Raw genomic sequence first — 144,179 nt, 5'->3', positions numbered from 1 at the left:
TAATTTTTTTAATATTTTTAATTAGGGACCTTTGTATTTCATTCTATTGAAACTGATCTATTTCTACGAGCTTTGCTACTGAAATTCATGTGTCTTTGAGCAATAAAGCATGGTTCTAATTATTGATCGATGGCTAATAAATCTAGGAAGTTTGCTTTTTATTAAATTTTCGATTACCTATTCAAAGACCCAGTAAATCAGACCAGGGCAGGTCAATTTAAATTATTAGAAAATTCAGGCAGCTTTTGAAAAGGTTTCGTGAAACTTTGCAGGTCAACACAGATTATTCAGATTTCATCACGATAATTTTCCTAAACAACGGCAATGAATTTAATAATTAATGCTTCAATTAATTCCTGTCCCAAACAAGCTCATAGCCTTTTTGTAATTCCATTTTCTTGGTTTATTTTTATTACTGTTCTCAAAATTTTATCGTTTTTATTAAAACGATGCACTATCAGTGGCTTGAATGTGAAAAAAAAGGAACATGGAGTTGTAAGAAGAACTTTCTAAAATGCATAATTATAAATGGGATTGTAAGTAATGTGGACATGGGAGTTCCATTACTGATTCAATCATGAATTTTGAAACAAACATGAGTTTTCATTTATCAAATTGCATTAGCAATGTGTCGTTATTTTGTTCCAAAGCCCAATAATATCACAATGAAGCGTTTCGCAGATTTTATGTATAATCACGTAATACGAGAATTATGCAGAAGGGAGTTTTTAAGACTTGAAATTTTTGACCTAATTTCAAAACAATTTTGAATATTTTACTTTAGCTCGCATTATTATTTAATGTTGGGAGAAGGTAAGATTTCTCCGAAAACACCATTAACAAAATTAATTCATTAACGATAATGTCATTTAATGTCTGTCGGATTAATTACGACGTGGAAGGGAAAATCAAAAACAAACTTGATCACATTTCCTAAATTCAGCTGATATTTCCCAGTCAGGTTTTAAACAAAATTATATACACCCACCTGCACCTATTTATATAGGAATATTGAAATATAATTACCAGCCACTGATTGAACATGGGACTAATGTGTCACTAATCCCGAATTCCTTTGATATTTTAGTAGGGAAGGGTGTGTTTTGAAACACCGTTTCAATTCATTCGATTCAGTGGAGGGAGAAAATTTCCCTTCCTACAAGGGAAACTTTTCTCTTTCCACTTAACGACTCACTCTATTTAAAGGGCATTCCTCAATGTCTTTCTTCACAAACACGTTCAGACCAGTATGACACCACTAATTTACTGTATTCTGGCCTTTTTCTCGTTACATGTAAAACAGTTTCAGACCCAAAGGTTTGATCGGGACCAATCGTATGTAGATTTAACGAATTTGAACAAATACGAAAAATTAAATTGCACTACCAAATTCACTACAGAAATCATTCAGCTAATTATTGACTATGCATCATGGCGTAGTATCAATTTGCTGTATATTGTCGATAGTTCGATAAACTCAGGTAATAATGCTTGTTTTAGTTAATGAACGAAATGATATCTAAACAGTGGTGATTTTTGTTTATGGTTTCGACAACCTTGTTGTAACTAGCGTATACTTCATTTGATGTTATGAGAGGACAATTTGCTATAAAACTCCTTGAGAACGCCTTTTTTGTTTTACTTTATAGCATGCAACATGAAAATCATTCGACTATATTTAAACAACTGCTTCAACAATAACGGACTCAGCGTGGCTTTCCAGAAGAGCTTTCATAAAGATTCAAACCGCAAAGTTCAAGGCAAAACTGTTTTAATTGTTTCCTTTATAACGAAAGACATGAACTTGGAAAGCTATTCGGACAGGGTTAATAATGGCAACCTCCCACTTAAAACCTTCTCAACCAGCTACTTTTAGTTGAACCTCTCTGATGATGACCTCCACTTCAAATGGCTCAACATTTACGCTGATTTAGACCTTTCCAATGAAACTGATAAATTGGTTTTAGAGAGGATGAGACAGAGCGAAATGACCATGGGCATAGACTTGACAGTGGCCGTGTCTACCTCAAAAAACACAAGTAGGGATGCTGTAAGCTGAGTTTGGATATTTTAATTAATACAGGTTTCGTTGTTATATAATGTTCTGCTATAGAAAGTGCGACTTCTGGAGGAGTGCAAAAGGTTTCAGGCTTTGTCAATGAATGTGGCTAACAAGGAAGTTAAAAGAATTCTGCCCTTTAATAGATCGTTCAAGAGGAATAAAATTTTCAACATAACGTTTCGTGATCTGTGTAACGAACCTAGACCTGATGATATCAAAAGCTCTTTTTGCATGCTACAAGCTTACAAAATAAGAAAAAATAGCAACACTACTATGGTGATTATACCTCTGGGTAAGGGTCAAGCTCATTTAATTTCATGGATGAAGCAAAACAGACTTGAAGGTTACTGGAATTATGAAGTTGGAACTGATAAACTGAAAAGGTTTCAAATTGACGAAACTAGAATAGACTTCTTGCAATCTCCTCTGATATTCGGCAAACAAGAATCTAGCGAGCAATCTAAAGCTATTAATGAGGAAAGCTTGATTGAAGATGTGAATGATATGGAGAATCTCAATAAGATTGCTGAGTATATCACTGCCTACCTTAACGCCACGTAATTCTTTTCATAATTTCAAATAAAATTTGAATGTTTTTAATAAGCAAATTTTAGACAGAGGGATATGATTTTTCCTAACTTAGGACTGAAGGCTGCAAATGGGAACTGGAGTGGCCTTCTCGGAGCAGTAATAGACCAAGAAGTAGACATAGGGTTGGATAGTGTGATTAAAACCCCTGATTTATATAACGAGGTGATTTTCACCCATGATATTATGGTTTCTGAGTAAGTCCCTGATTTTTTTAAATTCTTTTACTTGATACAATTAGATTCCAGGCGAAACATTTATTTGAAGCCGGAACAATCCAATAGCGCTCGGGACATCTTCACGACTCCTTTTTCACCAAACCTGCTTTTCCATGTTTTGGCCACTGCCCTGATATTTGCAGCTGTTATGGCTCTTTACATAGCAACGAGAATGGAGAAATTCACTAGATGTCCTGGGATGCAATCGCACGTTATCGCTATATATGATGCTGTATTTTGGATAATTGGAGTAATCAGCATGCAAGGTATCTCGAGTCTTTCATACTACAAACTTTACCTGCCCTACATTCTCAATCTTAGGCACTCAAATACAACCAAATTCCGGCTCTGGAAACATGATAATTTTGTTTTCGTTGTTTTTTTCCCTGATCATCTACAATTCGTATTCCGCATTCATTACCTCGATGCTATCAGTGAAACTAAACAGAATTAGAACTATATCTGATTTGTTGAAGAGCGACTATGATATTGGGTACATTAAAAACAGTCCAGATGAAATATTCTTAAGAGTAAGTAAGAAAATCTCAAAGATGAGTCAGAATGATGAATGAGCTTTCAGACTGTGATAGAGCCCGAATTGAATCACATATACCTTCGAGGTTATTTACACAACGACATCAAGAATATTACCGAAGGGTTACTGAAAGCTACGAAAGGAAACTACGGCCTCTTCGTCACTGGCCATATGGCTAGAAAGGAGTTTCTGAAGATCAGCGGCTACAGGTGCAAGTATGAGATAATGGAAATTCCAGCCCCTCAAGCCAAGAATAAAGTCGCCTTTCCAATGTCTCAGATTTCTCCTTACAGAAAAGTTATAAATTTATGGTAACTACGACAAATTAATAATCATTACAATGTTCGATTCATTCCCATTGCTTCAGTCTAATTAGAATGAAAGAAGGAGGAGTTCACCAGTACATCAATTCAAGGATAGCTCCAAAGCTGCCTCGGTGCAATCAGCAATCTAGCTATCAAAGCGCTAGGATCAATGACATAGTTACTGCTGTTGCATTGTTTCAGGTTGGATTTGTGTTTTGCATCGTGTTGTTTTTAATGGAATATTTGTGTAAGAAAAGAAAGAAAATTAGCAGCATGTTCAGAAGCACCTATCGGTCCATATCGCAAAATTTTGCAATTGAAAATTGAATATTAGGCAGCACGTATAAATTTCTATAAACTTAGCTAATTTGGAAAAAGTTTTGGCTCAATAAAAAGCCCGAAAATTTCAAATTCAGAAACCTTTTCATGTCAAATATTCGCTTTATTTTGCTATTGCGAAAATACTCTAGGAAAACTGTTGCTACGAGAAGCATTGCCTATGGGTTTTTAGCTATTTTATCGTACCAAAGGAAGTTAAGATTTTTACTCACATTTTGTCGTATTAATTTTAACCACATTTCACTACGAAGTCTGTGCACTACTGCCATTAGCATCACACGCCATCGGATATTTGACTAGACGCTAATACAGCTAGGATTACTTTTTATTTAATTGCTTTGGTTAATATTTGCAATTTGGATAATTACCTGACGATGGTTTTTTTAATTATACTTATAGATTTAATATGCTTTTGGTTTTATTTTTAATTTGGTTGTCGGAAATTTTAATGCGCTTTCAAGTGGAGTGATAATAAATCCCTGGCGAAACTGGGTCACCCAAAACATATCTTCCAAAATTCTAAAGAGAAATTTTCATTTTGACTTTATTCGGGGTCTTAATTAACCTCTTCTCTTGTTAGAAGGAGTTGTCTAAATTATAATACACAGAAGATTTTTTTTCAAAAGAACCACCTCTTTGTAGTTCTGAGAAAATAGGCTTAGAGGGTTTAAATTCCTCAAATTTCTAAGCGAAGATTTTATTATTTTGATTTTATTCAGGCTCTAAATTTTACTCTGGGAAACCTTTGTGGGCGAAAATTTCTGAACTTTTACCAGAGAGGAGATTGTTTTCTAAGGAACTGCTTGCTTGTACTTTCGCGAAATTAGATTTATAAAGATTACGTCTATAATATTTCATAGAGAAAGGCTCATTTGTAACATTAGTTGGGTCTTAAATCTATTTTTTTTTCATAAAACGCCATGTTGGGATGAACTTTTTGAATTATGTGGGAAACGAGACTATTTTCCCATAAATCATGACGAAAATATTCGATTTGGAAATTGAAAAATAAAAACTCTAATTAATCTAAAGGTCTTCGCTCTGTGAATGTAAATTCTAGATCAAAATAGCATGCAAATTTAATAATGTTCTTGATTCATTAGGAAATGCTTTTTTTCTCTAAATTTATAGCAATAAATTCGTGAAATTTTTTTTAAGGTAAAAATTTTTATTTTGACCGGATTTGCGACTGCTGAGTTTCTGATTTCCAGCGGATCTTTCTCATCATTTTCAGAGCTTTTGAAGAGATTTTAAAGCATTTTTAAAATTTCCTTGATCTATATAGTAATAAGTTTGACTGTAACAAACTTCTCTTAATAGTTATAAATTTTGAAGTTAACTCGGATATGAGGCTTCTACACCTCTGTTTTTGAGTGGGTTGTTCTAATAAATTTTCAGTTTTGGACAAATAGGGTCTTTTTTCGCTTCCGTTGCGGTAGCAGCTGCTTTGTGAACATTTAGTCTTAACCCTGATTTCTCTCTGATCGTCGCCTACTAACCACATACAACTTAAGATCCTATCATAGGCGAAATTCTAGTTTATACAGGACATGAAAGAGAGAAAACTTGCTTGAAAGAGAATTTGTGGCAAGGATTAACCTGCGAAACTCTTCATAGCAAAGCTGTGTTTGGAACTCCATACAAAGATGATGGTAAATGTACACCAAGAGAAAAATTAGAGAATTCACGTCGCAAATCTAAATTATTGACTTAAATTATACTGTAAGATGCTCTTCTCACAATGGGGCGAATTTGAGATTTTTCATGTTTTCAAAGAAAAGCTCTTTGATTTACGATTACTAACCCGGAACCGCCTGAGCGTTTCTCATTTATATGATGGCAAGTTTTAGACGAAAATCCCAATAAAAGTGAAGAAACTAACATCCGGAATCCGGATTACGATGACTACTTTATTTCCGTGGGAAATTTTGGGCAAGTTTCAAGATTTTCAAGGAAACCTTCTTGACGCACAATCGCTAACCTGAACTAACCCAAAAAGCCCTTTCTTCCAGTGGTGTATTTTAGGTGTTCCAGGAATTCAAAGAAAATCTTAATTCCCAATTACTAACCTGAATTGCCTTCTTCAATGCTAATTCATTAGAAAATGTTTGGACTTTTCGAAATTTAAAATAAGAAAACATTTTTTTTGTAAAACACTCCACAAATATTATAAAACACGAAGTATTCTTTAACAAACATTTCAATTTAACCACTCCTAGCTTGTTTGCTCACACAAACAAGGCTCTTAAGGCTTTAGGCGCCTCTAAAATTACTTATACTTACGACCTCAAATTTAATTTCACAGAGTTACTTTAGAGCGCAACATTTTCATCAAAGTTAGCAAAGAGGAGACAAAAGTTTTCTGGGGTCCGTTAAGTTTTGGGAATGACAGTCCAATTAAATGAACTTTACTTTATGTAATTCTCTTTAAGAACAAACAACCAGAAACATTTAATCATCGAAAAGAAAGAGAGCAATTTGCTCTTAATTAGGTACTGCTAGTTCGATTATTAATAGTAGGTCCAGTGGGAATGTGTTATTAGTTATGGTATTCAATAGGCGTTTGAGCAATATATTGCATATTTGCAAAACCATTATCGCTAGATTAACGTAATTTGAAGTTAATTCGTGTCAATCTTTAATATTAAAATAAAAGGTCGTCCTTAGATTGGTAGAAATCTAAATTCATCCTTGGGGTGAAAAAAGTCGACTATTCTAGTTGAAAGTTCGGAAAGTAAACAGAACAAAAGAGGAGGAAGCTAAGCAGAGAATAAAATTATTCGGATTTGATTCAGATAGCGCTCTGGAAACGTTGATAATCGCATCACGTCGTTGTTCTGGACTGAAGAGTCTAAGGGCTTTTTTACTTGAATATTTATTCTTTATTTGGTGGAGTTTTCATGGTTCTAAGGCCAATAAAGTTCACTTAGTTTGCACTTAAGTCGTTGATTAAGAGGCTTTTGAATAGAACGACCTGTAGGCCCATAAAAAAAGTTCGATTTACCGCAAGTTCTCCATTTCTTTTTTTTTATCTACATTAGTTCTATATTAATCCAAATAGTTTCAAAAAGTTCAGCAACACAAACAAATGACATTCCTATCAGCCTAATTTTACATTCCATCCGTGTTCCTTCATATCTCGTATTATTTATTTACTAACTTCTCCAACATCGTTCAAATTCAGAAAAGGGCCAGCAGGGTCCTTCTATAATATTTACTTAGAAAATAAGGCAAATATTTAAAATGAGTCTGAAGTTTTTTCGGAAATAAAAACATTAGTCGCAACTGTTTGCTTTTACATAGCAATTTGATACGCCAAATGGCATGGTTTACATGAAATTCAAATGCAATGAATTTGAATTGAGTTAACGGCCCCATTTGGCAAAGGTTTTATAACAGTTGTGCCACGGTTGGGCAACAATTGCACAACTGTTAGAAATTTGGAGCAGAATATACGTCAGCTACCATTTAAATTTATGTATTTCGAGTGTAGAGCGTCATTCAGTAGAAATTCCGGCAGTTGCACAACTGCTGACTCTACTGAACGGGACTAGTGCAGTCAATTGTGTTATTTTGAAAAAGAAACAATGGATGTAGATTTGAGATAAAATTTCGTCTCTTGGAAATTATTAAACTGAAAATACATCATACAAGGACTAGGAAATGTGGAACGTTGGTTCTTGTTTAAGTACTCCCCTGTTTACATGGTTGGAATGACGCCAAAACAAGAAAATTTTATTGATCTTTCGATCGAAGGCTACAAGTTGGATCTTTTTTGATCAGGCAACTTATCTAATTCTACTTTTGGTTGGCTTTCCAATGTAATTTTCAAGATGGGTTTCTTTTCGTCTTCAAAGATTTTTGCTTCTTACTGCCTTGATTTAAACCTTGGACTTAGTTGTTACTAAATTTCCAAGATTTGTTTCTCTTATTTGAGGCAAAATTCCTGATTTTACTATTGATGAATTTTGTACTGTATGGTATCTTTCTCAATCTGTAGGTAAAATCTCTAGAGGTTAAATCGACTCATTTATGATTCTTTAAGTTTCCCCTTGAACAGGCTAAATCTCTAATTCTACTGCCGGTTAATTTTCCGTTTAATTTTAAAAAAGTGTTTCTCTTTGATCCAGCGAAATCTTTGTCTAACAATTAACAAGATTCTCTCTGACTGTTTTGGGAAAACCCTTGGAGCTATTCGATTCACGAACTTAGTTTGTGCTAAATCTTCAAGGCCTGTATCTTGTTTGAGGAAAACCTCTTGAAATTGATTAATTTTTTACCGAATCTTCAATAGTTTCAATATAGGGAAAAAATATACGGACCTTTATCACGGAATCATCGAGATTTATCCCTATATGTTAATTTATTTACTGAATGTTTTTGTTTAGATTTTACCGTTGTTGGTTCGTCTAATGTTGCGTCTTCAAGCTTTATCTTCAAGTTTTTCTTCTCTTAACTTTGACCATCAAGGCTAGTTTCGCCTTCTTCGACTAAAAGCTCCGCGTCTTCAATTGAATCATTTCCTTTTAAATCTTCAAAAAACTTTATTTTTTCTTCTTGAGGAAGGGCGGGGCACTATTGCACTATCGTTCACTTTTCCATTGAACTGTACTGTCAGATCCCTGCTCCCACCATTCCACATCCACACACACCCACCTGCTTCACATCCATACGTTTCCTACGCTAATTTTTGAACTTTGTCTCGTCATCCTACGGTAAACTCTTTGGTTCAAATTTGAGGCATTTCCTATTGAATCTTTAAGATATGTCTGTTCTGTTGTGTTGAACTCCAAGGTTTGCCTCTCCTTCATCAGACGCACTTCCTGCATTTTCGATTCATCCATTGACTAATTGATCTTCAAGGCTCTGCTTTTCAGAGAACATCCGTGGATCTTCTAAACACGAATTTCCTACTGAGCCGCTGAATCATTCCGCTCCCTCAGACAAAATTCCTGGATTCACTATTGAGATACTTCTTCAAATTTGTCCTTATGGAAAAATGTGTTCGAGGTTTTCCCTCAGCGGCTCTTTCGGGGATTCTTTATTGTGCAATAAGAAAAGATACCAGGTATGTTGTATACACCCTGGAGCTTTCATTATATCGCGTGCTTATAAATCATTAACTAATTATACAGACTCCAGTTCGCTTCACCTAAAAATGAAATAAAAGTTATTGCTTCACAGTTGGGACAAAGTGTTAGTTCAGCGCGCAGGTGTACGTAAATGCTTTATGAGCCATAACGGATAGTTTATATGACACTATTCCAGATTTTGGGTAACTTCTACATGCATACACACATGTAGGTCGTGTTATAAAATGCAACATAAACCGTAAGAATAACTGCCCTATTTCTATTTTCTCTATAATAATTTTTCGTCCGAGGAGATGACAAAAGGGGGCCACAGCTCAGCCGAATCAAAAAGGAAACAAAAAACAAGCAATAGTCGTCCCCCAGATAAGGTTTTTATAAAAATTAGCCATAAAAGAAGTAATATGGACTTCCGGAAGAAACTCGCTCCCATTATTTGCGATAAAATCTAGACAATTTAGAAAGTTTTAGAATAAGAGTAAGAAATAAGAAGCTTTTAGAGTCGGAATCTGGGAAGAGACCCCATATGTCTGTTTAAGCCGTTGTTTTCCTAAAGAGGCTCTGAATAAACTGCGTGAATCGCAATGAAGCGGCCATTAAATGAATAATTTCTCTAATTTTTTCCTTAACGCCCACCCATTTCGTTGGATTGAAATTCTGCAATAATAATGAGCAAAAATACTTGGTTTTGTATCGAACCCGAGAGAGAAACAATCGCCCTAATTCCTGTTTCCCAGCCTTTTGTTCTGAAACGTGTTCAAGTAAATAGCTAGAGCTGAGTTATTGGCCGAGCATTTATTAACCGCCCAACATCAAAAGACAAAGGCCATAACTTTGTATTGTAACCGGTCGGAAAATAAACAATTCACATCAAAGAGTTTGAATCAATTCCGAATCATAAATCTTGTAGTAAATCTGTTGTTGACAGGCCAATTAGATGAGCTTTGTATTAATCCTCAATTTATATAAATGAACTCCGGCCTTTTAAATGAATGAGCCCTTCGATAGGTCCTCGAAGCAGAGGTTTGTGTTCCTGTTTTTTTTAGCTTGCAACGAGTAAAGTCCTATTTTTGTTTTCCTGAACGACGAAATCAGCAGCAGCGATCCTCGGGCTGTTCTAAATTACATTTTAGGTTTAATATTTGTGTATGTGCATATGTGTCTTCGGGTCGTTCTCAGAAGGTAAACATGTGGAGGAATTCGTTCAGTTTCTATACAGGGTGTCCATTTCTGGAGTTCAATCGTGGGGATCTCGGTAACCGCAACAGATACGAGGCGATTTTGGCGATAAGGCGAATTTGGAGTTCGAGGATGTTTGGTCGGTTTCCGAAAATAGCCGAAATTTAAAGGAAAAAGTGCTTCCTCAGTTTCTTTGGCTAGAGAGATCAAAATCATTGACGCTTCATCATTGCACCTTTTTCTCTCCTACGACGTGGCAATGCCAGATTTGAAGTCCTCCGACGTTTCGATTTTCGATAATCATCATCGCCTTCGTTTTTTCTTAGATCTTGGATCTTCACAGTTTTTAAAATTATTTTCGTCTCGTTCGTTCGTTTCGCATTAAGACGTGTTCATGGACCAAATGGAACTGAAAGGGAAACTTTACAGGCGGCGAGTGGTTGTGTATTTGCACCTGTTATGATTACGGAGATAAAACGGACATGCTGTATAGACAACTTTAAGAAATAGGATTTTTTATTAAAATTTTCAATGTCAGACAATTTTCAAAGTGACTCCTACAGTCGCATTTCTCTAATACATCTGCCAAGTTTTCCTTCGGTGCTCTAGCAATCACTTTCGCATCTTACGTTTTCAAGTACAACTTGTTTGTTCCTATTTTCAATTGGACTGGACGTGTTCGTCCTTGAACAAAACAAATAACTAGTCGAGTCTATTTTTCCCTTTTTGTGCCTCGAAAATCCCACCTTTATTGCTCTATACAGAACCAATCCATTATTTTGGCCCTTGGCCTCGCAACGTATTATATGAAGATAGAGCAATTGCCCTGAAACATAATGCAGCTTATACTTAACAAGAGAGATCTGAAGTGGAGTTAATGATTATTAACAGTTGTAACCCTTTTAATTGTCTCTTTAGTTCGAAAGGGTGGTGGATTTGAGTAATCCACGTAAGTAGGCATTCGTTTTAAATCCTAAAATGTAAAATGTGCCCAAATTTTACTTAAGACAGAAGTAGGAGTAGTAAGCGGGGGAGCGAAGCTCTACGATTATGTGCTTGGGGGCCCTTTCGCTCGATGCGGGCCTCTCCTTTTTCGCCGAGTCACCCGTTTTCTTCATGAAGCAGAGCGTCTTCATTCAAGAGTCGGAAGCTCTTCCAGAAACAGGAAGACGGCTGCGAAACGTTGAATCTTCAAGGTGTATGTGTGTTTTTTCTTGTGGCGATATAGTCCATGAATCGACTTTTGCGTGCTTTCGTTCAACTATCGCGCAACCTGTACTGAGGAATAAAAATCTGAAGTAGGATTAATGAGCTTCCTTAGCAATCTGGTTAGAAAAGGTGCGACATGTAATTTATTAAAAATTATCCAATATTCTCCAATTTTACGTAGCAGTATACCATTACTACTCTAAAGATCGTTTTGAGCTACATACAATTGCTGTAAGTACATCTAGTTTAAAGCTCCGACATAATGGCGCTTGCCCTACGATCCTCGTATTGTTACTCTTAACGTTTTTATTACTAAACATCCTTTTCGGTCTTTAAATTTATCAAAAAAACACAATTTCAGTGCATGTTAGCTGCTCGCAACATGCAAGCTTGAAATAAAGCTAAAAATGAAACAAAATATTAGTTGCAGCTCGCAGGTGCATATAAACGGTTTACGAGCAATAACTGCACTACTTTATTCCGCAGGAGTGTAGCATGTTCATGCGCATAATATCTAAACTCTGGGAACTGAATATACATATATGTTTTAATGTGGTCATATTATAATGAAATTTGTGGTAATAACAATTATGGTTCAAATTTAAGTTGGTAATTTTAACATTTTCGTTACTACAGATTGGAATTTGCTTGAAGCCCGCAGGAGAGTTTTTCCTGCTAAGGCATTATTCTATGGGTTTTGGTGTAAATCGCAGCGAGTATTGTAGTCGGTGCTGCGATCAAAAAGCATATGAGGCTCTAAGATAATAATGTAGCTCCCAAGCCCGCAACAATAGTTCGTTAATTGGCAAGAACGTAGCAATAATCTGACGTTAGTAGTAACTTGATGGAAACAAAAGTCGGCGGAAAACTTGAATTTTCCTCGTGCCAAGGCTTGTCGATATTGGCCCGTATTAATGCCGAAGAGTGCAACAATGATCGTTAGTCAACTTACGTTAAAGTACGCTGCAGATTACTGCTTTGCACTGTTTGGTGTCAATTAGACGACAAGGATTTAACAATAGTCTGGACGATCGGTGCTATTACCGAAGACTCGAATAATTGTCTGGATGTTCAGTGTTATTTCTCAATATTGTGATAATTATCTTTTATGCGAAATAGACTGCAAAAATCAGTTTAGCCGAGCGACTACGTTCCTGACTTTAGTCTTGGAACAAAGTTAACTTAAGGAATTCTTTGGTGGGATTTCAACCTAATGAATATAAATGTGCAATCTTTGCGTAAATTAATAGGCACCCTATGGCATTATTATTTTATTTCACGTTTTGTCAAGGGCCGCATAGCTCGCTTTTGCACCTTTCCATGCTAAACTGGCGCTTTTATTTTGCGCGGGCCCCCATATTTAACCTGGCATGCTTTTCGAGCAAATTATGCACAGATAAAATTACGGTCTGAATGTAAAACGAATTACCGCTTGACGTAGCCATATAAAGATGAAAAACGATTATCATAAGCAAATTTTACCCTTGTAATTGCTTTTTCGCATCGCTCGTTTGGGTTGTGACATATAACGCCTATTACAAAGGAATTATGCCGGGGGATGAAATTTGTCTGGTAAAAAGAAAAGCCTTTTGCAGCTTTGTCAGTTTAGCTGATTGCTACATTGATTCCTAGTGGGTATTACCGACTTAGAAAATAGAATTTTGAACGCAAATCCAAGAGATGGATTACAAGCTACTGAACTTTTGGCAACTAAAGACATACGTTATTAAATTTCGGCACAATGTTTCCTCTTTGTGATGGTTTGCTTGAGAATGTGCTGTGGTTGTCTTTGAGTGGCCATCAAGCACCCTTATTAAACTCGCGGCTTAACTCGCGCTGTATTAATATACTGCGTGACATAGAAAAGAGAACACCCCGTAAAAATGGTTTAATTTAAATAATTTTTGGTATGCATGTTTGTTTATATGTATAGCAGAAACGATCAAAATTTCACTCATATTTATCTACGTATTTACGAGTTATTCGGAATTTTAGGTTTTTTTTAAATATAAAAATTGCAATAAAATATCAACAATACAACTGGAAAATAACATTTATTGGAGTGTAGTGTGCTTAGAAACTGCGTAGAGATATGCCTAGAACCAGAATAGAGCGAAATTTTCATCAATTGAGCGAGTTTGATAGGGGTCGAATAGTGGGTCTACGAGAGGCTGGTCTGTCATTTAGGGAAATCGCCACTAGATTGAACCGTAGTGTAAACACTATAGTGAGATGCTGTCAGGGATGGTTCGAAGAAGGGCAAACAGGCAGAAGAACAGGTACTGGACGACCTCGAAGAACTACAGAACGCCAAGATCGCCGACTCCGAATTATGGCCCTAAGAGATAGGTTCGTCTCGTCGAGGACGCTGGCGGATCAGTGGTTCGCTGAGTATGGAAGGCCCATTGGGATACGAACCATTTATCGCCGCATAAGAAGTTTTGGATTGATTTCCTACCGTCCCTATCTCGTGTTACCCCTCACATTAAATCATCGTCAAAATCGACTACAGTGGTGCCAAGAGCGGATACATTGGACTCTGGAATGGGATAATATCGTGTTTAGTGACGAATCCAGATTCTGTTTCGGTATGCATGATGGTCGGGCAAGAATACGAAGGAGACGGGGTGAAAGATGGGATCCTCAGTTTGCAATACAGAGGCATGTCCATCAGACTGTTGGGGTAATGGTTTGGGGTGCCATTGCATATGGTAGCAGGTCACCTTTAGTTTTCGTCAGAGGCAGTATGACAGCCCAGCGATACATCCAAGAAGTAATGGAACCTCATCTTGTGCCTTATCTGGAAACTCTTGTTGATCCAGTTTTCCAACAAGACAATGCACGACCACATGTGGCTAGAGTGACTATGGACTTCTTCCAACAAAATGCAGTCAATTTGCTACCTTGGCCACCTCGATCTCCAGACCTCTCGCCGATCGAACATGTATGGGATATTATAGGTAGAAGGTTGCATAATTTACCCCATCCCCCGCAAACCCTAGCGATGCTGTGTCATGCTGTCCAGTTAGCCTGGAATGAGATCTCCCAAGAGGACATCAATCACCTCATTAGATCCATGCCTAGACATGTACAGGAATGTATAAGACACCGCGGAGGACCGACAAATTATTAAATTTTTTTTAGTTTTTAACAATTAAATTTGTTCAACTTTTTAATGAAGTATTTGTTTTGGCGTAAACAACATGCATACCAAAAATTATTTAAATCAAATCATTTTTACGGGGTGTTCTCTTTTCTATGTCACGCAGTGTATTTCAATTAGCTACCAGCACTATGTTGTAGCTATGCAATCTGCACAAAGCCACAGTGGCAAATAAAAATAGGGATTTAAAATGATTATGAAACCCGAATATGACCGTCAAATACAAACAACGCATAGGGGAAAAGTCCAGGTTTGTTGACATAGCTCCTTAAGAAGGAAATGGGATTTTCCACCTAAGCCTCTCGCTGCTGGATTTGTTTGTGCTTTATCATTTTCCTTTTAAAATCCCTCTGGCGATAAAGATTCTGGAGTGGTCAAGTCCGGGGAGATTAACTAAATCTCCGAGGAGGTTTCGAGTTTCATGCCCAAACAAAATTGCTTTGAGGCATAGTTAAAGCAAGAATGTTCCATAAGTAAATAAATGGTAACATTTCCACTTGAGTTATGTACAGAATCTTGCTCTGATGATGCATATCGACAGCAGATTTGTCAGATTTCTATATGTGAACCTTTGATGGAAAAAGATTTATAAGGTCGATGTTCTAAAAGCTTACATGATCCAAGTCAAAAGCCTCGATTTTTATATACGTGAACAATAAATCTCAACGGTTTTATTTTCCCTTTATCGCTGTTCAAACTACAACACCTTGGGTCATAAAGTTGGTACACCGGTTGAATCCCAAGGGATGAAATAAATCTTCGCCTAGTATTTACTATCTCCACTCCCCTTAGGAGATATCTATGGAGCGTTTTTTTAGACAAATCTCAGGATTTTGGAAAGAGTTGAGAATGTCGTAACAAATTATGAATTTATACATATCTAAACCTCACTAAGCCAAAAATATTTGTGTCCTCCATTTCAAGTCCGCTCGGATTCCAAAACTAAAGCTGCTCTGTTTTGGTTGCCAGGCCCATGAACAATAAAACTAAACTTTCTCTATAAAAATGCCATTTTTATCGCCGCTCTACTGAACTTCCGCTAAACCTTATCGGATGGAGCATTAGGGCATATAAATTTTTATTCTCAAAACTTGGATGATTTAGATAATACACTTGTGACATAAACCATATCACTTACCTATACCTCGGGAGATAGCGGCTAAAAATGGATTATGGGGGGTTCAGACAAATGGCGATATTTTGTTTCGTATTTTAGTTCGGAGGGAAAAAACCTTAAAAAGCATGCAGTAATGGAAAACGAAGTATCTTTTCTATTATTGCACTTCTCCGTAATAAATCGTCTCACCTTCGAAATGTAAATCAAATATTACTCGGGACTTTAAAGCTCAATATTTTTTGCAGGGCCCGGCGAACTTTCAGTTAAACAACTCCTGAAGGAGTAAATAGTCCGCGGCTATTTATTTTATCTCCTGGGATTCGACCATTAAGGCGAATTTATAGCCGAAGGTGCAGGACTTGGAAAAGTGATAAACCAGAAAGGGAATTTTAGTGGGCCCCAGATTAGGATAATTGCAGTTACTCTCTTATTGGGCAATTTATCCCGGAATAGTGCCAATTTTTCAAAACCTTAATAAATATCGCTATAAAGCGCTATTATGGCAAACATATGCGTAGCAGTGATAAATTTATAATCCCGGTGCCAGCTTTGGCGCATTAATAAGCTACTATATTAAAACAATGTGAAATATGCCTGGAAATGTGTTTATTTGAAGAGCTTTAGATGTGACGTTATTTAATTGTTGGGATTAGTCTATCGCTATATTGCAAATAAATTGCTGTGAAATGCCAAACATGATAAGAATTACAATTTGGCCTATCCCTCAATTTCGCAAAACTCGTCACTAAAATATGGCCATTAATTTTGACCTGCAGCGTCACCCGAAAGAGGAAGCCAGAATAAAAGCGATGATAATCAATAATAAATAATTGGAAATTAAAGAACTGGGAGAAAGATGAAGAACACGAGAGAGAGAGAAATGAAGACAAAAAAGAATATAGATACATTTTTTAGCAGATCTCAAACCCCCGCAAGAATTATTTTGTTTAGTTTTACATAAGCTGGAAGAGAATTTTTCGAGATATTACTGCAATTTTGTTGGCGTATTTCGTCCAGGAGAAGACTCGACTGTCTCCAAATCAGCAAGCCGATAGAGGATCTAAAGATGTCTTGAAAAATAGCTAGAGTCACTATAAAGATGTCTGTCTTTAACGGCACCCGCGAGTGCATCAAAGTACTTCCACTGAAATGCGTATTTAGTTTTAAGAATATGCTAGCGGATAAAAAAATTTAACTCGTGAATAGGAATCATCAAAGCAAAAAATCATTAAAAGTAAAACAATCTGATAGAAATTAATTAATCAAATAATTTCCATTTTCCAAAGCAACCAAGGGAACACTGCTATTCATGCTAATAAAATGCCAATAAGTCGATCCTTGAAAACATTTTTAATGAGGAATCTTTATCCTAGAACAAAGGCCAAACTCCTCGATTTACTGAAGTCTCGAAGAAAAACTTCTCAATTTCTGATTGATTATCTTCTGTACCTTGGATATCCCACAAACTAGGGTCGAAGCTGCGTCGCTGTGTAACCAATACCTCCCTTACTCTTTTAGGATCAAGTTAGAGGAAGTGTAGTTGGTACTACGTAAATAATTTTAAAATATTTTAAAGTATTTTAAAACTAAGCAAAAAAACACGCTTCTATGAAATCCTTGTAAAGAACGGTTGGTCCTGCATGAAATTTCCTATAGGAAAATCTCAACTACGTCAGTGCTATGCTTCTTAAGCTCCTTGAGCTCCTTTCCAGCTCCTTTCTTCTCCTTCTTTTCTCCTCTCCCGAAAGCATGAGAATTTGAGACGAGATAACGGAAACGACTAGTAGAGTAACTTCCTTCCTTGCAGTGGAAACATGGACTTTCTCATATTTTACATATTTTCGTGTTTCTTGTTCTTGTTTTGTTTTAGTTGAATACGGGACTTCAAAAAATGCTTGTTTATGTCTTTCAAGTAATTCACTATTATAAATTTCTGAAAGAACGAAAGGAAGAGATAGAACAACTCAATGAAAAATTAAATCCATAACTACAATGTGTCATATTGAGAAATTTTTATGTGTTTTGATCTTGTTCTCATCGAAGAACATGACTGTGGAATGTTGGAAAAGTCGTTCTGCTCTTCTTGATCATGCTTTGTGCAACCTTTCTGGTGATTTCCTAAGGACTCTATGACAATATTTTCCAACTCTCACTAAATACACAATTAATAAAACTGAATTCTACATTTTTAAAACTCAATAATAACATATTTTGGCTTATAATAATATATATAAATTTATATATAATTAATAAGCAAATAAATATATATCTTAACTTATCCTGCTCTATTCTCGAGACAAGAAAACAGCTTTAGGAACATCTAAATTGCTCTCCATTCACTCTTCAATAACCATGATCTCTTTTTATTACATCAGAAATCTTCTCTGCAATCATTATCACAGCTGCATTTGGATGTCCAGAAATATGATCCGGAAATATTCCTGCATCAATCACTCTTAAATTCTCAATTCCATGGACTTTTAAATTGGCATCTACTACAGAAGTTTTTGGATCTTCGCCCATTCTGGTGGTGCTCACTGGATGAAATAGCTGCAACGAATCATCAAATTACAGTTCCTACCAAATTTCATTATATGTCAACTCACAGTCGTTGACAAAGTCTTGATGGCACATATCCACCAATCTTTGGATAACTGTTCATACTGGCTATCGCAGTTGGGATAAGGAATCACGAATAACTGTGCTTGCAGATTTTTGAAGGTTGGAGTGTCGTTGAACCTCAGAGCAACCTCGACCCCCTTATACATATTGTCCATATCAATACCTTCTGGATCCGAGAAGTAATTGGGATCGATTACAGGGAAATCTAAGGGATTTTTCGATTGCAAGGTGATACTTCCCCTGGATCGGGGATGCAACAGTTCTATGTTTACAGATATGTCGCTGTGCCTCTGCAGCTGATTGAAGCTCTCAATGTATTCATCGGTATAGCTAATAAATTATTTTAATAGACTTCCTTTATATATTTTGAATGGAAACTTTTACCCGAGAATCAAAGCGATATCTGAAGTGATCATGGGGGGTCCGAAGAAGAAAAATTCAATTTCAGGCTGACTGTCATTGGCTCCGATAAAATTCCAGAAGCTAATGGTTTGCTGGCCTAGACTGGGGGTCAGAGGTCTTTTGTTCTCAGTCCACAATTTGACGTTTTCCTCGATAGATGTGTTGTAAAATGTCCGATTGGTTCTTAAAGATATTGTCTGTAAAGCAAATTTCTTTACGAATATCGATTATTACCTATAAAAAACTCCAGGGAAAAATTGATGGTCCTGCATAAACTGGCCAACAGGTAAATCTGCTATGACATCAATGTCATGTCTGGCCAACTCTTCTTTTGGACCAATTCCAGACAACATGAGCACTTGAGGGGAATTCACCGCGCCAGCAGATAAGAGAACTTCCCTTGTAGCCCTGACAAGGCACTCTTGGCCATTCTTCACGTACTTAACCCCTACAGCTGCTTCTTCTTCGATGAGTATTTGAGTTACATAAGAATCAGGGCTAACCACAAGATTGCTACGGTTCCTTGCTGGGTTTATGAAGGCATGGTTGGAACTTGACCGTATATTCCTGTCCAAAAAAAATTGCAATCTGCTAACTCCATCTTGGTCCATACCGTTATAGTCCTTCTCGGTCTTTCCTAGGTCGATGTGGCAGTCCACCAAAGCTTGAGTCTAAATCCAAAAAAAACGGTTAAAGATTTGTTAACTGAGCAGAACTTCATACAAAATGTTCAAAACTAGACTAAAGCAAAGATTGGATGTGCTACTTTATTTGACTTAAGAAGCAACCTTTATGAGATGATTCAGTCTGTTTCTCTATGCCTCAGATGTGTTAGGGAATTTACCAAAAGAGGGGTATCATTAGGGATTCCTGTTGCTTGAGGTCCATCGAATCCGTGGTACTCTCGGTCTATATTAGAAGTAAAGGTGGCACGTTCGGGTTTTTTGAAGTATGGTAAGATATCGTCATATGACCATCCAGCATTTCCTCCAGCCATTTCATCCCAATCATTGAAATCATCATGATGGCCTCGAACGTACATTCCAAAGTTAATGGAGCTGCTTCCTCCTAACATTTTTCCCCTTGGGTAAGGGCATCTTTGGTCTCTAGATCCTAAAATTAACGATCAGATTTGTATGTTTTGAGTAAAAGTTACTTACCTAGACACATATTTTGTTGTACAGTGGTGTTGTAGCCCCAATTATATTGAGTTCTATGCAAATAAATGTGCATGCCTAACATATCGGAGAGTTCAGGGGTCTCAGGACCTGCCTCCAATGCCAAAACTCTGAAGTCTTCTATTTCTGTCAGTCTGTTTGCTAATACTCCTCCAGCACTTCCTGTACCAACGATGATGAAGTCAAATTCTCCTTCGGCTAAGATTTTTCATGATTAGTGCGACGTTGTATAGGGTAAGATAATTTGAATCGTACGACAAGGATCCTCTGTAGTGCCATTCTCTCTTTGGAAGAACCTCTCATTATTCACTGGATAAACGTAGCTCCTAGCATCTTCCATGAGCTGTTCTACTTTTCGTGCTAAAGTGTGATAGTCTTCTTGGCCATATCCACTCACTGCTAAAGCGAGTAGGTACAGTACGACTTTTACCAACATCCTCCTTATTTCACTTGCGCTAGAAAATGATGGGGTTATGCTGTCCTCAAACGAATTTATATGAAAAAAATAAAAGCCTCACTTAGAATTTATGGTTAAATTATCTAAAAAGGTTTCCTTTAAGTAATTCAAAGAAAACAGTAAACATAATTTATCAGGTCGTTATGTTAGTGTTTTTTTTTTAAAAAAACGTCATTCCTTTTTAATACGATTTTCGGGAAAAGTGTTTCAATTGTATTTGCTTTTAACAGCTAATTAATACACTTCTTAATAATGCCAAATTAGTGCCCTCGCGATGATTGAGAGCTTAAGAAATCTGGTGGATAATGTAGAAACCTAAGGGAAAACACTACGCTATTTTTGTCTATGAAAGGTTTCTTCAGGTTAGTTGGTAAAAAGTAAGTTATAAGTTTGTAAGTGATTTACAGGTTTAATAATGCTTAAGTATCATCATCAAATTTTTCTACAAGGTAAAAAGTAGTGCCATAAATTAAACCTCGTATTTTAGGTTCCAAAATATGACGAAAATTTCACATAAACATGTATCGAAAGACGCTTCGTTTTCGACATACAGGGTGGGAAGGGTTAGTTCCTGAGGATGGTTTTTATTAATATTTTCGGAACGTTGCAAGATAATTTAATGAAATTTTGTACTTTATTATAACTTTTTGTGCTTTTTTGAGACTCTATGAAAGAATTGCCACATTTTTCCAAGGGTGAGTAAAAACCTTTTAAACTTCGTATATCGAAAAAGAAGCGACTTTCGATATAGTATGTTTATATGAAGTTTTCGTCATATTTTGAGTTCTAGAATATGTAGTTGAATTTATGGTACTATGTTCAGATACACCTTTTGTACATTGAGAACATATTCTACCACTTAGAAACTACTGGTAACTATGAAAAATCCTCTGTAACTACAAAATCTACTTTCACAGCACATAAACGACTTTACTGAACATTAAGTGACTTTTGGCGTTATTCCGGGAGAAAAGAATGTTGTTTGAAAATTCTTGCTGAGATCTTCCTTCAAATTTTGCTTTCAATTAATAAAAAACGTTTCATTAATTGTATCTAATTATTCGTAATTTTCAATAATCCATTTTATATTATTACTTCGAGGAAATTCGTTAACACTGCCATATTAAAAGATACTTTAACACGCGTGTAATAATTATAGCATTTCACCTGCCTTATTGCACGTGTCCTAATTTATTTATTTGATGGATGTTTTATCTAAAGATAAGTACTTTTAAGTACCTAATTAGTAATTTTTAAATATAGCTAGAATATTAGCAATAAATATGAATGCTGCACGACAATATACTAAAAATATCATTTATTATCCATTACTCCCTGTTTAATATGTTGAAGATTATACAAAAAACACATCTAAACGGTAGAAGATCAGCAAGCTTATTTATGGACATTAATAAGTCATTTGGCAGCGTCGCACAGTGGTCTACTATGAAAATTCAAACGCCAAAATACTTACTTCACATGATCAAAAACCTGTTGGAAAACACATAACTAGAAATATGAGTTGCCGACACTTTTTCCCTTTTTCCTGTGAACAAGGGCTCTCTCGGAGATCGCTACTTTCACCTTTGTTTTATAAAATATGCTGCCATGATATACAGGGTTATTCACGCTATACGGCGCGGAATATTGTGGCTAAAATACGAGGCTTTCAAAAAGTTTCACTTTTGGGCTATATGGGGATCTATTATGGCTACTTTTTGAAATTATTTTCATACTATACAGGGTGACCCAAAAGCCCTAAAAGTATCAAAGTTGTGTTTTTTTTAATGGAACCTTCTGTATATTATTGCATGTTTGGATTCTCTGATCAAAATAAGTGCTTGTTTTAATAAGGTTTACTATACCTAAAACTTAAGGATTTTTAAATAATTTGAATTTTATCAAAATTTGACCTAATTTTCATGTTTTAAACACTTAAGAAGTATTTAAGTTATGCAAGTATGTAATTTACAATGTAGTGTAACAATAGATCATATTTTATATCCCAATCATGATAAACTTGCCATTTCATAAAGAATGTGCAAAAATTAAAATTAATCAAATAAGAACTTTAAGTGGCTATAATTTGATTAATTTAAATACAACGCTATATTTTTTAACTTACCAGGATATGTAATTTTTAATTACCTATCGAATGGTATTAGGGTGTTCATAGCTAAGTCTTCGCGTTTTTATAGAATACGCTAAATAATTGTTCTTACATACTTGCATAACTTAAATACTTCTTAAGTGTTTAAAACATGAAAATTAGGTCAAATTTTGATAAAATTCAAATTATTTAAAAATCCTTAAGTTTTAGGTATAGTAAACCTTATTAAAACAAACACTTATTTTGATCAGAGAATCCAAACACGCAATAATATACAGAGGGTTCCATTAAAAAAAAACACAACTTTGATACTTTTAGGGCTTTTGGGACACATAATAGATCCCCATATAGCCCAAAAGTGAAACTTTTTGAAAGCCTCGTACTTTAGCCACAATATTCCGCGCCGTATAGCGTGAATAACCCTGTATACAACTATGGCTTACAGGGTAAAAGGGAATAGATATAACACCATACACATTGCAATATGCTAAGGGTACTGCACATATTGCACATGACAAAAGTACAGAAAAAGCGGTAGAAAGCCTTCAGACACTAACAGACAACGAATTGACATGTTGTCACTCTCAAATCACTAAATTAAAGTCCTAACATTAATAGCAGACTGTCACACAACTGAACCAAAAATGCCATTAAAATGCTTAGAGGTAACAAGCGATAAAAAACTGAAATTCATGAAAAATTCGAATTATGAGAATACAAATTATGAATACGAATAATACGGTTGAGTGTTAGTGATGATCGCGACATTTGTTTCAAAAGCAGTCCATATAGCAACAATGCCCCTGTAAGATCAAAGAACTGGCCGATCGATATACAATGATTTGTTTGCTGGAAGTTATCGCTGAGCTTAGAAAAACCGACTCCAAATGATGAATAGTTCTCCATCAAAGTTCGCACACAGCTCGCAAGACAATGGAATTTTTAACGTAATAAAATGTCGAACTGTCAGACTATCCTCCGCACAGTCTCGATTTAAGTCCCAACGATTTCTTTATGTTTCCGAAAATCAAGACTACGTGGTCAAAGGTTCGAAGCACCAGAAGAAGCGCCTTCAAAAACGTTATATAAACTATACCAACAAACAAGTGAAATAACTGTTTGCAAAAATAGTTCCAGTGCCTGCAGAAGTGCATTGATCTTCGTGGAGAATACTTTGAAAAACAATAAAATCTTTAAAAGCTATCTACTCTTTTATTCCAGCTCTACATGTAAAATTTAAATGCCAGCCCTCGTAAACGGACAAAATAAGGTATAAAGGCAAAGGAATCAGTACAAAAACTGAAATAAAAATGTACAAGTACAGCGACAGAGCATCGTTAGCTTACGGATACATACTGAGGGTAAATGCAAGGGAAAAAACTAAATAGTACATACAAACAATAGAACAGATTGGACGAAGACTGATTAAAAAGATATTTTCATTTACATTTACAATTACTATGTGAATGCACATTCGTGACAAGAATAAGAAAGAATGCAAAAAATATTCCAAATCCTTTTTGTCTTACAAGGCAAAAAGACACCTCCGCTTATTTTTCCCTTCAACCGCGTTATCGCAACATTTCCAAATATAACATTTTTTTCATTTCTTTTCTTTGCATCATATCAATAAACTTTTTAACTTAACTGTTATGAATGCACATTTTATGAATTTTATGGACGCTCTGGAATGGCAATTGAAATAAATGCATCAAATTTATGCATTATGAATTATTTTTGTGACTTTTAACTCACCAATATGTTCATTGGAAGAACTTCATTCGCTTAGAATTTACAAACGCGCTTTAGATAGAGGGACACGAGTAGTACATACATATATTGTGATTACTGAAACTGGCTAAGTATTTATTATAAAATTTAGTTTTTCCCCACAAATTGTGATCAATTTAATCATTAGGGAATTACATGTTGGAGTTTCTAGATATTACCGAGAAAAAACCAGGTATTTGAAACTTTTCTTAAAAGCAGCTGATATAAAATGCTAAATCCTAGTAGTTCACAAACTCAATAATCCACAATAAAAGAAAATTCTGATCGTTAATAGTCCTATATGAATTACAAATGACGGTAGAGAATTTTGCAAATAATGCAACGGCGGTCGCGGAATTTTAATGAAGAGTTTTAAGATGAAATTCTAGATATATTACCATAGAATATGCTACCATTGTTAATCTATGACGCATCACTCGGGGATTTTTAGGCGACTTAGCCCCTTTCAGGAAACTGTAGATTTTTTAACGTCGTTTTGGTTTGCGAAGTTTGATGCAAATTTCACTTTAAGTTAGTTTTCAAATATGACATAGCTTAGCCCCTTTAATGGAGGTTGCACAAATCTCGGAGTAAAGCCCTATCCGCAGCTGTACGTGGTGACCCCTGGATGCTCCTGATCTCAATAGACTAAGTCAGGGGCATCTGATAAGGAATTCAAATAGAAATGTATATAGGTACGAGGGTAGGTCCAGAAGTATCCGACCTGACATATAACGTAAAAAATTCTTATCAAAGCGGTTCAAACACTAAAATTTACATCTGACTTAAATGATGCGAGCTGTCAGTGTTAAACAAATAATAAATCAATATGAACGATTTCACGGTCAACTATTTTAAAATTTCGATATCGGATTTAAAAAAAAACACTGTAAATCCGCTATTTTGAGAAATAACTTAACACTTATTGCTTAAGTATTATACTATAAGCTTGGAAAAATACCTTTTTAAGTAAGTCATAATCTCTTAAATTAAATAAAGTAAGTTTATGCTGCATCTCAAAAATAACAGCTATCAGAAAAAATCTGGTTAACTCATATCTTTTTCAAAGCAAAACTAGCTACAATGTTCGTATTTACATAATTTCTCTAGAACGGATAATTACATGACTAGATCGATTAAAAGAAATTTACAAAATATGGTTTTTGCTAAATATCTAGCAAGCCATGGACCTTTTCAAGAAACCAAAGGTAGCCTTAAATTGGTCCGCTAAAGCTGCACTTCTTTCCCCGTTTAACTGACTTCTGCTCAGGAAGCCTTTGCTAGTTTCCGAGATCCCTTCACAAATCATAGAAAAAAACTCGTTCTGTATAGAAAAGCATCAATAACTATAAAACAGCACTAACAACAGCAGCGGCCAAATTAACACCCAATCCATGGAGGAACAGCAGAGCTCAATTGAAATCAGGAACACTACAATGGACCAAGGACCAAATGGAAAGCAATATGGACTCAGTACAATGGGTGGGAAAAAATGTTTATTAGCGATGTAAGGGATCACTATAAAAATTTGTGATAATGACTGTTTTTAGTTCTATTCACTCCGTCTTCTTAAGAAGTGCGTTTGGTTGATCTGAATCATCACATTACAAGAGAAAAGCTCATTATGAGACACATTGTGTGCAGCTGCGAAAAAACTGATATTGGATTATGCGATGACGTTGACAATAAGAACATAATTATTTTCAAAATCCGGAACTTATCCCCTTTTCCTCTTTGTTTAATCCAATTTCTTATTATTATTGGCTGGAGAGCGAAAAACTCATTTTCCTTGGTTTCCAAGCTAAGAATATAGACATGTACATTTAAGGTGCGCTTGTGACACTCCATTTCAATTGAGTTTATTTTTTGCAGTTCAAAGGTGGATTTTATAGTTTTATTTTTCACATCTGATATGCTGAACTAATTTGAATTCATAAGTTACGTTTGATCATATTTTCGAATGTGGAAGGTGTTATGGTTTGTGCTATGATATGAACATTTTTTATTGTTATAAAATGCTGCATGTCAACGTGAAAATAATAAAAACACTATTTATTATCCGTTATTCACTATTTGTTTTGACGAACGACACATCTGAACGGTAAAAGATCAGCAAGTGCATTTATGGACATTAACAAGGCATTTGACAGTGTCTGGTACAGTGATCTACTTTACAAATCATACAAAGTTCAAACGCCCAAATATTTATTTCATATCATCAGAAACCTATCGGAAAAGAGACGAGTAGAAGTACGAATTAACGATACTCTTTATTTCCTTTTTTCTGCTCAATAAGGCTCTCAGGAATCGTCACTTTTATCATTCCTTTATAATGTGTACTACCATGATATATATACAACAATGACAGAAAGGGCAAAAACATATAGATAAAATATCATACATATTGCAATGCGCTAACGATACTGCACTTATTGTAAATGACGAAATAACTGAGAAAGCGATAGAATTCTCAGTCAATAGAAACTCACTAAACACATTCGAAATATGACGACACAAATTACTATAATTCATCTAAATATTGAAGAAATTAGTCATCACGGTATGCCACACAAAAAATGGGTCAGAGTTGAACATGTATTGCGACTACAGTGGTTCAAAATGTTGCTGAATGATCAAAACCACATTAACTATATACACATTAGTATATATTTACATGTACTGAAGGTGTTTCTGAATATAGTGCATTAAATTCTACTACATATTCTATATATATATGTACTATCGGTTGCTATTATCATTCCCGGCTTGGATAATGAGGGGATCTATTATTGCATCAGTAAAATTATGCATGATCCACATTTGTTCCTCTTCTTTTAACACACGTTTTATTACATTTTACCACGATAAAAGTGCAACTTCTCTTAAAAAACATTGAAATTTACGAGTAATAAGATATTTTAACATTTTTAATATATTGAACCACTGGACAGTTTATCCGGCGTCTAGACATTTTTCGATGCTTTTTTTATGTGGCCTATAGCGATGACTAATTTCTTCAATATTTAGATGGACTATAAAGGGACAAAACATTTTCGATCGCTGACGTATAAAGATAAAGGGATCAGTACAAAAACCAAAAGATGATGAAACAAGAATAACTGGAAGACGGCAATATATTTAGGCAAGATGGAAAGATCAATCGTCAGAACTGGATCATTCAGAACCTGCCTTACAAGACAAAACAAGACAATCCCGTTTCCTTTTCCTTTCAATCCCTCTAGAAGAACATTTCCCAATGTACTTTTTTCCCTTTTCTTTTCTTTACATTTTATCCATGATTATTTATGTACAGATACGTTTTTACCACATCATTTTGACATCATTCCTGGCATCTAAATTGAACACGGTAAAATAGTCCAACTGAAATTCAATGTTAAATCTTTTCATTTCGGTGTTATTTTCTGGTTTAGCAAAGCTCGACTTGTTGTTTTTGTTTACTGAACTTTTTCACTGTCTGATGTATCATGTCTGTCTGTGTGCACAAAGCCGACGATTGGTTATAAAAATCTCCTTCTCCAAAACATTATAAACATCATTTGACGTCGGTTGGTTTGAGAGCGACGTCGAAACATGGCTCCCGTTGCAAAAAACTATCTATTATTCCACCCCGATTCAGAACAGAGAAAGTACGTTTTTGCGATGTGTTGCGACACACAGACGAGGATTAGACTTATCATATTTCTAAAAGGGGGGGTTTGATGGTGGGTTTCAGTTTTAGACTCGGTTTATCATTTCTTTCGATTTTCCCCGGGAGAAAAGCGTGAAATATGAGGTTCTTGAACACTTTTTTACGTATAAGAAAAGTGAATGATTTATCGTATTCAGAGATTATGGGCGATGTTCAAAATAACGTCGCGTTATTATGGAATGTCACCATTCTTACTTCACCATCCCTTTATGTTCCAATATAATAGAAGAAGAACCTCCAAGATGAAAGATTCAACTTGAGTAAACATTTTGTCATTCATTTTTGCAAGTATTACCATCATTAATTTCTTTAATGATTCAACATTTATGATTAAATACACAGTAAATAAATTTAGAATTTCGATAATCGTGTTACGCACTTACCACTCTTATTTAAGTTGCACCAGCAACACTCTCTGTTAAAGCGCCCGATGTAAAAGTAACTTACGCAATCTCTCAAGAAGAACTAGGGGCAAGAAATAAGGTGCACCTGTATTATTATTATTAAGAAATCATAAAATCTTAGAGGTGGTCAATTAAAGCACGCATGATCTCCTCTATAGAGGTCATCTCAGGATAATAAGAATTAAATGCACCACATTTTCATATTTAATTTTAATAATAATCCCAGGAATCGGTAGTTCTCTTAGGCTTAGCATACGATTAATACCCAAAGTTAATGAAACTAATGTATAATGGTAATTAATCCATTGTAATATTGATAAAGCAGATTTACTTGTTAAATTAGAATTTTCAAGGAGTTTTTTTTAGATGTGAATACATTAATTAGTTAAGCAAAATTAAATTGTTTGTTAAGAAATGTAATTAAAGAAAAATTGCTAAAGAAAGGATTAAACATACAAGTCAATTAATGTCTTACAAAATCTGCTACTTCGTAGTGCGAAGAACGGATTTATCAATTTTTTTAAAATGTCACATCACATATATCAATTTCAAATGCCGTAGAAAAAATGTATGATATTTATATTCAATCGATACAAAAAATGTTTGGTTTGGGTTCTAGTGAGCTAGAATTAGAGCCCACGACAAGTGGTACAGAAAGTGATCCCTTATTACTGATGTAATTAGCAAGTTTTGTGTAAGCTTAGTGTCCCCATTTTCGGGTAAAAACTCAAAATGCAAAAATTCTAATCCAACATAAAATGCAATTAATTAGTTGGCTAAAATTTAACTTGAATACCTTTGGAGTTATAAATTTCAATTTTCAAATTTTAATTTATGTTATAAAAGAACTACATGGCGCAAAAAATATCCTACGAGTCCTCCTTGTGAGCGTTCATCTACCTTAGGACAATAGATCAAAGTCCAAGCGACTTTATCTTGAAAATATCTGTGAAAAGCAAGAAATTAACTGTATTATCATTTTTTTTCCTTTTATTAAAGTCACCTTGATTTTCACTTTTCGGTTCTTAGAGGATATCCGAATTCGTCTTCCGGAAAGTTACACTTTACCCAGAACCTAATTTTTATAGCAAAAATATACGTTTATAGGTTCAGATGAACTAATTGTGGAACATTTGAAATACCTCTTGAGAATGATGTCTGTTAGACGTGAGATCTGCTCTGACTGCCAGAGCGAACTTTCTATAAGGTTAAATTTTAACCAGGACTTAAATTTTGTATTGTAGTTCTGATCTAGGGGGTCAAGATCTAAACCATGAAGTTTGGATTAATTAAGGGCCGAATTATTGAAGGGTTTAGTTTAGCTAGATTATACAATCTTGTTAATTTGGAGATTGAGTCCCGGAATTGGTTCCTCGCCCACAGCACGTCAATAATTTGCCACTAAAGATAAAATCGATAATACTGAAAACTTTGTCAGAAAAATAATTTCCATAGAAATTGAGAATCTAACCAATGCCCCATCCTTCTTCCTTCGCTTCCAAAGAAATTTAAGTCATCCTGATAAAGTTACCTGAACATTCATTTCCCGGCATTTAAGATCATAGATCAGGGTACTGACAAACATTATCTGAAAGGTAATGCACCCTTCGTTTACCTCTAGTTAGTTATCTTCTTAGTGAAGCTACCTGAATATTATTTCTGCGGTCCTTAGTGCCGAAATGGGTTCAGTAACAAAGAGAATAATTTCCATAACGAAGCCATGTTTCAGATAATGTTCAAATTAAAACGAAATTTCGTAATAATAGAGTACTTTATAGAGTGTAAACCTATGACATGATCTTAATCTTGGACCTGAATTCAACGCTCATGAACGTTCCAAGGTAGCCAAGGACTTTTTGCGATTCTGTACAAAGGGATATCCAGATGGTTAACTTAGATACAACTAAACTAATAATTGATTCATAAGAAACAAATTACATCACCAACGAAGGAAACTCAAAAGGCTGCTCTTAAAGATTGCAAATTTCTTTAATGCCGATAAATCAAGGCCGAGCTAACTTAGCCAAGTGGATAATTTCTTAAGAAACTAGAAAAAAGACAGAAATTTATTGGTTTCCATGGTTTCGATCGATTGGCTTTTAGATCCAATATATCAAAGTCCTGGCAACTTAATCAAGAAGACGTATGAAAATGGAGAAATTGATCACATGCTTTTCTTCGGTATCGTTACCAGTTAAAGTTACCAGGCGTTTGATAAATCGATCCTTAGTGGGACAAAGCTTTAAGGCAACTATGCAGTTAACTTTAATTCAGATGATTAACCTTAACTTTAAAATGAATCCCAGAGCTGACAAGAGTAAAAATACACTTGCAAGTCATATAAGCTCGATTTTTTTTAGGTGAACTGAGTCCAACAGAAGCCATTGGATTTTTAGTCGACTAAAATTTAATCAAAGTTGAATCTTAAGAGTAAGGTCGTAAATGATATTTTTAATTTCAACAATTCAAGACTATCCAGAGAGTTAAAGAATATATTCCGAAGTTTTACATTACACTTTGATCCTAGGTTCCTGTAAGGAACAGATAGAGCCATATCAATTAAGGAAATTCGGGAGACTGTGGAGCAAAATCAATGAAAACACCAAAGCTATTCTAGCCACCACCACTTTCAATACAAAAGGATCAATTTAACTGTGACTTATATCCTGAAGGAATAAAATTTGGGGCTATATTCTTCAGGAAAACGATTAACCTTGTCGGATAAATTATCTCTATCTAGAGCCTTAATTTAAGATTCGATTACTCTTGCAGTTATGCTTAAGTTGGAGTAATTGTCAACAAAGGAAAGCGCAGATGCTCTAATGATGATAACAATATCTTCTGGTGGTAATTATCAGGCACCACTGAGGGTTAAATTTAACCTTTAAATTAAAATTAACAAGTGGTTATTTGAGAATAATCTTTTATTCGTTTTTCCACAACATGAATGATTATTCGTTAAAATTGTCTTTTTATTTCGCTCTAAATCTATTTAGATTTACACACGTATAGTGTTCAAGCCCGTTTACATCCACATACAAGAATACAAGCGGAGACATTTTAAGTAGAAGGTGAATCTTATTTGCACCAAAAAGACAGGTTGCGTTTTCAATTTGCTCGTGGTTGAACGGGAAAATTACATTATTTATCTTCGTTGGTGACAAATTGGAAAGCCCCGAGAAAGCTTTATTTGTCGGTGCGAAACGAAAACTATTAGCGCCTCGCAAAAAAGATGGACCAATGGAGAAATAAGGAAGTTTCTGTCGAATGGAAATGTTGGACTACTTCCTGTAGATGCTGAAATTATGGTGTCAATTACTTCTAATTCCAAAACGAAAAAAAAACAATAATTGGGATATAACTTATTTCGAAGAAAGAAGTACAAGAAGTAACGTGCTTAAAATACCCGGAATCTGGTAAAAGCCCTTATTTTGGGTTCATTATAGTTAAGCGGCCCATTCGCTCTCCTTAATGGCAGTTTTACATTAGGGAGTTACTTTTGCTGTTAGCTGGGGCAAGTGCAACTAGAAGGAAAGACGTTTAACGTGAAACTAGATTGTGGGAAAGTGGGTTAAGGCCGGGTATTCGAAGCAAGAACGACAAAAGTTGATGTAAAAAGATGGTCTTGTGAATGAGAAGTTAATAATTAATTGTTACATATACAGTGAGGCTCTAAATTGTGCCCCCCCCCCCCCTCCCTTCCTGTTAAGTTTTTACCAATTTTTTAAAATTCAAAAGCAGCATTAAATATGACAAAAAATATCTTATGACGTTTATTTGCTTTTTCAAATCTTTCTTACGTTGCTGGTAGTGCAAAATGGTCGATTTTTTAAAATTAAAGCATGGGTCGAGGGACTTCTAAAATTAAAGGTCTTTCAAAACTACATTCATTGGTGTATTGCAATTTAAAATCTATCGATTAGTTTTTAAGAAAAACAGCTATTTTGATAAAAATTCAATACGACCTCAGTTAAATAGTACGCAAACAAAGAAAAAACTTGTTTGTTGATAGGAACTTGGTTTATTTTCTGTTTGTGAGCACAAAGTCGAAAACAAACCAAGTTCCTATCAACGAATAAGTTTTTTCATTGTTTGCGTACTATTTAACTGAGGTCGTATTGAATTTTTATCAAAATAGCTGTTTTTCTTAAAAACTAATCGATAGATTTTAAATCGCAATGCACCATTGAATGTAGCTTTGAAAGATCTTTAATTTTAGAAGTCCCTCGACCCATGCTTTAATTTAAAAAAATCGACCATTTTGAGCTAGCTTTTTTTAGAATTTTAGAGCAGGGGTCTTTAAACTTTTTAAAGATAGGGCCGCATGTGAACATATATCTAAAACTAGGGGCGAACCGGCCGGATATTAAGTTTTATACGAAAGTAATATTAATAAAACATTCAAAGGCATTCTTTATTATTTTCAGGCCGATTATCATGAGCGAGCAGAAAGTACAAAACTTTTTTAGTATTAAAAAATAATTTGTTGCTTTCTGAATCTAGGATTAAGTTTTTTTTTTTTTTTCATAAAATATATGTAATATTAAGTAACTTTTGAAATAATATATCTAATTTGCTACGAGAATGTTCTAATTTCATGTTAAAGGCAATTCATCTTATGTGCAAATACTTTTTTGTCAACTGTATTCCTCTGTATGCAAGACATAAGATGGCTCTTGTATTTCCGTTCTCCCACAGAGCCACAGAAAAATTTCTTTAAGTTCACAACAGATATCCAATCCAAACTCGACGAGTAATTGTACTAGAAGATAAACTTACGTCGACAAAAGTTTATATCGAACTAAAATATACTTCTTCTGGTATTGTTAATACGCGTCTTTTAACAAATATGCCCTTTGTAAGCGATCTTTTTTCTTCAGCAATGATTGTAATGATACGATAACTGGCTTTAACCACGGCTTCATTTTGGTTTGTATTTTTTAAAAACGTTTTATTGGCTTGACAAAATATAATATTTCTGAAGCCTTACACAGTTTTTTTTACGCAATTCATCTTGGAACTTCTCATATTTTTCACTGTGTTTACTAATGTAACGTCTTTTCAAATTGTATTTTTTGGAAATTGCCATAGTTTCGTTGCAAATGAGATACAAACCCCTGTCTTTACATTGAATGAAAAAAACTCTTCTTTGTCCATTGGTCATTAAAAACTCGACATTCTTTATTCGTCTTTCTTTTCTTTGATAATATTTTTAAATAGATAAAAATAAGGTACAAATAAATTTTAGGTATGTAAAACACGCTGGCGCAAATACATTCCTGTGTATATCGTCAACGAAGCGAGGTAATATCATCTTTACATCATGATGATGCTATTGACGGGGCAACTAGTGAACTTTTAAAGCCTGAAATGATAAGCTGCTACAATCACCTAAAGGCGGAATTGACAATTTAGATAAGCTACGTATGACGTAGCAAGGAACATCAGGAGATGGTCTATAGTAGTTTTGTATGCTTTACTAAATATAACTGGTGTAAATTCGCAAATAATTTACGCTGCAAATAACAAAGAATATTCTTTAATAAAAAAATTATATGCGAAAAATCTTGCAATAGAGCTAACAAAGCAGCGGTTAGAGCGCCGTTTTGCGAATGTGCCACAAGCAGGGAGGATACGGAGATGTGATTATGCAGGTATCTCTGCTGATGTAAATCTACCGCAAAAATTTATTCCAAGATCTTGAAAGAGGTGTATTTCTTGTTTAAAAGATTTCAAAACTAGGTTCGATTTCCAAATATCTAAGAAATTTGTATGTCTTTTTGACCTTAAACCTTGGTGTGCCTCTTATTTGGAATTAGCCGATAAGCCATAAAATGGAAAATAAGAATATCATTCTTTCTATTTGGTATAATGATGTTGAATTTACTATCTAGTTTTGGTTTTGTTTTAGTGAACATAAGCGTGAGTATCTTCTTTGATTTTTCTTCTACTATTATATTTAAAAATTATGTTATTTATTAACGTTATTAATATTATATGTAATTGTTTTCCTTAATAAAAATATAATATATACAGGGTGTATAAGAAATAAGTACGTTAATTTTAACTGGTGGTAGATCTCTTTAAGGGCAACATTTTATTCTATGTAGCATTTTCCTCGAACACCACTTTTTTATTCTTACATTTCCCTCTTTAAAATTCGTGACACGCCAATGATGTTTGTTGTCAAGTTAACATTATTTTTCAGAAAAAAGGGTCGGAGATTGACCTGCTGATACGCATACTTTTTTGAGCACCCTTTATGAATAAAGTAAGTCGACATTTCTTTTGTATTTGCTTAATGTGTCCTTTTTTATTAACATGAAACCCTACTTAACAATATGAACTTACTTTATAAGTAAATCTGGTATTACAATTTAAAAAATGAATCACCAACAATCGTAAACATTTCAGAAGTTAAGAATTCGGTGTAGGTACAAAAACTTGTCAACCTTTTTGCGGTTCTTTTTGGAATGAGTTTATCGCTCGGTCGACTAGGTCAGTGCCGAGTAGTGAAATTTATCCCAAACTATTTTTAATATTATCTTCAAGATGAGAGGTGATCGAAAAAAAAGTATCAGGGAAAGTTGTTGCCCTTGGAGAATTCTACCATGTGTTAAAATTAACGTACTTATCTCTGATACACCCTGTATGATAACCTCGTGTCATTATTTTTTCCAAAAACACCTCCTTAAACATATTTTTGATATGGGCTTACGAGATTTGGCGCCACTTCTCGTGTCACACAAAATTGCGCCACTTCTGTAGGGTTAATATTCATATTGATAGTCTGGATAGCAACTCAGTAAATCCCCGAATTTTATCATTACTCGAAACCTGCAAATAATAGAACATTTCACAATGAGATAAAACATGAACGCATTTTTTAAAAATTTTTTATGCGCTCTAATATGGCATTAATATTTAATATAGGGAACATTTATGAATTGTTTGTCCATATGCCAGCAGGTCACATAGATCAATGCAATAGCCGGGTTTGGCCTGCGGACGGTAGTTTGGTAAACCCTTTTTTAGAGTATCTGTCATGCATATATGGGCCTGGCGCAAAGGCGAAATCAATTGCCCATTTAGGCGTTCTTCCAGAATCACCAACCGATTAAACTCCTTCGCTCTTCCCCGATACCCCTCCGAGGCATTACCTGAGGTATTCTGTTTCGATCATTAAATTCGCTTTCTTTCGATTTCGACTTTTCGTCTCCACGATATTTTAGATCATGTCTGAGATTATTTCCTAATTTTTTTTGTTTCTTGTTAGCAAGATTCCGGTATTTTCATTTGTAATGTTTCGTCCGCCTTTAGTGCTCGTTTCTTGTCTTCGGTTCCGGAATTGGTCGCAGTGGCTGCAGGTTTGCATCTGAACTCCCATCTTTTCATCCTTTCTCACTGCTGATGTTGTGAACGACCATCAAACTGAAAGTGATAAGCGTGTTTCAATTATTATTTCATGAAAAAAAAAGTTGATTCAGATTACTTTATTGCGGGGAAGTCCAGGTGTTCAAAGAATTCAGCTTGACACAAGCCGTAAGACTGAAGCGTGGTTTTCGTGCAAAGTTCGGATATCACTTCCGGTTTTCACTCAGAGCGCTTCATCACATCTCATTCTCCTTTTTTGCTATATATTTTTGGGAATTCCTTGCTTCCCACTACGAGATAAATATACGTTAAAGCCAACCCTTGTGGTTTGTCCAATTTTCGATTCTTCTCTCCTCCATCGCATCCAATAAACTCTCAGCCTTTCAGCGGCGTATAAATCAAGATTTAATTTTCTTATACACCCAAGACATAATTTATCGATCAAATCAAGTTGAAGTGGATGCAGAGAGCGCCCCGGGGAGTTTCAATTTTAAGGGAAAACAATCAAATAAATTTCTGGCGGAAATATCAATTTGCAAATAAAACAATAAATTGCAAACACTTCAATATTTATGCCTTGCCAAACGGTCGTGCTCTCCATCGGGAACTTTTAGATACAATCTGCGGCCAAAATAATAAAATACGGTCTCTATATCGTATAAAAGAACTTAGTTGCCTGTTTTTCCCTGGTGAATGTTTAGAGTTTTACTTCAACTTTTAACTCTTTAACAACATAAACGAGTAGAGAAAGTTTGAGCGTATTAAACAATCGATATTCTCAAATGAACCAGCACGTCTAGTAATTAAATTAGTTTTCCTTTATCAGATTTTACCTCGAAAATATAATTCAGGATTATATTATTAGCTCTAGCACATTATGAGTTCCAGCTAAACCCCGGTTTCCCATGTCAAAGTTTCCTCATTACATGTCTTTAATTCCTGAATACACACTTTTATTTGGCTTCAAAGTTCTAAGCTTTTATCAGGACGGGCTTATACAGATTAAGAGGATTTTATTTACAAGAGAGAACCTGCTAAGCCTGGATAAAGGGCTCGTAATGAAAAGTACACAATATAATAGTGGTTAGTTAACGGAAAATATAGCTTCCACGGTCCACGGTCGGAAAGGGCTTGTTGGTTAAGGTTGAATAGGTAGGTTGCTCTTTTCGTTTTTGTGAGATTTCTGTGCAAATTTACGGTGGGAGAGAGAATTCGGGCAAAGTGCAGTCCACAAGGAAATAATGTTTAAACACCTAAGATATATCGTATTGATCCGCATTTAAGTCATTTAAAGGTTATTTTAGTCACTTTGGGGCTCCTGAACAGAGATCCCTAAAGTAAATTTAAGAACTTCTCGTTACACTCGACGAATATTACGCTACTATTTTCCCCAGGTGACAAATTGAAATGCCGGAAAGAGGTTTTCGTGCGAAAGGAAACTATTAGCAGCCAACAAAGGGCCTGCTATAAGAAAGTTACATGCTTTTGAGTGGGAAAATGATTTTTCTGCGCTCAAAAATGAGGTTTCGAGTGGGTGCAGAATGGCGAATCTCTTTGTTAAAAAAAGCCGTTATAATAACGCTCAATATTTACTAGATACTTCTGATGATAAAGGTGTGACATTTCAGCGGGGGAGTCCCAGCAGAACGATAAGCAGAACATCAATCCGTTCCTTAGGGACACATGATAGGAGATTTCAGGGAGCAGTGCCAACATTCCACCGTGCTATTCAAAGCTAACTGGTAGACTGTTGTTCGAATTCCCTTTGAACATATCAAATTGGTTAAATCTTCGACGGATTGCGATGCGATTTGGGATTAACTACAGGGCGTTTCAAAAAGGTCGCGCCAAACTTGAGGAGGTTAGAGAGAACAATGCGGTAGAAGATTTTTGCATATAAACCCTTAGTCGAAAATGAGCCGTTTTAGCTCTGGATGAATTTTTGTCCAAAATGAAATGTTTTCTCGTTGACACCAAGAGACATCGATATTTAAGCAATTTTTGTTAAAGACAACGCCAAAATAATAAATTTATGACAGCTGGTTCAAAATGGCGACCCTTTATCTCGTTACATAAATTTGTCCGTCGAATCATGGAATCACATTCCCTTTGTAGCATGTATGAATCTCGCTGTACGAAAAGACAGGTTGCCATTAGTCTCTCTAACAGTTCCTCGTTTGTCGTTACAGAGGTTTCATAGACCAAGGACTTGATGTAATTCCAGAAGAAAATCTTCCACGAGCTTAAATCAGGATTTCGCGCTGGCCAACTAATAGACCTCTTTTGATCCATCGTCCAGGAAATTGTAGGTTTAGGTCATCCTGCATACAATGGAAAAAATGTGTAGGTGCACCGTCATGTTGACACCAAATTCTATGCTGTATCTCTATAAGAAACTTTTAATAAAAGCCTTGAATAAAAATTACTTAAATATCGATGTCTTTTAGTGTCAACCAGAAAACATTCCTTTTTTGAACAAGAACTGATCCAGAGCCAAAACGGCCTATTTTCGCTTAGGAGTTTACGAGTAAAAATTTTCTACCACAATGTCCTCTATACCTTCTTCAAGTCTGGCACCACCTTCTTGAAACAATTTGTATATCTATGATGATAGAGGCAGATAAAATTCACTAACTGTAAAATGCTACAGTATCCGTGGCTACATCTTCGATTAGAATGATTTTTAACAAAACAATTAAATAATAACGAAATCGGTGAGGAGGCGGCAATGCTAACTAAATCGAGATGGATATGAGTAATGCAAGAGTGTGACGCGTCAAAATGTCCAACAGAGGTCTTTTTCAGTACTTTATTTTTCGCGTATGGTCCATAGGTTCTTGCCTAATCAGCAATGCTCTTGTTTATTCTTGTCCACACAAAATACTTTTAGTTCTTCTTCTATGTTGCTCGGCCACTTAGATGTGAGAGATTGTGTGTTAATGGAGAACTTATATTCTTGAGGTCTTGGGGCGTATTGAAAAACTTGTACTTTTAAATTTCAAAGATACCATTTTGAACATTTAAAAATTATACAAAAATTCACGTTTTCATTCATTCTAAAGCAGATATCAATAAAGCTTTCAGTAAATCATAAGTGAAAGGGAAATTACAGTGTCTAGCATGAATTGAAAAAAATGTTTCGAACAATTTTTTTGAATTTTTAGCCCTGTTATCCGAGTTTGTAAAAAAATGGGGGTTTCCATTTGAAATTAAAAAGTTAACTCCCATCCCGTCCACAAGGGGAATAGAATGGAATCAACTTTATCACCAATACATTTTCCCCTCAAAGTGATTAAAGTTTAAATCTAAACATTTCTTTATAGGATGCCTAGTATTTGAAATATTTCGATATTCCAGGTTAAATATCACACATTGCATATTGAATAGTGAATTCGATTTTTTCGGAAAGAAATGGTTAGTGGTGTAGGACAAAAGAGTTAGGAAGGATAAAAAGGTATCTGACCAAATTGAAAATATTTTTGTAAATTTTAATGATCGCTTATTGATCTGGTGATAGATAAATTAAAATAGGCGATAAGTTTAGCCAAATCGTATTATTTGTATAGAAAGAGCTTGTGTATGAAGTTTAGCCCGTAGCTAGGGACCACCCTATAGAATTCAGTACCTCATTTAAGGTTAATTGAAAATTTTGGGCTAATTTAAGGTTAATTGAAATCTGAGGTACTTACATCGAAAAAATCTGTGAGTGAAAATATTGCTGATATTTCAAGACGTTTCTTGACAGATATAGATTTGCTGAAAACAAAATCTGTGTCTATGTTAAAGAATAATACCAAAAACTCTTTACTAACTCGTTCAAGGGGCAATCCATCATTGTTCGCACAGGTTTCTCGACCCTATCGATTCTTTATTATCGACAAACAAACTTCCGTAAGTTTCGATCAAGCAGAAGAACTTTCGGAAAAAGGTAAATAACCGAAATGGACAAGCCATTGATTTTGTAAACACCGACAGTTTAACTCCAATTTTCAAACAAAACAACATTCGGACTAATGGCCGATTTATCTTAGTTTTCTTTTTCGACCGTTTAGGAGCAGAAGTTTTTAGGTTTTATGTCGGAGCATGGGGAAAAGAGAAAAGTTGCGAAATAATAGGAAGTTTTGGATAAGACGTGGCCGAGTTTTTCCCAGAGTTGTTCGGGTTTAACGAAGACATTTTAGCAAAAAATACAATACCGCTCGCTGGGTGTAATTTCTCCGGCAACATTTCGGCATCAGGATCCATAATGGAAAATAGTGGGCGCAGCCTTCTTTCTTGTCGACTGATGCTAAACCGCAAACAAGGGCCCCTGCTTTAGCCCCGGAAAATAAGAGTCGCTTCGGGAAACTATTCAGGAAACGTCGACAGGTTTATTAGGAATCATTGCTTCCTGGTGTCGGATGTTGGTTAATTTACTGCTGAGTGTCTTGCAACGAACGATATATGATTCCGAAGCTCAGCGTGAGATTCGTATTGGGAGAACCAGAAGCGTGTATTTTATTCATTTTTAGGACTATTTATTTTTAGAATGCCTATTTCGGAGAGTTTAGATCGAAATCGTTATTTATGTCGTTGCAACTCTGAGAGAACACTTCGAAACAAGATTGGGGAACATTTCTGTAAAGTTTTTCAATACGTTGCAACAAAGAAACACTTTAAAGGTGAAATCTCCGAGATATAGAAGATTGCTTCTGATTTGAGATCAAAAGGATCCAATGGAGACATTGATTTCCTCGTACTAAAAACTAAGTGAAAGTGAGTAAAATACTGATAAAATACATGTAAATTTTACTTGGAAACCACTTTTGCGCGCGTACAGACATGCAACAAGAAATTGTATCGCAACATCGTCCCGCAACATTTTCTTGTTACTCATCGAAGCATAGTGCGTCGGGGATTCGTGCGTGTAAGAGATGATCGTCCCGTATAATATCAGCAGAATATCCTAACGTTTCATCAAAACCAAAAAATAAAATTCTATAGGTAGATGAAATCAATTGTATGCACGGAAAATAAATCGCGACTCTCTTACGAGACATGAAAAGAAGTGATGCAACATCAGTGTGTATTCGTTCTTTGATATAACGGCGAAATAGGGACAATGAAGCCCTTCGATGTTACGATGTTGCGACACGGTTACCGCAAATAACGTGACGCTGTTTCGCAGTGTCGTCCATTCTGGTTACGGGACGGTGGTGCGGGACGGTGTTAAGTTGGACAATCTTCACGCAATATTCCTATCATCAGATGCGCCATATATCGCACAAAACTACCCACAGCTTCCAAAGTTTTCCATCACTTTGGTTCGTGGACATTCTATTATGTGGTACAAAAAATGTATGAAATATTTATTTATTAATGAATGTTGGTTAAAAATCTATTAATTTATACCATAATCACTTTACTATTAAATTTTAAACAATAAAAAGACTAAAAACGAAAATTTTCATTCAACATTTTTAAAGCAAAAAAGTAATTAATAACGTCTATTTCCACCCCTGGCATCAATATAAACTTGAAGACATTCTTGCGTGATTTGAACAAGGTTAATTACAAAGCCTTGAGGAATACGCTGCCATTCTTCTGCAGCAGCAATAACAAGCTCTTGAATGGTCCTGAGAGGATTTTTTCGAGAGTTCACGGCTGCAAAAAGCATATCTCGAGCATGTTCTATGGAATTCATGTCAAGCAATAAAGCAGGCCAATCTAAACGGTTTATTTTCTTTCTTTCAAGGTAGTCATTTATTGCCATAGTACGATGAGGACGGACATTGTCATCCGTGAAGACAAATTTGTCACCCATAGCCCCTCGCCATAGCCTAACACATAGATTCAAAATGTCCCTAATGCGTCTATTCTCGTCATTTTCATTTGAACATGAATTAAGTGTGCCAATCCAATATTATACTAGCTCAAAACATTACACTTCCTCTTTCAAAAGGAGGCACGGGACGAGCATGGGCAAGTTGAGCATTTTTTGTTATCTCTCTCCAAACTAGAATTCAGCGGCTATCATTTACCAAACAAATTCTGATCTCATCAGAAAAAAGAATAAAATTTCAAAATTCTTCAGGTAAGAGCATTTGCGGTTCAGCCCACTGCAATCGACGAAGTGTGTGTTGATATTGTAGTCGAGGAACACTTATTGGTCGACGACATCGCAAATCAGACTGAATGATTTGTCTTGTTAACGTTGAATAAGAAATAGCAACTTCATGTGCATGTCTAACTGCCCTTTGAAGCTGTAGTATTGCCGTGGTAGGATTTCGCTGAATTGTTAAGTGTATGCAGTATATATCACGACATTAGTGATATGGAGTGTTTGCCTTCACGCACCTTCTTTTATAGTATACAAAAAACGAAGTAAAGCTAGTGGAGATCAGTCGTCGTACTGCAGGAGCTTTGTAATGTTACCGGCTTGCTTTATTAGAAAAAAATTATATCATTGTCGACATCGTATTTGCAATTTTTTTTGAACTCATAGAATAATATTTTCTTCACTTGCTATCGAAACTTTGGAATCATTTTATCTTCCGCGTATTGTTAGAATAACGAGTAAAAATATAATAAAATAGAAATTTGAGCAATTGAAGAAAAAGTCTTCATGGTCAAACAATTTCATTCAGGATAATCCTTAGAAGGGGTTGTCACTTGTTTTTTAGGAAATTTTGATAATCGGCCCGTTCCTAACGTTGATACAGTATGTCCCATCATTCGAAATTTTGAGACGATTCAATGTGTTTCGCCCCTGCATCATAAACACCCCCCACAAAATAACAATGAAAGGACAAAGCAGGAAATTATGATTTATGCCAGCGTTGAGGACAGTCCTGATTAGTCCCTCAAGGAAATAACGGAGCAATTAGATTTGTCACATGCATTCGCCCACAGAATTTCGAGGAAAAACGGGTATAATTCATAAAAGGTGTAAAGAATGAACGAAATTTTTCCTGAAGACCTAGAAAGACGGCTGGTTTTTTGTACAACAATAATGGAAAGCGCGAATAATGATGAAAATTAGATCAAAGATATTCTTTTTACAGATGAATTGACTTTTCTATTATTGAGTCACGCTAATCCAGCCTCGTTACTGGTCAAGGGAAAACTTGTCCTAAACGTACAATGCACGAGGTCAATATTCTCAAAAACTTAATGTCTGGACAGGTACTTTAGGTGACCATGCAATTGATCCGTTTTTCATTGAACATACTGTGAACGAATTGAAATACCGCGATCTACTCCAAACACAAATTATGCCGGCAATCCACCAATTAGGAGTTGAATTAAGAGATGTATGGTTTCAGCAAGATAGTTGTCCTGCCCACAATGCCGCTCTTGTTAGAGAATGTCTTGCGGGACATTTTCGAAACGAAGTGATAAGTGGATGGGGCAACGTTTTATGGCGAGCAAAATCTCCTGATTTAACCCCTACAGATTTTTTTTTATGGGGTTATGCCAAATCTACAATTTACAAATTTGAGGGCGATAGGGCTAATGATTTAAATGAGTTACGAATTGAAATTTGAAATTGCACGCAAAATATTAGCCCAGAAAACTTGCAAACGTGCGGCGGAATTCTTATGACTGTCCCGATTACTGTTCTGCACAGGGAGGGGGCCGATTTGAGCGTTTAATCTAGTTTTGGTTTTTATTTTAATTTCCACTGATAATTTTTTTTGGTTTTTTGTTATTTCTAGAATGTTATTTTGTTTCATGTTTAAGAGTTGTATTTATGTTCTTATTTAATTTTGAAAAGAAAAATTATTTGAAATCATTTTGATAGCAAACTAATCAAGTAATCTGGCTATTTAAAAGTAAGCCGGCAATATTCCAAAGTTCATGGAGTACGACAGCTGATCTCCACTGTATTTACTTCGTTTTTTCGTATACTATAAATGGAGATGCGCGGAAGCATACACTCCTTCATACCGCTAGTGTCGTGAAATATACTATAGCGATTCTGCCTTTGATTACTAACAAGCCTACGGCCACTTCTGGGTCTATCTTGCACAAAGTTAGTCTGTAAATAGCGATTCCATACGCGGGAGTCGTCGCTTTGAGTAACGCCTATTCCCTCAGCTACAAACCTCTGCGAATGCCCTTTTTCCACAAAAGGCACCATTTTGGCACGACCAATTTGTGGTCTCAGTTTGCGATTCACGGTTTTGTTTTGAATCCTAAAATGGTACCAGCCTACACCATCGAAGCAAACCTCGATTCCCTTATTTAAGAAAAAAATATGTAACAAAATTGTTTGTCGATAAAAAAGGGTACCGTTGTTAATGATGAATTGTAAATATGAAGGCAACAAAAAGCTCTTGCGGTAAATAAACAGAAAAATCGGGCAAAACTTTCATAGCTATTGGTGTTACATGATACAAGTCAAAATAACATTGGTTTTGTTCGATTTGTATGTATTATGTATGTATTGTATGTAATATGAAGTGGTCTATTTGCAATATTTGTACTCCACTTTCCATTGTCTACATTTTATCGCAGTTAATTCTGAAAATATAATTTTGAATTCTGTTTCAAATTTGCGGCCGGCTTAAAGCCTGCGGCTTTAACACGAACCCTGTAAATCAAATTTGTTCTCATACTTCAATTCTGAACAGCCCCGAATCCATTAATCGAAGGTTGGTTTAACTTTGGGTATAGTGTTAAATATTAAGCAATTAATTATGGTTGGAAACGTACACCAAGTGCGAAATACTCGTACAAAAACCTCGCAATAGTACAACAGTATCGGCTCGAATCTAAACTGTAACGCAACACGATTTGTGCCGGGTTTTCCCCTGATACTCCTGTTGATGGCTATACTGGGTGTTTCAGGAAGAAAGGGCCATAGGTTGTGGGTGAATAGGCTGTTTAAAATGTAGTTAAGTGCAGCCAGAATGAGGGCCTTTCTTATTAAAACACCCGGTAGAAGAATCCCCAAATTGTGTAGAGCGGTTCTTTACGATCGATGTGGGGGTATATCGCTCCGGTTACATTTTTCTTATATTAAAGTGAATATAACAAAAAAGGTCTCTAGACGGATCGGGATATGATTTCATTCAGGACCTGAACTGGCTTTTATTGATTGATAGAAAATAACCACTAACCAGAGATGGTAAATGTGTTGCTTGCAGCAGCAGAGTATGAAATATCGAGCACTACCATGGCGCGGACTAAAACCAGACAGGTAAAATTTAATGATTAAAGAGAATAAATAAAATTTCTCTATTACGGTTGATATCTTTAGGGAGAACATTAATAGGGCAAAACATTGATAGATCGGCAGGAAACGAAGCCAGACTTACTCGTTAACTACTATAACACCTACTCCATCACGGTTTCACTGTTTAAGCCAAAACCGCTCTTTGCCAAAAAGTCCTTATTCTGGAATGCGAATGCCTTATGTTTTACTTCTTTCAATTTCCAAGGAAATTAAATTTAAACGTTAATGCTTTCGCTGTTCTGGAACGTAATTTAGTAATTTAGCAACATAACAAATTGAGTCGACTAGTACGTAACATTTATTTATTTTAATTACCGCTGTAGCAACGTTTTGCGAAACGATGTTGCCTGTCGGCACTTCAAATGTTTGTTTTCCCAGTTAGAAAAACAAACAAATGTACACTTTAAAATTTGTTTAATTTTTGTAAAAATCCACTTTATTTTGAACGACAAAAGGCACATAATCTAAAGTCTAATTAAACTGAAAGTAAGCGACCGGTGCTACTGTGGAAACCAGACCCTTCAGCATACCGGTATTGAGAGTATAGCAAAATATCGCAGTCCAAACGAAGGTAACCTGGACATAGTCTATTATGGCAATTAGTTTGGGAACTAAATACCTGTTAATGAAGATCCTAATTTGGACAATGTAATTTGAATCCCCTTTAGTGCTATCGTTGGAGCGTGTAGTTGCTTTGAGTGTTTCGCATTATTCACATAAGATGGTGGAAAAGCGCAATTCAAGTCTCTTGGGAAAGCTCCCCACTTAAAATATGATCATTCTATCAGAGCGTGTAGAATTACGAACTTACCAGGCTAACTATTCAAACTTGCAGTAAATCACCATCCTTTGAACCGTGGTAAATTGGGATAGGAATGATTATGCCTTACTCTAGCAAGTGATAAAACGTCCACTCCAAAATTCAATAATCCTCCGGTAAATACCTACTTTTACTGCAAGCATCAAAGTTTTAAGCTTACATGGTTGCAGGCTAATCTTAAATAAGAGGATTTTATGTAGCATCGATCCAGGGTAAACGCGATAGCTCTAATGAAAAGCGTGCGGTAAAATAATGATGAATTCGATATTCGAACTCTTCATTCCGCTTGTAGCAGAATATGTTTAGTGTACTTCGAAATGGAAATTAAATATTGCATCACTACAAGGAAAAATGGAAATAGGTATTATGTTTTTAATTACATGAACGTTGCTTGCAGCAGTTAGGAAAATGGATATGGACTGAATGGAAATTTAAAATTAATGGTAAATACCTCTACTAAAGTAAATCCGGATATAGTGCGAGAATTTCAATATCCCAATTTAGGATACACAGGCTCGCTGTTTTGGGATCAAATTAAGCAGTCCTCATCGTATGAAATTAGCAACACTTTTGTAGGCTTAATATTCGCTTTAATATTAAACGGCACTTATGCGATTGTTCGGCGAAATGTCTTCCTTCCTCTGGGTTTGGTGCAAAATAGTCTGCGAATTCCGTACATAACTAGGGAATTATACTGTGTTCATTTCGTGCAAACGGTTACTGACAAGGTACGTTGCCCAATTTTCCAATTTAATTAAATTGTTTTGGAGAAAGTGGCGACTTGGCTCCATTGTCCCCTGAGAGTGTTTGTAAATTAGAGAAAGATTGAGTTTTTGCATATAATCTAAGGGTGCAATGTTGGCAGCAGGAACAAAATCTAGATTCCTGGTAGCTTTGAGGAAGGAGATGCATCACTGTCTCAATGCGTCTAGACGTTTAATGGTGGATTTTGACTGGGAGTGGAGGAGAATATGAGAAAAGAAGCAAAAATTAGGAGGAACATAACCGTCTCTACCTTTATACTTTTCAAGTTCCCCATCACCTCTGAACTAAGCGGAATACCGACATAGCATCTCATTGAGCTTGAGAATTTTCTGAATTCTCTAAAAAAATGAAAACCTGGAATTGAATATAAAGATTGCGGAGTCATTGTTTCAAGGTATGAAAAATGCGACAGAATAACGAAAAAAATCACTGCTTCACTTATATGCTACAATTTGAAAACTAGCTGAGAAAAGATGCACCCCGCAGCATTTCATTGAGTTGGAAAGCTCAAAGACCTCGACAAAATAAAAACTCGAAAATGAATTTCTGTGAGGGGAGAATAAATGCAACATTTGCAAGGATGGGAAAAAGCTGTAATTTGAATATTCCTGCCGGATTCAAGAGAAGAAAGAAATGGCACTGATGGTGCCATTATTGATTCTGAAAGCTCGGAAGTGGGATCATCATAATTTCGTCTTACTATCGCGTATGTTGTTTACTTTAACTTGAATTGAAGTTAAAAAAATTAATGTAGTAAAAATGTCGATATTTCCCCGCCATCCAACTCAAAAGGAAACAGGGACATTCCTACCTAGTATCTTCTATTAAACGTTTAATGCGCAGATGTTCACTTCTTAAAGTGATCATTAGTCAGCTAATTAGAGCTGAGAATCGAACTTAAAAAAAATGTTGAACTTTTTGTAAATTTTTGAATTAGAAAAGAACTGGCGTCCATTAAACTTTAATCGGTAATGTCTCATAAAACAGTTGAGCAATTTATCTAGAAAAATGAAATTGATTCTCAGGGAAGTTTCGATAATTGTTTCTAATTTAAATGACGTCCACCAAGACCTTTTTGTAGCAGCAGGATTGAACAAAACAAAACCTCTCAATATAAATTTTTATTTAATATACTGCAGGTATACTTTCTTTAACAATAAACATTCAGATAGTTAATCGTAGTTCCTAAATATTGACGAAATATTTTTATAATATGTACTTACAGCTTACGACTAGATCTTAGGCCCGGTCATATAATCCAATTAAATTAAGAATAAGACACACATAGTGTTAATGGGGTCAACCGGAACTAACCTTTAGATATACAACCAGGCCAGAAAACTACCACTATCGCAAAACCATTTCATCATCATATGTTCAACCCCACAACAAATAAATCTTATGATTTGGTATAACAGATTTGTTTTATGTTCTATTGAGCCATTTATATTTATACATTTAATTCTATAGGCCGGTATTATATACATAGAATACTTGAGTATCTTCTTCGTTCAATTTGAACTTGGAATTTTTAACATTTATGCAGAAGAAACAAAATGGAAGTCTGCAAGTAAATCTGTTTTGCGGCCGCACCATTGGTTGCAATCGATTATCACAGATAGATTAAAAAATAAATTGAACATAAATAGCCACAAAATAAAACAGGGTCAATGTTAACATGTACAATAAATGGGTAAAAAATTTAACCATTTTTGAAAAGAATTATGGTCAAATTACTTTATACTGCTTCTTGACTGTCTCCTTTTCCTTAACTGAATTTAGATAATGAGAAATTTAAAATATACTCGATTTTGGTTCATCGCTCAGAACTATCGAGAAGTATCGAAGAAAAAAGGTTAGGAAAGATAAAAAGAAATAGTTATGAAAAAAATGACAAAAATTGTCTATGAAGCGCTTAGATATTAATTTAAATCGTTTATGTTTGAAATTTTATACACATAAACTATAACAATTCCAAACAGCAGAAAATAAATCTCTCATTCATTTGGATGCTAAGTATACCTGACAGATAATATTTGTAAATTCTTTTCTCATTTGGAGAAAACAGTATAACGTGTACATGGTATTAAACCTCGAAGGAGTTCCTTTAGTTTATTTCTTTCTCAATTTATTTTCTGTCTTAGTTTTATTGCAGCCAATGAAATTTTCGCAAAGTAGGTTTTCTTGCAAATTTTTGCATTTTATAACTTTAACTTACTTCATGCTCATCTCTGTCCTACCTCTTCTAACTTTTTTCTATGGCAACTTTGATAGTTCTAAAACACGAATCAAAGTCAAATATAATTTAAAATGTTATTATTCAAACTTATTTAAAAGAGAGACACTAGTGAATCACACGCACTTTGACACTTGTAGAAAGTCATTTTACCGTCGCTCTTCTAAAAATTGGCACATTTTTTATTCATTGATTTCATATTTATTTTCCATTCAAATTTCATTTTTTGCTTAGCATGATCAATTATTTGTTTCATTTCGTGGTTATTGTTGGTAACAAATTACCACCAGTTGAACGACCGCAAAACAGATTTGTTTTTTTATTTATCTGATAATCACTGTAGTTACTTGTGCGTAAACGTTAAACGTTCCATATTTCTCAATGAAATTAATTCTTCTATTAAATTCTTATTTTAGATCCCGTATTCGAAACTGGGCTACACCAATTTCTATAGATTTGATGAGTTATTGAGGAATTCTGAAGGTGCGAGTCCCCTTTACCCAAGGAAAAAGCATATTGAAACAACATGATATAACTAATTAATTAACCACCTTAAGTTCTTAGTTTATTCATCCCAATGATGCTTTGCGACTTTCTCCATAAATTATTTCCGGAACCAGAAAGGTTATAAAATTAAGTAATTAACTTCCGTTTAATAAAATTAAACGCAAATGAATGAAGGCGTAATTTAGGTATCCGCAGAGACTTAACAAGGGTCCGTGTAGTATTAGCTGATAAGCGGAGCTGCCTATAATTTTCGGCTAATGGCTTTGGGGTTCTTTCGTATACCGGTCTCTTGTGTGTTTATCGGACGACGACAATGTAAAGCCCTCGAATCCTTTAAACTATGGACTGGCCACGTTATTTCATTTATCTAGCCCGGATATCGGTCGTACAGTTGGGGGGAATAGTTTGGCTTATGCTAAAACGGTAAGTGCAGCTGAGAACTAAATTTGTATTATGCAGGAAAATGCTGCCAAGAGAAGATGTTGCGGAATAAGTTTCACCAATGAATTTCGACAGGTTGAGTTTTCATGTTTGGAGTTGCAATCAGTGTCATATACAGGAAAGATAAGTTTCAAACCAGAAGAGAGTTAGCTTCGGCAGATTTTCTCCGGCACTGGAACGAGAGGAGGGAGGAAGAGAATGCATATTTGCCGTGACAAATTTCTGGTTTGCCAAAAATCTCCAGATTAAGTGGATTCTTCTCTGACTTGATTTGATTTGAGTTTTGGTACTCCAATTATTTTTATTCACATTCAATCAAAAGATACAACAGCAACTCTCATCGCCAGTAGAAAGTTTTCCCTTCGACTGAAGATTGCCTTTTACCAACATAGCTTGTTCAAATTTATATTGAGACTAAACGTGAAAAAGAACTGCCCAACACTACAAACACACACGCATAAGATAATGAACTAAAAAGAATACTTACTAACTGCAACGGAAATATAAAGATGTTGATATACCAGTATTGATAGGACAAAGGATTGAAAGCAAGAAAAGAAATACAACATGACAAAGGAAAATTATGCTGGAAAAAATTAAAAAAAACTACAATGGCACAAAAATAAATATCATTGATACCAACGAACCAACGAAGATGGAACACAACGTTACACAAAGATACTGTTGATGCATTTGCTGGGCACTTTTAGAGGGCCTTCAGCATTTCGGCCAATTCTAAATTCGATGGGCATAAGTGGAATTTTTTGAACAGCTGACACTAAAATTATTATAACCTCCCATTGGACAACAAATACATATGCTCTAATTACGGACACAGAATATGATGGAGCATTAGAGTTCATATTAAAAGCCACTGGGAAAAGACAAAACAAAAAGTAAAATTCTGAAGGATTTAGCTCTAGACATTCACAAGCACATACCAAACCAACTGAACAGCTGCATTATAAACAAACAAAGGCTGCAAGAACTTCAAGCCACACGGAAAAATAATCATCAGAACTGGACCATTCTGAATTTTCGTTGCATTACAAGGCAAACAAGACAATCCCGCTTTATTTTCCCTTCACCCACTTTATCGGAACATTTCCAACTGTAATTTTTCCTCAGCCCTTTTCTTCGCATTTTATGAATGATTACTTATGTATAGATGTAAGTATTTCCGTCACAGAGGATATGGATAATGGATAATGGATAGCCTTTTTCCCTGGAAATAAATATTTTCTATTATTTTACCTATATTGTTTATTTTATTAATAACGACATGCAGGTTGTTAATGATATAAGGAGACGTATTTCAAGGACCGATTTTACATTCGAAAACATGAAGAAAAGGTGGTATAAACATGCGGAATGGGGTGCGAAATCGGGGGGGGGGGGGGAGGTTAGCAAAATTTTCTTGACATATTCTTGTATCTCTTAACTTTTATGGCTATTTGACATCGGAATATAATTTCTTGCCTAAAATTACATAGAAAAGGCACTCTTGATAAATTGTCGTAGGACGAACCGTTTCAGAGACATGTCGCTTTATACGAAACATTGCAAGGTAAAAAACTGAAATTGGATAGTGGAATTTTTTATTGATTTTGAACTCGATTTTTCTAAACTTTGTTGTCGTTTTATACCTCCTATCAAAAAAATTAATTTTATTTTGCTAGACAATTTCACTACCACTACTATTTTGAACGGTCCCTCCTACGACAATTTATCAAGAGTACCTTTTCTATGTAACATTCGGCAAGAAATCATATTCCGATATCAAATTATCATAAAAGTTAGAAGATTCAGGAATATGTTAAGCAAATGTACTTCCCCCCTTTGCTTTCGCACACCATTCAGCATTTCTTGAGGGCCACCTTCGAAGGGCCGCAGCTCCCTTAGGAGGCTCTTGAGGACACAAGTTTATACTAACTTTTCTTCATATTTTCGAATGTAAAATCAATCCTTAACATATGTCCTTCTATTTCATTTGCCCCCTGTATACGTATTGTTTTCATTTTCAATATACTCATGCGCTATCTGCACTATGCGTTACTTAACAAATGGGCATGTAACTAACGAGCTTTGAAAGAAAGCTTGTTGTTTTTCTTCTTGGCATAAGGAGGACTAACGACGAGAAAATTTTGATTGAAAATTGTAAAACTTAAAAAAAAAACTCGCGAAATCAGCAAGCGATTTTTAGCAACCACATTTTTACAAAACGAGAGCAATTACTTTAAACCCAAATATACAATAATGGTTAAATCTCTCCAAACCCACAGGAATATTGTTCCTGACGTCATATTTACTATAGTATTAGACTGAAACTTCATTTTGAAAATCCAGCAAGGCAGTAAACAGGGTTGGCACCTAAAATGGGGCTGTCCATGGTTTAGGGGATTTTCCAGGGATTAGCTACGTCGTCGAACGCCGAAACCTATTCTCCCCCACACATTAATATGTTTGGGTTGAGGAGGGTTATGAGCAGTCGTAACTCAATATTAGCTTCCGAATTTCTATTACATACCTCTGCCCTTATTTTGTCCTCTATTTTCACCCACAGGGAAAGTCTGAACGTAAATGGAAGACTTAATACAGTCGGTTAGGCTTCCATTTTCGATAAATGTGCCTCTGAGCGCACGATAAGACTAATTAGATAGCCTGAGGAAGACATGGGATGAAACACATTCCAAGACCCACATATCATCTCAGTAATTTATATTCATCATACACCAGAGCATGCAGTGTAAATAATCCCAAACGAGCAGATGTTTCAATCGTGAATTCCACAAGAGATTTAACAGAGTAACACTAACTCGCGTTTCTCCTTCAGCAGCATTTCCCTTTGGGCAACTCGGAGGTCCTTTGTGAAAATGACATCCTCTGGCTGCTTATGAAAATCAATAAATGTATGTAAATCTTGCGTGCTGAGATGACTGCTTGTTATGTAAATGCGGGATAGTTTATGTATGTGCCTGCTTTAAGATGTCGGGACGTCGAAAAAGAAGCTTCTGCTTTGTGACGAACAACAATTGGGACAGGAAAATGCCTCCGTTTAAAGCCGGATATTATGTAATTCGAGACTGGAATTTTCTTTCTATTCATGAGATGTACTGAGATTATGGTAATTTGGGGGGTTGCCATAAATTGGACCAAAAATCCCCATAAGAATAGTTGATGAATCTATAAAGCAGAAGAGCTCAATTCTCTAAAGCAGTTCAGTTCGATGCTATGAAGGACCCTTTTATAACCAAAATTGTAAAATTGTTGGTTATTTCACATTTTCTTTATGGATTCAAATTGTGAGACATAACTTTATCGAATATGATTGACAGTTTATTTGATGAAAATTTAAAAAACGTATTTTTAATTTCTAAATCAGGTCAATAGTTCTTATATTAAATTTAAATAAATTTCTCATTCTCTATTTCTTAGAGAAACATTAATGATGACAGTAATTGACCTTCGACAAGAGCAACAATTTTCGTGATTTCCGTCAGTGGCGGCTCGTTTGTTAGAGAGTGACGAGTGACTCTTCAAAAATATATCAAAAATTAAGCAGGAAAATACTGTGCGCGTTTTAGAATTTTAGACCATAGATAAAATAAAGATTTCATCAAAAACGCATCTAAGTGTTAAGCGTGTTTTTTATGAAATTTTATAATCATGCATGTCAGAGAAACATAACTAAGTGACCACAAAATTTTCTAAACAAATTTTAGAGGAAATGCTAGAAAAGGCATTCTGGAGGCAAATTATATGTATATTATAATAAAAACTAACTAATAGTTTCGCAGCAAATAATCTGATAAATGTGCATATTTCTTACAGTCTTTTTAACATTAATGGCCGTAATGGCCGGCGTCTGTTAAGGATTCTTAACGTCTGCCGTCCATTAAGAGCCATTTATCATGTGTATATTGAGGTATGTTAAATGTAAATAAGAGTATGGTGTAACGATAAAATACTTCTGTGATATAAACCCTATTTATGGCAACATTAAGAACGCAGCAGGGTATCTCGGTATCGGCTGGCCGCCTGCATTTGCTTCACGTCTTTTAAAGGAGCCCTGAGAGTTTTCGCACGACGACAAATGCTTTTGCAATTGCAGCTTTTAACCGAAATCTTTATCAACAGCCATTTCCTCTCGTCATCAGCGATGACACGCGACTTGGTTTTTACCAGTAACCGACATTATTACTTGGTTTAGTTTTAGATTTAGTTGTTTGTTGTGTCTGATTTTGTATACAAGGTGATTCCTTAACAATAAGACAACCGAAAGTTAGAGATATTACACGTCAAATGGTAAGGATTGGAGAAAATATGACTTATTCGGAAGTTGACAATTTCGGATATATACAGGGTGTTGAAAGTTAAAATTTTGATTCATTTTTTTGCCGTTACTCTGAAAATATCTAGGTCAGGCCCTGAGAGAAATGTGTGTATTTGCACATGTATATTTTTATTGTTTAAACGACTTTCTAGTTACAATTCCCGAAAGCCGCCACTGATTTCCATGTGAGTTTAGTGCTTTATTTCAGCTCGAGCTCTAGATTGATAAACTTACCGCTTAAGAGGTACTAAATAAGGTAGTAAGAGGTAGTAAGAGGGATGAAGGCTTACGTTTAAGTTTATTACTTATGTTGAAGAGCACTAGTACAAAATTAGAAAATTTTTTGCATAGAAGTTTGCATGGTAATGGGAACAAGGCAATTTGAATAAGTAGTTGATGAAAGTGGGGCATAAAGGGTAAGTGAGGCCTCGCCTAGAAAGGCCGCTCTCCCTGAGAGAGGTTTAGTGCAGCAAGACTGAGCGCTGGGTCAGGAAGTGGTGATTAATGAAGCCATAAAATGGGCGTTGGTGGACTCAGTTCATCTAATGCAGCGGGTCTTCATGGTATGATCCTTGCAATGCTACCAGAGGGACTGGACACAGTCATTCAAGCATGCAGAATGGCAGTCCACTTTCGCTCCCCAGTCCACACACGTGTTATATACAAGAATAGTAATTTCCGTATAACATTTGGTTCCATATTTCAGCTCAAATTTTCAGGTTAAGTTGGGTTAGATGGGCAGTCAGTAGATAACCGTTTTGTCTATCTCATAAACTAACCGCTTATTCTGACAAGGTTTAGGGCACGTTTCGTGCTTCTTCCTCGCATTTAGGGTGACTAAAATCGGTAAAACTTTGAATTGGAAATTTAGCTTAAAGGTACCCCTAAGTTTTACTTGGAAAAAAGTTCATTAATGGAGGAATTATGATTTAATCATTGGTACGATATTTCCGAACATTCATCCCAATATGACTTAAATGTGTTTTCTCACTTTTGCTGCTGAGTTAGAAGTACCAGTAATGCGACATACATTTCTCATAGGTGTGGAGATTGCTCTAGTTACCTTTTAAGCATAGCTCTAACAAAGTAGACTTTAAAGGGCTCAATAAGTTATCTTATGACATCCAATGTGGGTAATTTTTACATTATATACATTGATCACATTGTTCAAACCTATGACTAATATATTACAAACGGGAAACATTTATCTTATTACATCGCTATTATTGATTGGTTAGGTCTTTGTGTAAATTATTGCCAGATTTTACAAAAACTTAAAAACCAGTGAGGCAGGCGCAAACCATTAGGAATCTCATTTCCTACATTTCGATTAAATGTTGCGTCGCTGCTTCACTGATTCATTTAAAATTATTCATTAATACCTAGCTAAATAGGAATGTTATTATTTGAAATTGGTTTTAAAATTACATTAAATTCCAATGCATATTTCTGCAACGTAATTGATGGAAAAACAAACTGGGAATTAACGGACCTAAAGTAGATTCGTTGTAATTTTAATTCTACCACTTAAAAACTTAACAGTTGTTGTAATAATTCATTTAGTGTTCGTTGTGAATTGCACCAATTTGTTAAAAAAATAAACATTTGTCACCCTCTATCGCCAGCTAAGTGCTGAACTTAACGAAACTTGCGTCTGGAAATATGCATTGTTGTCTGGTAGAACTAAAGGAAATAACACAGTCTCTTATTCTAAGGTCGTAATCAAGTTTTCTCGTCTCTTTCTTTTATTCACTAAAGCAAACTTCACTAAGTCATCGGAACACAACTTTCGAAATGGACGACAGCACACAAAAGAACATCGTTATGTTGGAAATAGTCGACCTCCATCTGGCACTGTTTCCAGGCTCTGAAACAAAAGTTTTGTTTTACACAGGAGGTAATGTCGTTTCCAAACTGGCTAGTGAATGATGATCATATATTTTGTCTAAATCAGTTTCAGGAAAAATACTGAGATAACAGTTTATTTTAGGCAGCTACTCCGACCCTATGTTGCCTTCAAATGTAATTATGACACCTAAGTATTAATTGCCTCTATTTAGAGAACTCAATAGCATAAACGTTTTGTTCGTAATGAACTCCTGTAGGAATAGTTCCCTCTACCAAGACATACCACAAACAATGAACAATAAGTTACCGTTCACATCACATAAACTCTGTTGCATACTTGCTAAAATAGTTCCAAGGGACTGAGTATCACGTTAATTAGCAAAATTAGATTGCATTAAATTTGCTTTTGAACTGCATTGTTGCATTCCTCCTTAAAGACAATCATCGCTAAGCAAATTTAAGTTTCGGCTTTTGATATTACTAGAATAGTTCTATAGGCAGAATTAATAACTGGGACTGGATTCTCGTTTCGGTTAGTTAGAACCTCCAGTGAATGAATAATTTCGGTCAAAATAGGAATTTGTGTGTAAAGTTTAGCAAAAGCTAATACGAGATATGTAAATTCCGCTACATTGTAGTATTAATTATCTACATAGAAAGAGCAAAACATAACCCTTAACGTCTCATCAAAAAGTCTCTCCTAAACAAGCAGCTTCCGAGTAAAGTAGATTTATCACCTTTAGCTTTAATGACAACCTTAACTAACCCAAACTAAAGTCATTAAAGCAAGTTTGAAAACACCCATCTCGGAATAAGTGAAAAACTTTATAGCCGAGATAATGAACGTCCATATGGCACGGTTTGCCCAGAATCTAATAAAATTTATCTAGAGCAGCTCGATATTGGAGGGGCGACTCTTTAAAATAAAGCAAGAGAATTCGATTATTTAAGCAGGTTTAAAATTTGTTTGGGGTATTGAGGTTACATATCTAATGAACTGTATGAGAATTAAGGAGATAATTCCAGCGTCACAATGGAGGGTTTAGGGCCAAGTTCTGAGGATCAAATTGAAATTCGGGTGAATGGTAGGCTTAATTTAAAAAAGAAGAGAATATAAATTTATTTTGGATCGAGTAAAAGAACAGCATCTTATAGAGTAAGCTCACAGGCGGTTCTCGAGGCAGAAAAAGAAAAGATGTGGTATTTACTATATATTGGACAGAAGATAAGATAAGTAGTAATAGATAGTAGTAATCTTCCTGCATCACTAAATCGACATCGTGGTCAAATAAGTTAATTTCTCCCTTGGCAACAGTTCTTCTAACCAAAATCTATCCACATTTTTCGAGTTTGTGTGCTGAATTAACATTATCGATCACATGACTAAATTTTGGTTTTGAACCCTTTTCATTTCTTTTCATATCCTTTTTGTTTTACTTTCCATCGGAGCCCTCATTTGGTTCGGCTTCTCGTTTCGTCATTCCATTAATTCCTCACAAATTGTTTATTTAATTTAGAGTTTTATTTTGTTTATTGGAATAGTTTGATTCCTTGTTCGTGTGAATAAAAAAACAAATAAATACAGTGGAAACTATGAAAAATATGAATATTCCAAACTTTTGAACATGTGTGTAGATTGATCATGAGTTTAGTTCAAGATAATATATAAGTTTCCAGTCTATTGACTTTCATCCCATCGATTAATAATTAAGTGTTTTTGGTTTTTCCACATTATTTAAGTTCGTGTAAAATTTGCTGTAGAAAACAGCCTTTCATTGAATAATTCAATTTACTTTTGTATTAAATGTTAAATAAAGTAGTTGCTTAAAAGAAACAAGTACAGGGTGCGAAAGGATGTATTCTCATGTCGGTTCTTATCAAATGCAGGAAGAAGTGATCGATTCCAATCACTTTTTCTTATTCATCAATCTCATCTTGAAGGTAGACGATGTCAACGATTCGATATGCCGACGTGTGTGCCTATGGGTTATTCCAACTTGAGTGTACTATAAAGGGACTATCGATTTATCAAAGAGATAAGTTTCAAAATAAGGAAATAGGAACTCGACACTCTATGATTGCTTCAAATTGGGTGTAAGAAATATAGAAATATCTCGACTCAAATGAAGATTGAATACAGTTTCTGAAATAAGAATGAAATGGAAGCGATTCAAAACGTTCACAGAAAGGAGCGACGTGGCGCTGAGGACTGCTTCAGTTTGAGTGTAGGAGGCCCAGATTAAAGTTGGGGTGGAACATAGCTTTTTAGCCACAAAAGACGTAAAAGTAATCCTCAGCTTACGAGTAGAGGGAAAGCTTACATCGTAATGAGATGAATGAGGGTTGGAAATCGATGAAAAACTATTCTGGTAAAATGAAGTATTCCAAAAGACGGACTGCAAACTAAATCAGGTTTCTGACACGCAAAATTAATATTTTTAGGACAGCAAAGTCGGTATGAGATTCGAAATGGAAGTGATCTCCAAAAAGTGGGAAATTGCTAGACGCAATTTTAAGAAGAGCGAAATATATTTCATTGTGTAACATGACATCGCCTTATATGAAGTACATGTTTTTCTTGTATTTTAATATTATACTTCTTTAATTTAGTTGAATTCTCAGTAGGAGAATAATCTGATGCCATTTTTAGGTATTACAATAGATCTAAAGTTGAAGGTTTCTAAATATTTCCCCTCATAATTATGAACATATTTATTTTGGAAATTTGTAGAGTTAAATAGAAAAATACTACAGTAACGATAATTGCAGGGAACATGGAGTAAAGTATGCTATTTGAAATGAAAGAGTTCAAATAGTGCCGCTGTCAGTAGATCCGAGGTACCAGGTATCTAAATATCAAATACAGGGTGACTGTTTCATTAGAAACTTTTGTACTTGTAACAAATCTAAATTTTTTCATATTTGGGGGTTAAACTAATATAGATACACTCTACTTTTTAAAAATATTTTGAAGGTCATATCACTTCCAGTTATACCGGAAGTCGAGGTCAACTTCCTTATTTCAAATGGAACACCCAGTTTTTTCTGTACAACCGAGTATTTTTGCATTTTTGGAATCTAGGGATTAAGCTGATTAAATTCTTATTAGGTACTCCTATACCTAAACCTAACCGTTTTAAAGATATTTTGATTTAAAAGAAAAATCTTTTTAAAACACCATTTCTATAAAATTTAAAATTCTCAGTTATTATTGAAACTGGCTTTACGAAAATTTGCTGACATGTTAACTAGATATGGTAGATTAGGTTAATGTGAAAAGTTTTTATATTATATTATATATATATATATATTATATATTTATAAGCTTCAAAATTTGAATAAAATGTGGAAAAATTTACTTGGCAGATGTTGATTGTTTGATATGTAACAAAAAAATTAAAAATTATTCAACAGTAATATTGCTAAAAGCAATTGAACACTTAATTAATAACTTAAACGATAAAAATAAACATAAGCGGCAACGCCGCACTGAACGTGACCAAGGAAGAGGAGTTTGTTTTTGTTTTGATTGTTTTTTTATGGCCTTTATCAGCGTCGTTCGCCCACTTTGCGGGTGGGGGTGAAGCGATAAGACATTGGAATTGGCATGCGCAGTAAACAGGTAAACAGGTAAACATGTAAACAGGTAGGCGCATAGTACCTCAATAGCACGTGTAGTCGCCATTTGCATTATGCTATGGTCATCTGCATTTTATCCCATCTTAACTGACACGTGATCCTGTGCAAGGACGCCTGAGACCATGGACAAGTGGAGCCCATTATTAACCAGCGGAAGGGACAAGATAAAATCACCCTTATTTTTCAATTTTATCATGAACTGTATGTTCTTCCAAATTTTTAATATTTTACTGTAATTTCGGTTTCGCTGAATGTACCTTCTGGCAGTATACGTAACAGATCATCCGCAAAGTAAATTTGGGCGAGCTTTAAATGATTTTATTTTGACTTATTAACAATACCTACGTGACAATGTAGATATGCTAATTTAATAAATTTGCAAGACGATATGATGCAGCTATACAACGTGGTAATTTAAAAACTTCCCACCTCTATTATCCCCAAACGGGATAGGTTTTAAAAAATCGCCAGAACACGTCGATTTTGTTATCCAAGGGGAACAATTTTTATGGAAAATTAACTGCGCTTCGTTCAACCCTCTACCCTCTAGATCTACCCTCTCAAATATCTTAAATGGTAAAGGGGGTTAAGTGATATATCATTTTAAAGGGCTTTTCATTTTCTACGTTTTGGTATTTCATTTGTCACATTTTACAGTTGCGTTGTCAAATTAGGGATCTTAGGTACCAAAATGTAGAAAATGAGTGTAATGTAAGGAATACATTATTTTAAAATTTTAAAAATCTTAAATTTTTCTTTTTCAAATGAAAGGATTCTCATAGAGGTTTTATCAAATCCAAAGTTCCAGGTCACTAAATGTAGATTATTAAAAAAAAATCCTTTATAGACGATGAACACATTTGTTTTGCAAATTTGCAGAGCGAAATTGGAAAGTATTGGAAATTTCATTAAATTTGCTTTTAAAAAATTTAAAAAAATCTCCGTAGAGCTTCTGATAGTAGTTCCGAATTTCCAGGCCTCTAAACGTGGATTATTTAAAAAGCCTTTGGCTTGGTAATTATCAAATTCAGTCAAATTTGCAGAGCGAAATGGAAAAATGCAGCTGTAGTGAAATTTACAAGCAATATAGCGCAAAGTTTGCTTTTTGAGACGATAGAAATCACATAAAGTTGCTGTGTGTAGAAACAGAATTCCAGGCGGCTAAAGATAGAATATTTCAAAAAATTTTCCCTGGATCAGTTAATTTTGCAAATTCGCAGAGCGAAGTGGAAAAATATTGCAGTAATTAAATTTAGAGAAAATATAGCATCAAGTGTGCTCTTTCTCGAGATAGATCCATATAGAGCGGCCAGAAGCTCCCGGAAGTTCCAGACCTCTAAATATTGATTATTTCAAAAATCTTTCCCTTCGTCCTGGGTATATTTATTTCTTAACTTTACTCAGTGAAATATGTAGTAAGTAATGAAATTTGTCGGACATATGGGGAAAACTATTCTTTTTCAAGAGAAAGAATCTGAAAACTGCATACATCTCTCGTCAGTAGCACCGACATTCCAATGTAGATTATTTCAAAAATCTTTCCTCCATCATTGCGAAAATACTCATCTTGTAAATTCGCAAAAAGAAATTAAAACATGTTGCATTTGTGAAAATTCCAAAAAAATACAGGGAAATTATACTGTTTCAGATGAAATAATTCGCATAGAACTTTTGTTAGTAGGTCAAAAGTTCCACATCTCTAAGTATGGTCATAGCGAAAATCGTTCCTTTCGTTATTATAGACATAATTATTTTCGTAAAATTTTCCGAGCGGAATGAAAAATGTTGTAGTGATGAAAGTTACAAGAAATATAGGCTAAATTATGTTCTTTCACATGAACGAAGCCACATAGAGCTGCTGTCAGTAGAACTGAACTTCCAGACCTCTGAATACTGATTACTTCAAAAATATTTCCCTTTGTCATTATAGACATATCATTATTTATTTTGGATATTTGTAAAGCAAATTGGAAAAATGGTGCGCTAATAAAACGTACAAGAAATGTCGGGAAAGTATGGTCTCTCAGATGAAGGACTTCGCATAGAGCTACAGTGCGGATTCCCAGTGAAGGAAGGAAAACATTCCTTAGATATGCGGAATACGAAGTAAGATTGAAAGCTTTTTGCAAAGAAGCGACGTGTTTCACAATCGAAGCGCCTCATAGCTTACTCATAGGTTACCCTCATTAGAGTGTCAGCCACTCCAGGATAAATATTTGAACTACACAGATTTAAATGTAGAATTGTAGATGTTGAAGGAAAAAGTGCCACAAGATCAAATGGCTCAGAGTTAACGATTTATTATCGACGGAAGCTCTAGAAATTTAAAAGAAGAAAAATTTGATGATTGTGGTTTCTTCATTTGAAATTAGCAACCGAAGAGAAAAACGAGTGATATGAATATCGTAAATCATTTACGACGCAAGAAAAGACTTGATACTTGTAAAATTACTTTACGTTACCTGAGCAATTAACCCGAGTAAATTGATCTCAACAAATTACTTTAGTAACTTTTAGCTCTTTTGTACAATTTGAGTAAGCGAAGCCTCGTCCCCGAATACTAAACTTCTTTCTTTAACACCGCTTTTAATGCGCTTAAAAACTTAAGTTGGTTTATAACTGTTATTTATTTATACGATACAATTTTGCTAGGAAACTTTTCAAAATCCGGATTCACATGTCTTGCTTTCCTTCCGCAAACTTTCCGTTTTGTTCGCCGGCGTGTATTTTGAAAGTTTCACTAATGATCTAAGTTTGCAGTTTAGTGAGTTCGAAATGAGCGTTAAGGGAACTTCTAACTGCGTTTTAAGTTGTTTTCTTATCTGCACAGAAGAATAATCGTATATTTTTAATTGGCAGGAATATCTTAAAGAAATTCTTACCTCCTAAAGGACCCAGTTGACTCTGCGATTGCGTGGAGCCCAATACTTGAGCCTGTTTCGGGTATTCTTGGATGGACTTCATGTCCGAGCCCTTGTAGATATTAAAAAGCGAAGCATTACAGCGAATATTCATATCTCCATGGACGAAATTCGCCTTGTTAAGGAATATGGTGATTTTCGATTTGGTGTATTTGAGGTCCGGCTCATTTCCAGGTTCCACCTCCGTGGGATAGAGTATGATGAGGTCGGAGATGTTTTCAGCGACAATCTGCGACAAAAAATGAAAAAGCTAATGGAGTTTCGGAAATTACTGTCACTAATATTGGTATAACAAATTGAAAATCGCGATATGAAAATAATACCAGCGCCATTTTCGAAAATAATCAGCTCTGCAAATTTCACGTAATGCAATTAAGCCAAACCAGGAAATTGATCGAGATGCGAAATTGCAATTTCACAGTCATAAATAGCGGTTCGGATAGAATGCTGGATATAATAAATTGACCTAATATTGACCGATAATTTATTTTTATTGCTCCAAAAAGTATATAAAATTTACAATAATGTTATAACATCAGAATTGTCATCATCAGGTAGCAGCATTAACTTAACAGAAGCGCTATATATAGTTACAAAATTAAATTGGCTTTATTGGTAAAAAATAGGAGCATATCCGCATTGCATCAATTCAAGTTCCAATGACAATCTGTTGGGAATTACATGGGAGACCTGTTATTCATTCGGGATTTAGTAAATTAATAAACTCCATAATACCTCTACTAGTATAGATAACACTGTCCGTTCATGTAAACTGCTTTAATTAATGCTTCATGTCGAAAACCACATTTAACCTGAAAATTTTATACGCAGTTGTTAGGCCGCTATACAATACTCTGCCACGAAAAGGGCAAAAACTAAACCAAACTAAAACTTCTCGATGAACCTAAATTAGTTTTTCAATAAAACTTCGGGATTAAAATTGACACGGGGCAACTTCATCTAAATATTTTCCCTTGATATTTAATCAGTGGAGTCGAGCTTAGTTGGAAAACTTTGAGCTGTTGTGAGGTTTTGATATTGTTTTTCGTGTAGGTTGGATACAGCTCTATGGGATAAGTTAAATTAGTTCCATGATTGCTGCTGCCGAAATTTTTACTGCAACTGATTTTTCGCTTCGATTTGCGAGCAGTTTCGACCTAAATTAGCGCTGCTAATTGCCAAGCTGTTGTATCTCTTCCTAGACGAAAATACCATTTATGCCCCTTTTTCTTCATTAAAAACTATTTACTGAAATAACAATAGGTCACAGCCCCCAGGCCGTCCAAATATTTATCCTAGACCCATGATGGCTACCCCAACATTTATTCTATAAACTTAATAAATTCGACGGATTCGAAAGTTTGTCTAGCACTAGAGCTCATAATAATTGTTTTTGGCATGGCGAGTGAGACCAAACAAGTTAAATGAGTTTATAAACAACAAAATTTGGACGAAACTTTGTTCGAAATACGAGTAATAATTATCTTCGCTCCGGTGAATCAGACATAAACATTTTAATATTAATGAGGTTTAGCTGAGTTATTGTCCACTAGCATGAAACCTAGTTAGTTAACCTCGTTTATACTTGTTTCGGGGCTTATTATTTTCACTCGTAGTGGTGTTTCATCGCACATGAACTTTCTCATTTCTCATGTAATGCTTCAATAGAGCATCGCAGCCTCGAACAATACTTGATTATCTTGGGGACAAAATGTGGTGAATAGGGAAACTACGGATCTCAAAGAGGCTCTATTTAATTATTTATCATAATGCCATATATACGTTAGGTGTACGCACACATAAAAAAATATAGAAGTTTCCTTTGGGGTCATAAAAATAATAACGCCAATTTCAGTCAGTGAACGTAGAGGTGAGGGGCATAACAAATTGAATTTGCAGGGTCTTCTGAACCCTGCTGACACAAGGGACAGACACCCTTGTCAATTCATTTATTATAGACCCAAATATGCCGAAGGCATCTTGCTGATCGCAGGTGTAGGTTAATATACCATGATGATTCGTTTTATTGGGCGAGATATTCAACAGTTGCCACTTTAGTTTGGGATAATTTCAACACACTAGAAAAGATTTTATGGGCAAGAAAGCCCATTGAAAGTCCATTAACGAAAATCGGCTATATACAACGGGAAAGCAGTGGGAACTATAAGGCAAGAAAATAACTGCTCATTTCCAAAATAGGCCACATAGGAATATGGACAGGGCGGGAAAGTTTCGCAGTTTCTATAGGAAATCTCGGGAACTATAGGAGATAGGGGAAAACAGATAAATAATTTTCCTAGTTTTTTTTGTCCAGTGAAGAGTTTTGTTTCTGAGCGAACCCTCCTGATTTAATTATAATGTTAGTTACATAATGTAATTATTATATTATTAAGACAATTTTTTGAGAAATTGATGCTAAAGAAATGAATACTAGATCGATCAGTTTCTCAATTGTAACATTAAATCGCAGTTGATGTAAGATTGATTTAACCACTACTAGGAAGAGGATTTTTCCTTACAAAACGAAAAATAATGAAACCGGTATGGGCCAAAGTTACATTTTTACAAAAACAAATTTTTATGCCAGAAATAACGGCTTATCCATCAATAACGCGCTCTATTTTTGGTACTTTATTAACAGACTATTAAAAAATCTACGTTAGTTATTCAGCCTCGTTTATTCTGAAAAACTAGGAAAAATTCCATATGTTGAAATGTTTTATTCAAAGGAACAGTGGCTCCGATTTTAAGTTGGAAACATATTTCAATTCGTATCCTGAAGAATTAAAAAGAAAGCTATTCGATCATGGAACATGATCCATGATTTTCTTTCAATGTAAAAAAAAGATTTATCAGATTATCTTCTTTATGAGTACCGATGGCAAAATGTTTTGAATATGACGGAGCTACTTGCGCTTTAAATAAAATATTTCAGTGATTTCAGTGGATATTAGTTCTAACGTCTTGTAGTTTGATGTCAAATTGAAATCTAAGCCAAGATTCTTGTTTAAAAAAATCCAACTTTATATTTTAACTGAAAAATTGATCCAATTATAAAAATTTCCCTAACAACATCATCCTAATCTACTCAAAAAGGCGTCCTAATAATGAAACAATTATATTTCTGTCACCAACTTAAAAACGAAATAACGAGGGTTTGTTCTCCCAAATTGAACTTTTCTTTATAGGTGGAAAACGAAAAAGTGAAGAAAAATTTTAATCACTCCACTGGACTCGTCTCCAAAACAATACATTAATGGTGATTTAGTCATTTTTCTCCATGTCCTATGGTTATCGGGATAACTTATATAAATATTTTACTCATGAAAAGTCTAATTTTCTATTCAGATCGTATAAAATCGTCAGTTTCTTGCCAAAAAAGTTAAGAGTTTCAGCTCTAAAAATGCTCTAGTGGCATATTTTGGAGAACAAAGCAAACAGAAGAAACCGTTGTCGTTATGAGCAACGCATAGTTTTCTTAGCAAATGCTAGAAGTTCATTGAAATAGGCCAGGAAGTAGGGGCGGGAAATGAGGGATGGAAGTAGGAATATGTAATATGAGATTTCCCAACCTATAATGAAGTTAATAATGCCAACATTCCATATGTATATGGTTGGAATAGCAAATGGAGATATCAAAAGCGACTCCGTACCTCGGAAACTAAAAGAGATATTTCAACAGCGCTCCAGTGAATTTATAGGGCGTCAGAAGGCGCGTAATTTTTATGAATTATTTAGAGAAACTCGTCCAGAAACTATCGAGATATCCACAGTAACATATGAAGGATGGAAAGCAATAGGTAGAACATTGCAAGATATGAAATTTAAATCGGGTAGTGATTGTTTTTTCAATTTTAAATTTGATTTTTTAAGCTTTCTGGTTGGTTTCTTTCCTTCTATTAAAAAAAAAGTTTAATTTTGCTAGACAATTTCGCTACCCAATATCAACTTCTCACGTTACAATGTTTCCTTTAACGCGGCATGTCTCTGAAACGGTTCGTCTTACGATAATTTATCAAGAGTACATTTTCTATGTAATTTTAGACAAGAAGTCATATTCCGATGTCAAATTGTCATAAAAGTTAAAGTATACAGGAATACGTTAAGTAAATGTAGCTTCTCTCTTGGTTTCGCAAGCCATTTCGCATTTCTTAGAGGCCACCTTTGAAGGGCCGAAGCCCTCTTAGGAGATTTGCGGACCCATGTTAATACCAACTTTTCTTCATATTTTCGAATATAAAATCAGGCGTAAAATATATCATCACTATTTCATTTACACGCTGTATGCTTTTTCATTAGTTCCTGAAGTCAATTTTTTTTACTAAGTCCTAAAAGCTACTTACTTAGCATCGAGAATAATGTAATATTTAGTATTAATCCTTTTTTCCATGTTTCTGGAATTGTGTTATTTATAATGCAGGTGTTCATCTGGTTTAATACGTGTTAAGCCCTTACGATTTTACTTCGTATTTTGTCTTGTCCCGGTGCCGGGTTTTTCATGTGAGTTAGTATGGGTAGATTATTATATGAAAAATACACTCAAGCAAAAAAGTGTAACACATGTATTTTTCAGTAAATATTGCCGTGCAGTTAACGCAGCTATTGTTGGATGAACTGGTTGTGTATATTTTACATAAAGTAGGTAATTATGGTGAATCATACCCTATGTTATCCAGATCAATCCACAGGCCTCTTTCTCAACATCTTCATTAAATCTGCGATACCTACCCCTAATCCCTGTACAGTACGATTACCACATTGGCCCACGTTTGAATTAATAAAACGGCCTTAACGATTACGTCGTCTGGAGTTTCTAAATGTTCAAGAAGCGCCGAATTTTCATCCTTGCGTCCCTAATCGCGAGTGAACGGGACTTGAATGTTTAATAACGGATTTTGACAGATTACGCAAATGAACATGGAAAGTGTCGGAGGATTGGGGACGTGGGCTAAATATAATCCGTCAAATGGCAAACATGTCGATATCGGGAAAACAATCTATTTCCCTTTTAGCTGAGTCCTTGAGTGATGATTTTCAATGCGAAACTTTGTATTTATACTCACTGTTTGATTATTGTTGATAATCCAAGTGAAATTAATCCCTGGATATGAGCCTGGTAAGAAACACTCGGCATCAATGGTTTTCCCTATTTCCACCTTTGTGCTATTGTGGAAGAGGATTTTGATGTTAGGGTTTTGGTCTGGAATGCCTGAAAAAAACAATTACATTTAGGTATTTAGTAAAAACCCTATTGAAATACAAACAAAACAGATGGAGCAAGAAAAGGGACATTTCCTAGGATTTCTCTGGCCAACCCATTACTTGGACGATATACCTTAATAATCCCCGAGGATGCTTGCTTAAGTAATAACCGCTTTTTGCTCACAAACGTTGGAAATGGAAAATTGTATGGAAATGTAATTTCGTAATGGATTAGGGAATTTATGTTTCTGCTCGGCTGACAGTTAAGTTGTTCGCCTCTGAAATATAAATGGATGGAGAAAATAACTCTGGCTGTTTTTGGCATTCTATTGATTTAAGGATTTGGATGTTTTTTTTATGATGATAAGGACAGGCTCCGTGCAACCTGAAAAATTTCAAAGGACTTCGATTCAGAAGAGGGCTTTCCTCCATAAGAAATTAATATAAATAAATAGAACGAAACATCTTTTCGTAAAATATTTACTCACCCATGACTGTCATATGGGCCCACAAAATGTCCGTATGAAAAGATGGTGCATCCGCTGACACTTCGCACTTGTAATTCCCCGTCAGTTCCGGGTTGAGATTCCTGAGGGTGACGGCCTTCTCCCCTGATTTCGAGTGCTGGAACGAAATTTATCGACTCAAGGACTGAAGCCAAACAAATTTCCAGGTAGCTAAACGGCAAGGGCTCCTTTTCGGTGCTTACCAGAAAATTCAATTTGTCTTCTGGTTTTAATTGCCGGGGGAAAGTTTAAGCAGTCGGCAAGCCGAGATTATTATGGAGGTTTCTTTTGTGGCCCAAAAAGGTTAAATTTTGACTGCCAGGATTTTATAATGATTGCTTGAGAATTCGCGCCCTCCCTCTCTTAGAACTTTATAGCGTGACGTTGATATTTGCTTAAGCACTCCCACCTTGCGAAGTATGCAATTTTATTTAAAAAAAAACTATGGATTCAACACACATTTTTATTTCCTTTGATCTGAAAAGATATTTTTCCTAATTAAAAACTAGTCCTTGATCTTGTTGCATTATAAATCCAAAGACATGAATATAACCTCTTTAAATTATATATAAAAATCCGAAATATTTGGAGGGATCAGCTGAAAAATTGCATTTTATGCAACTGGAAAAAACCAAAATTGGTAGTGAATTTTTGGTTTTTAACAACTAAAAAAATATATAATTCCGGAAAAAGTATTGGATGAGACTGAAAATTTTAGATACACACCTACTTGATATATTTTGGATTTTGTAGTCGTTAGAAAATTATAAGATATGAAACAATAAGGCGTCGCAAAACTAAGGTTCCATTATAAGTAAACAGGCGATAATCCCCAGTCGTTTTGAAAGTACAAAAAACTACTCTAAAATTACTCAAAAAATTCAAAAAATTCTGACATGAATTAGCGTAAAAAAATATGATGGAAAAATGGTAATAAATGTTATTTCCATTGATGTTCTGAATCCAGGAAAACGAAAAAAAATAAGGGACTAGATGATTTTTTTCTAAATTATGGTTATTCGAAAACTCTCGGTCTCCCATCGCGCTGAATTTTATCGCATTACATTGATATCGGCTTAGGCACTCCCAAGTTGCAAAGTACCTAATTCTATTAGAAAATGGCGGTAATAAAATGAATATTAATTCCCTCGGAAGCGAGCGAGATATTTTCCCCAACTAATAGCCACTCCCCGATAGATATATATTCCCCAGATTAACTTTATTACACTTTCAACTAAGATGGAACAATAACGATTACAACTTTGTTCTCGGGGGCAATGTTGCAAACTCGTATTACTGTAATATGGCCAAAACGACATTAAAGTTTATTAGCCCCCAGCCACATTAGAATGTCGGCTACTATCTTTAGGAGTATGTGCCGTCGAGATGATTTATTGCTAACCGAAATCAACGGTTTTTCGCCATTATGAGAGCATTAATCACTTAAACTATTAAAACCTCTTTGAATTATTTGGAGGTTGGTTGGAGACGAGAACTATCCATTAGCAAGACCTCAAAGTATTTTTTTTATAGAAAATTGCCTCGTTTGCTATAGATTTAAATGTTTTGAGACCTATTTAACCGCTTAAATCTTTTAGTAAGCACCTATATCGAATAGGTAGAAAACACTTATGTAGAAAAAATCCTAATTTATATTCTAAGCATACGAAAATGATATATCTTGTATAAAAAGTTGTATTTTTTAGGTTATGTACTAAATTTACTGTGCTCTTGCTTGGTCACGAACAAAGTAGAGGAGTACGTGATGGCCGTGCAAAGTAAATATATAAATTTTGGAGTAATTATCTCCAAAAGTAACATAATTAAAAAAAATTGAACGAATTTAACTTTTAAAGTCTGGAAATTTTTTTGGCTAAAGTAGAATCGCTTTTTCAAAAATCAAGTCTCCTTTAAATGAATATATTTTTCAGGAAAAATTTGCTCAGGTCAATGGGATTTAAGTCTGGTTCTATTAAACGTCATCAATCGCACAGGTCTATAGCTCCTAGTTTAAAGGCTACAAGTCGTTTTCTAGTTGACAATGCCAGTGTCGAGTGCGATTCCTCAAACAAATTTTAAAACGTCCCTCAGAGAACAGTTTCATTAGAGATTGAAAACTTTTAGGTCTAGGAGACCTGATATTGGACTATCAAGTGCCACCAATCAGGGAAGTTTATTCGTGTTTGTTTAAAATTTTCAGCTTCTTTTTTGCTTCACTCCACACTTGAGAAAAAAGATTTTAAAAGTAATTTCGACAAATGACTTCTCGATGCTAATTGGTGTTTAGTAGGCGCTTTGAAAATATTGTATTTTACCGTGGAGCGACAACATTTAAGTTTCGATGAGATTAATCGAGCGGTAGGCCTTATTAAGCTAGTTTAAGATAAATTGAAGTAGCTGAGCACATGGCTGTTTCTTAAAGTGTTATCAGTGAATTATGGCGGCGCCCTAACGAAATTGGAACTCCGGCTGAACAATATCCAGGATGAAGATGCATTACAACTATAATTCAAAATCAATTTTTACCTACAATTGCGGCATCTGAATTGGTTGCAGATTTACAATTGACGTACCGCGTGACTATAGACCTAGATACTGTTAGAAATCATCTACATAAAGCCATTCTTTATATCCCAAGACCACTGAGCTGTCCATCTCTTTCCAGAAGCAATCGCGTTGCAAGATTAGAGTAGTGTCAAGAATATCGAAATTTAAATGAAATTGATTAGGCTACAGTTTTATTCACTGGCGAATCCAGATTTGGACTTTACCCAAATTTTCAATGAATAAGAATGTGGAGACGATCTGGAAATGTTGAACGTTTACGACATGTCCAAGAAGTTTGTTCATAAAAGGTGGTACTATAATGGTATGGATCGGAATAACGATTGACGGCAGACCGATCTCGATTTTAAAATCGATTCTTAACAGCTCGACAGTACATCGATACCATTCTTGACCCTACAGTCCGACCATTTGCTGACGATGTTGGCCAAAACTTTCGCCTTATGCATGACAATGCTCAATGCTCGTCCACATGTTGTTGGTATTGTGGCAGAATGGTTGACTAACGAAGGAATCGTTGCATTGCCATGGTCAGCATAATCGCTAGATCTGAATTCAATTTACCGTGTCTGGGACATGCTGCAAAGAAGAGTCTCGTCATATATGGCCAACATTAACGGTGCTTTTCGATTCCGGGAGCTACTGTCGGAAGAATGGGGAAGAGTACCACATGCGGAAACCAACAATATTATGTTGAGTAGAAACGACAGAATTAGGGCTGTAGTTAATAACCGCGGAGGCCTTTACATTAAGCTTAATCTTTTTTGGTTGTTGAGAACGTTTCGTTAAAAAAAGAGCGTTTTTAGTTATATTTACCACTTATGAATAAATCGATATAATTTAGAAACGTATCAACAAAAGTTTAGTTTTATTGTATATTAAACACTGTCTAACAGTATAAATGCATAACTTTATTTTCTAATTGATTTCAGGAGAAGTTTGATCTATTTATAAAAATGTCCTTAGACTTTTCCGATGTGTGTAGATATAATTTAAAAAAAATTCCGCCACTATGCAATTTAAAAGTATAATTCATAAGAAAAATTCAAAAATTGGCCTCTCAGAGGAGATTTGAAATTAGAGAATTGAAATTATGGCATCAAGGAGATATGAATTTTGCCCATTGAATATTGCCAACTGGGCACTCTCCAATAGATCTAACTTCGTTTAAAAGTTACAGCTTCCCTTCTATTTGATTCCAGATTTAGCAAGAAAGTTTTTTAAGGTAAATTCAAGAACCCGCCCTTCGAAAAGGACTTTACTTAGAAAATTGAAATTTAGAGGTCAAAGAAACTTAAGTTTGAGTTTAAAAGTTACAGTTCGCTTTCTATTTGACTACAAAATTGAAATGCGTAGTTCTTGAGAAATACACATTTCCACCTTAACGCCCTAATAAATGAAATTGTAACGTATCATTTTTGCTCCAAGACTGGTTGTTAAAAAGTTGGTAAGACGTCCTACATGGATAAATCATAAATTCAATGAGCATCGTCGGTGGGCCCTCTAATTTACTTCCAGAACGTATGCATAGTGCCAGCTTCTAATTAAGGCATAAAACCATCAGACATTCTACATGAGGGTAAATAAAACATTTTGAACTTTTCTCTCATTAGTATTACAAAAGCTAGCACTTTTTTGGGTGGTAAAAAAGGTAATTTCACATTCTCTCAATTAAATGAAATATACTGTGGCATCCTTAATTTTGCTACTATATTCCATACGATGCTCGACAATAATAATGGACTTACACAAAAGCCACAATCCCTTGGCAATGAATATTGCTAGACATCTTTTTAATCTAATTTTCGAACACGCTAACACGTTGTGCTACATTTACGAAAAGGACGTTTACTTAAAGGAACCATTAATAAAACAAATTGGAAAGCCCTTAGTAATGTTAGAATTTAAGAATCAGACCATAATAAGATCAAGATACATGTCCAGATGCCAGGGATACATTTTGAATATAAACCGCTTTAAATCGTTCAAAGCGCTCTTGAAAAGACGAGATTCAAGCACCGATCTAATCAGAAATCGCAGGAGAATGGCCATTCTATACAACGATAAAGCCCCAGTACGTTTTCCTGAATTCTTGGGATTATATGCGCTCGATGTGATGGAGTTGGAAGTTTATTATGACAAACAAATATCCCTTAAAGGTTATAGGGTTGTTCGCCTGGAAAGCGACGAGGTTGTATTTCAGTGGGGCGTTAACGATAAAGGCTATTCGTTCGATGGGAAAAAATTTGCCCAAAGGGCCTGGAATGCTGGTTCGTTTTTTAAAAAGTTCAATTACACGTTCAAATTCGCGGTGTTTAATTGCGAACCGTTTATCTATGTCGATGTGGATAAGAGGGTTTTGGGGGGGCCTGAAGTTAGCCTGGCTAGGGAAATGACCAGGGGTTATCCTGTTGAGTTTGTTTTTCCAGATAAAGAAATTGGTAAATTTGATCATTAATGAGTCTAGTGTTGTGGTTCCTTGATAGATGTTTCAGCGAATCCATGGAGCCACGTCTTAAGCATGGTAGAGATGAAAAAATCCGACATGGCAGGCTGCTCTCAATTCGTTACAAATATGGGCAAAAAAAGCATCGACTTTACACTCAACATGAACCAAATATGCAACACATTCCTAGTTCCCAAAGCTCGACCATTACCAGCAGTGTATTTCCTAGTCCAGCCCTTCAACTTAAACGTTTGGGTTGCATCTAGTTTTCTAACTATCTTTGCCACACTTACCCTTTTAGTTGCCATGGAATATTGGAGAAAATTTAGTAATTGCAAAATGAAATTATCGGCAACCGACTATAGCTTAATTTTAGTAAGCATTATACGGGTCTATTCCTTTGGCAACCTGCAGCTCTCAAGACATGCCGCCAGCATTTGGTCTATAAGATTATTCTTTCTATGTCTGACGTTTCACAGTTTCCTCACCAGCACCTACTACAACGCAGGGCTTAGCAGCAACATTGCCATACCGAGACTTAGTCCCCAAATCAACACTTTGCAGGATATAGTGGACCATGGACTTTTATTCCAAGAGAAATCATACATACGGGAAGACTTTATCTACGTAAATTCCTCTTTGTTCCACAACTTGGCTTTGCTTTACCGAAAAGGCAATCGAATGAAGACGATCCTCGATGGTACGAGTGTACTAACAGTTAAAACCCTCGAAAATTCTTATGTGACTGATTTGTACGGATTTAAAGACGGAGAATTGCAGAATTATAGGGCTTTGAAAGAGTGCATTGGGAACTTTTACATGGGATTTGCTTTGCAGATAAATTCGCCATTTAAGGGGGAATTTGACGAGGTGGCCAAGAAGATTACGGAGAGTGGTATTATGAAGAAATGGCTCAATGATAGAATATACCCGCAGAAGAGGGTACAAGACCCATTTTTCTCTTCATATAATAGCAATGTCCGGTATACAACAATCACATCTGAGCGTTTATTTGGGGGCTTTTTGCTGCTGGTTGTGGGGTACGTCTTGTCATGTGTATCACTAGTTTTCGAGATATTGTACTATAAAGGTGGGTATATATTTTTTTCTAGACCTGTTGAGTTTATTAATTAGAATAAATATGAAAATTTCGTATTTAATAAGTACTACAAATTTAAGCACTGTTTGATAGTTTTTATCATTTAATGGGCAGCTTGCCCCACCATTAGCACTGTTTCAAAATAAAAAACACAGTATTGGAATTTCAGTGAATTTTAGTTTCTTTCGAAGCATGTGAGAGTGGGAATGAAACTTTTGTCCAGTCAAATGAGCGAAAGAATTTCTTCAATAAGATTGCAAAAAATTTAATTCTCATTCACACGTAGTCCTATAGAAACAGGAGCCAGGTTTTAACAGCTTCTTATCATCTTCAAGTGACCAACCTTACAGAAACTCTGGATGAAGTAATAGCTCTGGAAATGATCAGTATATGAAATCTTTTAATTTTTCTATTTTGATGAAGTTGGCTGGTTTAATAGGGCCACTAGAGTATTCTCAAGGGAAGTGATATGATTCTAATCGAAATCTAATAAATGCTTATGTTACAAACCTGAAAGGTTTGCATAAGGGGAAGTAGGAGCACTTAATTAGAATTTTTGTTGATAAATTTGACGGATTTATGTACATTGCTTGTGGCTGTTTTAGGTAATTTAAATACAATTTTGATGATATTCCTCTGAAACCATAAAATTAAAGCGAAATGGACATAAATCGATCAAATTAAACAAATTAAGTTTATTTTTTATTATATAATGTATATATATATATATATAATATATATAATATAAAAAATATATATTATATATATATATTATATACAGGGTGTCCCTAAAAGATGTGTACAACGCTCTACCACGTAGAGTACAGTTCAAAATAATATAAAAACTGTACCTTTCATTGGACATTTTGTAATGACGTACTACTATTAGTACTATTTAGATATCAGGAAATCACATAAAAAAGAAAAAAAATGATTTGAAACTTTCGAAGTGCCATTTAAAACAATGCAATAACAACAACTGCCTTAAATGTCATGTATTACGACTTGATATTTTATGCGTTTATAACTTAGAATGCCATTTTGTCGAAAACGGCTGGTTTTAGAGATATTAGCATGGTATACTTTTTTTAAGTAAAAAAGGTGGGAAAAACATTTCTGAAACTCAAAGTGACGTACACCGTGACACAAAAAAGTATTGGCGACTTAAATGTATTGAAATAGCTACTTGTGGCGCCCCCTAGGAGATACAACGAAATCGACGATAAATTTGGATTTCTGGTCCCGAGAAATTCCGAAATACAAAATTTCCTGAAGTTATTTCGAAGCAGTAGAAATATATTAAAGAAAATGTGATTTAATTTTCCACCTTTGACGCCCTGTATCTCGGTTATTATTAACTAAGGCACTAAGGCAAGTGTAGTTAAATCGACTTATTTTGAACTGTACTCTACGTGGTAGAGCGTTGTACACATCTTTTAGGGACACCCTGTATATTATATAGTATATATCATTATATAATTTAAATCTGCAGAAATTCTGTTTAAGCGTTCTAATACTACTAGATGTCGAAGATTTGCCTGGAATTGTAGGAATAATGCCAGATATATCTAATTCGACCAAATCTACGAAGCTGAACTTTGTGTAAGTTCAAACACGAAGTATTTGAACTTATGAGTGAGTTGAAGAGGAGATTTCATGGATAGTTTTTTGATAGCCCTTGGGGAAGATGGAGTTTAAGACTTCGGGTTGGAAATTTTTTGGCTTTTGCTGCCTTTTTATTCGAGCTGGAAACTAAACTAATCTGAACTTCTAAATATATGAAATTGCGGTAATTTGTTCAATTTTCAGATTCATTCGGGATTACATGAAAATATCTCTCAATGGCTTCTATTGGCTTAGTTGGAGCAAACTGTGCTCGTTAGCTCTCAGCTTTTAAATTCAGTTTCTGTATCCTATTAGATTCCCAAAAAGGAATAGAGCTTTCGTACTATCCACTGCGGTCTAATCCTTGGGAATCCTCGATTAAATACGAAGAGAAATTTTTTGTCGTGAAAAACTGCGATTTTGTACTTTTTAATTAAATAAAAATTTATGTCGTGCTTACTATGAGAGGCTCATACGTTATGCAAAACAATGCTACCAATAATTCAAGGTGTTCAAAGTTTAGGAACAAAATTCAGTTCAGTATAGAAGCGGGTGCTTGTCCTCTGTTTCCAATTATCCCACAAATTCTTGCCGAACATACCCAGACCGAACTATGTGATTTCAAGTGAAGGCAATTAAATTTCCCTTAAAAGTTTGCTCTCCGGGGGTGCCACTTTCGGTGGAAAGTTTCCCTTTGGAATCTATGATTATCGAGTTCATTTTATGAAGGTTTTCCAGAAAAAAGAATGTGTTAGGTTAACAAGGGTCGAGTGCCACATTCGAGGATTTTACTCGGAGTGATAGCGAGGGCGAGACCATTAAAATTAATGACTCAAGAGAGCGAAGAACAATAATCGTCTCGGCTTTTTTAAATATGAGTGAATTGTTTTCGGACGTCAGGAGAAAGGCTTCGCAATGCTATTTCATTTTCTTTTATTATGTTTTCCAGAAAAGTTTCAGCTCGTTACGTTTTATCGTAATTGAATTTTAAAGCAGACTTAAGAACTCAACACAAATTGAATATTTATATATTTATTTAGAGCGCGATTTGGGATTCCGTTTATCAGGTATCAGGGAGAAATTTTGAGCGGAAAAGTTCAGGATTAATTTACCCATGTTTCTTATTCCCTCTCTCAAGTTTTAGTAACTCGTACGATAAGATTAATTAAATGTTATCGTATTTATCGTGTTAGAAAGAAAATTAAGCACAAATCTCATTTATCGCTCTGTGTCTGAAGTAATTGAGCAGCGAAACGTTAGGAAAGAATTCCAAGAGTACTATTATATGGCCAATTGACCCCGCCAAAAATGAACGGGCTTGGACTTAGAATTGATTTTCTTGACTTGATTGAGGAAGAGAGTTACCTTACCTACCGCTTTTCTAGCTACATGCTCGACCGATGCGCGCCATGCTTAGAGTGCTAATAAATTCGAAATCGATTAACTAACTTGGAAAAACTAACCAGGTAAAGCGGAAACTTAAAGTTATCACCTCCTGGAAACCTATTTTTGCCATTATTAAAATTCCATAACGAAAAACGACATTTTTCCTGGTTACCAGGTTGCTAATTAGGAGGCAAACGGACGATAATTGAAAAGTCTCAAAGCTTAAGCTTAATCCCTGCTGCTTGAAAAACAAACCTCCCTTTCCTACAACATTCTTTGCGAGAATTAAGTCTTATTTACTGTGCAACACAAAATACAAATAGTTCAAAAACTATTTAAGAGCCTTAGCAAGTGGTGTCAGCAAATATTCCCTAAGGAAATATGGTAATTGCCGAGTGAAACTTTAAGCTCAACTAACGGTCTTATTAATTAAATCTTACTGTAGCTTCCATAATAAAACTATTAAGTACATAACTTTGCAGCGTGACATTGTCGTTACTTAGAAATAAATAGGGGCTAGTTTATGGCCAAGTTTCTTGTCCCGGATAATTAATTACTTGCTTTGGGGTGTTTGAAAGACAGCAGGTTGCCTGCCAGTGCATTAACAAACTAATAACTGGGACACACAAGTGTTGGCATAAAATATCTATTTACTGCTGAAATGTTCTCTGACTTTCTGTTTTTCGAAGCAAGCTGTAATCTAGCTCTTACAATCATTAATGTAATTCCTAGCATGCAATTATTATAAATCTCCGAGCAAAAATTGCAAATACTCGTATTTTTCATTGCCCAATAATTTAAATACGTAGCTTCTACTTCTCGGACTGCATAACAATGCCGAACTATTATCCATACTTTATTACCCCAATTCCCGGAAATAATGTCATTTTAAAATCCGATTTAAGACTGAACGAAGCTGAATAGCGACTTTTCCAACAAAGCTTTAAAGGGAAACTTAAGAGAATGCTATTAGAAAAATATTGGTGCTCTCGATGCCAGTGACACAGGCCGAATCCTTTGCCCTATAATAAATTTTTAAAATAGGAGGAACTTGTGTTTGGAGGCATTTTACATCAAGAATTTATTTTTCTACACTATTCTTGTTGGGTGGTTCCGTGTTCCAATAGACGCATGATTAACCGGAGCATCCGGAAGGTCGGCTTCGACTCTCAAACCATAGGCGGGAAACACTGCATAAGTGGCGCTGTATTAGTGACTGAAGCAATCATCTACAGCGTCGCCCTCTACCTTCCCATCGTCACAGCTCAAGAAGTTGTGCAATATCGCGGAAAACAGGCCAGTATTAGTGTGAAAATTATCTATTATGCTGCAAATTAATCAACGAATGCACTGTAACGGATATATTACAGAACTCAAAGTCTTGGTTCGTTAAATGAGCTCAGCAGGACACTCGAAATCTCTCGAGCCAAGGTAGAGGGCAGCGCTCAAGATATCTTCTTCACGCCTTAACCCTACGCCACTGTACCATTCCTCGTCTATGCATGATTGACTTGGGATGAACCAAACTGATGAGTGTTAAAGTCTCGAAATTGTTCTTTGGGGTGTTCTAATAGATAATTCCCAAATAGGAGTATAGAACACTTGTCGCGAGGAGTTTCGAGATTTGTGTTGATCTCAATTAATGAGACGAGACTTTAATTTGTGCAGTATATTCGCTACAGTGCATTCATTGGTTTATTTGCAGTGTAGTAAACCCTTCTCACGTTATAAATAGATTATTTTAAATCTTAAAGAAAATAACAAAATAGCGAATATGGGCCCTCATTTTTATTTATATTCCGTTCTTTATACAAATTCATAGCTGCTTCTCTAGTTCTCAAACCAATCAAGATAAGGACTCCTTAACGGAATTTAATTTTGCCTTATTGTCTGCAGGCGTAAAATCCCTGCTCATTACTTTTCACCGAGATTTTATTTTAAAGCGATGTCCTGTGAATTCAAATAATAAAGTACGCTATCTGGCTAGAGAATGCGTCATTATAAATTTTAATATTTTACCTGCTCTGAGAAGGACCTAGAGAAGTCGAATCGTTCCGTTTTTATTGGAATTTTTCAGCGCTACGTCGGATTTTGTGTTCGCTATTCTATGACTAGAGTAACGATGCCGGCATTTGGATAAAATAAATGTAGCTTCCCAGTTTCTGTTATGATAATCCAGGCGAATGAATAAATTTCTCCACTTCATTCCAGGATTTCTGGAAAGATTTAGCAAACACTGCAAGTTTAAACGTGCATTTGCAGCTTTTTTATTGCAGGTAACGGACAATCGCTTTGTACGAGTATGAGCGCAAAACGCTTAAGCAATTTATTATGAGCGGATCCCTCCAGGGAAGATAAAATAAGCTGCTTAAATTTTAAGCTTGTCAGACAATGTAAAGGTGGTAGCGACGGGGATGATTTTGCTTATAATCTGGTTATACGGCCCTGTTACCTACAGTGAAGAATTTTGTTATAATTTTCAGATTTCATGGAAATTGAATAAGCCTCTTTCCTTTAGGATTGTGTCTGCTCAAAGGAATTACAAAGTAAAAATTATTATGCGTACGGAAGGCAACATTGATAGTCAGGCCAGGGGCCATTGAAGGTCGAAGTTATTCTCTAAAATCCAGAGCCGGCCTTAGCAAATCTGGCGGCCTGGGCGAAATTTGTAATCACCCTACCCCGAAGAAAAACCGGTGACCAGGGAAGTCCGTCACCTTTTTTGATCAGGAATGCCTAACCTCGTTCCCAATCAGGCCGGTACTGTTAATATTCTTTAGGCAAGTCTGATCCTCAATAAATTGATCCCTAATCATTTTCTGTCTTTAAAGCATCATTTATTTAGATGCGACAAATTTGTGTGAGTGGGAGATGTGGGAGTCATTACTTATTGACCTTATCAAAAAAACAGTAAGGGTAATTGAAATTTTAATCCATTAATAAACTATTGAGCGATGATAGTGTGGGTTCAGCGCTTTCCGGCACAAATATCCCAAAAAGTGATAAATTAACCCTCATCGTTCCTCTGCATCTCCTATATACGATTAAACCGAAACTCCCCTGGCAATTGCAAGCATGCATCTCCTAGTATTACCTTTTACTCACTTCATGAAAGCTCAAAATCATCAATAATTCACCATCCACGCTAATTGGCACAAAAACAATTCACATCGCTGTAAATGATAAAAGCTGTATCCTCGGAATTATCTCTCCTTTGAATCGTCATCCATTCAAAGTTGCAACTTTCGTAATTCCCGATTTGAATTAGGTGGAGCACTAATAAAAGAGAACCACTATTTGGGACTAATTGTGCTTTTGCTGCATTAGATTTTCCAGCTGTAAAATGTTCCTACAACTTTTAATAAAAGCGTTTCTTTGTGCTTTTACTCCCTGTCTGTCTGATATTGGGTTTAATCATGGTTGAAGTGGGCCTAATTATGGCGATTGAGCAGTCGTCTACCTGAGCTATTTTGTACCTCTAAACGTTGACTAACTCGGGATCTACCGAGGTAACAACAATTTAAATTATATTCAATAAGTCAACTTCAAATGTTCATTGATGTGTTTGAATATTGGTGAATGAATCACTTGGAAAATTTGTAGGTAAATTCCCATTAAACTGCCATTGCAGGAGTCTCTCAACCTAAACGTCGGTTAAATTGAATCCGAACTCAAAGGACTTTTGTTTAGTCCTATGTACTTCCACATGTTAACAAGGAGTAAATTCGTACCTAATCTAAGTCAAAACATTGTCAATGACTCATTTGCTTTATATTGCGTCGATATTAATTGTAATTATAGCGATTAAACTTGCCTAATTTTCGATATGAAATTAAGCGCTATTGTGATACCGGCGCTTTTGATAGAGAGATTAAAGCGTGAAATTTCAATTGATTTCCTCGTCACAAGCTTCCTTATTAAGGACTCCATAGTTTCCATTTTAGTATGCGCTATTGTACTTTTAGGAAACAGTTCCTTATTATTTGGGTTCTGAGGATGGCGATTTAAAATTCAATCTGAGTAGCGTAACGTAACGAGCACACATTTTTCTCCTAGAGATAATGAAGGGAATTTAAGGAGATATTTTTGAGAGAATTTTCTAGCATTCTTCAGACTGCATTATGGGCGAGGTTTTTTGAGAATTGAAACTAAAACTAGTTGTAAAGCCATGAGCTCTAGATAGTTCTAATTGCCAGGGATTTTAGCCCCTTGCTCAAAACTTAGATATGATCCAAAATTCTAACAAATTTCCTGCACAATTACCAACTCGCTGAAGCTAAATTCCCCAATAACAAAACAAAAAAGAACTCTCGAAGACATAAACTAATTTAACTCTTAAACGCCAGCAATTTTCAACGATAAAACGTATTGCTTTGTCAGTGATAAAGCGATAATAGAAATCAATAGTTAAATTATAAAGGCCGCTTGCAGCTTTTAATTTCTTCTTGCAAAACTTTACTGTAGTTAATTATTTAAATTTACTTACATCCACGACAACATGCTTCACATTGAATGACCTTTCAGGAGGAGACTCTCTGGGCGTGTATCGGTAGAATTCTTGATTTTGCCAGTACCACTTTATCGAATACAAATCGGCATCTTCCAGATCGTACTCGCACTTTAATGTTACAGTATCTCCAGTTCTTGCTGCTTCTGGAACTTTTATCACCATCGATTTCAATGAGGATGTTTCTGAAACAGAAAATTTATCGTTATTTATTGCTTTAATGAATGATCAAAACTAGTGTTGTTACGATTCCTTGCTGGTCTTAAAGTCGGTTTTAAAGAAAATTTTTAACTGGTCATCGAGGTTTAGAACGAGAACTAATGTTACCTCTGTTAGCAATTAAAAGCTGAGAATAATCTGCACTTTTTAAAGCCCAAAATTAAATTTTAGTTACTGGTTTATGGACAGATTTCGTCGCTTTAAGGTCATATTTAAAAATCCCTTTCCCAATATTAAAATATGCTTCAAAAATCAGAGTTGTGCAGTGGTGGCTTTGAAATGCTTCGAGAGGTTAATATTTGCTTAGATCGGCAGAACTCTCATGTAACAAAAACGTTTCTACATAAATTGTTTTCTTTTAGTTAGAAACGTTTCGACGCTTTAAATTTCCAACTGAATCCAAATAATTTACAATTTTATCAAACTTAAAGTTGGCTTTAAAAAATGTTTTGAAAGAGTTTAAAGTCACCAATGTTTGCTTGAATACATGCCTGTCAACTCATGTTTTTCTATTTATTTTGCTTAAAAGTTTATGAACTGTGGATTTTCATTAATTTCATAGTTTATCCTTGCAATTTTTTTACCCTTAAAGTTGGATTTTTTTGGCAATTCTTGCATAAAAACTCCAGATTTTAACCTCTTAGTTAAAGTGTATGTTTATATAAATTCCAAATTTTAATGAATGGTATTTTTAGAAGGTTTTTTGACTGTTCAAGTCACCTTCAGCAATTCTTATGCAGTGATTCCAGAGCAGAAAGTTTGCTTCGATTTCTGCCTGAAAGCGCTTTCCTATTCTCTCTGAAAATCTATAAATTTGGCATTTAAAATGAGGTTATCTATGACACTTAGGAAAAGATTTATCACCCAAACGAGTGTTTTAAGGAACAATCAGAAATTATTACAATACTAGAAAAAATGGGTGTCAAAGCATCCGCAAAGTTTTTTTCGGCAGATTTAATTAATAAATTTGTGGGTTTTTTGAGAAATGAAAACTCAAAACGAATGAAAAGTAAAAAACAGAGTGTATCAAATAATAAGGCATCCTATCTAAACAGAAGTTCAAATTATCACCCAAGCCAAAAAGTAAGAGTTATTAACATCTTTTTCGATCAGCTAAGAAGATTTGCGAGCCATTGAAATTGGAAAAAGAAATTAATCATTTGAAAAGGGTATCTGGACGGAGTAATTGGGGCAAACAAGAGTTAAGGAGAGCGATTCGTCCAAAGAATTATAAAGTTGGTGGATGGAATGTGGAGGAAGCTGAGAAAAGTGGTTTCGCATGTCGCTCCACCTTCATAGAGTGACAAGTAGAATCTGATGGACAGTGGGCAAACAGAACGCAATAAACAAGTAAAATAAAGTGGAGTAAAGCCCACCTGAACTAACTTCTGCACATACTAAATCCTGAAGTAGTCAATAATGGGATCTCTATATGTAAAAGTACATAAAACCTCAACAAGCTACTCGAAGCGTAATGAAATCTGAGCTTTAAAATGCCTTTCCTTCTCTACTAAAATCTCCATTAGCAGATTAATTTTTCGGCGCAACTAAAACTAGCAGTTGGGTCCCAAAAATAGGAAAACATTTAGGAAACGAATGTGCCCCAGTAGGAAAGTTGTCCGGAATGCGGTATTTTCCCCTTTTCTAATGGGTCCTCGACTGCTAAGTAATGGAAACCAGTCGAGATTTAATTACTCGTAGCTGAGTAATTTAATTCTCTTCTAGTCGTTAGTGAATTAGGAGTCAAATGTCAGTCGTTGTTCCCATTTGTCATTTGAATTAGAATCAGTGTAGAACATGACATTTAGGGTCTTGTAAAAGTGTGAATTTCTTTCAATTAATATTTCATTAATTACATCGTAATATAACACACAATAAAATATCAATACAGTCATCAGCAATATTATTTTCAAACCCTAATTCTGCTGATTAATCAATAATTATAATGAGTACATTGCTTTTGTTCACATTGTTGCCGTTTCATTGGAATAAAATAATATTACATTGAACAATTACCAACACATATTCCAGAGAATTAAATAAATAACGCAATAATTTTGGTTTGAGGTTTCAAGTATAATGGGATTCATTATTTTATTTCGTGTTTTGTATTATCACTACTCGGGGACGGTTTTTGTTTGTAATTCTGGTCACAAAATTTTTAAATATTAGTTGATTTTAGGGCCTAAAATATAAGCTTTAAAATGGAATGAAAATGTGAAAAAATATGCAACGCCTTTAAAATACACAAAAAGTATAGAATTAGTTCTATTCCATTCTATAGGTTCTTTCGATCGGCTTTGAGAAATCCTATAGTGACTAGAGCTCGACAATCACACGAGACAATAACTAAATAATCCCTATTACTATTTGCAAACTATTACTAACTTTTTTTATTTCGAATCTGATAAGTTGCTGGAGACAGCTCTGAATAAGGAAATCTCAAGATTTTTTTAAACCGAGAAAAAGTGCCTAAACAAACCCAAAAGTAACGCACGGATTTATACCTTAATTGGGAGTATATAGTACATCGTGTCACAAAACTTCGAAAACAAGGACACAAATCAGTGATTTTTTCCACTTTCTATGTATGTAAAATTATTTTGCGCTCGCACTAAATTGGACCCGTACGTGAGAGATTGAGTTTTGATTGGATTTTGATTAACATTTCAGGATTGGAATCGGAAATCGTGACAAAGAGGGAGAAGAATAAGTTCAACGCACTTTATCATTTAATTAAAAACTATTTAGCAATTTATACGTAATCATTACATAATTATGGAAAACGTTCATTAAATTCAGTTTATTTTAACATTAGGTTTACAAAACTGTTTAGTTCTCATTACGAATACATATAGAGGCTGAAACTACATATTGAATATTAATTTCAAATTTTCGTGTTTTATGAGCTGCACATACAAACAATGCCATTATTTGTTCTGATCGGTCACTGATTAGGAAAAATGAATTTTAATATAATTTTATGTATTGTTACATCCATTTAATTGCTACATTAAATTTCAATTTATTTTTGCCTTTTAGTGTATGCAGATTTTATTACATAGCACATTATTTTAAGGAAATTACACAATAAATCCATCAAATACTCACTAAAGAGAAATAAAATGTTTTTAAAATATTCGCTTTTCGTCGCTCTACATAATAAAGTAATCCAATAACTTTTAACCAATTTTAACCCTTTCTCCATTTACAGCGTTTTGCTCTTCTTGATCTACTTATAATTCTTTGAACGAAATTAACTTTATCATTTCTGTTGAAACCGGGTATTAAACCTCAAAAACTCGTTCTGCTCAGAATACATTCTTTATCAGAAAATATATAATCGTTAAATAAAGTCTGACGCTCCTGCAAAGAATTATGAGCCAAGTTGTCCACGATGTGTTGTATAACGTTCTTTATTTCATTTACAGCGTAATAAAGTTGGTGGCGGTAGTCGTACGACGAAAAATATTTAAAATTTATTCGTCTTTTCTTGTGGACGCTCTCGCATATTTTCGAGGTTACAGTGTAGTTTTTGAGCCAAATGGAGATAAATCTTTTATGGTGTGAATTTCAACTATGCGCTAGTTAATTCATTGCTCAGAATAATACTTTTCGTTTCGATGATTTAATGCTCCAGACCGGGAACTCCATTCGAACAAATTGCAGAAGATATAGCACGTCGTAAATTCACTTACAGGTTTAGTGAATTCTATCCCTTTAATCATTGAATTAGTTAAATGAAATAAAACTACAAAAGGATTTTATTTTGGCTCATTTAACTTCAAAAACGCCGACATAAAAGACAAAAATAGCCGATCCATAGCAACAGATGTGAAGCTCTTTTTCATGCATTAATTTAAATAATTTGCATGGAATTTGCATTGTGAGTAATGCTAATTCACATATCAGGGCCCAACTAGCAAAACACAAACGACGAAAGCTGCTCCTGACAAGTTTATTACTAATTAAGAGCTTGCAATAGAAATGCTAATTTGTTAAAGATTTTTTTTGTTGCAGTGCAGTCAGATTATGAAGGCATTGTAGCGAGGCGGCAAAAACTATGCACTGTTAATAATTATGAGGAAATATGATGGATTTCTAGCGCTGAACAATCACAAATTCTGATTAACAGAGTTGGTGGTTGTTCTCGTTCAATTAGTGATAATAATTTACATGAAGGCGAACACCACTATAAAACGTTAGCGGGTTACACCTCCGGCAAACGCTACTTTATTATTTTCTACCCAGGCAATCTGAATAATTTTGAATGGAATTTGCATATCAAACAATGCGATCACACAAATCAATGACCGAGCGGCAAAACGGGGGCGCCGAGGACTGCTTTTGACAATTTTATTAGCAATTAACGCCACCCGGCAAACGGTTTCTCTGCTGCTTTTTTATTATAAAAGGAAGCTGAGTCATGACATTTAAAGATTGAAACCATAACCGTAAATAGAAAGAATGAATAACGTAATCTTAAGGATCGCTACGTTTTTTTTTCATGACTTAAAATGATCGATTTATTTTGGAGAGTTTTCTTTCTTTAAAAATGTGTTTTTCTAGTTTTACAATCTTTTCTGATTTTATAACTGTTTATTATTTTTAATTATTTTATAATTTATCAAGATTTAATTTCTAATCTCCAAAAGTTTGAAAATCTCTTGCAAAATTCCAGGGGCGTGTCAAGTTTACATTTAATACAAAATAATAGATTAATGCTCTAGATCCATGAAGTAAATTTTAAATTGAAGAAACTGATAGCCACGTTTCAAGGGGAGCTACGCCACCGACATCCTACGAGTTTAAAATCTCCGAGGGTGCTCTCATCTTAAAAATTACCGCAAAACTTAAATGCATGGATTTAGTACATTAATAACTGGCTGATCCCTAAATGTACGATACGACCTTTGAATTGAACAGAAACATAACCGCTTTTGAAGAAAACCTACTATTAACTTTATAGGATCGAAAGTTCCAAGTTTTGTTTATCATGAATGAAATTTTGAAAAATTTACTTCAAAAACCTGATTATGTGTGAGGTATAGATTTAGTACGTACCATACTAACAAGGTAACACCTTAAATCTATAAGTCAAGTTTGGAATTAAAAAAAGGAAAACTGATTTAAAGAGAAGTTTTCGTTCAAATTCACCTGTTTTGTAAAGACCAAACCTATTAATCTGAACTTTGTGTCATCAACGTGACATCATTCATCCGTGATTCTTCTACGCCACTGCTTGTCTAACGGTGAAGTCGTAACTTTGTTATTTACACAACAATTAGAGCATGGTTCTTCCTGAATATTATGAAAATATAAATTTCATTCCGCAGTGGCACATTTATTTTTCTTAATTTATCTTTCTTTTTTATTTTCCTGATTTTATTTATATTTTTATTTAGATGACGAAGACTATGTCAATTTCGAAGTTTTAAAAATCAACTGTTCAGTTTGCCAAAAAAATTTAATATAAATCAATATATCACACTGATAAAGAAAGAGAGTTTTCAAATTTTCATGTATATTTGAAACTTGAGACCGCAAAGGAATTAAAGACTTTAAAGTTTTCTGTTTAATTATTTTAAAGTTAAGTTGGTTGACAAATTGGAATTTTTCCTGTGATAACCATCCTCTTCTCATATTTCGGTTTCGCAATGAATCATCCACATTTTGGAAATCAATTTCAGACCGATTTAGAAAGAGTATTGGTTCCTTATATCGAAAGTTTACTTGAAGGATCATTTCGCTTTTCTTCTATACTTCAAACTCACTGAGTTATTCAGGTGATTTGATGCGGTTGACCGTTTCCCCACACAAAAACGAATTCCAGCTTTGCCAGACAGAAAGACTTTTACCTTTTACATGTGGGATTTTTCCAATTTTCCTTTTTGTCTCACACTTCCTTCTGCAAAGAAATCTTTTGTTTATAGAACAAAACGGAAAAAGTTAAAGTGAATATTTGTTTGACACAGATATAGAAGACAAGTTTACAAACATTTCTTACTTTATCAAGTTATTCTATTTTTTATTGTTAGACTTAGCTTATCTATGATGACTTAGGTGAATTGTGGACGTGGTCAATACAAAATCTATTTCCGACTGATATTGAAGAAACACTTTCAAATATTACCTTATTTAGAAGAATCTCATTTAATTTTGCTTAAAACTCGTTTTAAAGTTATAGTGAAAAAAACAATCACAGGTAGATAAGAAAAATTTGTATCGACAAGGAACCACAGAATTTTATTTAAAATTTTCATGTTCTTTTTTGTAGGTAGTTTGGCTTATCCACAAGGCCTGCTCATCTCTCTGTAATGACTATCTTTGATAATCCTTTAAAAATTAAACCTTTAGTCTGCAGCAATAGCATAATATAATAGTTATCTATGTAATAAGAACGCATAATATACTTGTACGTGTAAGATTTTATGAGACCAACCAGTTCATGACCAGGCGAGCTTGCAAGTGAGTATCAGATCCGAATGCCTATAATTTTCTCGATGGTGCAAATCTTTCGGGAATTTTTTTCCAAACTCTTCACAAAATTTTGTCATTGTGGTTGTTAGAACTCATAAATATACTTATTATCAAACACCGCCAGTGTGATTAATTTGTCAACACGTCATCTAAGAATGTTTACCAGTGACGGTAGATTTATTTTATTTCAGTTTAGTCTAATTTATAAGTTATGCCCTTTGTATCAGTAATTAATGAGTCTGGAAAAAAATTCAATTACGTCTCCTTCTTCTTTTCTCAAGCTGATTTCTTGAGGGAAAACTTAGTTAGGTTTGAGACACCACACGAAAGGTCTCGATCTCATTCTCTAACTCAATTGACAATTTACTCGATTTCTTAATAATAACCTTTTGTTAATTAGTATTACGCAGTGAATTACAATAAACCTTAACTTAAAATGTGAGAGTTATTACTTCACGAACAGTGTCTCTGAGACTGTAAAACCCAGAGTGGTCCGCAAGTGAACAATCCAGTCAAACTTAACTACTAGGAAAAATCAACATTTGGTTCATCGAATCTCTGTTCAACTCAGATTCTTCCGCGAACCCAACAACAATGGTTCTACCTCGGCCAGTTTCGGGACAATTAAACTTTTCTTTGATTCGGGTGAATAGAGAGTATCGTGTCGATTCGATGTATATCACCGTTGGACCATTTCGAAGATCGTTTTAAAAGCTTAAAAATTGGGCAAACAGCGAAAAATCCTACGGTTTTTTAGCCCTGGCACGTTTCGAGTCACTTCCGCATCATTTCTGCGCGTGTCATCCGATAGATGTTATCGGGGCACAGTTTTTTTCAGCTTCACCTCTGTTGCAATTTATTGTAGCTTAAAAGCTACATAGGATTAAAATTATTGATATTTTTGAAAATTTTATGTTTGGATTGGGTTTCCTGCAGAAACATTGAGATTTTCGGCATAAGATTCTCCCGGATGAAATGAGAGTTGCCTTTCAACTAGTATCAGACCGTTTTCGAGATATCGTCGTTCACAGTTAGCTATTCTTTTTTGCTACTATTCTCTAAACGAAATAACAATGTTTGCAAATTTTTGTGAATTTTTGCTATGCGCCGCTATATAGTACATATTTCGTATTAGTTTGTTAATTTGAAAAGAATGAACACTTGAGTGCTCTATCAAATGGCACTTGGCTGTGTTTTCTGTGACTTTGTTCTCGAAGTTCGTTTATTTTCATCAGTTTATGTTAATTATATTTACATTTATAATGTTTCGAAATAACTTCTAATATATCGAATAATGAAGCCCGTGGTATCACAAACTTTCCTTTTGGAAACAAAATTGTAATTTGTACCAATACACATCCACTTTCCATAAATCTCTTTGAATACTGATATGAATAGTACGCTTTGAGAACTTGTTTATGGCTTATACTGTATAAAGTTTATTGCCCAGTAAAAGTAGGGCGAGTTGTAAAAATGGACAATTTATAGCCTGTATTTTTTGACGTATAACTGTATTCATTGCTGAGAGAATTTTATGTTCCATGTTATGTAAAATTTACTGCTAATACAATGCCTTGGACGAGTTTAATCATGCTCATTTACGATTTCATGATTAATTGAAATGTTATCCTATAAGATGTAAAGACACACAATGCTAGACAACTTGATAAGTTCGCAATGCTCCTTCAACTCAATAAAACTAAAACAGAGCAATGAAAGTCAGCGATCCACAGCAAAGAATCTTTTGTGCAGTCCTGCAAGTGTCCAACGATAAGTCAGCATTATTTACTGCACGTTTTAAGACCAGACATTTTGCTAGAGAATAGCAGCGGACTTGGCTGCATCAATTAATTTTTAATATAGAATGCAGCTGTTGACTGCTGCGACTCGCTTTTTGACGTTATTATTATTGCCTGGGAGCAACGCTATGCAATATGTTGCAGACGCATATTATGAAGTTCTCTCTTTTACGTTTTAGAAGATTTTATGCGCTATTAAAAAAATTACATTAATCATACATTGTGCTGGATTGTTGCAATTGAATCACCATGTAGAACTGTGACGTAAATATTAGGTGATGTCAGAAGGGTCAAATGAACATATACGTTCCTGTCCAGCTCCAAAAGTGTAACGGACTGAGACACGTTCACGTGGTCCATCATGGACAAACGGCCGGCTGTCGTTTTGTACAATGTTGCCGCATGACTTATTTTTGCAGCGATTATAAGGATTTCAGTAATTTCCGCTTAAATAGCTCATGCTCTATTTGCAAACGTAATTTTCCAAAAATATAGAACAGGCTCGTTTCTATTGAACGTATTTTTTTGCCAACGTCGAAAGAGCGCGTTATCGTCATCGCTTTTATACGTAGCGAAACAAATATACGGTCCACTGAACCGATTTGTTCACATTGGAGTCATTCGATCAGGGCCTATTAATTTCGCGCAATGATGGACACAGATTGTTTAGTGTATTCAGTTATACTTTCATTTTGTAAATTGATTATTTACAGATTGACCCTTATGTCCGAAATGATACTATAAATTAATTCCTATAGAGGTCACATTCAGTGATACGATTTGAATACGCTTTTTCCTAAAGGAATATTTTGAAGGTAAAAAAGGTTATATTTGAATTTATGAATGATATTACAGCAAAATCGTAAAAAAGCGGGATTTCTTCCGATTCATATTAGGTAAAGCTCGGAATGCTAAAGCAAATTTTGCCACTGTTCCAAGGCAATTAATTTACTGTATAAGTCAGATAAAGAAGCGGTGCCGGTGCCCGAACAAAGCTTCCTGGTTAAAATAAAACAATAAGTTTCTTCGGGTCGAAATAATTAATTTTGTTAGTTTCAAACACTATCTACTTGTTTTTGTTAGAACTCTCCTCTAGCTGCATAGCAAATAACTGAAATAAATTTATAACTACGTAAGAAAGTTTTGCAAATGAAAATAGTTGCAAGAGTTTGCGTCGAGTTCTACTCAACAACAAGGGAATATGAAATTTGTCGAAATAAGTACTCAGAAGAGATTTGTAAAGAAGTTTCACGTCACATACGAGAGGCAATTTTCAATATGTTAATGCAAAGAAAGGTTTTTGCCTTTGACAAGGCACTAAATCGCCGTTTTACTAAATATCTTTTATGGCTCATAAAAACTTTTGCCATATTCATCCGCCAAACTTGGTTTATTTTGCACTTAATTTAGGAAAAACAATCTATAAAATCGGACCGGATTCGTGTTCTACTATCTCCGACAGAAATCCAATCAACTTTAGTCGGTCTATTTGTGTGTCCGGCTCGTCAGACAAGGCTATAAAAGACTTTTGACGACGACTATACTTCATAGCGAGACATGAATTCTTTTATTCTTGTTTTATGTCTGGATTCACTGGGCAAGGCGGCAAGAATTTCAGCATTTTTCTAACAAATTGTTGAACAACAGGCGTTATAATAAAATTTATTGTATCAAACCAGTCAACTTTCTAGAACATGATGATGAAAATGTTTCCAACAATCGTAGTATTTTCATCTTGAACTTCCAAGAGCTTTCATGGTTTCCGACCTATCCAAACTATATCTATGACTGTTGACACAACCAAAAATTATCGGCCACGACAAGTAGCAAAGAGAGATAAAAAGAAAAACGGTGAGTAAAGAAGGAAAATAAAAAATAAAAAATAATTTGAAAGAGGAATCCAATGGAAAAATAAAGGTGATTCGGTGATAGTCGATGGAATGCAGAAAAATACAAGCGCCGGAACAGAAAAGGTCGTTGAGTGCAAGAAATGTTGAATCCGCAAAATCAAGAAGGAAATAGATTAAAAAGAAGGTTGCTTGTGCCATTGAAGGTGGTATAAAGAAAAAAAAATGAAATTGGATTCGACAAGCATCGAAATAGGAAAAGGAGAAAGTCGTCACGCGTCAAGTCAACAAGGCCTCGGGGACCCCTAGAGAAAATTGACAAGAGTCGTGAGAACAAAAACAGCAAATTCAGGAAGGACCGGTTTAAGTAGAGAAAATAGTTCACAAATGCCAGAGAAAGAAAAAAAGAGAGGCCTATAACACACAAGAAAGCAGTGCCATCAAAGAAGTAAGTAGTTTTATAAGAACTGAAATGAGAAATAATCCTTTTCTGAAAAACGTCAGATACTTAATGAAAATAAAATAGACGAGTTGCGTGAGTTTGATAAAAGAAACTTGAGTTGATGAGTACCGTGTCAAAACCAGATGATGCAGTAAAATAGGATGATTCCCATAATCGACAAGTCAACAAGAACCGAGGAAGGAGAATGTGGCTCGACAAGTGCCAATATCGAAAATAAAGGGGAATCCGACAAGCGGCAGGTGGGTCAAGAATGAAAAGGAAAGTAGAATTGAAAAGAGACTCGGGGCACTAAGTCAACATAATCTCTGCGACCTAATCTGACACCAGTAAACAGACACACTGGAGCCGAAACAGGAAACAAAACAGATCCATCAAGCGCCGATCCCACAAAAATAAGGATCCAAGATAAAAAAGGGTGGACAAGATTACAAATAGAAATAAATGTGACTCTGACAATCCCTATGTCAAAAATGAACATGAACAATGAAAAGCGCCAAGTAAATAGGAATGCAAGACCAGCGAGGAAAAATAAGTTCAACAAGCGCTAAATTGAAAAATATAGAAGAATCCGACTAGCACTAAGGTAAAGAACAGAATGGAGAGGCGAAGCTTGGCAAGCGCCAAATTAACGTGAATTCTGGAACAAAAAGAGGATGGAACAGAGAGAGACGACAAGCACCGATTCAGCAAGAATAATGGGTAACCAAGAAAAAATTAAACTTGACAATCGAGAAAAGGGCGAATGCAACAATTACGAAGGCAACAAGAATATCAGGAGCAATAAAAAAAGAAAAACTACGATAAGTGCCAATTTAGAAAGGAAGCCGGCAGTCGCCGAACCTGGAGGAGAAGAAAAGTAGTCTGGACAAGACGCAGGGAAATGTATTTTGTGTCTGTGTTTGTTTAGAATTTAAATACGATGGATTCAAAGACCTTGTCGGAAAGACCCAATTACTGTATCTTGTTGTGCCACCGAAATGTAATGAGATTCCTTGGGAATGTCTAAATTATTCATATTGATGTTATATTCTAATCTTACTTCGAACTAATCCATTTTGGAGTGTCTTGATCAGAGTTTCTCGAAGTTACCACTAGGAAATCCTCAGACACTTAACCCCACACTTTTCTATCTCAATTTCACGGAAATTCTTTCTCAGACAGCAACCCTAGCTAAAATTGTGCCAGTGTACTTTACAAACCACAAAAGGTCCTTTCAGAAATAACATTTTAACGTCGTCCAATCCATTATCTAACAAAACAGTGTTTGCAAGTTCCCCTCGAGCCGGATCCATTGTAGCCGGAATACTTGTTCCCCTCCCTTGACCACTCCGAAACCAAACACGGAATAAGAATAAAAGCATCGATGTATAAAGTCGATGAAAGTCTTTTGTGGATGTTAAAGTTGATTGAATTTTTATCCTGCCATTACTGAAGTGAAGAAGAAGTTAGTGTGTAAAGAGATTTTGTATTTCATTGGTATGTAAATTACAAATGGAACTGAGATCAACTTAAAACCGATGAGGAACGACAGTTTTTTAATTCTCCTTCATTCCTCACTCGTGCAAAGATAAAAATAATTTTCGTTTTTGTGGTGGTATTGGCTCAACGGAACGTTGAAAGTATAACAAAAATCACGGATTAAATTGGAAGTGCATCTTAGGGTTTGTTCGAAGCGTCAAATTTAAGATCTCCTTTTCCCGGCATGTTCGATTCCTCCCCCATAAATATCCCGCATAAACTGCTGAGAATATAAAAAGGAAAATTGGTTGCCAAATATATTCAGGGCAGCTTAGGAAATATTTCCCTTGGTCTTTTCCGTTCAATATTTCACACTTTAAAAATCCACGCTGCATACGAAATTTATCCCGGTAAAACAAAATGCGCTATCGTATATCTTTTGAAAATGCAAGCACTCTCGCAGTTCTTCTATCATATAAACGAAAAAGGGCCGTCTGAAACATGTTTATTCAAAGCGAAACTTTCGCAAAAGAAACGAACGAAAGAATTTGTATAATCCGGGGGGCGTGTAGTTAAGGACGACATAAACTTTTTTTACGCTCACTTTTTGTTTGGAGAACCGTTCTGAATGCGAGAAATTAATGTTTATGTACATGTTTGATGATTAACTCTCATTAGTATTCATTGACTTTGATCTTTCAATTTATACAATCACAACAATAATCAAGTCCATTGATGACTCGCTAATCTCCTTTGAACCCAATTTTCACAGCAAATTTGAAACTTGACTGGCAAATAGAATCCGGATGGCTTCATGAATAAGCCATCCCATACCCACGAATTCCCCATTAATATGCATGCATGTCGGTTACGATAAGCTAATTTGTACGAAAATTAGTATTTCTTTGGGAAAGTGTTGTTATCGGGCTTGTGAGTAAATTAACACTTTATTGCTACGAGGTAATACTATAGTGCATTATTTAATAGGATTTAGAGGCCAATAATGCCACTTCAACCGCCCTAAAATTCGGCATGTGAATATTTTAAATCGTAGATGTGCGGTAAATTGAAATAAGGGTGGATTAAACCAGACTACTATATGTAAACAATAATAATTAACACGACACAAATTTACTGCTTGAGTTTAGGGAGTGCATAATTGCTGGAAGTTTGTGCCTATAAATTGCAGCTGTAGGAGACATCCTATGGCAGCTGACAGGAAATACTCTCTTTCTCTGTTTAGAACTTTGCAACAATTTCAGCACTCTAAAATCATTCTATTACTATATAAAGCCTCAACTTCCAATTTTCCACCTTGTTCGAGTACGTAATATCCAGACAACGTCATTATTAATCCCGACATTAAAAGTTTTTCCTGGATTTTTAATATGGAAATCTGCTTAGCAGGCGAGGATCCGGCTGGGATTTAATTTTCCACACCATTAGCCAAATTATCCAAAATATTGGGCAATTTTCCTTTAGGCGTTGAAATATTAAATCTTCCAGGTTATAGGCCACAAAACCAAAAAGTCTACTTGAGTAATTCTTAAATAAACTGCTTGTTTATGACAAGGAGATCTTGCTAAGATCAATTTTCTACTTAAACGTCGATAATAATATACCTAATTGTAGGAATAAATCACGCTCGAGCTGGAGGGCTAAGGGCTATGTCATCACAGAAGGGCGCCAGCTGCAAGCATTCAAATAAAACTGTTATCTTGCCTGTTGATAGGAAAAGTTTAAAGAGGTTCACTTCGAAATTGGAAATTCCAACGTTTGCTCCCTTATTTGAATCAATATTTCAGTTCAATCTTTTTTGCAGTAATTTTAATATTCTTCATCACCGTTTCCTTCTTAAATCTTAAATTTCCTCTTAAATGGATGCAAATATCTATTAGAAACTTGGCGATTAATCGATCTTAATTGGCTTGGAATTCCGTACTATTAATTATCACAAGCGGGTGCATCTGTTTAAAGTTTCAGTTTGTAGGTCAACCGCAAAGAGGGGGATTTGATTGAGTGTGAAATATGGAAGGCAAATTATTAGAGACGTTTCATGTGGTCCTATTTGAAATGAACTGGAAATTTTGACAAAAGGGTGTCAAAGCAGGTGAATTGAAAGAAATTTGAAAAGATTTGGGGAGCGAGAGGAGAGAAGTAGGAAGAGAAAGAAGGGGAGGGGTAATTTAATCTCAACTTAACTGAACTTCCTGAAAACTCTGTGGTTACTTAAAAACGAAACTCCTTAGAAAATGTCAGAAACTCTTGAAGGAATACCAATAAAAGGATATTAAATACAAAAAGTTGGTGCATATTTTGGAAATTATGATCAGGTGGGTTTTTGCTTTTTTCCAGTTTTCAATCAGGTTTTCATGATTTATGAAAGCGACTGACATATAATGACAGAAAACTTCTCAATTAAGTAAATTTGGATATCTAAGAAGTCCAAAAAAGTTGAAGCTACTGAAGATTTCTCCAAAAGCCAATTTTCCTATTGAGAGAAACTCCGGTAGCTCAGAAATCCAGTAAGTTCTTTTAGAAGTTAAAAAAAGTTTTTATGGTGTTCAGAATATTTCACTTCGAAAGAGTTTCTATTAGTTTGAAAAGCTGTTAGCTTTATAAATAAGTTAGGGTTCTTAAAAAGTTCAGAAAAGTGCCTCATCATGTCAGTTCCGAGTTCTGACTCGTTAAGTTACATCCAAAGGTTAGTTTCCGAATTAAAGATCCTCCCGGTAGTTCAGAAATGCAACAAGTTTCTTAATAAAGTTAATCAAAATTTCTAAAATATTTACAATACTTCTCTTTTAAATTAAACTCATTTTTTCTAAAGAATATTTCAAGTTGTTTAGGCTGGTTTCTTAAAAAGTTTAGAAAGGTGTAGGTAAGTTTTTGTTACTGAAATTCCCCATAGATTAATTTTACTCTTAAGGAACAACTTAGAAGAACCGATACCTTAGAAATCCACTAGGTGAATAGGACATATTAGGATACCCAAACCAGGATACTAAAGGGTTCAGAGATATATTTTTTTAAGTACAGTGTCCACTACTTAGGGCCATTTGCGTCAATTTTCGCTAGGCTACACTTCGGCCTAAGCTTAGCTTTAATGACAGTTGTGGACGTAGTTACATATACGTGTTAACTTAAGCCACGCTTACCTTAAGCTTGGCTTATAGATCTGCCATGAACACGAGTATTAAAAATCTGTTAAGGAACCGAAAAATTTCGCGAGCCCGAAAAATTTTCTTCTAAAATTAGTTTTGGTTTTTGAAATTCATTAGAAATAAAATCCCTAAATGAAAAACACAAAATTTTCGGCGCCAGTGCCAGTAATATTATTGGCACCGATGCTTCAAAATTTACAAGTCTGCACACCCAAAATCACTGGCATTAGTCAACAGGCGAAAATGATTCATGCACATATAAACCGCTTTGGTATCCTAAGGCAACAATTTGTGCCAACTTACTAACGGGTGTATCAAAAAATTTCTGATCAAACGTGTTTCGGACAAATTTTGTTTGCTGCATGCATATCGCTGCTAAGTTCGTCTTTAAATCCGACTTTTACCTTGAGATATTTTACCTGTAAATAGTGAATTAAGTTTCGATATAAAAATCATGTTTAAACATTTCTCTATAGCAATCTTGACCAGGAATTCTTTAATACGCCCTTTATATTAAAATAAGTGGAATTTTTTGGCGCCAATAATTACATTGGAGCTGGCGCCAATAAACTGTGCATGTGTAAATCCTGCTTAAGTTACGTACAAAGTTTTTATTAGGTGGCGTTGTTAAATCATTGCTTAAATTTGGTTTGCATAAACTTGGTACTCGTAAATTTTGATGCCAATTAGAAATATATGTATTACGGTCATAATAAAAGCAATTCCATATAAACAAATTTCTTACGTTTATTTAACCATTAAGATTTTTCGAGAGCTTCATCTGGAGTGACAGTAAGAGGAAATTCTATGCAGAATTAGAGAGAAAAGATATAGAAACTGAGTACAATTAAGAATTTTATACCACAACAGAACTTTAGTCGTTTCACCTTAGAAGAACTACTTGTTTCTCTGCATCTCGAAAAAATGTCACAACATTAATATTCTGCTAAATTTAAAAATTGCAAAAGAATTCTTAGAGGAAGACGTGAGGAACATTACCAACTTTAATTTATGTTTGTCACATGAATTTCATTTAAAAACTTCCCACAACAAATCAAACTATTAGAGTTTTAATAAATAAAACGAGGAACTAGATACGTCGATTCCTAGAAAATTTCATTCCAATCCATCAAAATGCTGCATAAAAATTTGAGGTTTTTCAGAAAATATAGGATCTTAGAAAAAATCATTTAAAGACTCAAAAAATGTTAAATACAATCAAAGGAATACTCTTTCTGCACCTCCTATTGAGGTTTTTGGAATGCTCGAGAAGAAATTAGATAAACCATTTTGGAGGTCAATGAAAATCGTGAGAAATAACCTGCAAACTTAATTTGAGCAAAATTAAAGATAATGTAGAAAAGACGAAGGTGGAAAATTTTATGGCCAATATTTTCACATTACTCCCAAATTTTCACATTACAGCTGCAGTAATTTATGGAACTTTTTCGCTCCATAAATCAATATGATTCAAATTGCATTTTTCTCTGTTAAGATAAACAAATACATTTCAATGGAATCAATTTCCTCCGCAAAACCCAATTCAAAGCCTCTCCCAACCCAAATCAGACAACTCAAATTTCCTCCAATATCCCAATCCCGATTCAATTTTCAAATTACATTCGCCCCCGAATGTTTATACGCATGATAATTCATTGTAAACGAGCCTAAATGTATTATGGGAATATTTTGCCCCGGACCTGCACATAATATCGGTATTATGTCTCTAGTCATTACCGAAACAATGGGATTGTGTTTGGGAGAGCATCTTTCCAATCCCACAATTAATCAGCTTTCAGATTCACTTAAGACTCGTCAAGATCGAGGATTTAGTGTGAATGCGGGTCTCGGTGGTGTTATAACAAATAGAATTCATGCTGGCAAAGTTTTCAGTTTTAGCCCTGACTTGAATATAGAAATCTGAAATAAAGAACGTATTTGTTTAAATCAGGAGTATCTGAAATTTCATACATGATTGAAGAATTTTTCGGATTCACACTCACTACTCAGCAATTTTTAGTTCTTTTATCGCCCGCTTCTTCCCTCTTGATTTTAATTTTTTTTCCTCGTACGTAAGGAAATCATCCTATGCAAACCACAGGAAAATTTTAAAAGAAAACTATGGAATGGCTTCTCTTTCAGCATAGCTAAAAGGATTTTTCCGGCACGACACAATAACACTGCGGGGAAAACTTTAAACTTGCCGGAATAAAGCCACTTTCTATAGATTTCCTAAGAGAAGTTGAAAATTCCGTAATCGATTTACGACAAAAGTCAGGTTGCGTAGTTCTGCTTCGAAACTAAATGTAAAATTGGTTCTGGGGAAATATTGAAAAATTCTCCCTGATTTGTAACTTTAAAAGAAGCAGTAATTCTTGTAATCTCGACCATTTCAGGCATTGCATGAATAAATTAGGTCTCATATTTGAGATCGGAATGTAAATCATGTGGAAGAATTACAATTCTCATTCCCTCCTTAAAGAATAATTTGCATTTAAATCGGACCACAGTCGCACATCTTCAGCAACCTCTAAAATTTAAGGACTCGATGAAGAAGTTCATTGTTCTAGTTAATATTTGAACTTATCTCCGAAGGAGACTTAAACACCCTTAAAACTTCTTGGCAAAGTTTTTATGTTGCAGAGTAAACTTTCTTCCCCGAATCGGCTAGATAAAATTCAGAGTATTTTTCCGGACCTTTCTTCATTAAACTTAATTTCGTCTGGCATATCCCACTTGCTAATGAACACCCGAAAATCTGGGCAGAGACGTGAATCTAATTTCATCGAAAATTAAATCGTTTTGTGCAAATTAGCCAGTTGGCAAAAGCGCTGAGGCCGTAAATTTATTTCGTTCGGACATTGGGTTGGCAATTCTGGAACATTCAAAGTTAGAGCTGTAAACTTCCTATGTGCATGAGCAATTTAAGTTACAGCATGTGCATGGGCACTTAGAGGACATCAAGTTCTTAGTTATGTCCTGCGTCAATCTGTTTCATTGCTCTCGCGCCAGTGGTTTTTGTATTTATTTCTCGTCCGGAAGCCGGTCGTTGCGTTGTTGGGTTTTATGGGAGATTCGTGTTATCCAGATATTAGACCAAATAGCTACATTACTAGCATAGGATTCTTACCTTTTCCGAGTAGAAATACTCCTGATAGCAGCAACACTAGCCTGGCACTAATCTCCGGTAACATCTTGAAGACTATTACTTTCCGTCAATCTGCAAACAAAAAAAATCTTTAAGTTTCTCCCAGATTCTTCAGAGGAAAGTTGTATTCCCACCGCACTTCTAGAGTGTAATTTACCGAAGCGAAAACTTGTCCACATGAGAGGGAGAATTTGTTTACCGTTAATTCATCCCAAGGGATCCTGATCCCGTCTCGATTTAATCCTATTATCATCGGAATCACGATCCGAAATCTCCAGACGCTCAAAAGGGAAACTGAAACGTGAAAGTTTTTCGATGGCAAAGTGCGGGTTCGAGAACATTCGACAGAAACGGACACTGAGGAGGGCCTTAAGCGTATTCAAAAACTCGGCACGTAAGAAAACGAGTTTCGAATTCCGCGTTGTTTCAAACAAAGATAAAGCCGAATTGGCAGGTTTGATGATGCAAAATTAACCCTTGGAAGGAGTCTTGCAATTGTGGATAAAGCGTTTTTAAGATTGATGTTGGAGTGGTCGTCCTGTAAAGAGAATTAACTGAATCTATTGAACTGGAAGAGGATTGGTAAATGAGGACACTATGAGAGGAATGAAATAAATACAAAGGAAATAGTTATTTGAGCAACAAGTAAGGAAAGTGCCACTTCGAGTCTCGCAAATAATTTGAGGTCCGGCGCAAAGCGGAGGGCATCAACATTCGAGGGGATAAAAGGCACTTTTCAATTCTTTTCGAAATTTCCGGATTTGCTATTTACATAACAAATGCGGAAAGTGATATTTTACCGAACACTGATAGCAATTGACCGCAGCAATCAACTCGGTGAAGACACTTCCGCACATGTTACATAGAATATATTTCCTACGAACACGTGTGCTAACTTTATTGCCTTTTGTAAGTACAGTTAAAAATTGGCCGCATTGCGCACTTGCGGTAAAATGTTTGCAAATACATGTGCGGTAAATAAATGAATCATTTGTATGCCAATGTCAGATACCCACAAAATTTGACAGTAACACATGCCAAGTCGATTCGCGCCCGGAAAAAACGTATTACGGCATACGTGAGGGGAAGTATTACTTACTTCAGCTTGCAAAGACATGCGGTAAAGTTACGTTGTCACATGCTTGTAAAGAAAATTCTTAAAATTTTAGGGTGCCCAATATTCTAAAGAACCATAAAACCTCATTATACAAGATGTCTCAGAAACATCGGTACAAATGAGTATAGCGCGCTAGGAGACAAGAATAGAGCGATTCATCAAAATATGCCTTATAAAAACGGAGCTTGTTTTCATTCTACAAGATGTTTAAGTTTTTTTTCATGTAAATTGGAAATAAATCACTTAGCTTTTGTTTTACCGACGTGAAATTGCTGCTAGGGGAGGTTTCGGGTACGATAAATTCTTTCTTATTCCAAGCTAGTTGCCAAACGGTGTTACCTACATCTTGCCGAGATACAAAGAATATATTTAACATTTTTATTAGTGTCGATAACTTCGATGCTTATACGGATTATAATACTTTGAACTCTTCTACATCAAAAAGGTACTGGCTAAAAAAAAATCTCAAATCGTTTTCCAGATATTTTCAATTAAGGTTTTCAGTGTACTGTCAAGGATTTATGAATACCATCAATTGAGATGAGAAATATAGTTTGTGTTCATGTGCAAACAAACTTTAGAATTCGACGTGCTTCTGAAAGGTATCTGGAACTTTATTCCAATAATAGACAACCAAATCATGGAACTTTCAAACAACTTTCGAACAAACTGGGTGGGACTGGTTCAATTTGTTCAAAACCAGATGACGGAAAATCAGAAATTTTCACTGTGAAAGAAGAAGAAATCTTCAACCGAATTCTGTAGGATCCAGAGGTTAGTTTAGTTTTGATCAGTTTGCCTTTATAAAACCTATCAAGTTTGGAAGTTTTAGCCTCTATGCAGAAGCAAGTACACTGAATGTGAAGAAAATTACAAAATACAAATTTGCAAGCAATCTGCTCTCGGGCCATTTCATTGGTTGAAATTGTTTTGAAAAGGATGAAAAGAAACGTAAATAGTTACAAAATAAAAATAAAACGAAAAATAAAATGATAATTAAAAAATTAATAAAAACGGTATTTCGTGGAACGCAAATCAATGTCGATAGATGGAATAAATGGGTAAAAACACACATTTTTGAACAAATCACGCTCTGCCGGAGTGCGAGTGTGTCTGCTTCAATTTATGAAACCCTCGCTAAATCTCAATAAAATGCTCAGTTGCAATACTTCCTTTAACTCATTAAATCAGAACCGAATTAAAATCCGCCATTCGAAGGACGAGTCCGGATTTTAATTAAAAGAGGCCATTGAATCCTCTGCATCGATGTCCATCACGTGCAGCGGCAAGCAGTGACTGGCCAATGCTGAAATGATCAGGATTTGCCTTCAATTTCCTGCTGATTAAACGAGGAATCTGCAAGTCGATAAGGTTAGAGCGATGGGATATTGGGTTTCGGCGATATTAGAGCTTTCCTTTGAGCTTTTCGGTGCGTGGAAAAGGGGGGTAATCACTCATTGTCTAGTTCATTATTTTCGAGTTCTTTTCAATATTGTGTCTATCTTCAAATAAAACTTCTTAAAACTAAGAGCCCCTGAGAAGAGTATTTCATTTTTCAGCCAAATGTTTAGAAAACTTTCAGCGTTTCTCTGTAGTCACTTTAAAGCCCTTTGATGAATCGCTGCTTGCAAATTGACATTCCCGTGCTTGTGAGCGATTACACACTTTTATGCAAAGCAGAACGAACACAAGACGGAGTGCCACGTTTGATCGATGTGTATCGCTAAAACTGAGACTAGTTGAGAGAAAATTACGTTACTTTCAGATGGCCTTTCTTCCGGTTGAAGTTTCAACAAATACCAATATTGGACAAAGTTTAATACCCCCGATAACAATCGGCAGCGGTGGCACAAAGCCGCCAACAAATCCTACTTCGAACGAATGTGATTTCCTACATTCCATAGAAACATTTTCCAATACCCACTGACCATATCTCGAAAGATCCCGAAAGCAAGGATCCTATTTTATAAGAACACCGACAATAACCCCCGTTCTTTTCTGTTTTCAAACATCTACTCCTCTAAGCCGTTCAAAGAAATATTGCTCCTGGGACCGTAAATTGGCGTGTGTTTATTTCGTTAGTCTGATTGGAAGGCAGTTTAAGACGACAATATCAGACCAATTTGGGATATAGATAGAAAATAAGTCACTCCAGGAGCAGAAAAGCGTGTTTTGGTTTATTTCTCCAGATATATCTCGTTTAGGGGCTTTAACTAAGAATAGGGCTAATTGGATACAATCCCTATATTGGAGTTTTTGTATTACTTAAAATCATCTCTAAGGTTCATATTTTCAACGAGGCAAGTTTCGTCCTTAGCGATACGGGTTCCCTTATAGAGAAATCCATTAGTTTAATATTCATTGAAGCGAACCTCTCCTTTTGGAGAAACACTAAATTAGATCCAGCGAGATAAAGGAAGCCTCGACGCAATCAAATATGTCACAATCTCTTCTACGTCTCTCCCAATTAGCTCCTTTATCCCCAAAGCCTTAGTTCCAAATATTTCTAAAGGAATAAAGTAAAAACGGCTTCCTTTCAACGGACTGAATTATTTCCTATCTATGTCCCAAATTGGCCCTCTATTGTCGTCTTAAACTGTCTTCCAATAAGACTAACGAAATAAATACACACCAATTTACGATTCTAAGGGCCATATTTCTTTTAGTGCCCGGAATTGGATCCTGCACTTGGAGATAAAGTTTGAGTTATGTATTAGGCATTGTCTTACAGTCTGAGGATTTCATTTTCCTTCCTTCGTAATGGAAGGTAGTTGAAATAGTGTAAAAATTTGAAACACCTAAAGGTGTCGTAGATGGAAACTTTTTATTTCCGTTCATAAATATTCTAATGTATATTAATTAAAGCGGGGTAACATCAAAGTCTTGTTGGATCGTAAAAACAGAAGCAACTAATTGCCCGAATTTTATCCATAATTATTCGGGATTTTAGAAGGCAAATTTTTCATAATTTATGGCACACGGAGGATTAAAGCACAATTAAGGACGAAAGGCTTTTTGCCGGTAATACGAAATTTACTGAGGTCCTGTAAAAAAATTAATTAAACCTTTACTGTAACCTCTTCAAGCAAGCACACTTCAATAAGGATAATAGGTCTATATAAAATGCTAATAAACGCTACTAATTTCGAATGATGAATTAACTGGGGATAGAAGATCAAATTGATGTTATACAATTCTTCGTCAATACTGAAGAGAGGCTCTTATTTGCCCAACAACTGTGAAAAAACTATGTTTTACCTTGATTACTCCAATAGTCGTGTGGTAAAGACACTCAAATATTAGATACAAATTTAGTTAAATATTACTGTGCAGTGAAGTGTTTACGTACACACGTACCGTAAAAAGCTTTACTGTTTCAATGCCCACGACTTAACATCGCCCATAAAGATTTTTGACACTGACATTTGCTACTTTATTTTGCGAGCAATAAAGCTGTTTACCGCGTACGTGCCGAAAAGTGCTACTTTCCTACATATTAGACTAGACCAAAAGTAAATTGGACTCACAAAATCAAGAACAAGAGTTTTTATTTAGTTAAAATAATTTTTAAATTGATTTTTCTAATCGCATTTTTGAACAGCGTGTCATTATGCAATTTGTCGCTGGGGATTGCCTTTGAGAATCGGAATAATTTCTATCGTAGTAGCTATTAAGAGGCATAATAGATACAGCAGATTTGAGGTTTGATAACCAGGATTAACCCAAATTTGTTGTGCTTAAGAACTGCTTGAAACCCTAATCAGAGGCGTTAAGGCCTTAAAGAAAATATAGTATTATACTCACATATAATGACCATCATACCCTTAAGAGAAATGCGCCACTTATACAGCTGCTTTAGAAGGATGAGGACGGCAGTTTAGAGCCTTATTTTTTATGTTTATGGCCTTTAGAGGGATGACTCAGGCAGTTGCTAGAGAAAAATTACTGGAGAAATAACCTGGCAATAGGCCTTGCAAATCAGTCTCGTATCATAGGTATAAATTAAACTGGGTATCCGTGTGGATAGTACTTTCGAACGAAGTTAAAATAAAGACTTAGTCAGGGTGTTTAGTCAGTAAGGTATCAATATTTTTTTTAACCCTTAAGAGGAGCTGCTAGAAATTATCAGAGACAATTCCTCTACTGTTGAATTCATCTATCTGGTCGAATCTAAAATCTCCTCAAATACATTATCATTATTACTAACTAAAACCGTTTTCAGACAAGACGTTATCAAACTCGAAATACAAATAACAAAGAAATTGTAGATTGAGAAAATATTTTAAAAATACCAAAACAATTCCTCAACTTGGTCAATTTAGAAAAGGGATACGACTCTGTTTTCTGAAAACTCCAGAAAAAGATTCTTTCTTTTAATTACTAATGGGTTTCTTTACAGAAACATCTGATCTGAAAAATGAGCTGGGAAATGACAAGCTTCATTTTTTTAATGTAATTCAAATGTATTAATATTTCCATAAATTGACACAAAGAAGATTATCATCATATTAGCAAATAAATTTTGTAGGTCAATAAGTAGGGATCAACGTACCCGTTATGGCCCTACAAAATGTTTTTCCAGCGCGAAAGAGAAAATTTATTAGTCTACCATTAAACACACACAGTGTATTAATAAACACGACAATATTAACCCGATTAATCTAACTTGCACCCGAGAAATTGATCCATACTGCGTTTTCTAATTACTTAATGGCCAAGGAGGGACTGCTGATATAAAAATAATAAGTAATTCTTCATAAAAAAAACTGAAATTTGACAAAATTTGACTCGTTTGCTCAATAACGATTAAATATTTAATTAACAAAATTGAAACATTACAAACATAAAAAAAAAACATTCACTTTCAGATGGAGGTTTAAAGCCCGAAAGAGAAAGAAAAGTTACTTTTTCTCAGGATTAAATCGTGAAACTAAATCACATTAAAATTTAAAATTTAGTCCAATTAAATGACATTCTGTTGGCAAGAAACTTAACTAAGCTTTGTCATCAGACACCAAACAATCTTGGTACTAATTCACTTTTCAACTTGGCATCAGAAACGACTATTCAAGAGACTCACCGACCTAAATTGTTCACAAGTTCAGGTGATATTCCAGGAGTACTCTCTGGATTTAGTTAAGTCCCTCTAGGCAAACCAAGTACACAATCGTGGGAATCACTCTCGTGGCCTGAATTGAAAAAAATTGAACAAGCCTGCACTTGAGGGGAACAAACTGATTCTCTCTTTAAACAAATAAAAGGAAAAAGCTCACTGAAACCCGAAAACTGGCGGTTTGTGGCGACTTTTTAAAATGTAGGATGGAATGACCGATGCTATCAGCTATTTGGAAAATTTCGACATTGTTGGTAACTTATCATAGATTTAAAAAAATACCAAACGTCAAATACAAAAACTAAAGTTAACATCATATGTTGGCCCTCCAAAAAATCCTATAAGCACAATTGACATGGTCATTGACCTTTCAATAATTTACCTTCCAATTTTAGAATAAATAAAATATTTCTCTATATTCGTGACCCGCCCTAATTCCCTTTTTGGCGGAATTACTCGGATGCAGGGGCGCGATGAAAAGCAATTCAAGTTGATATTTGTGGAGACCGAACCCCCCTGGTGCTGCGATACACTTATTTTAAGTTTTATCGCTTCCATTTATAGACGGTACTGTTCGTATTAAAATGCGAAAATAAAAAAGAAAATCCACCGTCATCTCCACAACAGAACTACTAGCTTATAAACTCTTGGATTTGAAAGCAGCTCTAAGAAGGTTACTTATACAACTTTCGACGGAGGTTATTACAACTTTATGTCTCATTGCAACTTCGCGCTTAATGAACTCGAGCACCCTAAAGACCGGTTCAGCCTTACTAGATCTCGCAAATTTGATTCATCTCGAGTCGATTAAACCCAGCCAGGGATCGGCGATATTAACGGCAAATATGTTGAGTTTGCAGGAAAATATCCTTCCAGCGCCATCTGCCGTGTCCTTTTCACCAAATCTCAATCAAACCTTAGAGTGTAAGCTGCAGGATTTAGTGCACAGGGTCGACTAATGAAGATGAATGCACATCGTCGTAGGAAAACTCTGAGGAGATTAGGGTCTATTAAGACTTAATGCGTCATTTGGTGGCGATGCAGCAAAAAGGACAGGCAGATGACACTGGTAAGATATTTTCCTGCAGACTTCTGGTACTAACCGGTAATATTGACAAATAACTTAACAATTGATAACATATTAGCAGCTGAGTCAAGATGAGGCGAAGTGACGAAATCTCCTAGAATTGAAACCGATCTTTGAAATACTCGAATTGATCTTGAAAACTCCAAAGACCTCAAGCGCAGAGCTGGAATGACGTCGTAATAGACCTTAATGTTTCCTACAAGTAGAGTTAGAAAAAGTAATTGAAACATTGACATTATGTAGAACTTTTGTGTTCTCTATAGGATAGGAAAATTGAGACCCTGAAGGTAGCTATCAGCACCTATAGAATCGTTCAAATGTCTCAAGCGATTTTGTAAAAATTAATAAATTTTCGTTTTTCGATTAAAATGTTCCCTCCCAAAACCCTGTAGTTCTGTTAGCATTAAAATTTCAAATAGGTGCTCAAGGAAGAAAATCGCATTTCGTGGAGTGTTATTTGACTGTTGAAAGAGTTCATTAACATTTACATCACCCTGTATAACCGAACTAGCTTTATCTAATTTAAAAATCTAAAACTGATAGCTTCTATCTAATTTCTTCTGTTTGTTACCGCTTAATGCCTAAAAATACATTTTTGTTCCTAAACTCTAGAAGTCTATAGGGTACCTCCACAAACATAAATAACCGGTAAGGTATCTTAAGAGGTTTTAAAATTGGTCCATAGAGTTTTTTTCGACCGAGAATATCGACATAAAAGAAGGGACGAGATACACGTCTCCATCTGGAGAGGTAGTAAATTTTAGTCCGAGTTTAGGATCCGGATCTGCTTGTCATGTCAAGAACTTTGAGAATTATTATGTCGTTTCCAGCTCTCAATCAACTGAGCCTTTCTTACTCAAATATCCGGCAATTTTTCCCAATCAGCCGACAACAAAAGCTCATCATTGTCCATATTTCCTGATTAGGACAAATTTTCCTTTCGACCAATAAATATCCGTTATCTCAAGAGCCTTCGCCCTATCTCCGCTCCATCCCCAAATGCTTCTAATTAGCAGGAAATTGGTAACAAATCTAGATCGACCGTAACACGGTCCTTAATTCTGAACGTGACTGACTGGCAAACCCTTATACAGGTTAAGTAAACAAGGAGGGTTTAATTAAAAAAATTCCTTCATATTTCCGTTTCCCGTCATGAAGCTTGTCGATATTTCCAGACAGGAAAAAGAGCTTTACGTTTTATTCGATTTGAGAGATGTTTGGCCAAGTCGGTACTCTAAATTTATGATCTTTGACAAAATCTAATACCCGTTCTGAGTAACTAATTTTTGTTTCAAAAGAAAACTCTCGCTTAAACAACGAGTTTTAAAAGTTTCTGTATTCGCGACACTTTTTAAATGCGCCACTTCAAAACTAATTCATATTCCACAAGCAAACACAATAAAAACAAGCCAGCTTAAAAGTTATCTCGCAGGGAAAGCCACTTTGGATTTTTATGCTAAAACCTGCAGGCGAACTTGTGTGCCGCAAACTCATTTCAAACATTAAAAATTTATAAAATAATACATTCTTTCGTATTTCCTGTTCAACGCAGGGCTTCAAAGTTCCCACTTTCAGCGATATTTCTCTTGTGGAGGAAATACCAAAGAAATTGGATTTCTTTTAAGGTTAGATACGTTTTCGGATGAGGTACTCTACGGTATTGCTTCATCATCATCAAATTTTATATCAAATTGGAGCACCCTACATATTTAATACCTGCCCAGGCTTCAAATTTTTTCATTTCCTAGAGACAAAGGTGTCACTCAGTCAATATGTTCTCTTTGCTATTTCATACTTTGCCTGCAAAGTTGTTTCCTATAATCGGATTTTACATCGACTTTCCACATCAAACAGACTTATATAATCAAAAGCATATTGAAAGCAGTAACCTCTAACAATATAATTGACTAAAACGAGTCTTTGAGAAGGGACACCAGTGGGTCTCTGGAAGCTGTTAATTAGCACTGTTAATTAAAATTTTTGATTAACTTTTTTGCCAAGCTTTTTCCTTAAATCTCCTTGTATGCTTGCTGTATGTTTTTAACACTTTTATGATGAAGTAGACCGAAAAGAGGAAAAGCTTCTACCCATTTAAAGCCCCAGATTTATGTCTACCCTTGTCTCCATATGCATCCAAGACTAAGAGGTAGCATTTTCCAGCCCACAGCACTCTTTTTCGGTCCTGCCTGAATATTTTCCTTAAGCTTTATATTTCTCCGAAACAGACATCTGAGCGCTCAACTAGAAAGCAAATCTTATTAGATCTAAAGCTGACGCTAACATGACGGCCACGATAACACATTTTAGTCGAAAAATATGATTTTCCAAGTCGTAGTTTAATAGCCAGTTTCGAGTTTACGAGCTGGAGTTGCAGTGCCCTTTTGGGAACAAACCTCGCTGCCTCAACTTTATTTTTAACTCGGTTAGCGACTTGAAAAATGTACTTTATTAAAGTTTTGTCGCTTATTAATTAAACCAGAGAGACTCGACTTGAACTCCATGAAGTTTCCTGTAACTGAAGTATATGGAATTAAGAAGGGCCCTAAATTGTTTCCTCGACGAAATTGATTGGTTGCCAATTTCCTTGTGATTAATAGAGTGCCGCTAATTTAAGGGAATTCAGAGTCTTATCAGAATTTCGCCAGTTGGAAGTGACTGGAAAAATAATTCACGTGTTGATGGGGCTGCAAATTATCTCCATATTTTATAATGGAAAACTTTGTTTGCCAGGTTCATTAAATTTTGCGAGAGAAAGGTAAATCACGAAGATTCTCTTGAAAAAATAATATAGACTAATTTGGCAATAGGAGCAGCCAAGAATCTGGAAAGCCTCTATTTCTCAATACAGAGATTTTCATAATTTGTTGCGTGCAACAAGAATGCTCCAGCTCTCCCTGTTATCTCATGTTAATGGAGGAAAATCGGCAGTTTTAATAGGAAAAAACGTTTGCCAACACAGTATTAGAAAAGTTCTCAATCTCTAACAGCAAGGTTTGTTTGAATTTGCACCATCCAAAAACAATGCATTTAATTCAGGCAAACTGAAAATTTGAACGGGTAAAAATCTGGAGCATTTGACGCCCGATTCACGAAGTATTACAAAAATTTGCGATTTTTATATGCTGAAGTTTTCTGAATGTAAACTGATACTGATTATCTGATGCGAGGCGATAGTTTTAGGTACCAATATATCCAGGAAAATTGAAAATTCGTAAACTAAGAAAAACGTGTTCCGATACTGATTTTGTTGCGTAACATAATAGATTTATTTACCGGTAAATGCTGAATAATTGGAAAATTGAACAGGCTAAAGTGTAGAGCACATCAGGCTAAATACACAAAGTATTATAAAAGTTTTTAATACGTATTTCCCAACTTTTTCAAAATGTTACAGATCAAGGAGAAATGCTTCGGGGCTGGAAATGTCACACAAGTTAATAGCTTTAGATACCTATAAATTCAGGCAAATAAGAAATTCATATAGACAAATCCTGGATCACTTCAGACAGAGCTCACAAAATATTACAGAAGTTCGCTAGTTGTAAAACGGCAATTTTTCAGAATATTCTTTTTCAAAAAGATGTGCTCTCGTCTCGATTTTATTGTATGATACTGTTGATTTTGGGTTTCATACTCCGATAAATTGATGAAGATTCTTACACAAGTCTCACAAAGTACTACAGAAACTCTCAATTTCTAATTACTGAAGAGTTTCGTGGATTAAATTCAATTCAAAAACCGTTTTCCACTTATTATATTGTATCAGACAATCTAAAGTTTCTTTGGATCCAGAAAAGTGGAAATTTGAATACCCAAAAATCTGGAGCATGTAGGCAAAGGAGGCAAATCCGCTAACCATAGAGTCTTTGAGCATAAAGAAGTCTGAGGGCAACAAATTGGATTCCTATTTCTCAAAGCTTTAAGATATAGAGTATATACAATTATATAGTGGTGTTAAAGTTCAGTTTTCTTTTTTCCTCTTAGTTCTTACAGTATTTGAAACACTAAGTTGAAATTTAGAAAATGTAACTCATTGTAGTGCACATAGACTTCTCAATTGATTGGCTATTCATAAAAATTCATAATTTTTAAAGTTCTGAAATTTATTATTAACTCCAATCCGCATAGGGTCCTACCGAATTTCGAATAATCGTTATTTGACAAACTATCTACCAAACTATTCGTATGGTGATTGTTCAATTGACGAGTTCTCAAAACACACATACCCTTGTGCAGCAATATTCACCTACACCGGTTTATGCGATTCGGCAATATTCAGCATATTCTACCGGTTTTAGGTGAGTATGTAGAATAATACCGCGAGCAACGCATCCACACTAGTTGGCATTTGCCGAATACCCAATGTTCGCAATTCGAGACTCATCGAATCCCGCATACACGCGGATCTATTTAGCTTTAAATGAAGCTATTGCAAAAGGTCTTGGTTGTTGATAACTTGCTTGATTAATGAATATCAAAGATGGTGATTCGAATTTTAAACCATCATCCAAGGAAAGCAGAATTTTAAAACTCCAAAGAAGACGAAGCCATAAAATCGGATGTGAATGAACCAAAAATGGGCGAAAGAGAAAAAAAACATCATCGAGCAAATTCTAGCCAGTTATTGTTAAACGAAAGGAATAATTCTAGTTGCACAATAATGTAGAGAGCATAAAGACATTTTGGTTCTAGTTCCGACCCTAATTCGTTACCGGAACACCGCAAGGATTACACCCAAGCCGAAGGGAAAAAGCAATAATTACATAATAGGAATGCGATAATAGAATAAAATACGGGAAGAAAAGGGCACTCAAAAATTTTTAGTAAAGATTGGCATGCCTTGTTGAGGCTCAATATGTATGATACATTATGATACACTACATTAATCTATTATAATCCTCTACTTGAACTAAGTGCCACTTCCACTACTTGCCCCCTTCACCCTCCCAACCGCCCAGTACACACCTCTTAAACTATATTCAATCTCCAGACACCTCATAAACTCACTCACTCACTCACGTCCGCACTCAAAACTTCGGACTTTTCGAACCGACCCGGTAAGAAATCGGCGCGTAACTGATGATGAACGCAAAATCCGACGTCTGGATTCTGGCATCCGAAAGAGGAAACTAAGAGGAACACTCTATCCAGGCAGAGGCAGCAGCGTCGCGAGCTCATTGCTTTCCAGAATCGCGCAAGGGATGCATTTTGCAGTTTGTTGTATTTTGTTTTGTGCTTTTGCGAAGAACTGCATCAGCCCGGAATCTCAATGGCAATCGAATGTTTTGATTTCGAGAATTCACTCTTCGGAATTTATTCCGGTTTGATTTTCTCTTAGATAATCGTTTTAAAGGAGATTTTGGCCGGATATGAGGAGAATTGGATAGATTCAAAAATGACATAATACAAGAGGGAGACATCTTGACATCTTAATAGGATTTTTGTTATACACCAAAAGAACTTATGTTTAAAAGGAAAAACCTAATTCAACGCAGAATGTGCATTACAATTTTATTCAAATTTCGGGAGAACTTATACAATGAAAGTATCCAAATAGAATTAGGAAATTTCACCCAATTTCTTAGTTAAGAGATTGGTTTTAAAGGAGGAGTTTTTTTTGCGTCTTTTGAGTGGGAAATCTTAATCGAACTCTAGCTTGACTTAATATTCGGAGAAAATTAACTTGAATTCTTGACAATAAAAGGATCGTAAAAGGAATAAAATATCCCCTATTTTTTTGAAACAAATTAGAAAGACCTTAAAGGGCGAATTGGCAATATTCGGTGTGTAAGAAAAACGTAATTAAATATGGGATATTCTTTTTTTTACTTAAGTCTAATAGGGAAAAGCCCTAGCATCGAAACCGATACTTGTACAATATAAATCTAACAAATTTCTCCTGAATACATTCTCATATCTATTTGTAACAAACATCAAAAACCTGGAGCTAATTTCTACGCTCTTCACTACATAATAATAACGTAATTCAAGCTAAAGCATCTTTTTCTAACTAAAGTTTTAGCTGAACGGAATGAGAGATCCGAGAAAACAAGAAAATTCATAGTTCCCATAAATTATAATCTAATGGAGAAAGATCTGGTGAACGTGCCGGCCAACGTATATTTGTGTTGTTTAAAATGAGTCTGCTGGTAAATATTTTAGACAAATAATCATCTAGTTTTCTATCGTTGTATGACGGGGAACCATCTCGTTGAAACCAAAGGTTATTAAAGCAGTTAAAACAAATGTTGCGATTGATGCAATCCGTAATGTAGGTTCCTAAGCAGTGCAAATACCAATCTGCGGTCAAATTGTCTCTGTAAATGTATGGGTCAATGATTGTATCACTAAATAAACTAACCCATACATTTAGCCATAAACGTGTTTGTAATCGATGTTCTTGGTCTTCGTGTGGATTTTCAGTGAACCGGACATGTTCATTGTGACAATTGAATATGCCTGAGTTGATAAACTTGCACTCATTCGTGAATAGTATGTTGGGAAGAAAATTGAAATTTTGCTCTAATAGTGCCATAATATTACTACAGAACGTTACTCTTCGTTCAGTATCTCTTGAATGCAAGACTTGAGTAATATAAAGTTTAAACGGGCGATATTTATGTTTTTCTAGATACTGCACACAACCTGGTAAGATACGTTAATTTATTTTGCTATAACCCTTGTCGAAGTAAAAGGATTATCTTGAATTTTATGAAGAATTCAATTAATTGTTGTTTATTATTTATCAGGAGGTTTTAACATTTTACTAGTCGCTTGTAAAATTTCCACTTCATTTCTACTTGGTCTATGAACATTTTTAGGTTTAAAATATACGCCAAACTCAGCTAAATTTCTAGAAAGGAATAAAAAATCATTTTGAAGTGGTTATTATCTTTGTAGATACCGCTGTAGATTTTTGTACTACCTCGCCGAACATTCACTTCATTCATTCAATCTACTTTGATAGCTGATGTCGAAAACGTTAAAAATATCTTTCTTAAACAGGAATGCACGTTCTCTTCTATAGTTATCACCCATGATGAATAATTGCAGCTTCCGACCAGTAGTCTTTATATTACTACTCTTTTAAGATGTGTGAGGCCCCGCGGAGGTGCAGACACCCATCTCCAAGCCAGAGCCCCTAGAACTCTTCTAAAATTCAGTCAGTTTTGCGCCTCAATTCTTTACCGTCCTTGAAATAGACATTGACTTATTCTTCAAGAACCGAGACTGAATTAATCATGCTTCTGTTCAGTGCTTTCAGGTCACTTATCTTGTTCTTAAATTTTAGCTTCCTCCCATTTCGGTTCCTTTTTTTATAATTTCAGCTTCGTTGAATAAAGAGACGCTTCTACGTGTCATGTAATCAAGACGAGTCGGAAATAACTTGAGTTCATCACTGACCAGACTGTAATGGAAAATTTGACTCTCGCCCCGAAGTCTTTCAATGTTTGTTTCTTGCAATTATCTCATTCTCCAATCGCTTAATCTTCCTATTCTAACAGTCAATCTGTTCATTGAATTCTGTTTGGAACGACAATTAGGTGAGTAAAAAAACCTAAAACCTTTCCTTTCCTTTCCTTTAAAATTAGAATTTCCTCCATTTTTACGTGGAAAAAATCTTAATTAAATATCGAATATTCTCTCTAAAGGAGTTTGAGAATTTGGAGACAAATTATTCTGAACATTTTAGTCTGGGGAAAACCAAATGAAATTTAAGGAATTTTTCCAAATTTTTAAATGAATTACTGAAATGAACTGGCATTAAAGGAAGAATTTTCTGTATTCTTTAAGTCCGACTCAAGTAAAAGAAATTAAGTCAGAGAAAAAATTGCCCAGAGTTTTTAAAGAAAGCAGAAACAAAATTAAAGTGAAGAGATGAATAAACTGGCTTAAGAAGCGAATTTTCTGCAATTTATAGCAGGTGGGAAAAATTTCAATTAACTGAGGAAGAAATTATCCTAGATTTTGAGTACCGATGAAACTAACTTTCTAAAACTAATGAGGATGAGCAATTATCAGAGAAAATTAAATATTATTTTATCACATTTTTGCGGCAACTACAGCTCTAAAACACGACAAAATCTCAATATTACTTTTTGAGTTTCTTCTATAGCTCCGCAATCGTTAGAATTTATCTCCAAAATAACGAGGAAATAATCTCCACTCTTTGCAAATGACCTTTGAGAGACGTTAAAGTCCAAATGATCTTCTCGCCCGTAAAAAGTAAAAATAATGGTTACATCATTATCGATATTTGTTTTTAAACGCACAAAAACTTAAATAACCAGGCGACGTTTTAGGCAATTCCAGCCTGTAATTTTTCACATGCCACATACTTTCAGATTCATTCGAGTTTCGCAAAGTTACGTCTGTCCTTTGTAATTAAATCTTCTTCAGACAAGAGTTTAATTAAACTGAGGAGGAAAATCCTGCCGGAAAATGGAAGTTTTTAAAGCACTTTGGCCGGAAATGATGGAATAGTTTTAAAAATTAAATTCTAAAGATGAAGATTTACTGCCAGCTATTTGTTATTTCACCAAAGCGGTCGCTCTAGCCCAAGAGAAACTGTTAATTTCACACAGAAACTTATTACAACGTTCCTTCTTAATCGTTTTTTTTTATGTAAAAGGGCTTTCTAATTGAAAGCCAATTGCTAATTCGGATTGAGCACAATAGCTGGGTAAAAGGTTCAGCCGTAACGAGTTATTCGCACACAGTTAAAAACTGCGACTATCATTTCCGTTTAATTGCAAGTTGAATTTTGGACCATTATTGCTAGGTACGTACGCTAAAAATGTTGAAAAGTCCATTTTTTGGCCATTTCGCAATTTAGCGAGCGGGTAATAAGGTCAGATATAAATATGAATACCAATTTCCAAAGCAACACCGCGTTTTTAGTTAGTGAGCTCTGGTAAATTGTTCGAGTTCCGTATCTGAATGAAAAAACTTTTTTAGCCTCAGTTGTTCACTCTTAATACAACAAGCTTTTATAGAAATCAAAAGAACTAAATCGGATCTCTGATAAACAAAAAGGTGAACGAAAATGGGGCACTGAATAAAGCCTGCATTTTATCATTTAGATTGGAATTAAACTTTTTCTAATTTCTTTTAAACACTCCTTTGAGACTGTTTTATAAGACTTTAATTAAAGAGCTTTAAAGAGCGGGACTTAGTAATGACGATTGCCAGTTTCTTCTTTACTTACGTAAAAGTCGATTAGGACTATTGACTGGGGAATTTTTTGCGTTTCGAGTATAGGTGGTTTGCCGATGTTTGAGGAAAGGAAAACTACTGTATTTGGTATTTTCGATTTTATCTGGTAAGAATAATATCAGATTAACGTAACGGCTAAGTAAAGCTTCTGCAAAGACAGGTCACGCAAGTGAATACAAGAATTGTCTTTTTTATTATTTCACACTTCAAGTCATAAGTGTACCGCAATAAAGAGCTTCTTGTTAATGAAGAGTACGAGTGCAAAACGTTATTTACAAAACTGTAGAGGAGATTCTAGATCTGAAAATATAAAAAAAAGAAAAATGAGTCCGTAAACGCTTTGTTACTGAGATACGTCAAAAGTTTTTACCTGAAAGTGTCAATTTCCGGTCTCTGTAAGATGAATTTCGAACCAAAGACAAAAAATATGTAAAAAATTAGGTCATTTTTAAACTTATTCTCCATTTGTTCACAAAATTTTGCCATCGACTCTATAAAGTAACTTTGTATAATAGTCAAATTATAGAACGTTCACATGTTTATAGAGCCTCCAAAAGTTGTTATAACGTTCTATTTTAAACGGAATTTAATTTTGAGTCTATGTTTAAAATATTAGACCATCTACTCGCTGGCCCTTATCAACATAAATTCTTAATTTTGAGCTATGTGAAGTGATTTTTGTGCTAATCAAAAAATAGAGCATTTACATGCAGTGCATAGTAGCATTTGAAGCTTTAATCAGCTCACTACTTTTTGCCTGGCAATTGCCTGGATAAAAAGCTATAAATTTGATCTTGTGCAATTGAAGATTTAAAATTCAAACTTTCAACGGTAATAGCCTCACCCGCTCTAAGTCTACGCTACAGCTAAGTGCAACTTCTGCAATAAAGCCTTGCAGGGCTATTGTTCTCTAATTGTTCCCAATACCTGAATAACGAAGCATTTGCAGACGTATGTTTACCGTAGTTCTTTTTTTGTAGAATATTATTTATTCTATTCCAGAATATTTTTCTGTAGAGATCCCATTTCTGAAAATATTGTCGATTGTTTCTATCTCGTGTCCTAAGGTCTACTAATTGATTACAAACCTCATAATAACGGAGACTATTGCTATAAAAAGAACATTAGCTTAAGTTGAATAAATTACTGCCTTGTAACCAAATAGGGCAGTCAAATTTTGAAAAAGTTTAAATCAGAGGTGTTCCATGATCTAATCTGTAAAAACCTCTAATGAAATACTTCTTGATTTTCTGAGAAATATTAACAATTTAGGAAAACAAACAACCATGGCTTAATGGACAAAAAATACGTATTGAAATAGTCTGACGATACTGCGCTTCTTGTAAATAACAAAACCACTGAGAAAGCGATAGAAAGACTTTCGACATTAACGAACAACACAATAACATGGTTATGGTCTATTGGAACATTTCGAAATGTTTTTCCTTCTTTTCTTTTCTTTGCAATTTATGAATGATTATTTATGCATAGATACAAGTGTTTTTGTTACAGGGGCAGAAAGACTAAATCGTCAATAGCATTTTTCTCTGGAAATAGTCATTTTTTAGGGGACTTTAATATTCAGAGAAATGAAGGATGAGAGTTTTTGAACATTTAATATATTAATATTCCTGTCGCTTCAGTGTTTAAGTGGATCGGCAAAAAAGTTCCTGAATTCTCATATGTCGTTCTGATTTGGAGCAGTTCATCAAAAAATAACAGAAAAAACTGGTTTTTGTCCAATTATAACTAAAGGCTACGCAGTATAAAGAAAAATAACCATGGTTCTAATAAGTTTTACTGAATTTGATTATCTAGATTTTCCCGTTTCTTACATTTCTCAGATAAAGAGAGTCTAGTTGAAGTCAACCTACACACTGATTTTTGTTAAAGTCAAAGCTTCCAAATTCTATTCAAAATTCTTCTACCTCTAATAGTAAAACCCTTATGAGGAATCCCTCATACGATTCTGGATTGTATCTTTGAACTCATTAGTTTCTGGTGAAACAGCTAAGAGATAATATAAATTAAAAACCTTTTTTATAGTAAACGTGTAAACTTCTCATATTCCCAGACTCCCAGACGTGTCCATATAAAGGACACTTTTCGCATTTCGAAACTTGAAAAGCAGCACCTTTAGGGACTTAGCAACCGCGTCGACTTTGTCAACTTTTAACGCCACATGGCAAAATCTAAATTATTTGAGCATACCTTATTCATGTTATTGCATGGAAAGCGGTGAACTTTTCAACTGGGAAAAGGACGAATATATTTGCAATTTGCACCGTGTCATGAATTCATATCGTGCATGCCTCGAACTATTTGCCAACATTGAATTTCCCGTATACCGTGAAATATGCTACGCTATCAGCTTATAGGTGTCTATACGATTTGTGATTTGTGTGTTGCGGGGATTTTTTGTAAACAGTTTCATCGGGACACTAAATCTGTCACGTGCTTTTTTTTGAATAAGCATAAATTTGAATGTAAATTCGACTACTGGAAATATAAAATAAACTCATCGTCGGGTCATCATATGCTAGATGTGGTTGTTTAGTTTACAGGCAGAATTAAACTGCAGCAGTTTAGTGTGCCAAACACGATGAATATTTATAACATCGATGCGCTACTGCTGGTTAATTAAAAGTTAAACGATTCTATTCGAGGGAGAGTCATTTATATTCTATGTGCTAACTTGAAAAAAAGAAACGCAGGAGCTTGCAGGAACATTGAATATGTTTTAAATTATTTGTGATAAAAATAGCTTTAAATTGAACAATGCACCTGAATACTCTTGACAAATTGGACAAAATGTTCTAATTTAAAACACGTTTCCAAAAAAATATTTAAACACAATTGCAAGAATCTGTTTATACCGAAGACTAGTCCCTTAAATAAATATACGCAAATCGTCTATACTGTCTGCAAATAAACCAAATTGCTACTCATTTAGAATTCCTTCCATCGAGTAATAAACTGAAAGGGATATCGGAAAGCGTTTCCTAATATTTACTTAGTTCGAAATACTTTATTTGCGACGAAATTTCCAGTTCCTGGCGAAATCGCATGGATACTGCAGACCTCGCCTTAATATATTAAGCCTCCGTTACGAACATAAATAGGTCTTTACCTAGTTTAATGATGTAGATATTTACCTACCTTGTCGTTTAACGTATACATCTCGGAAATGTATAATTAAATTCTCTACAACTCCAGAAAACTCAAGATTAATTGAACTTTATTAGCCACTACGTGCTTACTAAACTTTACTTGTGTTCATCTGTGCTTTAAATTTAAATTATTTTTAAACTCATCCATTTATTCTATTTAGTTTGTGATACTTTATGCTTTGTTTTGTGCCTAATGCACAAATAGCTAGCAACAACTGACCAGAATAATGCATCTTTCTCCCATTTTTCATCCATCAAAACCCAATATTACCGAGCTCTTGCAACACAGTCTTTCAAAAAGTCGTTAAAATTATGGCACTCAGCTTTCCTAGTGTGATAATGTCGTATATTAAAACTCTCATTATTTTTAGGTTACATGGCTTTCACGACTTTTTGGTTTAGGGAGTATAAATTACTAGCCCTGGTTATATTGTGTGCATTTTCAGTGGTTTATTTACATACAGCATCATTTTTCACCCCAAAAAAATTATGTGTGGCTTTTAAGGGGCTATTTCAGAGTATCATTGTACAACACATAGATAATCTGTACGACGAATTTCCTAAAATGTAAATTCGCAGTATTCAAATTACATTCATCGTTTGCTACTGTAATAAAATAATGGACAAATCCGTCGATGCCCGTTTGGTTTTTGTGTATAATTTATCTGTATATGTTTAGATTTAGTTTAGACCCTTAATCAACCACCCTTCATGAGAACGCAGTTAGCGTCAGCCGTTTTTTATATTCATGACTGTTTATGTTTAGGTTCAGTCTAGACCATCATCTTTTTATTTAATTTAGCTAGCCTGGCAAAATGTCTAATTATGTGTTGATTATGCTTAGTTTAACTTTAAATAGTCAATCAAATTTCTTTTCAGAAGCCAGTAACTTCTTAGACTCACACACGTTTGGATACGTGTTTAGTCTCGAATAAAGGACGCGCACCTGTTTAAGTGATTTCTCGAAATTATTATATCACGCAATCAATAAACCTTAATTAAAATAGTGAAAGATGTTGATCAATTTTGCACGAAACAGTGTGTCTGAGGCTCCAAACTTAGGGTAATACTCAGTTCAACATTATCTTGGCTGCCACTTTATGGAAGCCTCACCATAGGAAGGATCAAACAAAGTGACGCTCAAACTGCACCACACAGGCTTAGTTCCTGAACCTCAATTTACATATGGTCCCTGCATTCGGACCTCACAAATATATCCCAAATTGTTCAACGGACGAAAGCAACCGGGCTAGTTTTTATTTTTACGAGAAGCGAAGTTTTTCTTTTGAAGGACACCAGCTTGTCCTGCTCCACAAATTGCAAATATTCTTAGATAAGAAGAAAGTAGTCTTGACCAACTAGTTAAATCATAGACTAGTCGAATTTTTTCATACGATCTGTTGGGTTGGTTGTATAAGATTGATATCCAGACATTTATTCACATTTCAAAAATTTTTCCCTGAAATTCATTTGCTCAAGTAGTTTCTCATTTAAACTCTGTTTACTCACCAATAATCCTTTCAGTTGTGCGACATCAGCAATATCTTCATCACCTTGATTGGTTCTCAGGCACAGTCGTTCTATGAACGCGGCATAATGAAGTTGGTAGAAAGATGATAGGAGGTCATCGATGAAGATCGCCAATATACAGGGTGTAACATAAGTAGCGGGTTTCCTTCTAACATGACAGAGACCTCAAAAAACTAAGCAATATTTTTATATAAAATTTTTTCGAAATCTCAAAAAAAAACGAAATATTCGCAGATGAGTTTTAATAAATTTTTATGCAAAATCTAAATCCATTCCTGCAAAAAATAATAAATTCAATGTAAAGAATATAAAATGTCCCACAAAAAATTATCAGCTATTGTAAAAACGCAAAAACAGTTATTGTTTACTGTTTTTATGCAATTTTCCCGTGCCGCTTAAAAATCGGCCGTAAAGTTTAGCGCCTGGTGTTATTTTGATAAACTACCTCTATTGATACTATTCAATTGACAATGGGCCATAATTACTCGAATCACGAATTGGTGGATATGTTGTTGATATACGGGGAGCGTCACCAGAACGTCGCCGCCAGGCACCACAATACCCCTAAGGGCACAGAGACGTGGATAAGGTAAGTGACAATTTGTGTAAATGAAACCAATGGAGACAATTTCGAACACCTTTTAGTAGTAGCTAAAGATATGATAGTTATTAAAACTTTCATAGGGGCATATTTCGGTTGTTTTTGAGATTTCGAAAAAATCTTATATAAAAATATTGCTTAGTTTTTTGAGGTCTATGTCGTGTTAAGAGATAAACTCCTACTTATGTTACAATCTGCATAATTGATTAAAACTTGTTTCGTATATAAAAAAAATGTATTCTATTCCAATCTAAAAAACCAGACGAATTTAATTGCCAGCCTAATATCTATTAGTTCTATTACTTCTTCCTGATTGAAAGCCATTTAATTCTATGCCTAGGCGCCTCAATTATAGATTTTATGTCTTAAGCATTATCAGATAAATTTGAGAGCGGTATTCCAGAAACTTTGATTCCACTGAAAAGCTCATTAGAAATGCTTTTCGATGATATGTCGCAACCATGCCAGTGTTGGTGAAAAAAATATTTGGGGTGGCTGGGCTGCATTTGGTAGAGGAGAGTAAATTCATCATATCCTCAATCATCTTCTCCCATCATATGGTAGACGCATTTTTGGATTTTTCCATTGCCGGCATAATATTTAAGATATTGGCATTTATACTTTTAAAAACCCCACCCTGTACATTTATAACGTCTTCTTGTCGTTTCCCATTAAATTTAAAAAAGGAATAAATCTTTACTACAATCGAAGATTGAAATTGAAAACATGAGAACGCGACATGTAGTGCGTGATTACTTCGAGGAAAGAGTTCAAATACTAATGTCTGCATTCCAAAATGTTGAATGCATGAAACATAAAATAAAAATGTAAACCTACCTAGTGTGAGCACCAAATACTAAAGCGTGCATTAAGCACTCAAATCCTTTTGGCTAAGAGGATTTTGGTGTGCTCACGAGAATGAAATTATCGGATTACTCTGCAAGATCCTGTGCCACGGTGGGGTGGACAACCTAATTATAGACAACCTAATTATTTCACAAAAATATCTCGAAAGTAGGACGAATTTTTAAAACGAGCCGTACAAACCCAAAACGAGTTTATACGAAATGGCTCTCCAAGAAGTGAAACTGCAGTTTTGAGCATTATAATAATGCCCAATAAAATTTAAACATCCCTTTCTAGGAACAGAATAATATGAAACCGAGTTTCATGCAATTTGGCTCACATCCATGGATATTGGCAACTTGCTGCGGAATACGTTGTAAATTTAATGATATAAATAGCAACCGCTTGAGTCTCCTCCAGAACCCCACAGGGCACTTTTATATTTCCCAGACTCATGAAATATTCATTTACCTGTTTATCGAAGGCAAACAGAGAATATCGGTTTAGCACAATGAACGTGCTCGGTCTGGAGGAAAATTAGACCTAACTCTTAGATGAATAATGAAGTTGTACTCCACTTTAAAAATCTAGATTGAGTTTGTTGGGGAGAGCATTTTATGGAGGAGAACGGTTTTTTTTATTACTCGAGGGTTTGGTTTTCTTTTTATAGGTAAACTCGGTTTATGTAAATCTCGGCTCTGCCTTAAAGACGTAGATGTATTTGGAATAAATGCATTTTTCATTTAAAATTATAATATCGTCCACATACATTCGAATCTAATTAGTTGTTTTAAGAGCTCCTTTCCAACTTGTCAAAACACCGATTCCCATGCACGTTCAGTATTCAGCGAGAAACTTTGCTAATGTCCCAAAACAGCAACTGTCCATTTAAATTCCTGGAAATTCTGGTGTAACAGCACAACAAAAAGTGCAATATCAGCACAAAAGCCGACAGATGCTTCGCTGTATTCGCGCCACAAGCAAATATCGCAATCTTATATACGATTCAATTCGAAGCAAATGTAGACGACTTACTAACGGGGCCAATTGCGAATTAGCATTACGAGAACGACTAACGCCGTCAGATTATTCGCCCTTTAATTAAACGCCAACGGTGTGTCTCTCTTTTAAATGCAGCTCACTTCACAGAATATTAGATTTTCGGGAGTTTGATGGTTTGTGTGTCTAGGGGTTTTCATGTTTTCGCCAGTTTATACCTTCATGACACAGTAATGGAAACTCTGGAAATAAGCTTAAATGAGTTAAGGTTTGTAGGTATGCTTACTTAGGACGGAGTCCTTACCTTTATGATAATACATTCTTTTACCCGTTTTGAAACCTCTTCTGGATTTTCCATTTTCGATGTTAATACACAACATAACAATTTTGTCATTTTTTCTTCAATTTCTAATAACGGCTGACACGCCATCTAACTGAGAATAACATTCACTCTTTGCTAAGAGTTCGGACGAACACTCTTGTTAAAGTGCTATTTTCGTCATTTTATTATTTTATTTCCAAAGAGACTCTCGACAATTTAGTCTTTCTGCCCTTATGACAAAAACACTTACATCTATACACAAATAATCGTTCATAAAATGCAAAGAAAAGAAAAAATACATTTGGAAATGTTCCAATAGAGTGGTTGAAGAGAAAAGGGGGCGAGATTGTCTTGTTTGTCTTGTAAGGCAAAGAGGATTCAGAATTGTCCAGTTGTGACGATTGTCTTTCCAACTTGTCTGACTTTGTTGCAGTCTTTCAATTATTCTTGTCATGTGCGTGCGTTAGTATAGTAATTGGTTAGATGGCTTATCTTTGTAATCAGTCTTAGTCTAATCTGTCCTGTTGTTTGTACCTTTTGTTTAGTTTTTTCCGTTGCATTTGCCCTCATCGTGTCCCTAGTCCAACAATGATTCAGATGGACTTGTACATATATTTTTGTTGCATTTTTTGTACTGCTTCTTTTGTCTTTATACGTCAGTGATCAAAAGTGTTTTAAATTTGAGTTTTTTGCCGATTACTATTCCCAAGTATTTTGCCCCGTTTCTTAATTTAGCTACGTGACCGTCTGCTCTTAGTGTTAGGGATTTTGCATTAATTTGATACCTCAAATGTAGAGAACATATATTCTTCCACCTATTTATATTTTATATATTTTGAGCCCTTTTTGATAGAGGATGATTCGCTAGGTGGAAGAACAGGAACTCGAACTCAACAATTCATTAGTTACTTTTATTAGTTTACGTACTTCCCAAGCTGCTAAATACAGATTTAAACCCAACGAGTAAGGTATCCCTGGGTGAGTTATAGCAGTGAGATTGTTCCGGTAAACTCGAGGAGAACTTTTTAGATATCTAATTAAAGAAAAATAAAAAGAAATAAATCTTGCACTCGGGCTTCGAGGAGCTAATGAAAATCCTGACGGGTGAAATGCGATGAATCTCTCGAACAGCTGAAGTGTGTAGAAAGCAATAATTTCTAATAAAGCACAGGAGTGCCGCCGACGTGGCTTTTTACAAGCGTGCCAATTTCGGATTGTTATTGCCAAATTGCCAAATGTTCCTAGCGCATACCCACCACAAAAACAAGGATTTCCAGGGGATTTTATTACATCATTTCCATGACGATGCTAGAAATCACCAAAAATCCCCAGTATTTGATCCAAGAAACATAACTGAAATTTCTCCATACTGACTGATGAAAGATCCTCGATACAAAGTTCAACTTTATTCTCCAGTTATCAGTGACACCTACACTCAAAGTCCTCTTTGCGGCTGGTTTCAACTAACTTTCTGTAAACTCCATTAATTTTGATAGCAACTCCTCTGAAACTTGCCCGTCAATTTAAGCTGTTACATCTGCAACTTCGAATCACCGATTAAATTAGCGCTTTACCACATTGAAACTTGGTAAATATTTACTTTGGAAATTCAACTGGTTGAGGTTGGAATCCTATTAAAAGAGGTTACATTGACCAAAAAACCGCTGCCATGTGTCTCGCATTATCACCCCAGTTCGAAATGACCGTCCTCTTGCTCAAATTTAATTATATCTAGCATCTGAAACTGAAGATTCAAGCTGCAGTTATTCTAAACGACAATCGACATTTTATACGTTATATGTAAACTTAGTTTATTCAGGGGCCTATTTACCCCAACACGCTCGTCAATACAAGCTGTTTCAGTTTGGCTTCGACGTCAGTTTGTGGATTTAGTTTGTATTTTACACATGATTTAGGGTTGTTTATGGTGTGTGGAATGGATATAAGTTTCAGGAATTATGCCACATTATCGTGCAAAATTGCTTTTGAGATTTTTCTCTGGGTACGTGCCTATTGAACTTGTTGGAAACTTTCCTGATACGTCCAATGCGGTTGGAATTTGACTGGGTAGATAGAACTCATGGTAGGTTTGAAAAAGAGAGATGCGAGAGATCGCTATTGGTTTCTTCTTATGCCAGAAATCGACTTTAGTCAAGTTTATATAATAAGTTTTGTAGTGTAGGGGTTTTACGATGTGTTCGTTTTACATCGCATGGATGGAGAAGAATTTTAATATTCATAGTGAGTCTCGATGATCTTGAATGATCTCGATGATATTTGAAACCCCTAAAAAATTATTGTGCAGAAGCGACTTTTGTGATTGACGCCAATGCTGCTTTTCAGGAAATTGACCCAGCGTGCAAATTTTATATTTTATTGGGAACGATGCATCCCATCTGTTTTGACCAAGACGATATTTTTTACTTAAAAAAATGTCCAGAATCCACCAAACAAAAGTAAATTGTACGTATTTATTTGGATCCCCTTTACATTATATGCCATTAGAGGCGATAGAAATTTTGTGAACGCGTGCAGTAAGTTCGTAGTTAAAAATGAACTGAGTCCAAAATTTGATCTATGTAGCTTGAGTAGCGTCTGAAATATTTAAAAAATACGATTTATAGGACGTCATCTGCAAAGGGCTCTAGCTCATTTCCCCACTCATCTTCATAGGAAGTTTTTTTCTTATTTCGAGCTAATTACTCGCTTCATGAAATATATGCACGCTATTCCGAAACACCTTGTATAGGATATACATGATTTGACTGGGGTCCCAAATCGATGAGGAAAAACAGTTTTCCATTTTCTGATGGATCTCATTTATATCTTGTTCCAAGGCAAATGATTTCCATGTATATTTCCATTAAAAGTCGGGGAAATGAACTGTTAAAATCAAATTTTCCTCAAATAGATTACAATGAGATAGATACTATGGGGTTTTCAAGATTAGCTCGTAAGATTTGTTAATGTGGAAGTCTGTTAATGAGAAGAATTTTGAAAATTTTGATAGAATTTCTGATGAGTCTCATTTATATCTTGTTCCAACCCAATGATTTCCCCATTATTTCAAATGAAAATTGAGCAAAGAAACCTTGCGAGAAACTGTTGTAAGGAAGTTATTGTCAAATATATTAGAATGGAATACGCGATATATTTTTCAAATAGAATTAAAAAGTATTAAATTGATGAAGGAGAAGAGTTTTAAAATTTTCGATTGGATCTCTTTTCTATCTTGTTTCAAAATATTGTTTTTCAAGTGATTTACATTTAAAAACGAAGAAAATAATCTGTAATAAAACTAACAAAATGCTTTCATATCAGGCTCTCACATATGCCTTGTCGAAACCACCCAAAATGGAGCAAAAAAAAATCGTAAAATCTTGAAGGTTTTAATAGTTCAAATGACATAAAAAGACACGTTTTGAGGAAATTTATTAGACACAATATTTTCGAGATGTTTCATGTGCATTGACGAAAAATGCAACAAGTTTAGGAAAATTTAGTTAATTACCTAGAATTATCTTCACTAAGTTTATTAAAATTCGAAAATATTTCATACTCATGTCAAACGTTCTTGATCAAAATGTTAGGGTCGATGCAAGCAGGCTTTTAAAAGGAATTAAATAAATCACGATAGATACAAAAAATTCGCAAGTAATTTTTTGTATCTATAGAATATTCTATTCCGGTCCACATTTCTGAGACCAAGTTGATAATAGAAAACTATATTTCTTGGATGATATAATGCAAAAATTTCTTACCACTGTATATCAAAACCTATCTCCATCTCAAACGACCCCAGTTATGCAATTGCGCTACTCACAAAAGAAAATTCCTCCGTGATGTTATTAAGTTTTTCCTTATACCGAGTAAGTGCACATCTTGTTTACTCAAACGACATGCAGCATGCCTTAAGTGCTTTCGAATTGCACAAAGGCTATTTGTATACATTTTCCTGACATTCTAGGTCTGAAAGATATGTATGCTGAAAGATTCGCATCTTTCTGGCTTCGCAATGCAATTTCGACGGCATAAACGAGACGCTGAAAGTGGCGCCTTTCACTCGAATTCGAGGTTTTCTTGACACGTCTAGGGTCGGTTGTTTGAAGGATAAGTATACAAGTTTTTTTTTTCAGGTAAAACTGAGTCCTTACCAAGTTCACTTTTGTACAGTTTAACGGTTTTATTAGACATTGTTGTCTCAAACAAAGGACTAAGTTTGAAGGAGGGGCATCGCAACGATGTCACGTCAGATTTTCCAAGCACCAAATCCTGAACAATACTGGAATGCAACCTGAAATATTTCGCTTGCAGGCATTTGCGAAGCGCACCTAGTTTGAGGATGCAACAATAAATCAGGATAACTTGCATGAATGATATGGCTCCAAGCTAGAAAGTTATTTTTGAATGCATTCATGAGGTTCTGATACACAAAAGTTGAATAATAATGATTAAGTTAGAAACAGGAAAATAAATATTCGAAAAAGGTTAAAGAGAGGGGTTTAAGAATATTCTTGCATTCGATTGCTGAAATCTGAAACCAAACAGAAAGTTGTTTTACTTTCGAATACTTCTGCATTTTTTATGAACCAGGTGAAATTATTATGAGAGAGCGGTGTCTTAATTAAACTGAATCTGGGTTGTATTAAAACTGAAATGCGTTTTAAAATTCAATTGTGTGGATCTATGTGAGAAATGTGTTTGATAGCTTTGGATGTGTAAACACAGAATATTCTTCGAGAATTTCGACATACATATTTATGAATTTATTACCAGATCTTTGACTTCTGAATGGATACATTTGTGGACATTTCGTACACCCCCTATAGATCTTTGTGTTTGACGCCAGGAATTTTAAATCACACACAATCGACCTAGACGCCCATAAATTCTATTTCAATGCATAATTCATCCCGCAAAACTACCACCTTATATTCAAGAAACAATCTTGGAGCTGTAAACCGCCGAAAACTCAATATAGGAAACATTTCACCCCTTTATTAGGAAATACTGCCTAGCCGCACCTTAAATTTTAATTCCCATTATATGAGAACATTGAGGTGGAAAACAGAAACATATTTTTCTTTCTGTTAGTTACTTGGCATATTAATTATTAAACTTTATTCGCATTCTTAGACTAACTTTTCTACTCTATTTATCATTCAAAAATTAGATAAAAGAAAGACTTAATTGTCTTTCCTTTATTTTTCTTATTTTTTACCGATAATTTCATTGCTGCGTATGTGCGACATACTTTTGAAATGAGCCTGAGGACAATTTTTTACAATTTCTAAGAATTTCCATGGGGTAAAATCTCAACTTTGTATTATAAAAATGTTGAACTTTTATCTGTATCAATTTCTAGAACTTCTTGTGAGAAAATTGATTTTCGGAAGTACGCAAATTCTGTCTCTACTAAAACTACGAAAACATCAATAAAATATGCTTTATCTAAACCTGTGTATTTCCAACACGCTACTAAACTAGTGGAAGAACTTCGTTTTCCACACTTCTTAACCTCGCTTTCCACAAATGTTTAACTGCGAGCCTTTAGCTTCATTGAAAATTGTTGAGGAAGTTAATATTTTAGGGTATAAAGCTACTTATCATGCCAAATTGCCTGAGCGAATTAATTCTGATTTGAGACTGCTTATTTCTGTGATGACTTTATGAGAACTTCATTATAATTAGCGCCCAACTCCATGCTCTTAAAAATGTTCTACGTGCTGCCAATAATGTTTTTCACAATTCAATCTGAGACAGATGTTATTTGAGGAAACGCCATTTCTGATACTTCTTTTATCTACGGTTTCCGACAGTTTTATTGGATTAAGCTTCCAATTTCATAGATTTCCTCAGAGTCAGGGTTGGTCATGTTTTTTTCTTTTTGACCTAAACTTTAGTTTACTCCTGAAGTCGACCTAAGATCATAAAATTAGCCATTAAGTCAAACAATACAATCAATCATAATATCTTAATTGATATCTTAAATCTAATTGGAGATATCTGTCAAGATTATTCAACCTTTACTTGTAAAACCAGAACACCCAATTTGTTTTCCTTCAGGGTACACAATTTCCGGTTCAAAACAATAAATATCAAAAGTCACATCTGAACGATTTGTTTTTGAAGACAACATTTAAAAGAGAAACAAAAAATATTCTACTTCTACATTAATTTTGTTTAATCTTAAGTTTAGATCTTCTTCGACACAATCTTTTGACACAAACACAGATACTTATCAGTGAAAGTATTAAGATACTAATCAAACACAAAATTACGTCTAACATATAGAACTTATAAAAGGGCAAAGTGGCACCTAAAACTTTCAAATGAGCAGCACCATTGGTCCGAATAACATACTCTATCCAATAAATTGCCTCATCTAAAGGCTCAACTGGCCTATCCCTAAACAATTGAGACTGAATTCTTGCAGCCTCGCGATACTTGGGATTATCTAACATTTCTTTAGCTAAAGCATACAAAACCTTTTCTGAAAAATTATTGCTATTATAGGGCAACGTCAGTGCATAACCATTATCCTGAGCCTGAAGAGCGCTTTTGTAGTTTTCAGGAAATATCGGGATCATTAGTGAAGGCACTCCAAAATGGGCGATCTCCAGGAGACTGTTGTAGCCTCCATTACTTATGAAGAGCTTCAAGTTTGGATGATCTAGAACAAACAGCATTTGAGACGCACTCAACAACTGAACTTTCGTAAAATACCTAAAACGTCCCTTTGAGGGACCCATCTCTTCAACATCACTTTCGGAGAGCTATCAATTAACTCCTCTCCATCATACTTCCACAAAACCCTCAAGTTCAACCTTTTGAAGACATTCATAAACACTTGCTTTTTCCATTCTGGAATGTTCCTCGTCCTCACGTTAAGACCCAAACTGAAGTAAACAGCCCCACTTTTAGCCCCATCCAAAAAGTCTTGTAGGTCCTCAGGTAGTTGCTCTGGGGGATCAATGTGAAACCCCGCAATTTCCATCGCATTCGGCACAAGGGGGGTTGCTTGGCGTATTGAGGGGTGCGAATTTAGGAGCACCAATGAAATTTTGCCTTGGAGAGTTGTTACATCTGGAGGGTTATTTTTGAAGCGTTTCTTGTAAGCTGTGCGGATGAGTTCATTGTGGAGAGGAATTAAATAGATAGAATTGAAAACTGAATCAAAAAGATAATTTAAGAAGTTGTATGTTCTTTCAAGGAAAGAGAGTGCAGTGTATGAATTGGCTGTGTTGAGAAATGGATGTCTTATATACGAGGATGGCAAAGGATTGCCTGCAATTGAATTCACATAAGGATCTGTTAATCCAAAATTGGAGAAGGCGATTATTGGGCAATTGAATATTTTTGAAAATATCAAAAGAGACTCGCTCCAATAGTAATCTATTATAATAGCATCAAATTTCTTGTTATTGCTCTTAATGAACCCCCTCACATTTCTATGCCAAAGCGTCTTATTATAAATCTCCAAGATACTATTCAAATAACTTTGGTTGTCAAACCAGCTTTCCACCTGAAAAGCTTCGTAATTGACTTCTTTCAGTTGCCCTAAAACACATCACAAAAAATATACGTATGCACAAATCAAATACCAAGTGTAATACTCACTGTCTAACTTATCAGCAAATCCGCTTAATATCACATCACGTACTGACCCATTCCTTATTCCTAAATCAAATTCATGAGCACTGATGGAGGTAATGAGATGCCCTTGATCAGCTAACCCTTTGAGTAGCCGCTGATACAGGTAATTATCGCTTCTATCAGGCAAGGGAAATACTGCCAAGATGTTTGCACATTCACTATAATGATGCAAATTTAGTATCGTTATTAACAGAAATAGGATAGTTATGCCTAGATTCATTTTTGATAATGGTGACTCGGTAATGAAAGTAAATTTTAGAGTAAATAAGTAGCAGGTATTTGGTTCATGATAAGGAATCGATTTTGTTTGATTAGAAACCCCGAGTTTGCTTAGTGTTTGCCTAAAAGTTAACAGGGAATTAAAAATCGATTACAGAATTTTATATGGTCGAAATGGAATTAGTTGCAATGTTTAAATAATTCTAAGTGGAGAAAAATTATTAATGTGTTTTTCAAAGTTGTTTAAGAAGATTCCTTTTCTGGAATGCAAATTTGGTTTCCGTACTAAAGGCTAATGATTTGGCTTGTTCCCCAGAACGGTCAAGAATTTTTTAAATGTATAGTGAGGCAGTAAGTTTTGCCATAATACATATTTAGATTTCTTTTGGTCTCTCTTTTTCCGTATTGAAATTCCGCTTTTTAGGGCTGCTGGAATCACCTCACATGAGTGACCCCAACTCACCAAAGATTTTGTCCCAAAAACCCACCATAGAAGTAACCTCTGAAATATTGAATAATGTGCATTTTTTCATCATTTTGCTGACAATTTTCATTATTGTTCTAACAAGACTCACCACACCAATATAGGCAAAACGCCTCCCGCTTCACATTTTCAGGTCGAATACCGGTTTTCATGTACCCTTTTCTTGCTTACGTTTCTTGACTTTTATGTCGATATTAAATATTACAGAAATTTAATCAATTTTTCTCTTTGAATGATTCACGAAGAACCAAATTATGCACTAAAACTTTTTGCAACTTATCCCTTTTTTGGACTCCTGGTACTTTGTCGAATCATGTGTCTGAAAATCTGAAATCTATACTACCATTTCCATGTCTGATTTCTTGAATAATTGCACGTAAATTCGAAATTACTCAAAATCCCCGTGAAATTGTGCATAATCCAATTTACTGCTACACATAAAACTCTATGCCAGAAAGATATTTGAAGTATGCATAAAACCTTTAGGACATTTCGAATATATTCCTGCGATCGCCATGTAAGAATAAATGAAACCATAAATCATATTTTCACTCTGCTGAATCGCAAATGCAAATTTTATACGAACGTGATGGCAAAAATTTTTAAGGACCGCACTCACATGGTTTGTTAGGAATTTCACCGTCCGTTTCATTCATACCTTTCAGGTTATTACACAATGTCGGAATTTTGCTGAGAAAAAATTGGAACAAAGTCAATTTTCTTCCTTTTTCCCAATTTTAAGTGCCCGGAAGATGCTCGAAACCTATTTGCTCCCATTGCTAATACCAGTTGTTAAACTAATGTGGACCATGTTAAATCATCCGGGCGAATTTCTTCCCTGTAATCACCCCCCCAATTTAGATAACATTTCACACTACGGCCACACGTAATAGTCGACGCAGTTGTAACGGGACCATTAGATCACCCATTAGGGCATTGAGTCTCTGATTTATTTTTCTTAATTTTTCCAGACAAGCGATTTATCCCTGTTCACCCATTGTGCCAGGAAGAGATATTGAACTACCCTAAACCGACCCGAGTTTTATATAAGGTGTAATTTTTTAAGATTAAAAGAGCATTTATACCTGTTGGTGATTGTAAAGGATCGTGCATATATCAAGTTACCACTGAGGATGGAGATGATTAATTCCGGGATTTTTTATTAAAATATGAATAACTCTTAGAGAAACAATAATCCCCGGTCACACCTGAACCGCTTAGAACTATTGTTTTCGAACTAAACCATATCCAAAGAGAGTAACTCGAAAAGCAATTAAGCCCCAATTCTCAATAGAGACTATGACGTGCTAAACTCAGCTGACCGCTTTGCATTAATTCCAACTTGTAATTCGGGAACTTTATTGTGTGGAGTGCGCCTTAAGAATGGGCCTTTAAACTTCATTTAAGTTTCCCTCTTGAATTGTTATGTTGTCAGTAATAGCACTGATCTCTGTTTGAAACGGGACTCAGCTCGAGGGTTTCTGCGGCTGGACTAAGTTCCTTTAAGCGCAGATTTAAGATTGATTTTCCATTTAATACGGCGTTTCCAGAATATTATGGATACGCCCAATGGTGTTATATAACTACGAAGTTCTAGTGATTCAATTTAATCAATTTTCACTAAGCTGAGTCAAATTGTTTGTATAAGAGCTGTCCTACGTAACACGGATATGGAACGGATCGATTATTGCGAAAGCGATACGAGACGCAACAAAATGCTAAATAAACACAAAAGTTTTACGATATTTTCTAAACTTTAAAGCAGAAGAATCGTAAAATATACGGGGAGCCCCTAGAAAAAACCGTGATAGTTATCAACCGAGGTTTTGAGGGCTGCATTCGGCAGACATAACAATTGCTCAACCGCTGGGCAGCTGCTTTATGTTCATAACAAAAACTGATCATTTGAAGGATAGCGCATAGTTCAGCAGAAAGCCCAACTGTGAGCTCCGGAGAACGGGATTAATGCGTTTCCTTCTAATGAATCTTGAATCATCTCCATATTAAAAATTAATCCTCGATAAACGCAATGACGTTATTATCGGCAAAGAGGGAGCTAACCTCGTCCCCGTACACATCTTATTGAATTATTGCCTCGAAAGGCGTCAACGTCTTTCTTAATTAATCATTTAAATTTGCAGCAAATTTTCAATAGCTTATTCATCTTGCGACTTTTTAAATGGCGCCCGTGACGTCCGGATTAATATGGTGAAAGATACGCGTTGCAGGCGACAGTTAACTTCAAAATTAAATTAATGACGTCGCTTTTGATACTGTCAAGTATTAATAGAGATACAAAAAAGTTTCAGGGAAAAGTTGTAACATCGAGGCGAAGAGGTTTTGCTTTACGGATGAGTTCTGCGGTTCGCTGTTAGTTTTGTTGGATAAGCGCTTAAGTGAAACTTTACCTTTGAAGTCCAGAAAGGCATAAGTCAGCAATCGTATGAAGATAAAGGGGTAGAGGGCATTAATTTTTTCGGTACTCAATGAACCTACTTTCCTACATCTGTACAAGACAACAACAATATCCCAAACTCTTGCGCTTCCGCGTAACTTTTTATGTATGTCATTTCCCGTTATGAGAGAATCTGACACGTGTAGTAGTGTTCCTAGTGGCAACGATAACAAAAACAACTTAACCAGCAACGAAGACAACGACAACAAAGAAAGACGATATCAAGTCACAGATTATAACATAAAGGGTAATTGCACAACAAGCTATGCGTAGGCATTGGAGTTTGGGATGTTGTTGTCTTTATTGTTGTTACTGTAGTTGTCTTTGTTGCTATTGAGAGATTATTATTAGATGTAAAAGATGGGACAGAAGCGGTGGGTAAGGGTATTACATGTTTTTTGTCTTTTTGAACCTTCTTTTGTGGAAAAGCTCATGTAAAAATAAGCCAGATCTTCGCGGGAGCCCTCTAACATGTTTGCTTCTTCCGGGTCTCAAAGATTAGTTGGGGTAACTCAAATTTCGATATCTGAAGAGAACGAAACCTAATTTTAAAACAATTTTAGACTTATTTTTCAATTTGTTTTCTTACTGGTTGAAAATTGAAACTCGCAACAACAACAATTTCACCAACACGGCTAATCCTATCCAGTACGCCTCTGCACTTAATCATCGTCTAGTCTTTTTGCAATACTTTCTTTTTGGTCTAGAATTCCAACCTAAATTCAATCCATCGTCAGTGCGAAAATTTGCAAAACAGAGTTAGACATTTTGAAATAAATGCACCTATCTTAATTTTCTTTGATCCCTTTCTTAATTTGAGTAATTGCCATATGCCGGTGTTGGTTACCTAATCGAAGTCACCCTAGAGATAAGACAGTTTGGGAACTAATTATCGCTCTGGTAATTTAATGCTAACGAAAACGTCTCCAAAGACTTTTCAACAAGCAGAATTATAGACCGTATTATTTATGTGTTAACGATTTCCCTTCTTCGTATAAAACAGGCAAACAATGATTACGTCGAGTAAACCATAATAAAAACAAATTTACAGCATAAATTATACAGGGAAATTAATAAAATTTATCCTATTTAAGTGCCCGTTAAACCGAGATAAGACCGAGGCTAAGACGTTAATGGCGGTTTTACTCATAATTGTTACACGAATGGTAAGTGGCGTGAATATAATTTTGAGATCTCGTTAGTTATTGAGTAAAAATAATTTTCGAAAATGTACATCTTCGAAAAGAACTCCCTTCCTTCTCGCTACACTTCTCGTTTTACTAATTTCCAAAAGAAGCAGATTGCAATGTAGGTCTTTTACCTTTAACCGTGTCCCATCAAATCCGCTTAATGACGTCAATTCCCAACAAAAGTTTCTGTGAGGTAATTTGCGTAATACGCAACGCGTGAGTGGAAACTTTCATATTTTGCGGCAGGCCCACTTCTCTAAATGAGTGCTTTGCAATTCCTTCCTAACGTAAAATAATATATCTTTTATGTTATGCCATTTGCGTTTGACAAGGCGAATTTTTCCTTTCGAGGGGAATTTATTAGAAATCATCCTGCAAGACGGTAATCCACGAAGGTAATATGAGAAAGGTCTTTCCTGCCTATAATTTTCAAGACGGAGGGTGTATAAATAAGACTAATTGAATTTCCCGAACTGGTTTCGATGAAAATATTATATTTAACTGGAGACAAATTGGAATAAAAGATTGATTAGAGCTTTGAGTTCAGCTCATAAAAAACTGTATCGTAGAGTCCTAAAGCCATTTTTAGGAGAAAAATTAAACTAAGAGAGCGATATAACCTGCCTGCCTTGAAGTATGGTGCACTTCCCCTGACTGGCACTTCGCGTACCCCTTAAGGAATAAGTCATCCGAATAGAAAATACGATATACCAGCAATCATAAAGCATCACGAGTAAAACGAAACCCTGTACAAAATTTTTCCTCCATCCTCGCCTCGAGTGCTCGTTTAGGTTAAAATTTAACCTGCAGGGCGCGGAAAGAATGCTACTCAACGTGGCAGGAAAAAAATAAATATTGCATTAGTCGAGGGAAAAGTGTAATAAAATTGCAATTTTTTATTGCGTATTTACACAAAATGGCACTTTTAGCGTCGCCGAAACGCGGACATCTCCGAATATTATGATAATGCGGATTGGCTTGGAGGAGACCTACTTGGAGCCATCAACGTCAGACCAGTTGAAGCCGAGACTTCCTGGCAAGTTCGTGACATATTTATGTAACGTTTAGCAAATTGAATAACAGGGTTATCTGCATATTAAAAGCAAGTGTGGATTTAATATGCGCTGGAAAAATTTTCATATAACAATATGGAGCAACAAATAGCCAATTCTAACGCAGATATATGCTAGAAATTAAATAAATTAGCCAAGGCGCAATGAAATACTCTATATAAAAGCATTAGTAACATACTGGTACATACTATTGATAAAATATGTCTCGATGCTAATGACCTGTTTACACCCTTCGGACCTTCAAAGCTAAGCGTTGTGAAGGTGATCATGCCAGATCTGCAATAATAAATTGTCGAATTTCCACTGCAATAGAGATCAGGGTTACATTCCCACACAAGTAAACTTTCTTTGTATATGATCCATTAGCAAGAAAAATACTGTATAAGTCTCAAAAAAGTGTCTTAACACATTAAAGTAATTGGCGCTCTCGCTTGCGAATCGTTCGCAATATTTCACACTTATGCGTTAAGATTTGCATCGTTCGTTCATTAGGTAAATAACTAACAATAAACCCTTTTGAAAATCACTTTATCAAGGTCAATAAGAGCATACAAATTTCGGTAAACGAAAACACCAGTCATAACAACACCATTACTTCCAGACTTGAAAGGAAAACTTTGTACTCGTTGCAGTCTTGGCTGACCTAGGGATTTAAAAGTTGGAGAATTAAAAGGCTTTATGGTATTGTTTTTGTCTGGAATGCCACAATAAATGACGGATTGGCGGAAAAAGAAAGACTGTTTTCGGTTAAGCTGACACAAAGCTAAATCATGTTTTTTGTTGCTAAATGAAACGCCAAGAGAAAAACGAAATTTAAAGAATAGTATTGTGTTGGTTGATTCTGGATACAAATAATTTACGCAGCGAGTGGGTGGACATGGGAATAATACAGATAAAATTTGAATGAAATTGATTGATGCAATACAGTATAAGAGAACGGCGAGGGCCGTAATTATTCGAATGTGTTAGGAATTCTTTTCCTAATTGTATCCACTATTTTTCCTATGGTGGTGGACCATATACGAAAAAAAAGGTTTGCCCAATAGGGACACGAACCGGGATCATCGTAGAAGAAATCTGGCATTACTTTGCCTTCATCGACACGGATCTACATATGCTATTATGTTATCATCGAAATTAATATATTTTTGCTATTTTTGCATATGGTCTACTTTTTTAGGTGTTCGCGGGAAGAAAACTTACCAACCTGAAAATTTTCTCTTTACCAATCTATTTCGGCTCAACTATTCTCAAGAAGTTTCCAAGTAAAATTAATTATTCGCTTTTGCATGACATTGACGCAGGTGAACCTCATTTTCAAGAGACGTGGAAATAAACTTGTCTAGCTCTTGAAAAATACCTTGCACTGAACCGTTACGAAAGTAAATATAACCAACGAAGAGAGTAGTCACGAAAACAAATGCTAACACACGAGTGTGTTAGGAAAAACAAATGAATGATGAATGCAACGCAATCAACTACTCTGCCTGAAAGAATTATGGTGCTATTAATTAACATTGCTGCTAACTTTAAATTATTACTGTCAATTATACTCACTTTTTTTACATAATTAAACACATTTAATTTCGATAATAAAACCAAAATGTAATGAATTCTCGAAAGAATCGCCTAGTCATCCATTATGAACGATAAACATTGTCGGATTCTCGCTACGATGGCCCGGAGACAAGTCCCGATGTGGTAAACTTTTTTCCTGTAATTTTTTTGCACATTTTTCATTGTCGTAGGAAAAATAACGTACATAATTCGCAAAAAAAGTTTCTTAACGCACACACATGATTACCATCCCAGTCTAGGGCTCATGCGTTAAAAGTTATTTTCTTCGCTTGCTATTTAAATAACGATTATAAGTATATCTAAGAAATCACCTAATGAACAAGAATATTTTTTTTAATTCGAGCATAGTTATATTTCCTTGAGTTGGAAATACATAACTAAGCCGAATAAGAGCAACTATTGTTTCCGCCTGACACGAAGCAAAATATAAATAACTTAGTGAAGCTACATTTAACTTCAAAAGCCCTCCTAATGCAATACAGGACGATGATTTTTGTCACTTTTCAGGAGTTTCCTAGTTGAATTATTATGGCTCTTTCTGTCTCTAAGAAGTTTTTGTTAGGTTGGTCGAAAACAATGCAATAAAGCTTTGCAAGTTGCAAACTTTAAGCTTGTTTGCGATTTTCGAAGTTTCGAATATCCCGCGATTAATGACGGCTTTAAACGAGTTCTTTCGACCCCATTAATAGAATACTTGAGCAAAACGGAGTGCCATAAACCATTTTTCAATTATTATCGTCGGCGATAAGTAAACTTTATGCTTCCATAAACTATCAAGTTGAAACCCCCGCTGACTAATTTTGTTTCGCTGGGTTTAAAAAGTCTCCAAGCCAACTTATTTATCGGTCTCCTCAGGACATTAACGTAGGTGACTGGAATTTTGAAGAGAATGCCAACTTTGGAATAGGTTTTCTTTGCTCAAGGTACACTTGAGCTATTCCCAGAAAAGACGGGAATTTTGTATTCTTACGACAGTAGTAGACGATAAAAGTTTCAAGCAACTTTTACAAAGTAAAGTTGGTTTTTTGTAGCATGAAAAGAAATATTCTTGAATTATTACACAGGGTGGAAACTCAGCCTAGAATATCATTAATATCTCAAAAAGTATAATTTATTGAACGAGAAAAACATAAACGTAGGTAATTGTACTTTTTTAATATCATACTCTGCTATATATTTATTGATATCAGCAGAACTCCTTGTAAAAGCAAATTTAAGTGTAATAAATAAGAGCAATTAACACTATCCCAAGCGACAAATGAAGTTAATTAATTTTTAGTTTAAAATTAATTGCTATTACTATTCTTAGTCCTTTTGTTTTCATATTTTAATCTTTTTACCACTTAATTCGACTCAATGAGTTCTACGGATAGCAATAAAAATATAAACAGGGCGTTCCATTAAAAAATTGAAAAGAATTACGGTGAAAGTCGCGAATAACAATGTCAGTTATAACGGCAAGTTTTATCTAGCGACGGAAATTCGATCGTTTGGTTGAATTTGCATTTACCTCATTATAAAAAAAGTTTGCCTATTAAGAAGTCACTTTTAACGTCCGCACAAAATACATTTTTGATGTAGTTGTTTTTGATGAGTTGATTACATACACTAAAATTAAAAGGAGAGAAGTACGCAGGTGGAAAAATGTCCAAGGAAAAAGGTACTCTTTTTGTTGCTACTAGTATGATAGAATCAGAAAAACGTAAGTTGATTGATATTGAAAAATCAAAACACCCTCGCTATTTCAAGAATATCAAGTCGTTACTTGTGTTCTACATTTCTAATAAACAAACCTGGATAACGTTAGATCTATTTATAAAATATTTGCAAGGTTGAGACACTGAATTAAAAAAAAAGAAAAAAAATTGCTATTAGTAGATAATTGTCCAGTGCACCCAAAAATGTCTTTAGAGAATATTAACGTTCGATATATCCCACCAAACATCAGTTATTCTGCCGATTGACCAAGGAATTATAAGATCAATGAAAGTTCATTTTAGGAAGTTCCAGTTAAAGGATATTATTAAAAACAATCAGCTAAATAAACAGCGTGCTATTAATCTTTTGGATGCAATATCAATGATTTTTAAAGCATGGAATAGAGTATCACCTCAAATAATTACGAATTGTTTTAAACATACAAGTTTACAATTAGCACCAGTAGCTGACGACTTTGAAAAGGACGATCTTCCTTTAGCTAAAGTGGCAAGAAGGATAAATAGTGATTTTGAAAAAGAAGATGGTGTGGTTGTTACTTTGACAACAGAAAATCTTACATTTTCAGATGGATAATAGACTGATTTTGTACATGTTGATCTTCACTTAGAAACAAACGGTACTTTATATGATGAATAAATTACAAGCGAAGTGCTCACCGTTCAATAAATCGCAGATGAAAGTGATGAAACCTCAGAGGATTATGAAGATTTTAAGCTACCATCCAGTTATTCTAGTGACAAAAGGTTTTTGAATAAAATCAGTTCCGTACAAACAAAAAATAATTTATTTATTTTAACATACGTTACAAAAAGAAAAAAAACCAGAATATTTGAATAAATGATGTGTTTTTACCATAAATACATAAATATAAAAAATGTTTAAGTTTCATTAATTATTTACGTTTTACTATTTAGCTGTTATAGTTTTTAATTTTTTTAATAAATGTTTGTGTTTTTCATGTTTCTTTAATCATAAAAAAAAAGTCTTGATGTAACGACGACCAAACATAACGACCCTTTTTACTTGGTCCCCTCGCTGTCGTTATATTCGACATTCACCGTACTTTTATGTCCTTCCTTGTATAATAATTCGAACAACTGTTTCCTCCATCACGTTCTGTACATCTGCTTATACAAATCCCCCAATTTAATTAAATTACGTCAAAGAAGGTTTGAGGCATTAACGATATTCCACGCGCATTCTCCACCCTGTATATAAACATAAGACAAACCCTCTTTAAAGCCCCAAATTTCGCTTCAAAACTCTGATAATACTAGCTTAAATTCCCTTCTTCAGGAATCGAAACGGCAAACTTCCAAACTACACTCGCAAAGTCTGAAATGAAAACTAAAGCCGAAAGAGGCATTAATGTGACTTAAAACGTAATTAACAACTGAAACCTGAACTTCTCGAGACAAAGAGAATTTGCTGAATAAACTTCGTTATGTTAAACAACGGGATATTGTTTCATTTACATTTCATTAAATTACAAATCCTGCTAGCCCCCCCCCCCCCCCCTCCCCTCCTAGGAGGTCTTGCCGACAGATGTGGGATGAGAAGATAAAAGACATTTTTAAGAAAATGTTAATGTAAATTTAGACCGATATGTCCCAAAAATATCGCCAGAAATTCATTTTCATCATCAAAGCGCTGCTCAATATATTGGTGGTTAAAAATAGGAATAAAAGTAACTGCGTATTCCGGAAGCAAAAAGAGAAGTTAGTGCCTTACAATAAAAAATCATTTGCAACAGGTGATTATATCAAAAAATCACTAAATTCCCCCGATCCATCATCACCTTCGTCTAATAAATGGCTTAATATGAGTTTCTAATTCGGGATCTTTCTGCAGCCTTCCTGGGGATTGAATTGCAAATTGGCGGCATAAAAATTAATTCCATTTTTCATCGCTTCGCTCCATTTTATATTTGCCTAGAGATAATTATTAATTGGCCTTTTTGAGACGAAATCCCCCTTTTAAATGTCGGATTGCACGGCATAATTAGCGGGAATTAGCGATTGGTTTTAAAAAAGGGCGGATGAGTTGCAGATCTCCGTTTTTATAATTCAATTACAAACCTTCGTTACCAGCTACAATTAAATAATCAAATTAATTAAACCATTGAACATTTGAGGTTTTAAAATAAAAATGCGTTTACCTTACAATTAATTATTATTGGTATGGAAACTGCCTCTGAGTAAATAAATCCAGAAAATAATTAAATCTGGCGAGTAATTACAAATTAATTGCTGGTCCAAGGGGTTTTAATTAAAAGAAAATAACTTCGATTGGCAAATCCACTGAATTATTGCCAAGGAGGCGTTGTGAAAATTATTTTTCTTTCAGTAGCCTGGCTGATCTAAAAAAACTGATCTAAGGAGAAAAAGTAATTAATAAACGAACCAACGACCAACATTACAAAAGTTTCTCTTATCTTCATCCTTCCCCCTCTAACAACAAACGACATTCATTAAACACATAAAGTCACAAAAAAGTCTAAAATATCGTCATTATCTCAAAATCTGCTTAACTCAACTTTTTCAAGCAATTTTTAAGATCATAATGATATTCCAGACTTCATTGACACTCTGTGTAATATTTTATGTCCAAGACGGGAAAGAGCTTTCCAGGTACTTCTATTCATACCTAGTTATGGAACTTGCTCATATTTCATATTTTCAGGGTACACATACATATTTATATATACGTTTCTCTTCCAGAAAATTAACCTAAAGAACCCTTCATTTGTTGTCTCATATGTTCGTTCGTTACCTCACTACTCCTACTCATAACTTCCGAGTTAAACGGGGAATTTAACTCATATTTTCAAGTTTATAAGAGAACGCAGGTGTTTCTCTCTTTCAAAAAAGAACCTTCTGGAGCCGTTTGGTACAGCGTTGGGAATCTTTAAACTTCGTCGTACTCCTGAATAGATTTATTCAGCTTCGGTGATGCATCCTGACTCGTGCTCCTAAATGTTGAAACAAATAAAGAAGCCAGTTCATATTTTTCATATTCTAAGAGCACTTATTTGAAGCGCATTTCTTTCAAAAAACCCTCGATAATCCGTCATTTAGGAGTTGCAAACGTATAAATTTCTCCGAATTAGTGAATAGATTTATTGAGTGTCGGTGGCACCTTGCTGTCCTTGCTTATAAGCACCGAGCTAAGTATGAAATTAAGCTTTTTTGAATATCCAGGGTACATGTAGACATTCACCCCTTCCAAAAAAGGAACTTTTTAGAGCTCTTCATTTAGAAGTTGTAAATTGTTAAGCTCTATTGTATTCTCGAATAGATTTATTAACTTTGGGTGACTCTGCGATTGTTACTCATGTTTTCCGAGTTAA

General features: G+C 35.1%; 6 protein-coding genes across 7 annotated transcripts in view; 2 read left to right on the top strand and 4 right to left on the bottom strand.

Annotated features, from left to right (window-relative positions):
- The window catches only part of LOC136408189 (acyl-CoA Delta(11) desaturase-like), a 3,361-nt gene extending 2,072 nt beyond the window's left edge, over positions 1 to 1,289 (bottom strand). For both annotated transcript variants that reach the window (XM_066389047.1, XM_066389046.1), the window contains exon 1: positions 1,196 to 1,289. The gene's annotated coding sequence lies outside the window, so the exon portion shown is untranslated. The remainder of the gene's footprint in view (positions 1 to 1,195) is intronic.
- LOC136408741 (glutamate receptor ionotropic, delta-2-like) lies at positions 1,250 to 8,652 on the top strand. The gene is given in 11 exon segments (XM_066389883.1): positions 1,250 to 1,481; positions 1,650 to 1,825; positions 1,877 to 2,059; positions 2,132 to 2,354; positions 2,406 to 2,619; positions 2,677 to 2,847; positions 2,899 to 3,134; positions 3,190 to 3,398; positions 3,449 to 3,714; positions 3,771 to 3,974; positions 8,595 to 8,652. Coding segments are annotated over 11 exon segments (2,172 nt in total).
- A 9,466-nt stretch (positions 8,653 to 18,118) lies between these two features.
- On the bottom strand, positions 18,119 to 20,471 carry LOC136408340 (alcohol dehydrogenase [acceptor]-like). Its single transcript, XM_066389266.1, has 7 exons — positions 20,263 to 20,471; positions 19,990 to 20,205; positions 19,674 to 19,942; positions 19,064 to 19,500; positions 18,812 to 19,012; positions 18,412 to 18,757; positions 18,119 to 18,355 (listed from the first exon to the last, which is right to left on the bottom strand). The coding sequence occupies exons 1-7, from the start codon at positions 20,441 to 20,443 to the stop codon at positions 18,149 to 18,151; spliced, it is 1,857 nt and encodes a 618-aa protein (XP_066245363.1). The 5' UTR covers positions 20,444 to 20,471; the 3' UTR covers positions 18,119 to 18,148.
- A 34,500-nt stretch (positions 20,472 to 54,971) lies between these two features.
- LOC136408080 (uncharacterized) lies at positions 54,972 to 112,879 on the bottom strand. Its single transcript, XM_066388859.1, has 7 exons — positions 112,738 to 112,879; positions 100,438 to 100,527; positions 81,857 to 82,062; positions 68,252 to 68,387; positions 67,625 to 67,770; positions 62,523 to 62,790; positions 54,972 to 56,020 (listed from the first exon to the last, which is right to left on the bottom strand). The coding sequence occupies exons 2-7, from the start codon at positions 100,499 to 100,501 to the stop codon at positions 55,926 to 55,928; spliced, it is 915 nt and encodes a 304-aa protein (XP_066244956.1). The 5' UTR covers positions 100,502 to 100,527; positions 112,738 to 112,879; the 3' UTR covers positions 54,972 to 55,925.
- Positions 72,573 to 78,708, top strand: LOC136408385 (uncharacterized). Its single transcript, XM_066389328.1, has 4 exons — positions 72,573 to 73,275; positions 73,330 to 74,370; positions 75,903 to 75,981; positions 78,498 to 78,708. The coding sequence occupies exons 1-4, from the start codon at positions 72,573 to 72,575 to the stop codon at positions 78,706 to 78,708; spliced, it is 2,034 nt and encodes a 677-aa protein (XP_066245425.1).
- Positions 112,880 to 130,629: 17,750 nt separating the features above from the next.
- On the bottom strand, positions 130,630 to 132,337 carry LOC136408740 (UDP-glucosyltransferase 2-like). Its single transcript, XM_066389882.1, has 3 exons — positions 132,077 to 132,337; positions 131,183 to 132,016; positions 130,630 to 131,129 (listed from the first exon to the last, which is right to left on the bottom strand). Exons 1-3 carry the CDS (start codon positions 132,330 to 132,332, stop codon positions 130,630 to 130,632), a joined length of 1,590 nt encoding a protein of 529 aa, XP_066245979.1. The 5' UTR covers positions 132,333 to 132,337.
- Between the last annotated feature and the right edge of the window lie 11,842 nt (positions 132,338 to 144,179).

The sequence above is a fragment of the Euwallacea similis genome, chromosome 4, assembly GCF_039881205.1.
Source record: "Euwallacea similis isolate ESF13 chromosome 4, ESF131.1, whole genome shotgun sequence".
Taxonomy (NCBI): domain Eukaryota; kingdom Metazoa; phylum Arthropoda; class Insecta; order Coleoptera; family Curculionidae; genus Euwallacea; species Euwallacea similis.
This window is presented reverse-complemented; position numbering and strand designations above follow the sequence as displayed.

Excerpts from the sequence above, each read along its gene's own strand:
- LOC136408080 (XM_066388859.1), bottom strand. The coding sequence starts at position 100,501 with ATGTTACCGGAGATTAGTGCCAGGCTAGTGTTGCTGCTATCAGGAGTA. Across the intron at positions 67,771-68,251 it reads GGCCCATATGACAGTCATGG|GCATTCCAGACCAAAACCCT; the intron begins GTGAGTAAATAT and ends TGTTTTTTTCAG. Across the intron at positions 56,021-62,522 it reads TCAACTGGGTCCTTTAGGAG|AGCCTGGAAACAGTGCCAGA; the intron begins GTAAGAATTTCT and ends CTTTTGTTTCAG.
- LOC136408340 (XM_066389266.1), bottom strand. The coding sequence starts at position 20,443 with ATGTTGGTAAAAGTCGTACTGTACCTACTCGCTTTAGCAGTGAGTGGA. Across the intron at positions 19,501-19,673 it reads CTAATGATACCCCTCTTTTG|ACTCAAGCTTTGGTGGACTG; the intron begins GTAAATTCCCTA and ends TTTTGGATTTAG. Across the intron at positions 19,013-19,063 it reads TTCCCTGGAGTTTTTTATAG|AACCAATCGGACATTTTACA; the intron begins GTAATAATCGAT and ends AATATCTTTAAG.
- LOC136408740 (XM_066389882.1), bottom strand. The coding sequence starts at position 132,332 with ATGAATCTAGGCATAACTATCCTATTTCTGTTAATAACGATACTAAAT. Across the intron at positions 132,017-132,076 it reads ATTTGCTGATAAGTTAGACA|GGCAACTGAAAGAAGTCAAT; the intron begins GTGAGTATTACA and ends GATGTGTTTTAG. Across the intron at positions 131,130-131,182 it reads CCCTCAAAGGGACGTTTTAG|ATCATCCAAACTTGAAGCTC; the intron begins GTATTTTACGAA and ends TGTTTGTTCTAG.
- LOC136408385 (XM_066389328.1), top strand. The coding sequence starts at position 72,573 with ATGGACTTACACAAAAGCCACAATCCCTTGGCAATGAATATTGCTAGA. Across the intron at positions 74,371-75,902 it reads CGAGATATTGTACTATAAAG|ATGTCGAAGATTTGCCTGGA; the intron begins GTGGGTATATAT and ends TAATACTACTAG. Across the intron at positions 75,982-78,497 it reads TCTACGAAGCTGAACTTTGT|ACGCATGATTAACCGGAGCA; the intron begins GTAAGTTCAAAC and ends GTGTTCCAATAG.